Source organism: Microchirus variegatus, assembly GCF_963457635.1.
Source record: "Microchirus variegatus genome assembly, chromosome: 1".
NCBI classification, from domain to species: Eukaryota; Metazoa; Chordata; class Actinopteri; order Pleuronectiformes; family Soleidae; genus Microchirus; species Microchirus variegatus.
Window position 1 is genome coordinate 41247332 of NC_139802.1, and position 143858 is coordinate 41391189.

Here is a 143858-nt window from a genome sequence, read left to right on the forward strand (position 1 = left end):
CCTGTCATACGGTCCTAAGAATTTCTTTATAGGATACATTTAAAAAAAATGACAACACAGATCAGATAAAAAAAAAGATTTTTTTAATGCATGTTTTGATGCAACACAAGTTTTCCAACGGCGACTGTAAGAGAACGTGATTTGTGATATGACCAATTAATATTTTTATAGAGTAGGGCTTCTCACTCCTGGTCCTGGGGAGCCACTGTCCTCCATGTTTTAGGTGTTTCCCTGCTCCAAAACATACACCTAAAACATACAGGAAAGTGGCTTCTCAGGACCAGGAGCGAGAAACCCTGATGCATATAGTGACTTATATCAGTGCCATATCAGTTTATGGCCAGTAGGAGGTGCTGTGTGTGAAGGTTAGATGTACAAAGAGGTGTGTACTCTTGTGTAGTCTTAATATACAAAGTGTATATTGGGGTAAGACGTGGATATACATTGACATATAAAGAGACACAGAAATAGTTATTTTAAGTGTGCATTGAGAAGATGCAGTAGGTCGTAGTATGAAGACAGCAGTAGGCTTAAAGATGTTTTCTTTATTTGCGTCATTATATCATTCGTTTTTGTTCAACAAAATCTGTTCTTTTGGGTTTTGACTTCCGGAAACACCATACAATAATATAACATATGAGGTTTTTAAACACTAAATATACACACTCCTCGACATGCAACATTTGATCACTTAAATTCATTTTTTTTTTTTGCTTATTCTTCTGTCTCATATATCAAATATTTCACAGTTGTTCTTTGAAAGAATGACCGACGTTTAAGTCCCAATTGTTTCACACGTGTTTTACGTAAATGAACATTTCAATTAATTATTGCTGCCTTTTCATTACATTTCACATCAGCCAACATATTTGACGCCGTTAAAAGAGACATCGGTGACAGATGGACAGTTTCTGCAGGACAAAAACCTTTCTGTGTAAAAACCAGATTCACCAGTGCAGAGGGGCTGGTGGAAACACAATTTGCCTCGTTCCGTTAAACACAACAAACACGATCATTACAATATTGAACTTACATACAGGAAACGTGGGAGTTCTATTCAATAAAAGAAGTGGAAAAAAAACAGTTTGTCTGGAAAATGGAATGTAACACGTTCAGAAAATGGCCCAAAAAAGAATAATAACGTGGTCTCATCGACATTTGCAGCGACTCGTTTTTTTTTTTTTCGAACTTCACAAGTTATAAACGTACAGATAGGTTTATTTACAGAACACGGAGTAAACGCTGTAACGTGTACAAGCTTTACATTAGTTAATATAAGAAACACGAAATACCAGACACAACTGAAATGATGGTCGTCGGCCCTGAACACATGGTTTTACCATGACCTCCGGTTCTACTGTAAAGAACCTCGGAGTCCAGATTTGTCATTTGACTCACACATACAACACGTCAGTACGTCAGCCTTCTTCCACCTGTGCAACATAACACATAATCAGAAACTTCCTGTCATTAAAGGATGCTGAAAAGCTTGTTCATGTCTTTATTACATCCAGACGAGATTACTGTGTAACTCATTATTATCAAGAAGCTTTAAAAGCCTCTTCAGTTGGTTCAGAAAGCAGCAGCACGGGTTACTGACGGGAACCAGGGAAAGAGATCGCATCACCGCATGTGCTGATCTCTTTAGCCTGGCTCCCTGTCAAATTTAGATTTATACATTTAAACTCAAAATCCTCCTCCTCCTCTATGGCAAGCCGTTTTTACATTTAAAAGCTAGACTGGATATGTATTACAGATATCTGTAATTCAATTCTTCCTAGTCAAAAAGAACATTTCAGATATCCACAATGTCATTCTTCCTAGGACAAATTACATCACTTTTTGCCATTCATGTGTATTGGGCTTTCAATTTCAGCTATCCACAATGTCATTCTTCCTATCCACAATGTTATTCTTCCTATCCACAATGACGTCACTTTTGCCATTCATGTGTATTGGGCTTTCAATTTCAGCTATCCACAGTCATTCTTCCTATCCGCAATGACATGCTTCCTATCCGCAATGACATGCTTCCTATCCACAATGACATTCTTCCTATCCACAATGATCCACAATGTCATTCTTCCTATCCACAATAACATTCTTCCTATCCACAATGTCATTCTTCCTATCCACAATGACATTCTTCCTATCCACAATGACATTCTTCCTATCCAAAATGACATTCTTCCTATCCACAATGACATTCTTCCTATCCACAATGATCCACAATGTCATTCTTCCTATCCACAATTACATTATTCCTAGGACAAATGACGTCACTTCAGTGCAGTTTCATTAAAATTACCGTAAATGTTATTACGACGAGTAACAATTGGATTGAAGATATCTGAAATGGGAGTTTCTCCTCGTAAGAATTCTATTGCAGATATCCAGAATGTTCATTCTAGGTATCCAGAATAATAATAATAAGAATGTCATTGTGGATAGGAAGACTTGAATTACAGATATCTATAATACATATCCAGTCTAGCCATTAAATGATAAAACGGCTTGCCATACCACCTCACGCATAAAGCACTCAGCGATCAGGCCTCGTCATATCTTCAAGACACGATTATTCCTTAATACCAGTTATTTGGTGTGGAAAAAACAAAACAAAACAAGCAGCTGAGACAAGAAGTGAAAAAGGTGCAGCTTCAGGCTTTCACACACACACACACACACACACGTACACAGATACACGCAAGTTCAAATGTTAAAATGTCTACATCAGCTTATTTATATTATACACACGTATGTACATATATACACGAATAGATACATGCACACATGCAAATTATTCAATAAATAAATAAATAAGAACGGGGGAAAAGTCAGCATCGGAAGTCGTGGTCCTGTCTAAACTTATAACTTGATCAGTGAATCAGTGAACCAGGGTTGGGTGAAGATACGGATGAAATTCGAAATAATGTCAACATATTCCACCTTTCCAGGGTGTGTTTCTCTTCTTGTGATAAAGGAGTGTGGTTCAATTAAAAAAAAAAAATTACAAAAAGAAAATTATTATTTTTGTACATTTTCACACGCGTTCAGATAGTTTTCTGCTTCTACTTATTCACTGCTGCCTTTAGCCTTTTTCACACGCCTCACTGTGTAATCCGTCCTTTCTACTCATGACTTTTGTGCACTGATTGTGTCAATTTGTATATGAACTTGCTGGCTGGTGATGCATGTACAGTATAAAAGCAGCATGTCAGAAACCAAACTATTGGGCAGGCGGTCAGAGGGCAAACTCAGCGACTCATCTTCTGCATCAAATCCTGATGTGAGAAGTTGTATAGCACATCCTAGTGTTGTTCAATGAAGCATGAATGAAGCCCAGGCCTCATGTAGAGGATAAAGCGGTAGATAATGGATGGATGGATGGAGTCGGACATGCCCAAATTGCGCTTGTGCCATGCACTTTAGACCATGCAGGTTAGATTGTCCAAATATGGCCCCTGGTCTTCTTTGGAGAGTGGGCACAATTTATCCCTGGGTATCTCTAGGCCTGGGACCTAACACTAGCTGCTTCTTGACCTCCACCCACATACTTGAATGTTAGTCTTTAGGCTTATGCTCCATCTACTTCTGCACTTTCCTTCTTGAACTTGCCTAGCACTTACTTGTTTCCCCCTGATGGTCTCTCATTGTGCTTCTTATATTGTAACTCTAATATGTTGATCACTTGTAGGTTGCTTTTGGTTAAAAGTGTCTGCCAATGTGTAAATATAAACAAATGATTTGTAAAACACAAAAAAACGTAGAAGCTGATGCCTGCAACCAACCCAAAATGATTGTAATGGCAAATTCAATTTCCTTGTTCTCAGAGCTAGAGCGGCCCAACACCAGGCTGTGTGAAAGCACGGCCTGGAGGGGCAGACCCCTACAACAGACAAAGGGATGTGAGAGGGGTGTTCCTTAGGTATAAAAGTTTAGCCATGCTCTGGGTCTTTCTGCATCTTCGACTACTCGTGTGTTGACTGACCTTTTCTTGGTAAAGAATTTTTTTTTTATTAACTTCTTAACTATTTTGGGTCCTGAAGAAAGTGATTCTTGCCATTTTGCCTAGTGGAATGTTTGCCAATTCCTGCCATATACATCAAAGCAAGCATTTGATGACTATGAACACAGGAGCGTTAGTACTGTGAAACGTGATGCATGTGATGCTGATTCGTTGAAGTCTGAGAAATAATAGTTATTATTGGTTAAATAATATACCAAGTGTGATTAACCTTCCAGCATCACACTCGGTTCTGAATATTTAGCGTTGCAGAAGTGTTTTACTTAATGTTTGGGAATATAATGCTCAGCCTTCAAACCTTTAATTAAGTGCTATCTGAAAGCCACCGAAAACATCCCCATTATCTATCGTTAGGCAGACACAACCTTCACATTGATAAAAAAAAAAAGGATAAATATTGATAAAAAACAAAAAGCCGACAATTTCATCTTCAATTTTCTGACATGAAAAATAAAGGATTTTAAGCCCTGCATTTGAAGGAAGAGGGTTTTTTTCTTTTGAATAATACAGCTATGAAACAAGCTACTAGGGCTCAACATTTGCACAACATCTCAACTTCTTTCTCTGAATTGCACATTCCAAATCCAATTTTTAACAAGTTAACAATTAAACTGGGCATGAACCTATCATCTTTGAAAATATTTCATCACCTAAAAAAAAAAAGAAAGAAGCCTTTGCAGGCTCTGGCAGTTGAGTCCATATGTACAAACGCACAATACCATTTAGTCCTTTGCAAAGATGTTAGTCAGCCTCCAGCGAATCATCCTGAAAAAGGCTCTGCACCTCCAACATGGAAGCCAGCTCCAAAATATGCTTCTGAAGGACGCCGCTTTCCACTGTGTCCTGTTTGGGCAGCTCAGGGTATGACTCTGGGAAGCTCTGGGACTCCTGTAAGTACAACATCAAGCATGCTTTAAAACAGCACTGGGAATTGAATTATAATTGATCACGCAGCACCATCAGCGGCCTTTCTTTAAAAATCATACCTTCATCCAAAATGAAAGTGGCAATGATCTAACGCAGGAAAACACAATGACACTTCATATTTTATCAGACTTGTACAGCTTAACAGTTTTACGATTGTTAGCAGACCAGTATAAAAGTGCAGTAAACCCCGAGATTAGAATAGATAGGACTGATGAGGGAGAACCTGCACTTCGCCATTCAGTTGGAGACATTTTCAGTATTCAAAACATAAAAACAACTTGTTTAGGATTACTACAGCAGCAGTGACTTACCCGGAATAGTTTATGCAATCTCAACGCAGCCGAGCAGAACACAAAGCGGATCAATAGTAGTCGAAGGAACTCGTCACCAAAGAATTGCAGAAAGGCTTGATCTGTGGCAACATAAATTAATTACATATTCATTTATTTGTTTATTTAATTAATTAATTGGTTCATTTATTAATTTATTAAATAAATAAATATTACATTAATTAAATAAATAAATAAGTATTCAATTAATTAAATAAATATTAAATTAATAAAATAAAATAACTATTTAATTAAATCATTAATTAAATATATAAACAAATAATTAATTGAATAAACATTTCTTTAATTGAATAAATATTTCATTAATTAAATAAATAATTATTTAATAAATTAATTAATTAATTAATTAATTTAATATATAAATAAATAATTACTTATTTTATGAGTGAATTAATTAAATCATTATTTAATTATTAACAAACATTAATTGATTAACTAATCAATTAACAAACAACAACTAAAAAAAAAAAAAAATCACTTTTATAAATCTAGGAAGAGGAATATATATTGAGTCTTCGCACTACATCCTGATCATTAAAAGGCTAACTGATGCAACTACAATAAATAATTTCACCAAATGACTATTTCCCCAAAAAATCTCAGAAGTGTAGATACAGGCAATAAGACTCCAGATGATACAATGACTTGGATGACAGAGAATATCCATAAAAGAGTTCAAAATCTACTTCATAACACACAAGCAAACATTAAAGAATCTATGGGTGAAGTGTTACCTATGGTTCGTGATCTGGTTATCATCTGCCCGATGTCATGGTAGACTTTACTAAGAAACTCTTGAGCCTTGTCCCATAGTCCTCGCTGCACACTGTTTAAACCACAAATAGTAGAAAAGGCCAAGAGCGGGCTGTAGAGGAACAGAGTGAACAGACTCCCACGCAGTGACTGATCTGTACGGGGAGTAGAGATCCGCAAGTAAAACATGAAAACAAAGACACTTTCTCTTCCTAAAAGTACCAGGAAGTACGACTTAGTATGACTTACCTTGCAGACTTTTGGGATACACAGTAGGTGATAGCAGGCACACAAGAGGCTGGCCAAAAAGGTTTGTGAAATTCTATTTCGATAGGGGAAAAAAAGACAAAAGACAAAAAAAGTATTATATAAAAGTAAATTATCAATACTATGAATAATGTGCAATCCTAGTGTGCATGTATATTTATTTATTTAAAGTATATTAATATTTTTCTTACATACCTTATAGGCTGAGCTGTTTGAAGAATCCACAACAATGAAAAGTGGCTTCCTGGTGAAAGGGAATAAATCCCCTGGGTGAAGGCTGCAAAAACACATTCAAATATTAGAAAACAAATGCAGTTTTACCTCAAAACATGACTGAACATTTACAGTTTTTCCACAATTGAAAGACATTCATGGAACATTCTAAAAGCAAAGAGAACAAGACAGCACAGAGCGTCATCTGGTATTCAACGTGTAAGTAAACAGTGGTCGTTTCTCACCAATGCATTTCTTTCTGGGTCTGATTTCTCTTCTGCACGGTCTCTCCATTCACCACGTCTCGATTTGTATTCGTGAGAACTCCTCCAAAATCATACGGTCCTGCAAGAAAAGTGAGAACATTCAAACTTAATTACAATAATTTGAACGTACATGACAGAATTTTTTTTAATTGTAGATCACAAAGTTTTAGAAACACTCTCTGGATCTCTGGCATACGTCTTGCCATGCTGATTATTTTACTCTACGCAAATACACTAGTGTGATAAACACACCACAGAACAAGAAATCGACATAAAAGTCAATTTAGTAAGACGCATTTTACCTTCATAATCTGAATGCCCAATGGGGAAGACACCGGTAGCAGATAGGTAAACAAGCAGAACACTGTTGGCAGGCAATTCCTGAAGATCAGAGCAAGAAAAAACACAACATTAAAAAAAAAAAGTATCGTTGTGTGTTAAATATGTTGATCACAGCATCGAGTCTTATGATTGTGAGGTTATACGAGTACAAGCTACATATATATATATATATATATATATATATACATACATACACAACCATCAATATCATTATCAGTGTCACATCTGACTGAAGTGAATACTGACCTTAAAAGAGGCAGACAAGAAAGCAAAAAGCTGGCTGAACGTTGGCTTATACAGCAAATACTTGTGAGGATTTTCCCGTTTTGCTGGCTTCTCATTGGGTTCCTGTGGGGGAAATATTGATAATAATGAACATTATCTCTCATATTTTAGGTCATATCTACATATGAACAACTGGCCAATTGTTAATATTCGCCATCCAAATCTTCTCAGAAGGCTTCAATGAGGAAGGAGCTGCAACTTATAATTATTTCATAATCTAGTAATATATCATATCATTTACAAAACATAACATTTCTTGAGAAAAATACATGCAATGTCAACAATATTGTGCCTAAATGTACTATTTACACATGTGCATTACAACCTGCAGATCACAGTGGATCTATAAAGGCAAAAACATTTAGTCACAGCTATCTGGAAGTGATTATGATTAGATTCTAATCATGAATTAATGAATACCAAATGTGACACCCCTGCTCTAGAGGATGAGATAAAAAGCATAAGCGTATAGCATATTCAACCATAATGGGCATGACACTTACTAACATTCCTTGTTTAGGGTTCTGTGTAGCCAGGTTTACAGGTTCTCTTTCCAAAGCTTGAAGCATACGGAACATATCGATGGTTAGTTCACTGAACTTCACCTATAAAAAAAGAAGAAAATATTGACACTTCAACCATTGAAAAAAGTAACAACAAAACATTGTTGTTGTTTTTTTTACTGAAGAAACAATCGTCACATGATTGCAACCTGCAAATGACAATTAATGTAGTAACAGAACATTTTCATAAAGTGAACATCGCAATTTTGTCTTCTTCAATGGAGCATGGTGTCCATTTTGTAAAAAACGATCCCATTTAGTGTAAAATTCATTCCAACTTTCGAGGGGATCACGCGACGTACAACAAAGTTAGAGGGCACTTCCTGTTTAAAAAGGCCGACTTCCTGTTGGCCAAAGGCGTGTTCAGGGAAGTTCCCTTGTCTCACATGTCAAGTTTCGTGCAGATCGGACAATGTTATGACAATGTTCGGACAATGTTTACTTCCTGTTGGGAGGTTGTCTTTTGCAGACATGTTCAGGACGGTTATCTAGTCTCACATATTAAATTTCGTACAGATTGGTCAATGTACAGCAAAATTTAGAGGGCACTTCCTGTTAAAGATGGCCAACTTCCTGTTCAAAGGAGTGTCAATCCATAAACGTGTTCAGGGAAGTTATCAATTTTCGTGCAGAGCAGACAATGTGAGATTTCCTGTTACTTCCTGTTTCAGGCTTTCAACTTCCTGTACGGAGGTCATCTTTTACAGACATGGTCAAGACAGGTCTCTGGTCTCACATATGAAGTTTCATCGTTATTATTATTATTATTGTTCATGCTTCTGTACATGCACACACAGATGGATAACACGATGCACAATCTGGCCAATGGATACACACTTTTGCACTATGGCCCTCATAGTGAAAAAGTGTCTGCAGAGCCACGGCGTCGCGCGTGAGTATAAACAAAGCTTTATCTTCAGTGGTTAGCTGTAGGCAACTGGACTTGCTTAAATTGTACTAATTTAAAGCTACTAAAGAAGTCTCTTGGATGTAAGATTTGGCAAGCAAAAGTGGAATCAAGGGAGGTAGGAGGAAAATGCATTTTCAAAAAGCATGTTTTACGGCCCTAAAATGCAGCACCACACTCACTGGAGGGGGCCAGTCTTGCATTTACACCAACTGAGGAGTGTGTTGCTCCCAGTAGAACCTGCTTTATCTCCTTTGGTTTTGTGGCAGAAAATAGAGACACAAACTCATTAAGAAGGCATTAGGAAATGTGATTAGAATTAGTGGGTTAAAAACCTGATTGTTACAGTTGCCTATGATTAGTGCATCTGCGAGGACGAGCTGTCCAACCACCATGCCTTGTTCCAGCGGAGGCACACTTCCTTCCTGAAGCCGGCTGCTGATGACGACAACAGAATTGGTATCGCTGAGTACGACCACTGGATCTGCCTGTTTCACACAGAACAAAAAAAAGTCCAGGAAAATGACAAATGGTATCCTGCATCATGACACTGCCAAGAGATAAAACAAGACACAATTGTGTTTCACTGGGAGAGTAGCTCACCTCCACAAAAGCTGCCACTTCTTGTAAAACCAGGTTCCACTCCAATTGATCCTCTGTTTTGAATCGCTGTGTATAATCTTCAATTTCCTCAGATAACTCCTGCAGGTACAAAGACAGATTAAAAACACACTTTTTGGAGGGAAAGATGAATTCAAATACTGTTTTTGCTAGGAGTACTGAGATAGGGCAGATCGCCTTTGAAACTTCCCATAAATAGTATTAAAAAAAACTGTTAAAAATGATACCACTGTATAAAACAAATGTAATTATTAGGCACCGAGTACACAGGGTGCGGGACCCTATTGTAATTGTGTGAATTATTATTATTTGATCGCGAATTTGATCCGTTATACGTGCATGAAAATGTTTTAATATAAAATAATGGAATTGTGAAAAACCAATGCAAAATGGCTCAGTAGCACCCCCACAGGTCAGGCGCCGATGGAGCGGGCGGAAATTTAGCTGCTCCGAATTTCACGAAATTCGGTGGAAACATTGTCCGGCCCGAGACGAACAAACCATGAACACCATGACCTCAACTCAACAGGAAGTCGGCCATCTTGGATTTCGCGTCTATCTTGGCGTTTTGCAAGTTTGCTAGCATTTATACTACATTTATACTCTTAGAAATAAAAGCACTAAGTAGAACCATATATGGTTCTTCGGCTTGTCCTCATAGGAGAACCCTTTTTGGCACCAGCTAGAACCTTTTTATAAAGTTTCCACCTGGAACCCTTTTGGAGGGTTCCACCAAGAACCCTTTTAAAACCCTTTATTCAGGAAAGGGGTTTTAAAGGGTTCTCTGGATCAAAATGGTTCTTACTGGAACCATTAGTGTTACCAAGAACCCTTGAAAAAACCCTTTATTCAGGAAAGGGTTTTTCAGAAGCAAATGGTTCCAGGTAGAACCTCAGCCCTTGTAGAAGGACCCTTTTGGAACCCTTATTTCTAAGAGTGTAGGAAGATGAAAAACGCGTCAAATTACGTCATTACTATATAAGTAATAAGTAACAATAAACAAATGGTGAACTAAATTTAATTTACTAACTTGTATGTTTTTCAAGTGCCTAACATTATTTTCCACATGTACATCTACAGTGCTTAAGTGTGACATCTGCATGGAGGGTTCTGCGTACGTACCTTCACCAAAACCTTGACAAGGTCCATCTTGTTGAGAAGTAAACAGACGACTATGTAGCGAGCATAATATCGAAGCTTCTTCACGACTAATTCTGGCCTGAATAAAAGACAAAAGAGAAATCAAGATTAAAAACTTGACACATTTCAGTGAATTTTAGTATTGTTATACAACTCCAATGTAATAATAATGATGTTTTTCTTATTGTAAACAACTTACCGGTCTTCTTTATTGACCTGAAAATAGTAAGAACGTTGGCGAATCGCAGAGTAGAATGAAAAGGCCTCATTCAGGTAACTCGTTTCTGACGTACGAAGGCTGTCAAACACATTTAACAATAGATTAGGAAAAATTATTTTTTATCAATACTTTACTTAATAAACTTCAAAGAAAATGTATTTAATATTAATTAGCACATGATTTCTGCAAAGTAGTGAAGCTCTCCTCTTCTCTAAACTCTCTTTTTGTCTTGTAAGTGTTCCGACATCATTAGATATAAGGTATTCTTACACACTGGATCTTAGGATGTCTAAAATAGAAGACATGTGATACTGAGGATGACTGAGACACAGTTTGACTTACTAATAATGGTAGTAAAGCTGCCCAATTTTGGATGCAACTTCACCAATCTGCCATCTCTTCAAGCCATACCGACTGTCCAAAACCTGCCTGTGGGTAAATAATAAAAAAGTGTTATTACAATGATGATTTAACCCTTAGAACACAGAGCATTTGGGGTGTTTTTTCCCAATACTATGTTTAAATATACATAGTATATACATAGGGTATAAGAATGTGCAATATACAGCGTCTTATATCCTTTTTTCCAGCACAATCTATAGAGCAGAGGGCAAACTGTGAAATAAGAAAAAAGTAAACTTAAAAAAAAAAAAAGACCTGTGCTGCTGCTGGAATTTCCATAGTTTAGTATAGACGTCAAACGTCCGGCCAAAATAAGATTGCCACTGCTTGTGTCCATACTGAGGAAGGTCTCTGCAGTAAAAAAGAGCGAAATCATTAAAAACACACGAGGAGAGGAAATTACACATAACAACAAACAAGTGAAAAAGCTAAATAAAAGAATATTAATATACAGAATATTAACGAAAATGCTCCGATAACATGCAGAGAAGCAACATTCTCACCATTTTGGTGGTCGTTAAGTTCAAAAAGTCACACGAGGATTTGAATGAAATTTTCAGGAAATGTCCGGGAACAAGTGATTAAATTTTGGGCGTGATCCGTAGACGCTATCACTGGTTCTAGTTTATTGATATTATAATGACAATAAACTTATCACTTGCAACTCTATCACACAGTCGGTGTGGAATTTCTAAGCTGTTCCAAAATGCAAATGCAGATGTAAGACAAGGAGGTAAGTAAAACTGACCTTAGTCCATTGAAGAGTTGTTTGGATTTGTCAAGGAGGTAGCAGAAATCTGTGACGGTCTTCCTTTCACCTGATGGAATATCATCCTCAGTCTCAGCTCCAGTCATGACACTGACGTCTCACACCTAATTACAAAGAGAAATGACTGTTCAAAGGCTCAGAAAATTCAGAAAAGTAACCTCTTTTCACCCACTCACATACCTCAAAAGAGCTGAGCATATGTACTTGAACCTAAGTTCCTTTTCACTATGGAATACAGTAGCCCCTGCTTTGCCAGATCTAGCATCTACCAACCTTTAGGATAAACATCCCTCTGATTAGAAGTCCAAGACCATGTATGCAAGGCAAAGATATCCTGAATGTAAACATCCCAGTGTGAACCAGGGAGTCTGAGACGACCCAAGTACCACAACAGCAGGTTAGCTTGCAAACAAATAAACCGACTATTTTGAGCTATACAGAGTAAAAGACAGAGCATAAACTTCTCCTGTAAAATGTGTAGCTTTGAATTGGTAAATATTCACTTAAAATATGTTTCTTTTAAGCAGAACCCCAGTGGATTCAGCCTGAGGCTCATCAATGCCTTCAGCACTGGACAGCGGCAAATCAAACTGAGGCTCTTTCAGCTTTAATTTGAAGGTATTTCCATCCAAATCAGGCTCCCACTTTTTAGGGGACCAAAGGTAATGGGACAATTGACTGAAAAGCTATTTCATGGACAGGTGTGGGCTATTCCCACGTTATGTCATCCTCAATTAAGCAGGTAAAAGGTCTGGAGTTGATTCCATGAGTGACATTTGCATTTGGAATCTGTCACAACTTGTTTCGTTTCATTTCAAATCCTTTGCAATGGTGTATAGAGCCAAAAAGAAGAGAATTGTGTCGATATCCCAATATTTAGGGACCTAACTGTATGTTACGGCGTCCCTCAGATAATTCAGGAAAGGGTCGGAGATCCCAGCAAAAAGTAACAAAAACCAGCGAGGACCCAGCGTGTCCCCAAAAGAAAACTAGATTCAATAAACTAAACGATAACAGGACTGCCAGTAACCTCCTACCAACTGATGAACTATATTAAGTGAACTGCAGAAAAAATCAGTGCCATCGCTAACTAATTAACAAAAACAATCTGAGAGCCCTCCAGCTGGCTGCCCATTCTCATCAAGTTCTTTTCATGGCTGAGTGTAGCGAGTGCGTGGGGACTGACAGTAAATATTGACTCTAGCACCATACGAGCCTGAGGAAACGGGGTGTCAGTGTGTGTGAGAGCGACTACAGGCTGTTCATGATGTGGGTAATCTTTAATGAATGCACTGTTTATGATTGAATTATCCAAAAGGAGAGGCTTAACGTGTGCGACAGTCACACTCACTCCACAAATGGCGCATTCACAAGAGGCAGTAACAGAGTGTGACACGTGTCAATATGATCCAAATCAGCCAATGAGATAACAAACAGTGTAATGTTATATTATTTGGGAGTCAGCAGCAAAAGCTGCAAAGTCACGCATTGTGTTTCTACTTTGTCCTATTATTATTATTTCCTGCCATTGAAGTCTATCAAAGCGAAATTTGACACACTGACTCAGGACAGTCCCAAGATCACTAACATTGTTTCATGAACCTGCGCCTCCAACTCTTCAGCATCACCAACAGGACAAATATGGACATGCATTGATGTTTATATCTTTTGAACAGCGTGTCCAATAAATAAAATTGTGGCACATTTTCCAATTTCAAAATGACTATCCCATAATAGCCAATTAAACCTGGCAAAGATACCATCAAAAGGTTGTGAAATCTGGCACACTAGTTCGTGACAGGCCACAAACACCAATTTATGACCCTGTACCTTGAACTCTCTAGTGCCACAAACAGGTCAAACTTGGACAGGTTCACTTTTGTCATTTTTGACCAGTTTGTCCGATATTCACAAATGGGTTATCTATAGAACCCTTATATCAAGCCATGTTCAAAGCTTCATATGACATCAATTTGCATCATATTAAATGTCTATAATGTAAACATCAGCATTTTAAGCTCAATAGCTTCCAGATCATGCGACCTAAAGATGCTAAATGAGTGCAGCACCATAGTACTAGACTGCCTAGTCAGGACACACCACTTTTTATTCAATTTTAATGCCTCCCATATTTGCTATATATATTTTTTTTATGTAAATATTAGCATTTTAGCTCAACAGCTTCCAGATCATGTGACCTAAAGACTCCAAATAAGTGCAGGACCATAGTAATAGACTGCCTAGTCAGGACACACCACTTTTTATTCAATTTTAATGCCAACCATATATGTTTTTTTATGTAAATATTAGCATTTTAGCTCAACAGCTTCCAGATCATGTGACCTAAAGACTCTAAATGAGTGCAGGACGGACCATAGTACTAGACTGCCTAGTCAGGACACACCACTTTTTCTTCAATTTTAATGCCTCCCATATTTGTTATATATATATATATATATTTTTTTTTAATGTAAATATTAGCATTTTAGCTCAACAGCGTCCAGATCATATGACCTAAAGACTCCAAATGAGTGGAGGACCATAGTACTAGACTGCCTAATCATGACACACCCCTTTTTTATTCCATATTAATACTGCAAATATATATATATATATTTTATGTAAATATTGGCATTTAAACAGTAATTTGTTGATGGTCCCTAAATGTCTGTGTGTAAAGCTGCCTTCAATCTAGTAACACCAGAGAAGTTAGCTTGCTGACAAACTAGCTTGTTGTTAATATTTCACTTAGCGTGACTGAAAATGCTAATTTGTCCTTACTAAAAATTAGCTTAGACCTCCATAGAATTGGTTGTGGAAATTTTACTGAATTGACCGAATTAAAAAAAAATGACCTCGGGTAATTGAAACGAAGCATGTCTAAACATCATTTAGGCTAACACAACAGCTAATGTATGTGTCTGTCAACGTTATCTTCTATACTCTATACCAGAGTGAGGTCAGCTAACCTCTAACAGACCCACACACACACATCAGCAGTGCGGTCACAATGACCGTAACCACAGTCGTTCGTACCTGGCGTCGATGAACAGGAGCTCCACAGAGATGCTGCTGCTCACAAATCAGTGCAAACGCCTCGACGAGCCCCGTCAGTGAAGCGCGGCGTCCTTAGCATCTCACTGAGTGTAAGAGACAGTGCGGCGTTGACGCGAGTCCCGGCTGAGTGATGGAACACAAGAGGTTCGCTGTTATTTGGGTGTGGGTGACGGTTATCAGTACAATAGCTCCACTCAAGTACGACGGGACTACTGTTTCCGGGTCAAACGTTTCAAAATAAAAGAAGCGCAACCTTTCCCAAACGGAGGGGGTCGCAATTTCTGTATGAAATAAGCACTTATACGTTTACAATGTCGTTATAATTTAAAAGGAATCGTTTTAAATGCAGTCAGTACATTCAGATAATATCCAGTATTGGATTGTAATGATTGTAAGTGATTGGAATGTTGGATACCCATGTCCCAATTTTTCTTTAATAAAGTTTTTTTTTTTAAACAAATATCCTTTGTCAAAATACATAAATTCAAGAGCTGAAACTTTTGTCATTTTAGTGCCAATATTGTGTCAATGCATCAGGAAGTCGGAGGAAAAATACTGACCATGACCATGAATGACCTAAATTTTGTCCCAGAAGTCTGACTTTCTGAGATTACAGTCATAATTTTCTTAGTATTCTAAGATTAAAGTCAGAGTGTTTTTAATGTCAAAATTCTGAATTCTGAGAAAAAAACTTCAAAATTCTGACTTTAATCTGACTAATTTTGAGAAGAAGATGAAAGAAAAATTCATCATTCTGAGAATAAAGAAAAATTCTGAGAAAAAGAAATTCAGAGTTCTGAGGGGAAAAAATTCTGAGAAAAAAAATTCAAGGAAAAAATTCATAATTCTGACTTTAATATGAGTAATTTTGAGAATTAGTCAGAATGTCAGAAGTTTGACTTTAGTCAGAATTCTGAGATTAAAGAAAAATTCAGAACTATGACTTTAATCTCAGAATTCTGACTTTAATGTCAGAAGGTGATCACTCACAGCAAAATATCCAAACTGAAACAATACACTGGTGAACAAAACTAGTTTGCGACAAACAATCTTTGTTGTGTTTTTTTGATATAAAAAGAGTCCAGAGGCAACAGTGTACACGTTGTAATTTCAGATCAAATCATCAAAAACACGTAAGTGGTCGTGTAACTCGGTCACTGAGAGGCTTTTATCTGGTGAGACTGATACAAACACAAGTGACAGTGGAAGCAGACACTGGGACACAGACGTGATCAGAAGCACTCACTCAGCTCAGAACACAGTCTAAATGCTGCAGATACATTTGTAGATCTATGTCACTGCAGTTCTCAGGTCTTCAGAGACCTGGCCTACTTCATCAGGGAATGGAAACAAATTCACCGCAATCATAGACGAGAGAAAACACTCTTCAGTCACTCTGAGCGATATCATGGAATTGGAATATAATGTACAGTATATTCATTTAGCACCTTTGAAGGCTTGATGAACACTCATTGTTTATGTTGTATATATGTATGTATTCACCCACTGCCTGCAATGTCGTCAGGAGCGACAGCTCCCTCTGCAGTCACAAGTGTGTATTGACCTCCGAGTCTATTCACTGGATTTACTGGATTTGACTGGTGTATTCAAATTAGGATGTCTAGAGTCAACATTGCACCTAAATCTAAAATCCTGCAGGATACTTTTGGGTGGTAGACAAAAGGGTGTGAAAGCACGGCCTGGAGGGGCAGACCCCTGCAACAGACAAAGGGATATAAAAGGGCTGTTCCTCAGGTATAAATGTTTAGGTTTCCCCATTCTTGGGGTCTTTCTTCATCTTCGACCACTCGTCTGTAGATTGATCTTTTCTTTGCAAAGAAAATAAGACGTCGTCGGCCGGCAGAAGTCTCCATTTCATTCTTCACGAGCAGCAGAAGAGAACTTAGGGTCACAATTCAAATTATCACGTTATTGTTACTGTTGTGTGGTCATGAAACCAGAAATTCAGAATACCATCAAGATTACTTTAAAGCTGTTATTTTAGGGGTAAATAAATTGCTAAATTGCAAAATGATTAGCTTATCTTTATCAATAATTATTTTTTTGTTGATCTACGATTTGATTATTAGTTATTACACCTTAGAAGAACAACTTTTTTTGACAGTTAATTATTGCTCAATAAAACAGATTTTAAAACAGACCGGAAACTGAAGTTTATAAACTACTCACTCTCCCACACCAAAATCTATAGAGAAAATCTGCTTTTCTTTTGGATTATACAGCGTGTCTGGCATGTGGACGCCACAAAAGAGCATTTTGTGTTAGCACATGAAGCGCGAGGGCTCCAAAAGTTTTCACACAGCGAGTAAAATAGAATAGAATATCTTTATTGGCGTCGTCAACACTGTACAATGAAAGTGGATGCAGACCTACCAGTGCAACATCTGCTTATCTGCTTACAAAGTCGATACAGAGAGACTTCACAATTCTATGAGACACCAGTTTCACTACATAAACACAGATCACAGCAAAAACAAAACTCAAAATGTTTTACGTAAAAAAGTTGGAAAAACAAACAAGCTCACGTTCCTTTATGAAGCAGCATTAAATACAACGGCGAGATGAGATCGTAAAGCTGTGACAGTACATTTATATCGACCACTCGGTTAAAATGAAGGACACTGCATAATCAGTACCTGACAGTAAAAACATGTATTCTAATGTAAACGCTACGTTCATCTAAAGCAGAGGTAATTCCAGTAATATGTAACACCATGACTCCCTGTTCACCAACAGACTCGTTTCTCTGAAATCGGAAAATAGTGACACGCGGTGTGCGCGACCAGAAATGCCTCGGTGGAGAGGGAGCAGTAACTTCAGTTTACAGTTGGAAAAGGCTGTTCTATGATAAAAATCAGTAAAGCAGTAAACATATTCTTAAGATATCGACATGAAAAACTCTACACCGTCCCTGTAATGGCGCTTTTCCACGACACAGTCCCGGCGTGGCTCAACTCTACACAGTTTGGTTGGTTTTCCATGATTATAGTACCTCCTCAAAGTGGGCGGAGCCATCACTGCACGGCTGCATGAAACTGCCGTGACTTTGTTTTACACGCGACGCAAACTAGCGACTTATAAAGCAGTTGTTTTCAGTGTAACTGAATCATTAGATTCAGTAAAATAAAAAGATTTGTTCAGTGCTTCCTGCATGACTGGAGCACGGTCACTGAACTGAAGGGCTGAGCTGCCTTGGCGGAGGTCTACGCTCTCCGAGTGCTTTTCTAGTTCAATTCAATTAGTGGACGGCAGTCTGGCGACGTCAATCAACTCGCTTGGAACATCGCCAGAGCAGGTACTTAAAAAATGTACCAGGTACGAGGTAATATCACCGATGGTAAAGCTAAAAGTTATGCCGAGTCGAGCCGTGCCGGGACTGTGTAGTGTGGAAAAGCTGCCGTAATTTAACTGTGTCGATGTCGTTTAACGGCGTCAACGTTAACGCACGCCGCGTTTCCATGACGACTGACCGGAAAAAGACGCGCGTGATGTCATGTTTACGTGACACACGTACACAATACACAGGTACGCTAGTTAATTGTAGCGCTGCTCTTTTCGTTCAATAAACAGACCGCTCCAGTTCGACTGTAGGCACGCTAACGGCGCTAAAAGGAGCTAATGCGGCTAACGGAGCTAGCTGGTAAACGGTGCCTGCACTTCGGTGTCGCGGCACGTAAACATGACATCACGCATGTCTATTTCCGGTCAGTCGTCATGGAAACATGTCATGTCATGCCATGCCTTAACCTTTTGCACAGCACTACGTGCAACACATTATTTCATGTTCTCGTGTGTGTAGTCATGGTTTCGCCCTTCATCGGTCATGCCCAAGCCTCTACTTGCCTGTACAAAGAATTGCAATCACCAGCTATGAAGGAAACCTACTGTATAATGCTGTTCAAGATGTTCATAGGACAGGACAACGGTCATCTCACTCACTAACGTAAGACTGTAACATCGAAATAGATCCCTCGTCACGACGAGTAATTCCACTAACCATTCATATTCACGTGACATCAGTCATTGTACTGGTGTGTGCTCTTTTGTGTAGTGTGAAAGTAGCCTGCTATGTAATGTCTAAGTTACCTCTGTCAGATATCACATTAACCCTTTATGCGAAACACATTTAATAGTGACGTGGGCTCAGATTTGACGAGTAGTGAAATGGTTATGATGCGTAACTCTGAAGATATGCATGTGTGTGTGTGTGTGTCAGTCAATGAGGTGACCACACATTTCTTACAGAAATATCCATTTTCAGATGGACAACAGGAGACGATGGAGTGTCCACTTCAGTATCTTCAACCCGTCTCTTTCTACCATGATGGAGCAGTGTTGGCCAGTCTCCTCATACGCCTAGAAGAACACATCGGTCACATTATTACAACAATCTGAGCATATTATGACACTGTTTAGTAGAACCTCCTATTCTCAGCTTCTAAGTAGACGTGGAACATTTAATGACGTAATATACTGAGCCGCCTCACCTTGTGTTCCTGTCTTGGTCTCGGATCTTCTTTTCCATTTCAGCATCTGTGAGAGTCTCCAGCAGGGGGCACCACTGGTCCGCATCTCCAGTATTGCGGATGGCGATCTCGACTGTGGGGAGTGGATTCTCACTGTGGGAAAATGTCACAATGTTGCAAATAAAGAATCAATGCAAATACAGTAAAAAAAGCTGAGGGTGAGACTATGGTTTACTCTGAGACGTAAATTCGAAATAATAAAACTAGTGCCATGTACAATGCTAAATGTACTATGGTTTATGCCTTCCGAATGAATGGGCACAGCATTCAAAGAAAACATTTAGATGTTCTACTGTAAAGCAAATTAAAACAATTCAAATGTCCCATTTTGACAACATCCAGACGACAAATGCACACTTGGAGGACGCAGTGATGACTATTGGGACACAGCTATAAAGGCCAGTCTGAAAATAAGCTGCATGCATCCATGATGTTGCATTACTGTCATCTTCTGCAATTAGAAAACTACCTATACTACCAGGTTTGTCATTCATTCATTGGTTGGCGCACTCATTTAAAAAAAAAAAAGACAGGTTTAAATCAGCAAGATTGTGTGTGGGCTCGGGTCAGGCTCTTATTTTTATGACAACAGCAATGATGCATTAGCTACATCTGGTGATTCAAGTCATTATTAATGGTGATGTAAGTAAACAAACATATCTTATGTTTGTCCCCTCGCTGTCTTGTGCCGTTTTAAATTGAGTATGGGTCAAAAAGGTTTACAAATTGTTGTATTTTATTGGAGTTGTTGTTGAAGCCCAGTGATTGGCTGAGTTACCTGAAGGCATAGGTCCTCTGGTGCCAGCTGAGTTGACCTCGGATGCTGTAGGCGATAGTGGTCACAAACTCTCCTCCTAAACCCAGCTCAGAGCAAAGCTTCAACGCAAAAGACTCTGGGGAGTTTTCCCTCTCGGACATGTCCCATTCGAACTGGTCCACTAACGAGATATTCCCCACATGGATGTTCAGCTGAGGGACACAAAACAAACATTATATGCTGTACACATTATATACATTTTAGCCCACTGAAGTTCTTGTGTAGCATTTTTTTTTACAGTAACAACTTTAGGTCCACCTTAAAAAAATTTACAACAAAACTTAAGGGACAGGAAATGACATCAGCCACAGAGGCTACTGGGAGCTAACAGCAGTTAGCATTTGGAAAAGTGATCATTTGCAGGCTCTAGCAGGCACATTGCCGTCATATATAACATGTATCCACTGGACAGATAAATCCTCTGAGGCTGGAAGTTTGTGTAGAACTCTGTGCTGCACTGTGGAGACAAGAATAGAACTTTTCGCGGACTTCCAATTTTCGGATAACGTTGCACTGGCCAGCACTCTCGTGTTTTACGGACAAAGCGGAGCTCCGCAAGAAAACAATTCCAGGAATTTAGCGCATTGTGACGTCCCAGTGAGCACGGAAGTCATTATCGCGTTTTATCTCCTGTAGTTAGACTGAGGAGGACCACAAAAACATGACTGAGCTTTTGATCTTTTTTCTGACTGGTAGGACCTCCAGAGTCTCAAATATAAGGATTTAAATGATTAAAAAGTTGATTTTGCATAATATGCCCCTTTTAAAACAATTTATCTTGCAGCTCTAGCTCAAACTAAATGGCTAATAGATTACTCATCATTTATAACTATCGTATGTTGATGTAGATTTACATCCTTCAAAATACCCTGTATTCTATGATTCCCCAGAGGTATCGACTCACCTTGATGATGACTCTCTGGTCTGCCTGTTCTTCTAGTACGCTGTCAGCGGGGTAGGACTCAATCTGCTGACGAATGGCTGAGGCGATGGCAGGAACAAAGGCCAGAGGATTCAGGTCCAGGTCATCACACAAAATCTCTGAAAACATCTCTGGGGTCATCAGTTTCTCTGGGGTTGAAGAGGAGGTAGAAGTAGAAAAATAAAAAAATGTCAACTCAACACTGACAATGTTGTGTATTTTTGGAGAATCACAAGCTCATTGAAGTACATCTACCGTTCATGTTCCACGTGAAGGCGTCTCGCAGCTTCTGTCCATCGATCTCCATGTCGAGACGAATAGGAACCAGAGCCTCAACCTGGGCTGCGTTCTCGTGGATAACTGCAGGGTCATGGTCATCGAAGCTGAGAGACACACAAGACACAATGTGGAATTATTATTGCTGGACACATGTAACTCTAAATATTGATCTAAATTGACAGTATTTTTTAAGAGATTTACATTATTTAAAATCTATCACAGCAGAGCTGCTTTGGTGGATTACAACTAGTTCATTCAGATGAATAGTGAAAGGATTAAGTCATAGTTCTCACCACAAGGGGAAGGTCCTCTTCCTGTCGCGACCCAGTCTGTTGCGGTTGATGGTGGTGGAGCAAGGCACAGCGTCGAGATGGTGAGAGCTGTTGGGAAGCGTGGGGACCCACTGACTGCTCCTCTTTGCTTTCTGCTCTCTTTACAGGAACAAAAACCAAACAAAGTTAAGAAGTCGTATCTTCTTTTAGGAGTGTGACAGGAATTAAGTATGACATTCCATAAAGTTGCTGGGTTAGGAACTCATCAGAAGCCAAGGTATTGGTCCTATTCATTAAAAACTGACCGCATTTCTTCCAGGTTTGCTTTAGTGTGGACTATATGTGTGTGAAACAGAACGTTTCTTAATCTTATTTGTTGAGTAAGCACAAATGTATTATTCTGTTTTGGGTCCAGGCCCACGGTTGGTGTAGTGGGTAGCGCTCTCGCACTTTGCAGCAAGAAGACCCAGGTTCTTGGGTTCAAGCCCCGGGTTGGAATAAAGGTCTTTCTGCAAGGAGTTTGCATTTTCTCCCCGTGTGTGGGGTTTTTTTCCGGGTTCTCCTGGTTCTTCCATCAGTCCAAAAACATGCAGATTTGGGGATGAGGTGAATTGGTCACTCTAAATGCACCTACAGTCAATGTAGAGTGTGTGAGTGAATAGTTGTTTGTCTCTATGTGTCCCTGCGATGGACTGGCGAACTGTCCAGGGTGTACCCCGGCTGTCGCCTTATGTCAGCTGGGATAGGCACCTCCTGCGACTCTCCAGTGGAGGATAAAGCGGTAGATGAAGGATGGATGGATGGATGTTTTGGGTCCAAGTAAGACAGACTTGAGCTATAGTTAAGTTCTACATCTGTATTTGAGGACACAAACAAAACTAATAATTGTCAGAGGAAAAAAAAAAATAAATACCTGAGGTAAGCTGGAGGCTCTGTGCTGATGGACACGGCCTTGTACTTCTCGTCATTGCCCTCAAAGATCTCTTCGCATTCTGATGCCTTCAGCAGGGTAACACTAGTGGCTACAAACAAATACATTTATTGTTAGAACTGAACAGCTTTTAGTCTTGGATCTTCAAGCGTAGCAATGGTCCAAAATTGACTAGTTAAAAGAAAACAAAAAAGGCACTTACCATGCGATGATGCCACAATTTTTTTCCGTTCATCCACAGAGGCCAGCCTCCTCCATAAAGACGGGTATCTTTTATACAAGGAGCCTCTAAACATGCGTAGATAGTTTCCAACCTGCGTGGCACAGGGCGAACATTTGAGTTAAATCTAAATCATTCATTTGGGCATTCTTAGTCAAATTCAAAACATATAGAATTAATAAGCCTAAATGATCTTCTTTGTGGCATAGATGCAACAAGGTGAAGGTGGTTAATCTGTTCCTACATCACACTTTGAAACCTTTCTGACTTAATTTTGCCTTCATGACATTATTCTGTCATTTGCAGAAGTGTCTCAGATAAGATCTTTTTTGGACTATTTATGACCTTTGACTCATCAACTCCAAATGTTAATCAGCTGGAGATATCCTCCCAATATTCAAGTATGATGAAAATGTATAAATACCTCATGTAGGGCAAATTATAGCCTTTCCTAAGCACACAGGTATTACAATATGAGCTGCACAGCAACCTGCATTATGTATAAAAGGGGGTATTGTGTTTATGTGTGTAATCCACGGAAACACTGGTAACAACACCCATTAAAACAAGAAGAGCTAAACGAAGATAAATGATTATCAAACGAAAATGTGTATAAAATAGACTGTTTTTGTTCTTTTCAGACTTTAACGCATCACTATGTGGCCACTGATCAGGAAGCTGATGCACAGCATCTCTTTAGGTTTGTTGATCATAACACACGCGGCTACGAGTGGGACATTGATGGGCAAAAATCTGAAATAGTTTGTTTATCAACTAAATTTCTAAATGTAATAAATTACAGACTTATACAGACTGTGGGAAATAGTTCATACTTGGCGACAATGAAGTGTAGAAACTTTTTTTAATGCCGGACACGAACATGTAAGAGAAAACTTTTACTGCTTTAAAACTAAATTTTTTAAACCAAGTGATAAGTTACGGAACCAAAGCAAAGGCAAACCCTCACATAAATTGTTTAGGAGATGTCGATAAATGAGGTTTAATTCGCCAGTTTGTCTGTTTTAAATGTGTCACATGTCGTTCAGAGTTGTACATGGTTCTTTGTTGTCAATGGGACTCGTTAGCATGTTAGCACGCTAACCCTAGCCAGCCAGTATATACAATGGATAGCTGGGCTAACGTCAGAAAGCTAAGGCGCTGTAATTGAATGAACAGATAGTCACATACCTCCGAGCCAACCATGTAAAAATCCCCATCTTGTTCCAACTGAAATTTCACCGGCTTCTGACCGAACGTTTTACTTAAAGCCAGTTGCATCTTTAATACTAGTCGACAGGCAGCTAACTGCTAACAGCCTCGTCTTCTCCAGGTATGTTCAAGACCCGCGGTAAAAACAGTGCCTCCGTAAAAAAGTGTTCGGTAGAGCTTACTGCACTTCTATCAACACAACAGCACCACGTATGATCAACAATATTAAGAATATACAACAACTAAAATAAATAACCAGAAGATGGTGTCACACTTTACAGAACATGTACATTGTAAGTGAATATATGTACGTGTTTAAAATTATAAGTTTTTTTTTATTTTCGATAGTTTTTTTCCCCCGAAAACCATGAACGCATCATTGTCGCTACGTGCATTTCAGTGTACCAAGTGCATTACTGCCCCCTATTGTTAAAAATCGGGATCTAAAATGATACCATACATGCTTGAAAAAAATAATACGTAAAAATAATAAGAAGAAAATTACTTTATGACACGTCCTAATATATTGATTAATTATAATATCAAGTAATACTTTTTGGTGGGCTTCAGACTTTTATTTATGTTACAATTAATATTTTCACGTCTCTGATTTTACTCGCATTAATTATGTAACAATTGCATTTGTTGCTAAATATAAATAATTTTTTATCATTGTCATTATTTCCATTATTAATCTACACATTGGTCCAATAATCCCATCATGAAACAAAGTTCTTGGCAAAAAAAAATTGTACTGAAATTATATCAAATATGTGTGGCATAATCAAAAGTTAAGACAGTCAAACAAAACAAAAAAATGAGCCTAATTGAGCCCAACACAAAAGTTGCGTTTCCAGTTGTTAATACTAAAAACTGATACAAGTAAAGCGTGGTCATTTTAAAATGAATATGATGGCATCTTAAAGATCAATTAAGGACACCAAAACAAATTAGCCACAGGAAAAAGTAGGACTCAAGCTTTTTGGAAAGTAGTTTGTGTATTACATATCTCAATACATATTTGATTTAAAGGTACAGTGTGTAAAATTTAGCGACATTAGTTGTGTAAGTTGCAGCTGGATATCCCTCGTCTTGTCCTTTCGTTCCAAGTGTGTTGGAGAAACTACATAGCCTTCAGTTAGCATCAAAACTTATTAAAAGATGGTTAAGTTTGTCCATTGTCGGCTATTGTAAACACATCCTATTTGACAAAAATGGCAGCGTCCACAGAGCTAATTATACACTTAAAAAATTAAGTATAATTTATTTATCTTCAATTTCTGCCAAATGAAACTAATTTGCCTAAATTTTACACATTGGACCTTTAAGTATGAGTATCAGTAAAATAAAAAAGGGCACATCTCTGACAACATAACTATAACTGAAAGTATAGGAAATACTGAGCAGTTAAGTCTTCATCCGTCTAAAATGACCTCCTTTAGAGTGAAGTTACAAGACCATCATTTTATTTTTTACATCAATTTGTCTGTTGCCGTTTGGATTTATGCAATACTACTATTTTTTAAACAAATGCAAACAATCATTCACCACATACTCACTCGTTAAAAAAGTAAAACAAAAAAGCAATGCACTTGCAATCTGACCCAAATATTTGTGATGATTTTCTGCTGGAGTTTTTCCTCTTTCGTGTGACAGTAGTTGTACATATCAATGTTGATGAAGACAAACATCAGCTGTGCCCAAAGGCTCACTTAGTCCAAAGTTCATTACAAAGCTTGTGTTCTCTCCAATCGTTTTTTTTAGAGCAATGACCTGGCACCAAGAAGAGTTTCTGAGGATGATTGAGCCCATATCAAAAGACAACAAACTTATCTCCAAAACGACTCTGGTTGTTTGGCATTTTCACCCAGACCTAACAAACATGTCAAAAGCAAAGATCATGTTCGTTATCCTTTATTTCTCAGAGAGAATGTCCTTTGAAGTGACCTGACAATCAGGGGTGAGCTCTGACCACGTTTAACCACCAAGGCGCTGTCCCTCTCCCCAGGCAAAACCTCCTGGGCGCTCCTCGGGTAGTGGGTTATAGTTGGCGTCCTCCTCCGGAGTGTCGAATAACATCTTTCTGTTAGAGATGCACAGAAGAGCAGAGTGAGTGATTGGGCAAATATATACATATGTCTGTTGCAAGGGTCTGCCCCTCCAGGCCGTGCTTTCAGGTATCCTGCAGGATGTTGTATTTAGGTGCAAAGTTGAGTCTAGACATCCTAATTTGAATACACAAAAGGACCTGGTATCTTGTGTTAGGAAAGACGTGTTGGACAGCTCTAGCTTCAAGGCGAAGAAATTGAATTTGCCATTACACACGTTACAAAAGTAATGCATTACCTTTAGCTGTAATGCAGTAATGTAAGGCATTACTAAAAAAAAAATAAAGGTCATTTTTACTCTCAGTGCATTTTAAACCCAGATTAGCACGAGATTAGCTAGTGATTGAGACATGGTCTCTACTACATGGCAATAGTCAGGCCTGTCTGTGTTGTGTGCACTGCCTACACTGAAAACCAGCTCGAGACTTGGAGTCTCACTGTCAATTAAAACAAGGTTGCCAGCAGGAATAAAAGGAAAAACAGATTTTAGCCACATAACCAAAGGCTTATTTATTCAAATCTAGTAAGTAACTGCTCACCCTCCCTCACCATGTACAACCAAAGTCCATAAATGAGATCAGTTACCATTATGTATGATATAAACCGTATATACTTAATGTACAAACACACAATTGCTGCATTTTTACTGTAGTGTATGAAGACTTACATAATAGATGGGGTCCTGAGCCACCTGCCACCACCTGGCTGGTTGGGGAAAACGTCCTCCAGGAAAAAGTACACGTGACCTACAGCGATGCCTGAAGAAATGAATGAAAAATTAAGACGAGCACCGTTCATACTGTACACCGTCTGTTCAGTACAGGTATTAAAATATTTGTATATTGTTAATGCTAAATAACAAGATACCTAAAAGATCCACAATGATGGAGTTGCCCAGTAGAAGCGAGAATCCCATTAGCACCCAGGGAAGAAAGGGTGCCTGGAAATTCAAGAGGCCGAAGAAGTTCATGCGAACATTCGGGTTTCGTCGACTCCAGACGTACACCAGCATGATGGTGAAAGCTTGTCCCAGGAACACCAGACTCACAAAAGTCCCAAATATCTGAAATCTTGTTAAAGACCATGACTTAGACATTTTTAACCAGTCAAACTAAAAAAGGATAATGCAAATATATTGCATACACCTGAATCTCTGCATCAGAGTCTTGCTTACTTTACAATACTGTGAACATTTTCCTGAGGGACTTTTGCGTGGGGGGTGGGGTGTGTGTGCTTTTTTTGTGTGGATGCAAACGAAGCCCTAGACCTGATAAGAGAAACACATCCACAACTATGATGCAGATACTATTTCAGTTTGGCCATAGGAGTTAACAGGCTTTCTGCAGAGGATAGACCGTGTTAGTAAAATGTTCCATAAGATCCGTATGATGCTTGACCAATAAAATTGAAAGGATACAGTCATCAGGAGACCACCAAAGAGGAACATGAAGACAAAGTCAGCTGTGCGTCCCCTGAAAGAGCCCTCCTCCAGCATACGACAGTATCTGTACCTAAAAGCAAATGGTTCAGGAAATCTACACACAGATTGCATTTTACACATCTTTATCTTCATCAAAATAACTTCATTACATTACATCGGACTGCGTTACTCATCTGATATGCACTAGTTCATCTGTACTGAGACATGTTTTCATTTTCAACATCTTTGAAAGTCTTCTCGTGCTCCCATGAGAAACTGAAAGTTTGCAAACTGACTTCCTGTCCAAAAAAAAAAAAAAGAGAGCCTTTAATCGCAAAAGGATACAGAAAAATCATATTGAAGAGGAAATTGAAGCCAACTGGACCAAAAAACAGGAAGTTGGTTATTATTCGCCATACCTGGAAAACGAGAAAACAGTTTAGCTGTACATAGCGCACATACACATCAACCCTATGACCATTTCCCTTGATTAAACCAATTGTAATCCAATAAACCACAGGCTTAATTTAAGGTGAATATGTCGCAGTTAATAAATATACTAAAGTGAGGCGGTCATATGAATAAATTCTAGTTGGAGAGGAGTTTGAGTGACAAATTTTCAGTTGTTAGATTAAATTAATGAAAATGTAAAACCTGTGATGAACGCATGTCCAGGTCCTTTTGTGTATTTAAATTAGGATGTCTAGACTGAACTTGCACCTTCCTACAACATCCGCAGGGAGTCTGCTCCCCGATACCCGCAGTAGACAAAGAGATGTGAAAACACGGCCTGGAAAGGCAGACTCCTTTGTCTATTGGAGTAATGCGAAAGGGGAGTTGCTTGGTATAAATGTTTCGGGCTCACTATGCTCTGGGTCTTGTGCAGATTTACCTTTTCTTTGCAGAGAATATAAAACCTTGTCGGCCGGCAAAAGTCTCTATTTCATTCTTCACCAGCAGCAGAGAATTTCCACAACAATTATCTCATTTTTGGTTACAAGTGATGAAACCTTTGTGTACTAAAATCTGTTTCATGAATCCCGATGATAAAGATATTGACAAACAATGGGGGCAATTACTCACTTGGTAATTCCTTAGAATCAAATCCGGGTTAAAGTATAGCTGAAATGGTGTGATGATCTCTAGTTGCTGAGAGAGAAGAAACAACAAAGACATCATTAACAAAAGAAAACATACACAGAAGAGTGCAAACCTCCACCGAGACTGTTCAGTTACCCACTGTGTCAATACACTCCTGTATCTCACAAGGTGAACAACAGTTACATAAACATGTCGTGTTGGTGATCAGCCATAGGGTCTTCTGTAACAGAGACTCTGCTGAGAGCAGGTGTGGAAGTTGCCCAGTACTTTACCAGTATTTCTTACCACTGAAAATGTTGTGGTACAGAGTATTGGAAAGGGAAATAGCAGCTGCCTACAAGAAACCACATTCAAAACAGTAACGGTCGCACTTTCACAAATCTTCTGCACCACCGTATCTCCTTCTCAACATAGCACAGAATTGCTTCATCTGAAACATCTGTGAAATGCTGAGCCCAGTTGATTTGGATAAAGTTGGAAAGATGTGTTGTATTGTAACAAAAACAAATACTTTGTTACTGTACTTAAGTACAAAATTCACATATCTGTACTTTCATTTGTTATTACCTCCACCAAGGAGGTTATGTTTTCGCTAGAGTTTGTTTGTCTGTCTGTTAGCAACATAATTTGAAAAGTAAAGGACGGATTTGGTTGAAATTTTCAGGAAATGTCCACAATGGGACCAGGAACAAGTGATTACATTTTGTGCGTGATCTGTAGACACTATCACTGGTAACAACACTCGCTGTCTGAGCCAGGCGCGCAGGTAGGATGTATTTTGTATGCACTGAGCTGCCTAGGTGGAGGTCTGCGCTCTCCAAGTGCTTTTCTAGTTTATATTTCTAGTAACTTTTACTCCACTACATTTTCTCTAACTAACTTTGGTAATAGTCTGTATTTATATAGCGCTTTTCTGGCCTTGACAAGCAGCTTTACGCTATAGTTTTGAGTGAGAGAGCACAAACATGTATTTTCAAAAACCAAACAACAAAATACTATATTCTTGAATGATTAAATCAATCATTTTTTTGCTTCTTAACAAGTGCTGTTTGATTTGTTAAAAGTGTTGTTAGAAAATATTGACACAAATCTAATTCCATAGTACTACAGCTAATGGAAAATAAAAAAAAACGTGCCTTTGTAGTGGAAAAGCGCCATAAGTGACTATTTGAAAAGAGCCGGACTTCCCAACACTACTATATAAAATGACTCAATATGACTACAAACTATTGGGAATACACTTTATCTGACCGACATGGCAGTGAATGTCTAATTCAGATTGAATGTGTGGTTTAAAGGGAACCCTCAAGAGAGAGGAGGCACATCGCCACATATGTAGCACAAGCAGCTTAAGTTAGCACGGGCTCGCTGAACTTGTCAAAAAGAAAATGAAAGCTCTCGAATCGAGAACAATCGCCCTGTAAAAACAGACACGTCTCATTCTCTCAGCTGCTCGAGTTACTGCATCGAGCTAGCAGCTACACATCGACATTGCACCGGCTACGTGAAGCGGTTTAGAGCTACGACTTTAGCAAAAAAAACAAACAAACAAACAAGACAATAAATACGAGTCAACTTTACCACTGCGGCGGTTGTGAGGACACACGCGGTCGTATACGCCCTGGTAACAATAGGAATTTGTAAATACTCCTGCTGTAATGTTTGATAAGCCATTTTCAACCAAATGTGAAAACTTCCGGCACCTCGTTGACACGTCACGTCTCCTTCTTCCTCGCTTCTTCGAATCGTAACAATCATTTCCGGTTCCGGAGTGCAACGCCTGCCCCCTACAGTTCAAAGTTGCTAATCACTTCACAGTTACACTTCACTCTCCTCCTCTTCTTATTATAATAATAAAATAACAATATAGTAGCAACATAATAAATCATTTGCTGCCACCTACTGGAGTAGAGTTTGGACTAGGATATCTTAATACAGTATGCCTACTTTGTCAGTTATGAATAAATAAATAAATAAATGTTTTAAATAATAAATGTTAAAATACACTTTTTGGACATTTTAAAGGGAAGTGCACACTTGTGCCTGCAGTTTTATTAACAGGGAAAATCAAACAGGTTAAGTCCATAACCTCAAATATGTCTGAAACATTCTAATGCAGGGGTGTCAAACATACGGCCCGTGGGCCAGAAGCGGCCCGCCAGAGGGGTCTGATCCGGCCCCCAGGATTAGTTTGTTGTTGAAATACAGTTATTTTTCTCGTAATTTGTCAAATAGATACTTGGATATACTAAAATTTCAGTATTAACGGTCAGAATGACCTTTGCTGGTTTATCAATCAGGGGGAGAAACATACAGTTTTTTTTTTTAAACCGTGTATAATGGTTTATTAACACTGAGGTGACCACACAACGACAGACACACACTTCATGTTCACAATTCAAATGTATTTACAGAAACTTTTAGTCACAATTTGTATTTGAAGCCGAAAAATACAGCTGCACGTGGCAATGCGGCGCGGTAGTAAATTAAATAAAAAAAGAATCACAACTCTGCGTCACAGCAACAACATGACCAACGACATTTTTTGACCAACACAATTTTGGTATCAAAACAATTCAAAGGGATGGAGCTCACGTACAAACACGTTACCTGCACTTATTTAAGTCATACAGGGGAAAAAAGCACTGAAGCTGAAAGTGAAACTAACAATGGCCGCAGGTTTGGCTCATCGCTGGCACATGCTAATGCTAATGCTAACACGCTAGTCTGATGGTGGAAGGCGGGAAATCAACGACAGACATAAGAACAGTAACTGTGGTTAAGTTCACTTTCACCAGTGGATACAGAATATACTACGACATGGTATATAAAACTATGGTAGGCCCGAGGTGCAAAACACAAGCGCAAAATCAAGAAACACAAACGCAAATCAAAAAACACAATCACAAAAGTAGAAAACACAAAAAACATCAACTTAAAATGGAAATGTTTTTGTGTTTTCTGCTTTTGTGTTTGTGTTTTTTGATTTGCGTTTGTATTTTGCATCTGTGTTTTGCACCTCAGGGCCACCGTATAAAACACAGTGAAAGCAGAGTTCAACCCTAACAACTGTACAAAACAAACCAAAGACTTAGTTCACGATCAAAACAAGGCCTGTGGCTGTTTATAAGAGGCAATGTGATCATATCGTGGTACTATGTAGGTTTCTAGGTGTATTGTCATTTTGGCATTGGGCAGCCTTGGCGGAGGTCTGCGCTCTCCGAGTGCTTTTCTGCTTCGACTCTTCACAAACCACATTTATCAACATCACCAGGTTTAGTTTCTTTGCCCTTTTGCAAAATCACCAGTCCCCAAAAGACAATAAAAGTGAATACACATTTTAATACTTCAGATTTCAGAAATATGACATAAAATACATAAATAAACACATTAGGTGATGGAAAAATGATCAGCTCAGACTTTTTTTTTTCAACTCAGTAGTATCACGATCGGCTGATTTATGAACACAGTGGGTTGTTGTACAGCAACTGTATTTTTTTATATAAAAAATATTTTTATTTGCCTCACTTAAGCTATGAACAAAACATTTACAGTATTGGAAGAGTGAATATAAGACAAAAGATCAGTATTTCAGCTTTTTACATTAGGAAAGATTAAATTTGTTATATTTTAATTGTCTTTTTATGGTGTTACAGCCTGTTGTATTGTATTGTTTACAGTATATCATATAATATACATATATAATAACAGTCAGAACTGATTGTCCAAAATAATAGAAGCAGTAAATTGGATTTACTGCAACGCTTTCTCCCTAATGTTAAATAATTCAGTATATGGGCTTAAACCGACACCGTTACCATCTCAAATGTATTTTGTGAATTTACTCATCATCTGCAGAGAAATATGAGAGAAACGAGATAAGTTGAGGACAACACATGAATTTACAAAAGAATATTAAACAAATGTCATATTACTGAAATGATTATTTCATACTTGAACGTGAACCAAAACCAGACAATTGTGAAGTGCGTTTTTTCGTTGTACCGAGCTTCAATGATAATTACAGTTTATTTACAACTCAGATGTTCCCATCTGCAAATATATATTAACACTGTGAAGTAACAAAACATGGCAACAACACATTTCAATATCGATCACCTAAACCCCTTGATGCTCCTCAGACGAGTCTGCAAAATTCAACGCAGCAGCTCAAAGGTAAATATTTAAAACACACTGGTACAATTTTAGCCGTTGTTTTCTCGCTAACGAATGCGAACAATTTGTAGGTTATGTTTGGAAAATGTTCATCAGATGCTCGTGTTACAGATCACTTATTTTGTCATTTTTGCACCTTGACAGAATGAGAAAACCACTCGAGTTCCTTTTACAGTGAAGGAAGAAGTGTTCTTTTCTGAAATCTGACCAGCTCGAGGCCTAGGTTTTAAACAGTTGATCAGTGGTCAGTATACTTCAACAACCCTAGTGTTCATGGTGTTGCATTCATTTGTACAAGCAAAATAGTTTGAAGTGATTGTGTTACCATTAAAAAAAAAAGTTCAGATGGTTTCCCCCAAATCAGGTTAATCACTGTGTACAGTGCATCTGGAACAAGTTAAAATACAAGTCATTAGATAATAAATAACCATGAATATTATTATTATTATTATTATTATTATTAATGGACTTGCGAAAAACCAATGCAAAAAGGCTCAGTAGCGCCCCCCACAGGTGAAACCCGTATGGAGCATTGTCCGGCCCGAGACGAAAAAAAAATCCTCTTGACACCATGACCTCAACTAGACAGTAAGTCGGCCATCTTGGATTTGGCGTATATCTTGGCGTTTCACAAGTTTCGTAACTGAGATTGGGAGCTAGGAACACGAAAAACGCGTCAAATTGTACTAGTTGTTATTATACTTTTTTTTTCTTTTTAAGCCGATTGCACTGATCAAATTAATTTCCAATCGTGAATCTGCTCAACGTCGTAAACATCACAAAACCTGACGACTGCACCAATATAAATACAGTTGCATTTTTAAAACATCCTTTGTCGAGTTGAGCAGAGCGACACTGACGGAAACAGTTCTGTGGCGTTGACGCAGAGTCGACGGATAACCTGGATGTGCGGGGTTTGATAAAAAACGCACAGACCGACTGACGCAGGCCAGTACAGTTCTGCACTGTACGCATGCGCTCAGACATGGCGGTGTTGCGCGATAGTGTTATCACAGCACCACTTAGCCGCCCGGCATGCATACCTAATCGAATTCCACATACTTTTGCGTCCCGAAAACGCCCGTCGAAACGTAGAATAAAAAGTGAAGACGCGACGCCACTTTAGCGTCTTCTGTTCAGACCGTCATCACGTAAACGTAGCCAAAGACGCACACATTTTCCCTATGAACTTTGGAGGTTTCGAGTGAGCGGTTTACAGGCGTCGGTGTATAGTCGGATAAAGGCACCGAGACAAAGTGGCTAACATTTGCTTACAATAGTCGTAGACTTGAGCCGATAACGTACCACAGAGTCAACACAAATAGTACCTCATACAGCACACTTCAAAAAGCCCACACGTATCACTTTAAACTAGGACGAAACTAAACAACGAGAAAAGAGTCTTTTAGAGTCTCTACCAGTGTCCTTCAGTGTTAGCATGCTATTCCACAAACGGTTTCTCTCAGCAGCAGGTGGTGAATCAGTGATTTGTCCAAAAAAAACAAAAAACACTATTTACTGTACAAAATGTCACATCATCACACACATCGTTAAAAGCTTGGTACATCATTTTAGATTGCTTTAAAATCACTCAGTTAGCTAACCTAGCTAAAACACAATAGCTGGCTCTTCTCTGCATTATTGACAGTAATCACCATGTTCAATATATTTGCCATGGTTGGTCGAGTGTATTTTGATTTAACTTTTAGAACATATTGATTGTTGTAAACCCTGCTTCGTCGATTAGCAAACATGGCTCAAAGGAGGAGGATTAGCGACGTAGCAGGGCAAACGCATCCAGGGGCCTGTGCTCGGACTCCTTAGCTAAACTAACTAAAGTGGCAAATACAGTTCTGCTGATATTTAAGACATGAGAAAGTGGTTTTACTTGAGATTTTGGATGGTTTAGAGCCAGAGAATCAGCACAGACATTCCAAACAGAAGGGCCCAACTTAGATTCAGCTCTTTGCTAATGCTAATGCTAATGCTCGGCTCAATAAAGCCAATCACACAAAAAGATATCCACTAGCACAGGCCCATAGATTCTTTCCTCTCTTTTCTTCTAAATTAACAATTCAAAGCCGAACTCATGACTCTGATGACAAATGATCTCTTTTTTTGGTACAAAATCAGTCCAGCTGGATGTCAGTGAAAGAAGGCGAATCGTTCGCTGTGATGCTGGTCTTCAATGACAATAATGAGGCCTTTGAAACAGGGTCACGTTTTTCATGCTCATCCGTCCACCCTGAAGATCCAAGATCAAGTACATGGGAAGTCTTGGTTTTCTTTGTCTTTGTCCTTGACATTGCGATACAGGAAAAAAAACTAATAAAATCTTTCCCCATGTTTGATAAAAAAAAAAAAAAGAAGCTTTTCATCCTCTGTTTTCTCAGATGTTTTTTTTGCGCTTGCAGTTTCATGACTTAGGGCGTCTTCTTACTTTCACTTTAGAAAAACAGAGCTCCACCTGAAGGCAGTGGAACAACTGCTGCTGTGTAAACTAAACATCAGTCAACAAACACTGTTGTCCATGTTTGTCATACGCTCCTTCACGTCTTTATAGCAGTAGAACAGAGTCAGTCAACAAGAAGCTTAGAAAGAGAAAGAAAGAAACGACAGCCTCACCAAGTCTTCTTAGGCGTTTGCAGAAATGTATATTACACATGGTCTATATACAGTGGCACATCCAGTATCGGAGCTTCTTCAGATACTTCTTCATACTCCTACTTCATCTACAGGCGATGCTTCACAGGGTCAGCATTCGAATAACATCGTGTCATTCAAATGACATAAGGTTTGCTGGTATCTGTTGACAGAACAGAACAGAAATTCAAATATTCACCAAGATCTTGTATTGACATTGGGAGTATGGTGTCCCTGAAGGTCAAAACACAAACGCAAATCACAAAACGCTACTCATTCTAATTCCAAACAAAGAGGTGTGTGTCTCTTCCTTCCATCCATCCTCTACCACTTTATCCTCCACAACCACGGCCAACACACGTATTTAACCTCCAATTAACTTCTGCATGTTTTTGTGGGAGGAAACTGGAGAACCTTGAGAAAACCCATGCACACATAGAACCAGCAACCTTACTACTGTGAGGCAACAGTCTTGGTGGTAGCATCGGTTTCCAAATGTGTTCGTATTAAAGGGGGCATATTATGCAAAATCAACTTTTTAACCATTTAAATCCTTATATTTGGGACTCTGGAAGCCATATCAGTCGGCAAAGTATGACAAAAGATGACTCAGTCATGCTTTTGTGGTCCTCCTCAGTCTAAGTACAGGAGATATAACATGCGATGTTGACTTCCGCGCTCATTGGGACGTCACATTGCGCTAAATTCCTGGAATCGTTGTCTCGCGGAGCTCCGCGTTGTCCTCAGGGGGATTTATCTGTCCAGTGGATACATGTTATATATGACGCCAATGTGCCTGCTAGAGCCTGCAAATGATCATTTTTCCAAATGCTAACTGCCGTTAGCTCCCAGTAGCCTCTGGGGCTGATGTCATATCCTGTCCCTTAAGTTTCTTTTTAAGGTGGACCTTTAAGGTGGACCTAAAGAGATACTACTAAACAGAGCGTTCTGAACAGGGCTGTTTTGGCAGAGTGATTGAACTGCTGTGGTGCTTCATCCTCATGGTATTTTGACCAAAGCATGTCACAGACATGTTCATTAGGACACCAGGGAACTAGTTTATCTTGGAGAAATAGGGTATAATATGTCCCCTTTAATCAAATCATGAAGATGATACATTTCTTCAATGTATTCTCACACAATTGGCTGTAGTTTTCATCTTGAGCGAGTGTGTGTGTGTGCTGAAAATACCTGAGGTCTTCTGCTCCTACAAGCCTCTTCCAGGTTTTTGTGCCAGATAATGGCTGAAAATCTGGATCCTGTCTGGAATTTGTAAATGTTGCCTGTGAAGAGACACAGACGGCTCTGAGTGTACGAGGTAAATGAAAGTGAAGCAAAATGAAAAAAAGGAACTCCGAGTGAAATTGTGTCACTGACCTTTGTCTGGGTCATTGAGGTGGAAGATGTTGGGTCTGGCTGGGTCATCTGGCAGCACGACTATCCATCCGGTCACACACATCTTCTTACAGGGTTTGGATTTATACTGACAGACACGTGACAATGTAAATTCACAGAGTTTATCCACTGGCTTTGGCCTTCATCATCATATTATGCAGATTATACCAATTCAGAGAAAATTATCGCCACCTGTGCGCTATATATAGATATTTCCGAGATATCAGACTTTCTTGCAAATATAAAATATAGACGATAATTCGGGTACAAAAGAGACATAACCACCTCATTAGTTTATGGTTTATCAAAGGTCCTACTTACATGTTTCCTTTCAGAAGCTCTCAGTGCTTTTGCCCCATAAAAGGTCAGGGTCGATCCTGACAGAGTGATCCAAAATCTGGTCCATGAGGACAACTGTAAGTGAGTAAAAATATAGAAATGTTAAAATCATCGTGTTCAGTCATCATTTATCATTATTTATACCTTTAATTATCTAGGATCGATTAATAATCGAGTCATCGTTTCAGCTCTAAACTCATTATAAGTTGATATTAAGTGGCAAGTTTGAGACCACAAAAAATAAATAAAAATGAGCTTACCTTGGGTTTCCGTCCCTCCTTCAGCATCGCTTTCCTTCGCAGCGGTCCTTCCATGATCACATTGTCGGCCTCACAGCAGCCATAGGAGGAGTTGGCAGCAGAGAAGCTGAAGGTAACGAGCAGCAGATAAAAATAAAATCATTGCTATCTGTTATTATCTGTAGATTGCAGTGCAGTGTTGTTACGAAGACTCGTGCTCTTTGCCTTCACTGTACCTGTACACATAGTTGTAGCTTCGGGGGGAGTTGTGAGTTGGGACCTTCCAGTTGGGGCCCAGTGTTGCGTACATGCGGCCCCTGTTTGTCACACATTTCATAGTCAGTTTGAGCGGCCGATGGGATCGATTGGTCTTCTTGGGTTAGTACAAGTGTGTAAACGACACTATAAACTATAAACATGCACTACACAGAAATATATGGTGAAGAACACTGAAATTGTGTGTATAAGCCATTTGCTACAGACACAATATGTTTATAAGATACATATTAGGTTACTTTTTCCAATAGTTATTATAATCACTGCAACCCAAGCAATATTTCATCACATAAAACCAACAAAGACACATTTTACGCTCAATGAATAAAATCTACACATCTGAAGTATCCCTAAAATATAGTAGGCAAATTTACTTTCATTTAAAGTTATTAAAACAGTATAAAATATATCTTGTATGTGACAAGCAGCTCTCACTCACCTCTCCATTTTAGCAGATAGTTCCTCAGAAAAAGAGCTTTCACTGCTGGCTAAAAACAAAAACAACAACAACAACAACAAAGTCAGGGTTATCCATGTTATGAACGAAATGCAGCAGTCTGTAACGGTCTGTTGATTGTAATGGCAAATTCAATTCCTTTGTCTCAGAGCTAGAGCCTTTCCTAAAACAAGATAACAGGTCCTTTTGTGTATTCAAATTAGGATGTCTGGACTCAACTTGTACTTAACTACAACATCCTGCAATAGCCAAAGGGGTGTGAAAGCTTGGCCTGGAGGGGCAGACCCCTTCAACAGACATGGGATGTGAAAGGGGTGTTCCTTATAAAAGTTTAGCTCTCGCTACGCTCTAGGTCATTCTTCATCTTTGACTACTCGTGTTTAAATTGACCTTTTCGGACGGCAGAAGTCTCCATTTCATTCTTCACCAGCAGCAGAGAATTTCCACAACATGTGGTGAAAAGGGAGCTAAACCGAAAGAAGAAGCTCCCACTTTACAGTTCCATCTACAGCCATTATGAATTAAAAATGGCTGACTTCCTGTTGGGTCTGGCATATGTCCACTGAATTTGGTACCTCTGATACAAATTAGTGCCAGGGAATGACTGTAGAGGACCACAGAACATAAAAAGGTTTATCTTTTATGTATGTTGGGAAAATGTTCATGCATGGTCAAGCCCTAAAAAAGGCCCTCATTTTGGGTAAAAGGTGAAGAAAAACAATAATCAAAGCAAAAACAAAAAGAACTTTGTTACCAATCTGTGCTCAAGACTTACCTAATGACAGGCCGTTAGACACAGATGTAGTGTGTGGGTCTATTCTGACAGGACTCTGAGACTCTAAGAAGCTGTCATCCAGCAAGTGGCGTGCTTTCTCGGTAGAAAATGTGGCACTTCTGCTCTCCGACATGCCGTACTGACACATCATACTGCAGACCAATCAAAATAAACACAAACGTGCAATTCAATTAGAACAAAGATAGAATATATGCAAGTAGTTTAATACAGGCAGAATGTCTGCAGTTGATTTTTCTAAGAAATATTTTAGTATAATCAAGATTCACACATATTCACAACGTTTGAGAACAAAACTAGCCGGTGTTCACACGTGATGGATATTGAAGATGCACTACTACTGCTATTGGAGAGGATAGTTTAAAAAGCCCACATGGAACCACTAGTTTAAGTCTTAAATTGGTGCAACTCAAGAGAGAGGCCCACGTTTTACTCACTTGTTTCCCAGACTATGGCTCTTCCTGTGGTGGGAGGAGGGAGGGCTGGGGATATGTACCCCCACAGATGCGTCAGGACAGGTAGGCCTTCGGTTATATCTGAGAGAGGCTGATACCTCAGACAGACCTGAAACACAGTAAACAGGTCTCAAACATCACCATATATTAATACATATATATATGCATGTATGTATATATATGTATGTGTATATATATATATATATATATGTATGTATATATATATATATATATATATATATATATATATATATATATATATATATATATATATATATATATATATATATATATATATATATATATGACCTATAAACATGGTAAATTGCACTAAGGCATGTTCTCGCAATTTGGTGAGATCTTTGCTCTCACCATGAAGTGCTTAATAAACCTAAGTTAACAGTTAACATTTATGATGCACAAAAAGGTCACACAGCTTTGCACTAATGTTTTAACGAGTGCAAAGTTTGATCTTGTAATTGGCAATGGGCGTGGCATACAAACATAATAGTGGCTGGAGGACACTGGCAGCCTCACGGGGAATTCATGTTATCAAGGAGAACTCATTCTGCCTCATTTATACATTTAGCCTCAACAAGAGTGGTCCAGACCTGTTGTATGGGTGAATTTATCACAAATAATAATATTAACATGGTTCAAAATAAATAAGATCCATTTGATCAGATGGGTTTTACCTGCCAGGTCCTCTTTAGAAGAAGCAATGCGAGGGGAACTGTTGCCCGGTTCAATCTTCAGAGACAGCCTGCAACACAGTTCATCAAACACACAAATTATCAAATAAAATATACATTTTAAGTGTGGTTTGAAAATATTGACCCAAATCTAATCCAATATAATTGTGCTAATCTTATCTTTAAAATTGCCAATGAGTGTGGGGGTCTGTTAAATGCAAAGCAAATGCAAACTGACTGAATAATTAGCTAAAAAGTTATCTCCACAAGCTACTAAGTCACTCCATACTCGGTTCCAAAGGTGAGCTAGCTAAGCTACGATTAGCATTAGCGTACGGCTAACATAATACAAACACTGTGCAACCTCATTACAACACATCAGGTCCATCCTCTGAGGCTTTGCTTACTTGAAGTTGTCATCCTCTACAAACTTCTGGAGTTCCTCTATGTAGCGAACCGACAACAGGTATTTCTGGACATGTGGCAGCATCACAAGATTATCTGAAAGACAAGTTTGGAGGAAATCATTTCAAGATAAAAAACACCTGACATTCTATGTCCATGTATGTTTCCATGTTCCGGCTAAAAGGAAAGATACATGAAACACAAAATGAATATGATGGGGAATCATCAGAATGGAAAATGGGTGAAAAGTGTACTCTCGTCACACAGCGCGTCTGACGGCTATTTTGCGGCTAACTTGGCAAACTTATTTTAAAAGGTAAGCTAGTGAGGCTACGATTAGCATTAGCCTAGGGCTAACATAATACAAACCACTGTGCAACCTCATTAGGCACAACGCACATTTTTTTTACATTTTCAGTTAGCATTAGCGTAGCTAGCTGTTTTGTGACTGTCAGACACTATTTTCCAAAGGTAAGCTATTAAGGTTACAATTAGCATTAGCATAGGGCTAACATAATACAAACCACTGTGCAACCTCATTAGGCACAACGCAATTTTTGAAATTTTCAGTTAGCATTAGCATAGCTAGCATTACCATAACTGAAAAATATTCTTCAGCCCCCACTATAGAAATACATACTCCCTACGGTCACCGCACTAGTTTCAATAAAATGGATGTTCTAAAACTTTTGACTGGTAGCGTACGATTAGTCGCTGGTTCTTACCATAGTTACATGACATTTGAAGGTCGGACAGGACTCTCAGAAGATTGTTCATCTGATTAGTTCGCTGTTGTGTCTCCATGATACTGTCCGACGCAGGATACGCTGAATCAATGTAGATCATATCCAGCAGGTATATCCCTGAATGAGACAAAACAACAAGGCACTGTAAAAGTTGGAACAAATTCATAATGACCCGTACATCGTTTCAAATATATTCAACACCCGCGAGCGCATTTATGATAGACATTTGATTTGCTAGCTTTGTAGGAACCCTGGAACTCACCAAGGTAAGGAATACAGGGCATCATCTTCAGGGAGCGGGTATGTTCCCTCATGTGAGTGTAGTTGTCCTCCTTGGATGTCAAATAGTTGAGTTTCTCAAACGTGGCCTTGTCTTTGCGACTGGTGAGCTGCGACGACAGAGAAGGAAAAATTACAGTGGATCGGTTGACATCTTCCACTCTCTGCAAAAGTCAATGTCACATGACATGACATACTGAAATAACTATCTAGTAGGGCTGTCAATTTTTCTCTATAATCCCATTCAAATTCCAGTCCTTATTATTTTTAATACTCAAATTATATTCAAATTTTTTATAAAATGTAACTTAATATGTGGTTGTTACACGTTCTGTCCACTGGGCCATGGATGTGTGTTTCATACACTTTCATACATTTAGAGCAACATAGGGTTAAGTGTCAAAACTGTTGAGTTGAAAGACGACTCGTTCCACCAGTGAGCTACCGTCGCCCCAAAAACATGCAATAGTATCTATTAGTCCAACCATTAATCTGTCCTTTGTTCCTACATGAAGAAGAAGTGAATTCATCTCATATCTTACTGCCCAGGTTTTGCTGAGTCTGAAGATGGGAGCGCTCTGCAGAGCTGACACCACTGACACGAGAGAATGAAGATTGTTCAACTCCAACAGTTTCTGTGGAAAAAACAGATCACATGCAACAACAATATAGTCCAAAGTTGAACATATAACCTTACGGTCTCATTGCACCATGAATAATGTACTATGATTTTTTTTTTTATATAAGGGATGCAACAAATGTTTATTGATGGGAACTACAGGCAGTATTGTAGTTTACACAACAATTTAGCGAGAAAGAGAGCCAGAGTGGCTGAATGAATAGTAGTGTATAATTAAAAAGTGCCATATAAATTAAGGGATAAGGAAAATTGAAAAACTCACCTTTGCTATTTTAATGAAATGGCTCAATATTCCTGCACGGATTTTCAGCGTCTGGGCTGTTAAGATTTCCCTCACCAGCCAAAAGCTCACCTGAAACAACACAACATAAAGAGACAGCACACGTACACATGATGAGATGATAATATGAGTAAAAGAAACTTAAAAATAAATAAATAATTTAATTGATTAATTAATCAATTAATTAATCAAATAAATAAATAAATAATTTAATTAATTAAAGAATACTTATTTTTATAGACTGTATTTTATTTGACTTTATTTATTTATTTAATTCATTCATTCATAAATAATTATTTTTTATTGACTGTATTTTATTTGACTTTATTTATTGAATTAATCTTTAATCAATTAATGAATTAAACATAAATAAATAAATAATAAAATAAAGTAAAATAAAATACAGCCAATACATATAATAATAATAAACATGGCCATCAAATTAATAATTCTAATTTATATGTAAATTAGTCCAAAGAACGTACCTGGTTGAATCGACGTGTGATTGCGACAATATTGGGGGCCAAACTGTGCTTCTCTTTCCCATTCCAGCCACAGCTGGCCAGCTCCTGCAAAACAGAAATGCATTTTGTTCATTTATAATATATAATTGATTTAAAATGTACGTGTGTATTCACATAAATATATGTATGCATATATATGTATGTATGTATATCTGCATACATATGCAGCAGACCCCTTAAACATAATCACAAAGACACAGCACAGCTGGAATTCATGTGAATGATGAAATGTGATTAAGTCAGAAATGAAATGTAAGCTCAAGAGGCCAAGCAACTGACAACATGGTTCTTACCTCTGGCTGTATTGCCCTGAAGACTGGTGCGTCCATTAGCGTGATTTGGCTCTAAAAAAAATAGGGATTAAAGCAAAAATCAATAAAAACATAACTCAGAGGGGCTGTGTGGTACATGTTTGCTCCGCTGTATGAAAATAAAGCGCCTCTGTTCACATAAGAGTAGTGGTAAAATAGTGGTAAAAGGCTGCAACTGTCGTTATAAACATCAGATCCATTGCTTTAAATGCTCCGTTGAGAATTTTCGATGAAGTCACCAAGACATTTGGATAGTGTGGGCTGGATCTGGCCAGTGGGCCACCAGTTCAGAACCAGAAACACTGGTATGCTTGGTTTGATCCTTTATGTATATTTCAAGTATACTCACAGCAAACTCCTCCGGCGTCACCTTCAGTACGTCAAAGATGACGGCATCATAGCTCTTGGCGTAGTCTACACGAGGTCCATCCAGAGAATCTGAGCTGCTGCTCGCCTAAGAGGCACAAAATTAAACTCAGAAATGTTTGTAATTAAATCCTGAACTGTGACCAGACACTCCTATGGTTTAGACTGATCGTACCTGTAAATTACTATAAATAAATATAAATATTTCTATTATTATTATTATTTTATGGTTGACCATAGAGGAGTTCTTTCTTTTGGATACAAGATTGGGCTGGGGTGGTATACAGGGTCTCTGCAGGATTCAACAAGTCAAATTTAAGACTTTTTAAGACTTTTTTTAAGACCATAATGAATACAATTTTACGATTTGAGCCACGAATAGTTGCAACTCTTGCAATTCGGCTTAGCTGTGGGCTTTCATTAAGTTTTCTCCGCTACTATGCTAAGCTGTCACACCCTGCGGCGCGCGCACAGCACGATAGCTAGTAGTGCTCGATAAATTCTCACCGGGCAGCACAGGTGACCTACTTTAGTTCCGCGTTGTAGTTATGTTATCACATCCTCAAAAATAGAAACATTTCAAAGCGAGACCGAAGTTTATGCATGTTTTAAATTAAAATTAATGTTAATAGATTTTTAAGACCTTTAAAAATTGTATTTAAGACCTTTTAGGAGATTTTAGGAGAATTCAAGACATTTTATGGCCTTAAAGTCAAATTATTGGATTTAAGACTTTTTAAGACCCTGCGGATACCCTGGGTATATCAAAGACATAAACAGGCATAGATCCATGTGTGGCAAAGTCAGCACTGACTATATCTGTATACAGATATCTCTTTAATATCTCTATCAGCCCAAAACAAAGTCTGTATCCAAGTGTTCTTACCTCTGAAGTGACTGAATTGATGCTGGTGTCATCTGAGAGTCCGTTTCTGCGATACATACTCGCTGAGGGACTGATGAGATGCACAGGTCAAGGCGACAGAGGTTTTCGGCCGGGGGGCACACATATCCTCTCATTCATTCCTAAAAGAGGACACAGCATTTCACTTTTCAAATTTTACGTGCTCTTTTTACATTTTTTTTTTAGCTTTGTGCTACAGAAACAAGATTCTAATTTGTGACAGCATAACAGAACATTTCCCAGCATGAAAGCAATACTCAAGTGTAGAGGTGTGGTCATCAGTTTGGTGTATGATGCAGAATTCTTTAATGAATCAATGAATTGATTGGTCACTAAAATGTCATTGATCAGTGCTTGTCAAACCTGGAAATTACGATTGTTTTTTTGTCCACAAACCAAAATGATTGAGTTTCGATGATTTCTTTGAGCAGAGTCCCATAAGGCCAACCGTTCTCGAGCATTTTGACCAATCTTTGGAGACCCACAGAATACTGTGCTCTATGACTATGTAAACAATGAAATTACATAAAGAAAGAGTAGACTTTCTTCTTTCATCTAAAAAAAAAAAAGTTTGTTTCTACCTTTTTCCGTTCTTTAGTAATCGGCATTAGAAAATTGGCTGATTTCACCAAAAACAGCTTTTGACTAAAAAAAATGGAGAAACCGTGAGAAATGCGGCTTCTCACCGATTCGCCTCGTTTCCTTTATGAACCGCACAGCTCCATAAACTCACCCGTGAATGAGTTAAGAAGCTAAAGCTAGGGATGTGAATCTTTGGGTCACAATTCGATTCAAAATCGATTCTCGATTCAAAATCAATTCTCGAATACAATGCATAGCGTGTTAAGGCAAATTACGGCACCAAAACAATACAGTTTGTATGAGATAATGTGATAATGTGATCACACAAAGGCAAACTTAAGACAAAAGTTTACATTAATTCATTCAAAACAAATAAAAACTTACTTACTGTACGAAAAAATAACTTGCATAAATAAAGCTTAGGCTAGCTGCCTTTTTCTCCCAGAAGTTACAAAAATAAACTGTAAACAAATAACACAAACTGGTGTTTTGTGTGGTTTTTCAAAATAAGAACTCGATTTTTGACGTTTATGAATCGATTCAGAATCGTGGATGATTAGAATCGCGATTCCTATGTGAATCGATTCTCCCCCCCCCCCCCTAGCTAAAACAATCAAAAATCTTGTTTCAATCATGAAAAAAAGCTTCAAATCGCTTATCAAAATAGTTTCATTTAGTAATCGTTTCATCTTTTCAGCTCTAAACTCATTATCAGTTGATATTAAGTGGTGAGATTTGGGGGCCGCTAGTTTGAGACCATTCTGACATCTTTAAACGCCCCCCCCCCCGCCCCCATACACCTGTGTATTAATAACACAAAGGTGTGTGGGGGGGGACCTTAAAAACGCTGCGACGCTACTGCGCCTTCACCACAGACGTGTTTTTTCAGTCAGTGAAGATGAACGACGAAAATGTCGCAATACAGACGAACGAAAAACGTTTTCCATTAGTGTTCTGTCACGACAACAACGTAGAATACGAACCCCCCGCCCCGTTCCCCACAGTCTGAACCAGAGCCAGAGCCAGAACCAGAAGAGCCAGGCCCGGGGCTTCTACAGCGGCAGTTCAACAACGTACATACCGCTCCACCACGCACAGTCCCCCGCTGCTGCTGACGTCGCCGCCGCCGCCGCCGCCGCCGCAGAATTTAACAAAAAAGAACAAACGAGAGAAATAGTCCACATGTAAACAAATAAAACCGCGGTGCTTAATTAAGTCCACGTAACGTCCTGGCAGCGGGGCCCGGAGAGATGACTCTTCCTTTGAGCCGAACATGAAGCCAAAGTCGCTGTGTTCGGTCCGTGAGACCCACAGACCGCGGCGGGAACATGGACCGGACTCATTGACACATGACAGCGAGGTGCCACGCTCAACGTCCACCCGGGGAAAAACAGATAAATGAAAACGAACACATATCGAAAGCAGGAAGTGGCCCGGTTAGGTATGTTGACAGCAAGGTGCACCGCCAAATCATCTGCTCGGCTCCACACCGAGAGTCTCCCGGCGGACCAATCAGAGAGCGGCTCTCAGACGATGTCCTTCAGACGCAGGTGCGTCACTGTGTGTGTGTGTGTTCAATACTGACCTTGTCAGGACCAATAGTCCTCATGGAGCCCAGAGGCGATTCTAGAGTCTGTAGGGGCCCTAGGCAAAAATTCCCAGGGGGCCCTTCCTTCCAACCAGTGTTCATCACCATTATGTTATAAATAATCTGACACCAATGAAAAATGCATGACTTCAAAATATTTTTTTTTTCAAAATGAATGAAATAACATGTAACTTGTAATGTTACAGTATTACAAAGTATGTGAAAAAATAAACGTAAAGAACAATAAAATACTGCTAAAATAGCTTTAAAAAAAAAACTATATAAACTTAGTAAAAAAAAATACATTACACTGTAAAGAACCCACCCATTATAAAACAATCTAAATATATAGAACAATGGTAGGTAGGTGGCGCCACATGAAGCCACAAAACATGATTTCAATACATAAACATGATTTGCAGTCTGCAAAAGATTATTTTTAATGCAAATATTTTGGCTGCACTGTTGTTGTTGGTGAGTTCAGTTTGTTATATGAACATTATTCCTGAGGAGGATTTTATGGCCAGTTGCTTTAGATTTATTACATAATGCACCTTTAGGGTATGCACCAAGAAAAAAGCAAAGGAAAAATTATTTCTTTGCATTTTTTATTATTTTAATTTCATTTACTTATGATAACAATAATGGCAATCAATATATATATATATTTTTTTTAATTAGACCCTATAGTATTTTAGATATAGGCCTCTACCAAACGGTTGAGACGTCTGTTCATAATAAACCTGGTTTGCATAATTCATAAAGTACAACAGTCAGAACAAGTCACGTTAATTTAGTGTTAGTGAGTTCAGCCTGATGCATTTTTCAATGACATATAGTGACTTAAAGTGTGGTCGACCAAATGGTTGAGTAGTACCTTAAAGGGTTAAATGTGTTTTTAAAAAATAAATGGTATTGTATTTGAAGGTTAGGTATAACACTAACACTAACAATTTGCATTAAAACAAACAAACACTGGAATCACTATAAAATGTTGCTGCACTTGAGAGGTCTATAAAGACGAATGGCTGACATCAGCGCAACTGGGGAACATGTCCCCCAAATTGGGGACACATTCTTCCGAGAGCTGATGGATGCAAGCTTCTTCTCATAATAATTTACAACATTAGGACATTAGTACAACCTGCTCTTTAACTCGATTGAAAGCCACTCATTTCTAACAGAGGGCTGCAGGGAGCGATACTGTCGACCCTTCTGATCCATTTCCCAATCCCCTGGCTACTCACCGTTTCCTATACAGACCAGTTTAGCCAGTTTTAGGGTTAGGTTTGGAACAGCCCCGGTTGGAACAAGGGAACTTTCTGCATGGAGTTTGGAGTATGTTCTCCGTGTGTGTACATGTGGGTTTTTCTCCGGCTTCCTCCCACAGTCCGAAAACATGCAATATGGGCCACATTAGCATAATGGTTACCCTCAAAGGGCCAGTCGTACAGAATAAATGTAGCCAAATATAACGTAAAATAAAGGTAACTAATCCGTAACATTATTGCCAAATAACTCTCTGTATTTATAGATGTAACCAGGTCCGCGATGGTGTTTCTTGACAAACTAACAGTCGCATAGTGCATATACAATGATACGCTGCCATCTAGCGGCGGGATGCATTGTGGGAAATGAAGTTTATGTAATATTTTATTCAACGCGCGCCTTAAAGCAGCATATACCTATTTCTACGCCGATTTTTAAGACCAATTAATCACTTGCGGGCCACATAAAATGACGTGACGGGCCACATCTGGCCCCCGGGCCTTAAGTTTGACACGACCATTTCGCGTCCTCGGTCATTGTGAATATATTTCTTCATATTCCCGCCCCATTCGACTGAAACAGATTGTAAATAAAAGACGACAAAAGAGGACGACAATAACGATAATTATACATTTGATTAGAATGGCACATTAAAACTCTTTTATACTGCAAAAACTAAATGAAACCCAAAAGCTGAAAACCTGACCTTACCGTCCCTGAGAATACGTCTCATAGCACGAAATTAGTTGATAATTACAGCATTTATTTAGAAGTAGACCACCACACCAGATATTTTGTATTCATTTATTAGTGTGTGTGTGTGCGCGAGAGGATCGGTCAAACACGGATTTGTTTATTTCTTTAAAAATACATCTCGCTGGTGTGTGCGCAGTAATAACTGAATGTATTTTACACACACGGGTGTCATTTTCTGTCACAGTCTGTTTTTATTCATCCTTCTGCCATCGGAGTCGCAGTTCCTCCGCTCTCTCCCGTTCATGTGCGTACACATGGATCAGAGTTTCCGTTAAAAAACAAAGGACCGTTTGATTTCTCGTAAAAAGTGTCGTACGCCTTCTTCTTCTTCTTTTGTGTGCGTACGCAAGCTTCTGCTATCCTGGAAAGAAAAGGTCTGCGACCAAATCTGGGAAGCTAAACCATCGTCGCTCGTTGCTGGCTTCACGTCATGGCCAAGTATTATAAAGTGTTAATTTCTCTGATTATCTGACACTAATTAAAAACAAGGTGAAGCATCGCGATTGACATCTGAGACAGCTCATGCTTGGTCGATGTTTATCTAAAAAGCCCATGTGCTGGGCTAAAACTCAACGTCCATATCAGCCATGACGGGAGAATGTAAACACCTTTGATGATGTTTTTAGCTGTTGAAGAAGAAGAAGACGACGACGACGACTGTATGCTGTGGAAGTAACTGATAAAAACAAAAGGCTTTGGTCCATGCATGCTCTGTCGTCACTGTGAAGGTGTATATATCCAAGAGTGCTTATGATAGCGGCTCATTTCCTTTACAGTCTTGAGTTCGGAGTTCCTCGCCCGCTTCTACCCGTTCTCTTTCCACAGTACTAAGTGAATGCTATGGTCAGGCATGCTGGTCGCGAAAACCAGTCCAGAGTCATTGCCCCCGTCCAGCCCGTGAAGCCAAGAAGTCACGCCTGCCAAAAAGCTGGATCCTCGTTTGGATTTTCTGTAGGCCGGTAAAGGCCAGCGTCCCGAGATCCTCTCTGTCCTAAGGTCCATCACGTACAGGAAGTGGTTGTCAAAAAGGAGCGCAAACACCTCGCCGTAGCTGAGCAAGGACATGTTGGCTGGGTCCGGCATTTTAATCACCCTGAGAACAGAAAAAAAAAGTGATAAAAAGGTTTATTATAATGTCACCGAGTAATAGAACAATGTTTTTATTCAGCGGCTCATCAGCAGCGGCTGCGCTGTCTGGAGGTGGGAGTGAAGAAGCTGTCCTCGCGGTGGGTGAGACATTTTCAGAACATGGTGTTATACTGAAACGACGAAATCATTCACCAATAAGCGAGCACATATCTTTGTTGCATTAGCATGCTACTACTTTGCGAACTTGGCAAAACCCGTTTCCAAAGGTAAGCTAGCGAGGCTACGATTAGCATTAGTGCAGGGCTAACATAATACGAACACTGTGCAACCTCATTAGGCAGAACGTGAATGTTTTCATTTTCGATTAGCATTAGCGTAGCAAGCTGTTGTGTGGCTGACAGTCACAACAGCTAGCTACGCTAATGCTAATAAAAAAGTGAAAAAATTTGCATTGTGCCAAATGTTTTCATTTTCGATTAGTGTTAGCGTAGCTAGCTGTTGTGTGGCTGACAGTCACAACAGCTAGCTACGCTAATGGAAAATTAAAACATTTGCGTTGTGCCAAATGTTTTAATTTTCGATTAGCGTATCTAGCTGTTGTGTGGCTGACAGTCACAACACAATTAGCTACGCTAACGCTAATCGAATATGAAAACATTTGCGTTGTGCCTAATGAGGTTGCACAGTGTTATTGGATTATTTTAGCCTTTACATTCCTTAACATGCATTACCATAACTGAAATATCTTCTTCAGCTCCCGCTATAGGAATACATACTTCCTACGGCCACTGCACTAGTCTTTAAAACTCATAACGTACTACCTTTTAGTGGATGTTCTGTATGAATGTCATGCAAATGTTATGTACTTATTTTAAAGTACCACAAGGGGAGTCCCTCCAGGACCTCATACTTTCAAGTGATCTGAATTTCATTTTCTTTTTCGCTTTAAAATAATCAGCAACAAATATGTCTCCTGCAAGTTTCTGCAACAATAAAAAAAATTTGTTTAAGTAAGCCAGCTTTTTCTTGTTGTGTAACTAACTCTAGTTCCTCCATATCCATATGTTTCCGCATGATCCATACAAAAGGGTAGAGTCCAAACAAAACACTCTGCTAACCATAGCTGTTCTTTGTCGTGCTCTACCTGAGAATCTTAAAACTGGCAAAGTCCCACTGATAAACTCCGAGGTCAGAGCTGCAGACGATGTGGCGTCCGTCGAACTGCAGACGAGGCTGAAGGCTGATGCTGCGATCCTCCGACACCGACAGCGTCTTTAAACACTTGCAGTTGATTTCTCTCCCTAAAGGCCAGACCTGCACGGGAAAGTGTTCAAACATGAGAATAAACACCCACAACAACAGCTGATGTTAATGTTTCTTTACTTTTTGGGAAATGAACACTCGAGTCATAATAAGAGTTACCTTAATTTCATACTTATCAGCACTTAAGAGGATATAGTCGCCACAACTGTGCATCATAGAATCAACTTCACTTTTCTGCAGTATCACCTGAGGAGGGTAAACAACAACAAAAGATGTTTTGTTGATGAATTTCAAGTGCACAGATCTCTTGACAGTAATATCTCACAATATGAGACAGAAAGCATGCATGAGCTGACCTTGGTGACCCACTCAGTGTGCCCGGTCATTGTGTTGAGACAGGCACCGGCAGACAGAGCCCACACCTTCACGGAGAAGTCTGCAGAGCCACTGACCAGAACATCCAGTTCATCATTGTAGTCCACACTGAAGACTGAGAACACACAGGAAACAAGAAAATGTAGAGAAAGTAGATCCAAATGCATTTACACCGAAACCCTCGTATGTAAGACACAGCAGGAAACACAGATTTCAGCTTGGAAATCAATAAATTTACTGCTTTTTCAAAAGTTGACAGACATTTGTCGTAACAGCAACTAAGTCATACTAAAAAGAAACAGGTAATATGAAAGACCCCAGAAGAGACATCTGTGGAAAACTTTCAACTAACCTGCGCCTGTGTGGCCACGGAACTGTTGGATTTTAGCTCCTGTGCTCCACTCCCAGCATGCAATAGTGTTGTCAAAGGACCCAGTCACCAGCTTCTGTTCGTCGAACTTCACAGTTGCGCACGTGTGAGTCTGAATTCCATAAATGCATTGCCCTGTACGAACATCCCATAATTTGGCAGACAGGTCATCGGAACCTGAAAAAGATGAGATGAGATCTGTGTCATTGCTGGAAAAGTCGACCTTCGTTCACATATTAAGACGCCCTGTTCACAACGCTCCGTTTAGTAGTATCTCTTTAGGTCCACCTTAAAAAAAAAATTTAAGGGACAGGAAATGACACCAGCCACAGAGGCTTCTGGGGGCTAACAGCAGTTAGCATTTGGAAAAGTGATAATTTGCAGGCTCTAGCAGGCACATTGTCGTCATATATAACATGTAGAGTTCTAAGTTTGTGTAGAACTCTGTGCTGCACTGTGGAGCTAACTTTTTGCGGACTTCCTCTTGCACCCTGCACCGTGAATATTTACATTGCGTGTTCAATAAAAACAATTGCTTGTGAGGTATTAGTTTAAGAAGACCGTGTTTGTCTATTGTTGTGACTTAGATGATGATCAGATCAGATTTTATGACCAATTTATACAGAAATAGAGGTAACTATATGTGACTAGCATTAACGAGAATTAAAGGCCGGTATTAAATGAGCCCTATGTAATATAAACGTAGCACAAAAGGTAAGGAAATTTGTGTTTGATTTTTGCAGTCATGAAAAACCTGCCAACTTTTCTCTGCTGATGCCAAACAGCTTATTCTGTTATTGACTCATTTGGTGTTGTTTATTGGATTGGACGATTAAAGACCGAAGAAACACAACATTCTGGCAATTTAACAATTTATTAATTTAACAATCAGGGGCCTCAGTAGCACGTGGAAGAACCACACAGAGCCACAACAGCCGACTCAACTCTGCTGCTCGACCCACAAATACATGTTCCATTTTATTGCCAAGAAGCATTGTTACAACAGAGAAATAATGGAGCAAACACAAATTTCCTTACTTTTTGTGCTAAGTTTTAATTAATGACAAGTCTCCTTGTATTCATGGGCGAAATGCAAGCACCTACGGAAACATTCAGATAAAGAAATGCACTTTTTCAACTGGCCAGCTCACTGGTATTCTATTTCAAAATGCACTAATACAATCTGTTGTATAGGATCTTAAAGTTCTTCTGGAAGATTTCAGAGTTAGCAGGTTATCTACTAAAAGGTGAGGATATCAAGATTGGAGCATCTAAAGGTTTTGTCTTTGCAAGAATTTTGTGTCCGTCAGTCAGTGTTCTGCCCATGTGTGCGTGGGTTTTCTCCGTTCTTCCTCCCACAGTCCAAAAACATGCAATATGGGCAGAGTGAATGACTGTTTGTCTCTATATGTGGGGTGTGACCCTGCCTATCACCCTATGTAAGCTGAGATTGGCACAGCACACCTTTGACCCTCCTGAGGAGGATAAAGCGGTAGGAAACTGGAACTGTCAGTCAGTACGAGGTCAATCTCAGTGCATAAAAGCCAAGGTTGGAAACTGCTATTGAATGTGTGAATAGCAAAGCCTTAAGTGGTTTTATATGAGAAACTGCCGTGCCAGTGATGGATGGCCACACAGGGCTTTCAGACTGACTATAATGTCAAACTGAACCGCGCTGCCGTACCGTGGAAAACCAGCGTAGTTTACCGTCAACATGCATGGCTTCACCCAGCCTGATTGTCACATTAAAAATAAACAAGGCGTCCCGTGTACCTGTGCAGAGGAGGCCGTCTTTATAGTAGAGGGCATAAACTCGAGCACTGTGACCGATGAGGGACGACGTCTCAAAGGCCTCCTGGTCCTTCAGCTGTGTCATACGCAGTTGAGCCTTCAGGTACACGCCCTTCCAGTGCGATGCATCCTGAATAGACTCATCGATCCTCCAGCCCAGCTCCCGACACACACTCTGCCACACCTCTGTACATGAGTTTATCACCTACAAGGAGACAGACAAGCAACCATATAATAAATTCTATAATGAAATGTTACATAGTGGTCCTTTTATTTGACAAAATGGTCTGTATTTTCAGGGCCCAGTCTAGTCTTGATGACCACTCAAAGTGCTTTTGCCTTACAGTTTTGCCATTCACCCATTCATATAGTGCATCCACAGCTCATGCAGCACTTTTTCTATCACACATCATTCACATGCATCCAAAAATGGCCACACATAATGAAGGCTTTGCATAGATCGTACACAAATCAGGGTTAGGACAATGCAAGCGTAGACGTTTAATTAAACGCGCCACAACCCTACCAGATATTAAGATGAATGATACCTTATTCCACTGCTTGCAGACCAGACAGCAGGTGAGAAGTGTCTGAGGGTCTAGCCACTGAAGCACATAGAAGGCCAACTCCAGAGGAAGGAGGCGCAGGAAGTCACGCTTGAGCAGCGTCTCCAAGCCGTTAGACAGATGACGGAGCTGTGCAGCGCCACTTAGAGATATGAGGTGGTCCAGAGAGTAGTTGCGGTCCTGGTCGTTTAGCGTAAGGAAAGCGGCAGAGACTGACTCCAGCCACCCCTCAAATGCCGCCTTCTCCATGCGCACATGAGAGCAACCTGCAGCACCTGGTGGAACAGTGTTGATCTTACTTGAGCACACAAGGCAATAACTTCTGAGTATCATTAACAAGTAGTGTAAGGAAGTAATACATAAAACCATAAACAATATAATTTAATAATGTATTTTTCCTGACAACTACTGGTATAAAAAGCTTAGCGTTGTTTAGGTGATATGTGACATAAATCAACCATATTGAATATGGTTTTTGTGGCACTCTCGTATTCTAGATACGAAGCCAGTTGCAGTCATATAAATGTAAATATTAGGACATTTTTAATATCACTACAGTGAGTGTTAGATTAGATTGTTTACATCGGTGTCACTGGATCTAGTGTGCTACTGGCCTCTTCGGTTTACTTGTATATGTTGTACACGTTTATATTTATATACAACATCTACATAACGATTGTCGTAAAGTAATAGAATGCTGATTCTTGTTATTACAAGCCACGGTGTCTAATAATGCATTAATACTACAAGTTAGCTTCCGGGCTAGTTAGCAACTTTTGTAGCAAACGTTAGCAAAGCAACACTGCTAAAATAAAATAGTTAGACTACTAATGTCTCAGAAATCATTGAAAAGCACTAAATAATAAAACAAATGTATAATATACACTCGGAATGTTCGCCGTACCAGAGGGTTGCAGGGAGTTCCTTTATCGGCACTTTTCTGTTATAGTTAGTTCACATAGTTCACGAAGTTAGCTGTTTCAAGCTAACCAGTCGGCAAAGAAGTTGTCCAAGTACGATAGCTTTGTAGCTATCGTTAGCCAACCACCGCGGCGAAAGCATTGAATCCCGTTTATTCGTGAACTACATCACTTCTCTGTCGGAACAGTGGTCTGTACATTTCCCCCAAAAGAGACTCATTGCGCTCGGCAACACGACTGGGCGAAGGCAGGATCTGACATCTTGAAAAGTAAAAGATAATGGAAACGCTATTCACATCCTGTGAGATAGTTTTACCCTCCGCTCAGTCTTGCAGAAGGCGGCGTATTGTGAACCGAGCTCCAAAACAAGACACGCGTGGGCTAAGCACACGCTGGAGATTAGGTCCATAGTCATTTCCCGATGTTCTGTCCGCTATAATGAGAAACATCCACGTATAATGTATTGGTAGTTCTCATGTGTCCCATCTTGTCCCGCAACCTTGTATGCCTGTCAGAACAAACCATGGAAAAAACTGGGGGGAAGTTCATTTGCCCGGGTGAGGTAGCTTCCGGTGTCACGTCCAATCTCGTACGGCGTGAAACATGTGACGGGTGTTTCTTGGTCCACGCCTATCCCCATGTGTTTCTGATGTGTTTGGGTTCTTTGAAAGACATTTCCTTCTCAGGAAAACAAAACAAAGGTGTTATGAGAAACATCAAATCCAATGACGTGAATTAAATACTATTTCAAAAACAATGAGGCTATTTCTGTGTACATTTTTTGTTCCTGAGGTTATATAATGGCACATAACACAGAGTGTAACAGTAATTTGAAGGTGGAGTTTCAGTTTAATATACATCCATCCATCTTCTACAGCCTATATATATATATATATATATATATATATATATATATATATATATATATATATATATATATATATATATATATATATATATATACCCAATCCCCATATTGCATGCATTTGGACTGCGAGAAAAACCCACGCACACAGGGATAACATGCAAACTCCATGCATAAAGGTTATAGAACATGTTATAGTCTATGTAATATTCTAAATAAGGGGTCAGCGATCTGTGGCCCATGAGTTGACGATTGCATCTGTGGTAAAGGCGTGAAAATGCAATATCATCCACAGCTTTTCACTGTGGCTATCTTCATAAATAACAGTACATAGTACAAACAATGCAAACTTCATAACAGTAATTCCAAAGATATGAAAAGTTATGATAAATGTATCCCAGCAACACACATGTAGCAGATTAGCATTTTCCTTAATAGTTTTACTGTATCTCCAATAACTTCATTGTTTTGTTTATGGAAATGTTTACATGAAAAAAACATAAGTTTACATCACATCCATGTGTGTGACACAGAGCCAAAGGGGCGGGGCTCTGCTTATAAATACACCCGTGCGTCAAACCAAGCGACGTCGTATAAATTCCTTACGTCATCACAGAGCGACCACATATTGGTGTCAGAGAAGGAAGAAGAAGAAATGGCTGCAAGGTTACTGCTCCGCTCGGCTTTCAGGGTCTCGATGGCCAGCCGGATCGCCCGGGTCCCTGCTCTGACCCGCGGCATGGCGGCTGGAGGTGAGCATCGGAAACCGCCACAAAGACTTTAAAGTAGAAAACGGCGATGTTGTCGTTCTCTGACAGCGCGTGTCTGGTGCCACCGCGAACAAGCGGAAGACCTCCGTCTGCTCGATCGTTAGCATTAGCGGCGTTAGCAGCGTCGGTTTTATGTCTTTGAAAGGTCAAATGATACTGTCGGTAAATAGCTTAAGTCAGCGACTCGGTCATTTCACAATTGTGTTTTTGTTTTTTATTGAAGTAGATTACCAGTTGAGGAAGAAAATGACTTCCTTTTAATTATGGTGAATCCTCTCAGATGACGTTAGCTAACGGAGCTAACGAGTGTGCTAAAACGTAAAACTTCCTGTACACCGGACCCTTTTCAGCTGTATATATATAGACACACGCAGGGTATATCCTAAAGTTTAACGAAAAAAACTTACCTTGGACAATGCTAACTTTATAACAGTAATTTCGAAGACATTAAAAGTTATGATAAATGTATCGTAGCGACACACGTAGCAGATTAGCATTTTCCTGGATTTAAATGAATAAATAATAGTTTTACTGTTTCTTAAAGGTTAGCTGCTATCACATCACTAGTGTGTGACCCACGGAATTTTCTTCAATATCAATATAATATTTGTTTTGAATATTTATAAAGTTATTAATGAACTCATTCATATGCGTTTCATATGTCCTATTGTACTATCTACTAACCCTTGTATGTAAATGTTAACCTAAAGCTGAATTTAACTGCAAACGTTTTACAATGGTATCTAAAACGAACAATAATTAACAAAACTAGTTGAAATACAAACACACCTCTGGACAACGGTCTCTTTTAACCAAAATACAACCAAATATATTGTGTGGAAACCACGGTGCAACCACGGGAGAATGTTTCAGTTTTTGGTTCCTACACCCATGTCCTGTGCTATGCTACATGCTAATAACATGCTATGCTACATGCCTATAACATGGCTTACACACCGCGGTTTGTTGACAAAACTCACAAGGTTTCGCGTTAGTTCAGTGTGTCGCCCAAATCAGCAGTTGCCGTGGATACTATTCGTCGGCAGTAGCTTCAGTTTAGTGGGATAATCTTAAGTGTTTCTCTCCCCTCTGGCGCACATGCAGGACATGGGTGTGTGGTTGAATTTTTTTACAATCGAGTTTGTGACACCTCCTGGTATATCCTGTATGTCCTCTCACCTGTTGCCTTTGACCTTTTTGTTTTGCAGGGATGCCCACTGATGAGGAGCAGGCAACAGGGCTGGAGAAAATTATTATGGACGCCATGAAGGAGGGAAAGGTACGACAACATTTCTAAATAAGCTGACTTTTTGATTAGTCAGTCTTGTGTGCTTGGACTGTGCTATTAATCGAGGCTTATGTTTCAATTCCGATTATGCCATTTGTGTGATGCATTCTCATATTTTCTACTAATGCGTTTGTCTGACCTGCTGTAATCCTCCCCCCTTTTCAGGATCCCTACAACATGTTGAAGCCAAAGTCGTACAGTGGTACCAAGGAGGATCCCAACATTGTTCCTTCCATCACAAACAAGAGGATTGTGGGATGCATCTGTAAGTTTCTTGAACGGGCCTTGTAAACATTTACTTTTATTTTTGCGCTAACTTCCTGGAATTGTTGTCTCGAGGAGCTCCGCTTTATCCGTAAAACACGAGAGAGTGCTGGCGAGGGCAACGGTATCCAAAAACCTGAAGTTGGCGTCTATTCTTGGCTCCACAGTGCAGCACAGAGTTCTACACAAACTTCCAACCTCAGAGGATTTATCTGTCAAGTGGATACATGATATATGTTATATATGACGGCAATGTGCCTGCTCGAGCCTTCAAATTATCACTTTTCCAAATGCTAACTGCTGTTAGCTCCCAGTAGCCTCTGTGGTTGATGTCATTTCCTGTGCCGTTAAGTTTCGTTTTACTTAATTTAAGGTGGACCTAAAGAGATACTACTAAACAGAGCGTTCTGAACAGGGCTGTTTTCACAGGGTGATTGAACTGCTGTGGTGCTTCATCCTTATGGTGTTTTGACCAACACATGTCACAGACATGTTCATTAGGACACGAGGGAACTAGGTTAACTTAGAGAAATAGGATATAATATGACTAATTTTCAACACTACCAGGTTGGTGAAGATGGCAACACTCACTGTCCTGCCAGAGTAGTTCTCTTGTTCCTGACTGTTTTTAAAAACATGTTATTTGTCCCCTCCTCTCTTTAGGTGAAGAGGACAACACGGCAGTGGTTTGGTTCTGGATTCATGAGGGCGAGTCCCAGCGCTGCCCATCCTGTGGTTCCTATTACCAGCTTGTGCACCACGAGATCCCCCACTAACTCCTCCTTACCTTCCCGTCTGTCATTTATAGACCTCAGTTACATGGCTGTCTGCACAGCATGAGCGTTTCTCTAAAATATTCCATCAGAACGAGCTGAAGAAGAATCAGACACCGACTGTTTTTCCACTCTTGCATCTCCAGGAAGATTATGTAGAGAAGACGTCGTCTTTCTTTATTTCCTGGTCTTAATTCAGGAGTCTGTCTGGTTGCTCTTCAACTCGCTCCGTCTCAATACTTGATCCACTTGCTAACCTCAGTCTTTTCTTTACATGTTACATTCACAGATGTATCAGATATGAACATTTGAACATTTCCATTCCTGCAGTTTACGTTGAACTAATAAAGTCCTCAATAAGTAACCTCAACGTTTTCCCATTCATTGGAATGTATTTGTATGCACTTTGGTAGTACCTTCCATGGGAATTAATGAGAAACATCACATTTTATGCAAATACAGTTGAATATCCATGCTAAGGGTATACAGGTGCATCTCAATCAATTAGAATACTGTGGAAAACTCCATTTATATCAGTAATTCAACTGAAACAGTGAAACTTGTGTATTATACAAGTTCAATACACACGCACTGAAGTAGTTTAAGTATTTGGTTCTTTAAATTGTGATGATTTTGGCTAACATTTAGCAAAAAGGGCAACATTCAGTATCTCAAAAAATGTCAACGCACCATAAGACTAATTAAAAATGAATAAAATACCAACCTTTGGCCTTCTGTAAAGTATGTTCGTTTATATATACTCAATACTTGGTTGGGGCACCTTTTTATATGCGGCCTGTATGATAAAGTACTACATGAAGGTAGTGACACAAGACTGTTCAGAACTGGGATTGAGGGCATTTTCACACCTATAGTTCGATTGCTTTGGTCTGCACCAATACGAAAAAAATGTTGGGTGACGTGGGTACGGTTTGCTTTCACACATGCGTAGTTCTAAACGAACCAAAATAGAGCGCAAAGACCACAGGAACCAGACTAACCCCCGTTGACGCAACTGGTGGAAATTCGGGGTAATCCCGTATCTCATCTCATACCAATAATGCATCACACTATACCGTTTCGTCCCATTTGGTGCGGTTGCTTTCACACCGGAGGAAACGTACCAAAGTAGGGCAGATAAAGCGGTCCAAGACCACCCCCCAGGTTGATTTGGTGCACACCAAAGTACCGAGATTACGTTCACACCTACGCAAACGAAGTATTGTTTCTAGCTTCTGTATGTTTCGTTCACATCCAGAAACACACAGACATGCACATAAATACAGTCAGAAGATCATTTTATTTCCCAGACCTGAACTCATGTGAAATACCTCGGTTAACTGGAAAAAAATATCCACGTCTTCATGTTGTGGGATTTATTAATGAAACGAGTCCCTCATTGCTCAATCTCAGCATGTCGTACGATTGGTTGTGTGGTTATTGTGACCTCCAGTGGCCATGTCAAGGTGCTGCGGCGAATCGGGCACCGCTACCCTTGACAGCGGTACAGCATACGTGTGGTTTTCCCGCGCTTTGTTGGCAGAAATACGACTCTGGTCATTGAGGAAAACCTTTAAACCCTCCATCATGGGGTTGGTATCCTCCTCCTCCTCGCTCTTCAGGTTTGCACCGTTAGTTTCCTCCTCTGTCTCTTTTTCTGTGGCATCTTCAGAAAACGGCAAAGGACAAAATTAAAGGCGCCATATGTAAGAATGTGGCCAAAAACAGTTACTACACTCAAATTCAAAATACCGAGGTCTTTTAGGTTTCGTTTTTCTGACGAAACTGGCAACCCGTGGTTGCGCGGTAGCTGAGACTCTACTGACTGCAATGACTGGTAGACGGCAGTAGGTGGCGCCACATGCCAAAACATGATTTCAAAACATAAACATGATTTGCAGTCTGCAAAATATATATTTTTTAAATGCAAATATTTTGTCTGTACTGTTGTTGTTGGTGAGTTCAGTTTATTATATGAACATTATTCCTGAGTCTCTGTGACATATTAGGAGAATTTTATGGCCAGTTGCTTTAGATTTATTACATAACGCACCTTTAAGCACAATCCAGCATTTAGCTCAAACGACAGTTACAGCTTTACATGAAGGTACCGTTTCACGGTTGGGAAAATAACCCGTTTCCAACGTGACAAACGTGCACATACTGCAGCTGTAGAGGTGATGAACTCTCTGGAGGTCCAGCTCCGTCAGCTTGTCCCTCTGTCCCATGTCCTTGACGTCCTCCTTTGAGACGATGGTGGGCAAACCGTTTGCTGAGAAAAAGCCTCTGACATAGAAATAAAAAAATCAATATATTACTGCAACTGATGAAACAAACTGATTTTGAAGACTTTACCGTCCGTAGTGCATGATAGAAGCGACGTCGTAAGGAAGGCCAAACGTTTTCCCCTGTTTCTCGCGGAAGTTTACCTCCTTCCCTGAAACGACCAATTTTTAATCCCGACGAAGATGCAATGGCGGTGAACCTTTGGAATTACAAAAAAAAAAGCAGCCGTTACCTGTCATAATATTTTGAGAGAGAATGGTGATGTACTGCTCGCGGTCCGTCCTCGTGTGTTCGTGGTGGAAGCCGAGCGCGTGGAGAATCTCGTGGACGACGTTACCCACGGTGCACAGGGGCGATACGAACACAGGCTGCCGTCCGCCGATGCAGCCCACGTAAGAGGCGCATCTGAAATGTAACAACGGTCACAGCACAAAAGTTCATTCACCAACTTAACCGATGGAGCGTGTTGGTCTTCTCAATCGCCGTCCGGTATGGTAAGTCCACCTCTTCAGAGAAGGTGGTGCATTCCGTATCCAAAGTTATAGGACGTGCCATCCCATGTCCAAGCCAGTGATCCAGATGGATCCTGGCATTTAAAGACTTTTTTACTTTCTATTTCTTTGTAATTGTGTATTGTATGTTTTGGATAACATCTACCCTCACCTGTGGTTCTCCCTAAGGTTTCTACCTTTTCCCCCTGGTGGTTTTTCCCTTACCCTGGTCGAGGGTCTAAGGACAGAGGATGTTACCAACCCTGTAAAGTCCTGTGAGACAAAGTATGTTTTGTAAACTGTGGGCGATACAAATAAAGATTGATTGATTGATTCCATTTGTAGCCGCTATTTACGCCACACGGACCAGCCATAAAGCCTGGAATGTACCAACTGACCCCTCCCCCAACCTGCCAGGTACCTCTTCCAAAATACTACCCTGCCACTATTAGGCTCCTTAATGCTCCTAAATGACCTTTAAAGAAATCACACAGACCCTTTGCCAGGCGTGAAGATCAGATGGTTTTTCTCTTTGGTTTGCAGCTGGAAGGACAGACAGGTTTTTCCAGACAGCATGGACATAGCTGAGAGGATGTCGTCTTCCCGACCGGCTGGAATACGGTAAAACAAAACAAAGATTTTGGTGTAAAGACGTGTGTGTGTGCGAGTGTAGACATGGATCAGTGAAGTCACTTCATTTGAATTTGAATATCCACCGACAGCTCACCTAACTCTGGACTGATGACGTACGGGATCGTACGTGTTGGCCATGTATTTCCCACAAAATTCCTGTCAGTCTACGTGAAAATAGAAATGAACGCAGTGAATGGTGAAAAACCATAATATTCTTTATAGCATACAAAGTTTGACAGTGGGCAACGGTATCCGAAATCCGGAAGTCCGCGAAAAGTTCTATTCTTGGCTCCACAGTGCAGCACAGAGTTCTACACAAACTTCCAGCCTCAGAGGATTTATCTGTCCAGTGGATACATGTTATATATGACGGCAATGTGCCTGCTAGAGCCTGCAAATGATCACTTTTCCAAATGCTAACTGCTGTCTTTCGCTTTACTTTTTTTTTTTAAGGTGGACCTTTAAGGTGGACCTAAAGAGACCTAGACTAAAGTTGCTGTGAATCAACAACAAACTTCAGTTTCTTTCTGTATTACGGTGAGACAAAGTGGCGAACATATTTTTTTAAATATTATTAATTTTAGCTGGCCAATATTTTATTTAGCAAGTGTTCTGTGAATTGGTTATAATCTGTTTTTCCTGGCAGTCGTCTTTTATTTGAGAGCAAACGTCTACGATGGTTCGCAGTGAGACAGCATCTTTGCGGTGTAATCGGCAAAATACACTATTTAATAAAATAATATTAAAAATAAAGATAATAAACAAAAATATAATAAGGAAGAATAATGAGGTAAATTTGACCAAAAAAAACCCAACAGAATTGGAAACCATTATGTGTTGTTTCTGTTTTCAATTTAAACATTTTAACTTAACTAATATAATAATAATCAATTTAATAATAATAATAAAAAAAAAAATGACTCACTGACAGCACCATGTCCCCTTCCATCATTGCGTATTTCCTGGTCATCAGTTCTGTCAAAAACAGGGGAAAATGACAATGCAAATATATTTCAATTTTCCTGCTTAATTTAACAATTTTCTGCCCAACTGCAGACTTTAAAACCGTGAACTTTCTCTGCAACAGCAATATTGACAGTATACATTTGTTTTTAATGAATTAACCTCATGCCTAGTTTCTATTTTTCTGGATAATACAGTACTTAAAAAAAACAACATCTTGAAAATCTGGACTCACCTTGTAAAGTCTCTGGGTTCGACTCCATGTATTTCAAAGCAGTGATGAGCCAATCCTCCTGAAGCGCTGGAGCATTTTTTTTTTTTACCATTTAGGTAGAACAGTGGAAATCAGAGACGTCAACAGAATCAATTGAACACACTGTACCTGGCTCAGAGTCACGAACTGGACTGGAAGAGACTGACGTAGTGAAACACGGGAAAGAAAAGTCAACATGTGTTTAGAAACCAAATAGGAAAAAAACAGCTTAAACCAGCATTTCTTACCATATTCAAGCTTAAGGACAAACAACAGTGCAGTGAGAAGCAAGAGCAGCATGACTGAGAGGCTCTGCTCACTCGTCATCATGGTGAGTTAAAGCACCTGTGAGCTCCTGCTGCTGCAGATGCTGCTGCCTCCTTTATGTTCCTTTTACCTTTCATCAGCACTTTTAGCATCATGTCTGGAGACAGAAAAGTAAACAAGTCCAGTAAAGAAAAGAACATATTTTCTTTTTAGTTGACATGGTAGTTTATTGCAGTTAAAACATTTCTACTAAACGTATTAGACAAGTGTTTACATATGCTGGGGAGCAGCTCCATAGCATAGCATATCCAGATCTAATAATACATCCATGGTTTGAAAGCTTTGAGGACGAAATGTGACGTAATAATAATAATTTTAAAAAATTAATACAGGAATAAATAAATGTAAGTGAACAGAAATATAGAAATAAATGTAAAGCATTTATTTATTTATTCCTGTATTTATTTGGTTATTAAATATATAAATAACTAAATAAAAAAAAAATAGAAAATAAATAAATAAATAAAATTAAATAAAAAAAAAAAAAAAAAAAAAAATACATAACTACATTTATTAATTACATTAATTAAATTAAATTAAATTAAATTAAATTAAATTAAATTAAATTAGATTAGATTAGATTAAATTAAATTAAATTAAATTAAATTAAATTAGATAAAATTAATGTATTAATTTATTAAGTTATTAAATAATTCATATATGTATTTATTTGTTTATTTATTCCTGTATTTATTTATTTCGTCAGGTTTCGTCCTCCATACTTCGTATTGGTAGTAACGTCACTCAGCACATGGGCGCGCTTTGGTGTGCTCGGAGCACAGCAGAAGTGGAGGCTTTACACCAGTGTACCGCATGGGGGCAGAAATGAGCCGTTCCTATAGTCTGTCATACCAGGGAAGCAGAAGAAGAAGATGAAGGTTGTTTCCGGGTGAAAATCTAAACACATGAGGACGCAGTGAAGAGGTAAACGCGTCTTCGTTCGGAATAACAACAACAACAACAACAATAATAATAATGTGTATAAAAATAAAATTGCTCTTTTTATTGTATGATTTTTCAGCAGCAGTCGAGCTGTGTTAGCTTTCATCGCTCGTTGTAGAAGTCGTAAGTCACGTACTGAGCTAACGTTACGTTAGGTGTTTGGGCTAGCTGCTAACATGTTGGAAAACAGAAAAATACAGATAATGTACCGATAAAAGATACGAACCGAACCGTTCCAGTCGCTGGAAACACGCTAATAGATGTTAGCCGTGCTACTCGGGGCTAACGAGTGAATGGTGTTGTTGTGCGGCTGTGGTAGGCTAGCTTCTCTACAGCTGTGTACATACTGCTTATGGTTAAATAACATGTATAACCTCACGAATAAACATTTGATTTTGAGAATTTGATGTTGATATCACAACTGTTTTACAGCAGCTTACTTGGCTTGAGATACTTGAGATACTTTGGCTTTGTATTTGTTTATGTCGATAAACACATCTTTTTCTGGGTTAAATTCAATGACACAGTGATGTGTAAATGGTACAACATTGCCTAATATTATAATCAAAGGCTAGAGACACTGTAGATCATGTCATGTTAGAATAAAAAACCTTTGAGGGGATAAATATTGGGTCCGAAATTTCCACGTTTCCTGCTATGGGTTAATGAAAGATGATGCAGCTTGTGTGATGATTAAGAGTGCACAATATTGTGAGGATGTATTGTGATCATGCTGTCGGCATCATGTGCTAAAATCAAACTCAAAAAGTTAGTTTTACCCTACCGATTATGTGTTGTTGCAATAGTAATCCTGCTCTAAACTAAAAAAATGTTTATGCTTACTTATTTTTGCAGTGTTGTTGTCAGCTGAGGGTGCAGTCATGACAAGGTGGGCAAGAGCCAACAATGTCCACAAGCACAAACCATCAGAGGCCACTCCATGGAGTCAGCTCAGAGCAGGGCAGCGATCTCAAGCAGGTCACTCTGGTTCTGGTGAGGGTGCTGCTGTTAGACAAGAACCTCAGAGGGACTACCTGAGGAGAACTTATCAGCCCAGTGGATCAGCTGTGGCAAAACCCAACCGTAAGAAGGACTATGTCAACGAGGATGTCAACGGTTTCATGGAGTATCTTCACCAGACTGGACAGCCGCTGCCCAGACAGCCTACAGGAGGGAGGGACTGGGACCAGGATCTCAGGGAGGAGGTCGGTATCGCTTTGAGGAAGGACCAGAGAAGAGAGGACAGAAGGATCAAAAGACAGACGGACAAGAAGAGCACAATGGTGAGTTATTTCAGACTGTTCATCATTTCAGTTACTAAGAATTTGGTTGGTCCCTATTACAACAGTCTATCCAGGAAGTCAGAAATATCTGTGTGTTATTTTTAAACAGTCCCAGGGTGGTGTCAAGATCATTTAATAGCTGTGGGGAAGCAGAAAAATCTATAACTTTCAGCAGTTTGAGTTAAAGGGGACATGTTATGCAAAATAAACTTTTTAATCCTTGAATTTGGGACTCTGGAGGTCCTATCAGTTAGCAAAATTCCTGGAATTGTTGTCTCGCGGAGCTCCGCTTTGTCCGTAAAACACGCGAGAGTGCTGGCGAGGGCAACGGTATCTGAAAACCAGAAGTCCGCAAAAAGTTCAATTCTTGGCTCCACAGTGCAGCACAGAGTTCTACACAAACTTCCAGCCTCAGAGGATTTATCTGTCCAGTGGATACATGTCACATATGATGGCAATGTGCCTGCTAGAGCCTGCAAATGATCACTTTTCCAAATGCTAACTGCTGTTAGCTCCCAGTAGCCTCTGTGGCTGATGTCATTTCCTGTCCTTTTAAGGTGGACCTAAAGAGATACTACTAAACCGAGCGTTCTGAACAGGGCTGTTTTGGCAGGGTGATTGAACTGCTGTGGTGCTTCATCCTTATGGTATTTTGACCAAAACATGTCACAGACATGTTCATTAGTACACCAGGGAACTAGGTTAACTTAGAGAAATAGGGTATAATATGGCCCCGTTAAGATAAACACTGACAGCTGCTGTACCAGTGCTGTGTTTGTTTATTGGTTTTTGTGTTTAATCCTGCAACTTAACTGTTTTAAGTGTTGTAAATCGAGGAATCGCTTTTAATTTGCATAATAGAGCATGTCGGTGAGATCTCTTTGCGATTATGTGTTTTTTTTTCTCTCCGCAGGTCTGCTTTAACTGCAGGAAGCCTGGTCACGGTCTGGTCGACTGTCCAGAGGCAGACCGAGATGAAGAGATGGGCCGAGGCATCTGCTACCGCTGTGGCTCCACCGAGCACGAAATCCACAAATGTAGAGCGAAAGTGGACCCGGCTCTGGGTGAGGCCAAGAAGGACTCCGACAACCGCAGATGTCTGCGATAAATGAATAAATAATGCTTTTTTAAACTGCTGTTTAAATGCTACTTTTAAACTGCTGTTTCTCTCAGGTGATTACCCGTATGCAAAGTGCTTCATCTGCAGTAAGACTGGACATCTGTCACGCTCCTGCCCAGATAATCCTAAAGGACTGTATGCACAAGGTAAAATTGTAGACATTCTATACACTATTTTCCTGCAAAAAATTTTTTTTTTGCAATCTTGAATGGATTGTGTGTGTGTGCAGGAGGCTGCTGTCGTGTTTGTGGCTCAGTGGAACATTTTCAGAAGGACTGTCCGGAACACCAGGCTGCATGTGAGTTTCTGCCGTTTCTCGCCACTAGATGTCACTAAATCCCACGTGCATGGCCCTTTTGATGTAGCATCTGTGGTTTACCTGATGTTTCAAACACACCCTCACCGTGTCCCTGCAGCTAACTCTGTGACAGTCGGCTGGTTGTCCAACAACATTAGCGCAGACCATGAAGAAGTTCATGTTCCGGTGAAGAAAGCCAAACCCAAACAGACCAAAGTGGTGACGTTCTGACCTGAGACGATGGACATCTGGATCAACACGTATCTATAAGTGACTCAAACGGACGAAAGTATGTTATGCTCTTTGTGTATGACCAAGGTCCTTTATTAATAAATTGCTATTTGTGTATATTTACAGCCTGGTTTTATTTTACTGCATCTTTGAGAACGACTTAATTTATGAAGGTGAAAGGACAAAGAAACACAGAGTGATTTTGGGGAAAAAATAACAGGACTTATTAAGACGATAATACTGAGCAAGTGGTTTTCATTTGGCTGTAATGTTAAGAGTTTGTCCCTGAGGGGCAGTACTGAGCTGCAGCTAGGGAACAGGGATGTAACGCTGAAACATCTGCACTGACTCCCTGATGAGTTCTGGATCATCTCCAAGCTTCTCTTCTGCACCTGCAGTCAAAACGCTGTGTGTGAGCGTCGCTGTGCCAACACTCTGGAGCTCACTCTCTCTGGAGCTCATTCTCTCTGGAGCTCACTCTCTCTGGAGCTCACTCTCTCTGGCTGTTTCACCAGCTCTGCACCAGCTCTGCACCAAGTCTTTTAAATCAATGTTGAAGCAGCACTTGCTCCTACATATGTTTTTGCCACCTGATTGTTTTTTTTATATATATGTTCTGGTTTGTCTTTGTGAAAGGTGCTTTACAAATCAAAGTTATAACGATTACTGTTAAGAAGACAGATACACAAATGTGATTATGTTTATTGTTCAATTCAAATATATCTATTAGTGGGTATACTACTAATAACTATAATACACTATATAACTATACTTTCTAATGGTAGTTATTAGAAATTATTAGGGATCATGACGGATCAGGATCATGACTGGGATCATGACTGAGATCAGGATCGTGACTGGGATCCGGATCATGACTGGATAGGGTCGTGACTGGGATTATGGCTAGAATCATGACTGAAATCATGACTGAGATCAGGATCATGACTGGGATTAGGATCGTGACTGGGATCATGACTGCATAAGGATCGTGACTGGGATCAGGATCGTGACTGGGATCATGACTGGGATCATGACTGGGATCAGGATCGTGACTGGGATCATGACTTGGATCAGGATCATGACTGGGATCGGGATCATGACTGGGATCATGACTGAGATCAGGATCATGACTGGATAAGGATCGTGACTGGGATCGTGACTGGGATCGGGATCATGACTGGGATCATGACTGAGATCAGGATCATGACTGGATAAGGATCGTGACTGGGATCATGACTGAAATCATGACTGAAATCATGACTGGGATCAGGATCATGACTGGGATCATGACTTAGATCATGACTAAAATCCTGACTGGGATCAAGATCATGACTGAGATCAGGATCATGACTGATATCAGGATCATGACTGGCATCATGTCTGGATTATATCTGTTCTGACTAATTTTCTTTCACTTACCGTTACACTTTTGAGGACGTTGCCTACAGAGAAACTCACCTGTGAACATTGCGATCTGAGTTTTATGGCGATTCAGACTCACGTCGTCAACCTTTAAGACCAAACCTGCCCCTCATGACTGTATATGAGTTATTCACATGCAGAGGGAAAATGCTAAAGCTGTGCATGTTTTTGTGTTTTCGCTTCTTTCTTCTTGTTCACATGAAGCAGAGTTGGGAGTTTGTTCTCAGCAGACTCCCCTATTGGGCACATAAAGTAAACAAGTGTGTGTGTATGTGTGTGTGTCTCTCTCGGTGTGTGTGTGTGTGTGGTTTGAGGGGGTTGGATTGCTTCCTGGAGGTTACCCCCAGAAGACCCCCCCGAACCGGCTGTATGCTGCCAGCTCACAGCTCATTTACACTGATTACACAATTTTACCAAAGGTTTCGTCTGCATGAGAGAGAACATTCTGTGTGTGTGTGTGTGTGTGTGTGTGTGTGTGTGTGTGTGTTTGTGTGTGTGTGTGAGGCACAGAGGGCTCATTCACTGATGTCTCCTGGTTCCAATTTAACAGCGCTCAGTGGTCTTTCCTCCAACTATTGTCTTTCTCTATGTGGATTGCCCAACATCCATCCCTTTTTCCTTCCAAATGTGATGCATGTACAACATGTATATTTTGAATACCTATATACAAATGATACACTGTGTGTTATACCGTATGTACATATAAGATACCATATACTGTGCAGGACATAACGTAAACATACTGTATATATATATATATATTTCACAGGAAATATTTCAGGGTTTTTTTTAATCTCTCAATATAATGTAAAACTAAAGGTAACTACTCTGTAACATGTTGCTAAATAACGTTCTGTATTTATTACTTATTCAAGTTACAAATATGATGCATTATAGATGTAACATGGTCCGCGATGGTGATGCCGTCACCAACGCAATCGCCATGCATTGTGGGAAATGTAGTTTTTGGTCAATGCACGCCGTAAAGCAGCATAGACCTATTTTAACACCTTTAACACTCTAACCCTTTGAAATCATGTTTTGTGGTTTCATGTGGCGCCACCTACCGCCGTCTACCAATCATTGCAGTCAGTAGAGTCTCAGTTGCCGAGCGACCGCGGGTTGCCAGTTACGTCGGAAAACGAAACCTAAAAGACCTCGGTATTTTTGAATATGAATGAAGTAACCGTTTTAGGCCACATTCTTACATATGGCGCCTTTAAGGTCATGTTTCTCGTTTCCTGTTTTATTGTGAAACCCTTTTTAATTTTTTTTACTTTTGAAATGACAATTAAAGGTTAGAAAATTAGATATGATTACATGAATCTAATGTTTTTGTACATATTCAACTTTAATTTGTATGTCAAATGTAACATTTTTTAATTGAAATTTTTTTTGTTGTTGCAGGTTTATCACCGTATTCCATAAATCAATGCAATGACGGTAGATTTGCAGATACTTGCAACTTACCCTTAAAATTACAAGTAATTAAACATATTATGCCATTACATTATTATGTGGTAACCACTGAGAGTTGGATGCTAACTCGGCGGAGCAACATGTGGCTGCCTTCTTCCGATCCAAGGGGATGGAAGTGGATCTCAACCACATCAAGGCGTCTCTATTTATGTATATATGTAAAATTATGTGTACTTTAGGAGGGACAATGTCCTCTTGTTTGACAGAGTCAAACTGGGAATAAACCAGTGAAACAAACCAAAGGCAGAGTAATGGTTTAATCCACACATTGTTGTTCATGTTGTAAGCTCAACCTGGGTGATGTTTGCTCTCCTGCAGTTTTGCAGCTGCCCGTCGCCGTGTGCTTTATTGGAGTGAGATTAAACGAGTGGTTTTGGGGGGCGATGAATGCGTCCTTTCAAGCAGAACGCTGTCCGCCTTCCAAAGACACCAAACGCAACAATCTGGATCATCCAGTCCTCTGTGCCTGTTCTCACTGACACCTGTTACACTGAGCAGAGACCACATCACATCCTGCGAGCGCCAATCTAAATAAATGACCCAGAGCCTGCAGAGCGCTGGTTTGTTGACTGTTTTTATGTCCAGTCTCTAAGAGGTCTGTCTCAACATCAACTGACCCCCGAAAACACTGCTGTGAAGCTGCTGCTGTGAGTATGGTGTAATGGGAATCCATGCAAAAGTTATGTGTTCCGGGCTCCGGGTGGTGGTGGTGGTGGTGGTGGTGGTGGTGTTGTGAAACCACAGATGACTGTGGTTTTTTTTCTCTGCAGACGTTTCCACAAGAGATAGAACTTGTGTTTTAGAGCTTTGTGTGGAAGCCTGTTTCTGCCACTTGGGGGGTAAAAAAACTGCCAGATACTAAGTCATAACTAAAAAGTCGAAATTATGAAATAGAAAGTCGTAATTATGAGCTAAAAAGTCGAAATTATGAGATAAAACGTCATAATTTTGAGAACCAAGGTCATAATTATGAGATAAAAAGTCAAAATTATGAGATTAAAAGTCGAAATTATGAGATACAAAGTCATAATTTTGAGATAAAAAGTCGAAATTATGAAATAAAAAGTCGAAATTATGAAATACTATCTCATAATTAGGAGATAAAAAGTCGAAATTATGACAGAAAGTCAAAATTATGAGATAAAAAGTCGAAATTATGAGATAAAAAAGTAATAATTATGAGATATAGAGTCGAAATTATGAGATAACAGTCATAATTATGAGATAAAAAGTCGAAATTATGATATTAAAAGTCATAATTATGAGATAAAAAGTCAAAGTTATGAGATAAAAAAATCGAAATGATGAGATAAAAAAGTAATAATTATGAGATATAAAGTCGAAATTATGAGATAACAGTCATAATTATGAGATAAAAAGTCGAAATTATGATATTAAAAGTCATAATTATGAGATAAAAAGTCAAAGTTATGAGATAAAAAGTCATAATTGTGAGATAAAAAGTCGAAATTATGACCAACAATGTTTGAAAAATGTTGGAAATAATAATGAACATTATTATTAACTCAAAATCATGTTTTTTTCTGTTTTACACTTTAATATTATTATTAAGAGCAAATCTATCACTTCATTAAATTGAAATGATTCACTGCTCTTTCACGTACCTCCAACTCGTCTGAAACGCGCGCGCGCTCATTCACAGCATTCGCGCGCGTTCGTGAAACCTATTTTTTTTTCTACCCGACAACAAGGAATACTATTCTCTGATTGGCTGAATTGGTTTCTCTACTTGGAGAGTCTGCTCAGCTGTTCAGCGTCGTCGCCTAGTGATGACGTAACAGGCAGTGCCCGGTCCAGCTGAGAGTCGAAGGTAGGAACGAAAAGACACACAAACAAACAAACAAACAAACACACAAACACATACATACATACGCGGTGTGTCTTCAGTGTGTGTGTGTGTGTGTGTAGACCGCCTTCAGGAACAACCGCACACAGTTTAGTACAGTTTGGTTTTGTACACTGTTTTATGTTCCTTGTCCTGCGTATGTGTTTAGTTGTGAAGCAGCTGTGAAACGGATGTTGTTAAAAGACGAAGCTGCACAAAAACACGTGTCCGTGCTTCTCTCTGCTGTTGTAGCCTGTACTTACAGCTAAATAAGAGGCTGTGTGTGTTAGTGCATTACAGTGCTTACAGAGCTCTGATGACATGGTTGAAAAGGTGTTGGAATAATCATTTTTGCAACAGTCCTGCTCGCTTTTGTCATTACATGAAAGTAGTGTTTAACAATTATACAACCTTCAGTGTAGCACGCGGTCTGTACATGTTTGTGTGTAATCGACAGGTAATAAAAGTCTAAAGCTGTTTTGAGGTTCCAATAGAGGTTCAAATCTTGTTCAAATTTTACTTCAACACATTCTGACTCTGTCAAACAAGGGGAAACAACGAGGTAAAGAAACAGCAACATCCTCTGTTCTCTGTGTAAATCACACGTACTGTACATTCAACAGCATGTCAAAGACGTTAGGCGGTACAACCAGCCCCCGCTCTTAAGAGCTTTTGGTCATATTTGCTCTGAATTTGATGCTTGACGCTACAAGTGTTGGTTGGCGCCGTGAACAGCAGGCCGCAGATGCCAGGAAAATCGTGTAATTATAGGCGTCATGATCGGCGCGTGCACCTGGTCTAACATACCAGTTTGTTCTGTAACCACAGACGCAATCCGGTCTGTGGTTACAGAACAAACAAGTACCTCATTACTATACAAAAATAAAAGTGGAAGTCTGTCAAGTTTCTTTAATGCAGTCGGTCACGTCCCAGTTGTCATGACATTCAGCATTTGTGATGTCATATGATTGACATTTCTGCAACCTAAAGGATTCTGTGCTGTACGACGGGGGACCCTTCGAACATGTTAACTGCTAGTAGAGAAAAGCAACAATGAACTGAAAGAACTGAAGCTCTGCATGTCTTTCTTTTCTGCGAAGATGCCGACTTCTGTGCAGGAAATTCCCATCTCCTCCAAGCCTGACTCCGTCTACTTCCTGCGAGTGGACTGGCGTGGGCCGGACTTGGGTTTGGGCTTCTGCTTGCTGCTGACCGATGGACAGAATGCATGGAGAGGAGAAGGTAAAGATCTCATGCAACACATCACTGGCATGTTTTACACCAAGATTGGCATATAGACCTGGAAAACCTCTCCTGTTTGACCACACACACACACATCCCTCTCTTCACCTGTACTCATTTAAAAGACTCTCAGGTGACCCTAACGACCCATTCACACCAGGTAACAACCTTAAATTGGGAGGGGTGAACGATTTGCTGTTTAAACGATTCTCAAACGAGCCTCAGAGGTTAAATACCAAGCAAGTCCAGTTGCCTACAGCCAACTACTGAAGAAGATCATGACCTGGAAAGGTCCATATCGTAAACTTGTATGTGTCGTTGACCCACATTGGACGTATACTCTGTGTGCAGTGAGTGAGGCGGCTGTGTCTGGTGAGGCAGAGGAGCTGGAGATGCAGAAGGAGCGGTACATCCAAGACCTTCAGCAGGCGCTGACTGGGACTGAGAGCTCCGTCATCTACAGCTTCACCCTGATGCCATCTTCTCCAAACCACGGCTCCACGGTTACGCTGGGATACGAGAAGGTGCAGAAGGACATCTCGGTGAGTATGACACCGACATACAGTCCCACAATCTCCCTGTGCTTCAAATGGCTAATGGCTTGTACTACTGCATCCCACTTACCCTGGACCAAACCAATGTTAGGACCTGGACCTTGGTGTTTTGGATGGTCAGATCAGATGGATTTTAGTGTGAGCGTCAGAACGCTTCTGCCAAACGGCGCCACGTTGGAAAAGGCATTGTGGGAAAGCCAAGCCATTAGTGGATGAAATTGTTGGGAGAGGGTGTTCTGGTAACACCAGATCTTGAACAGTGGCAACCATGTTCTTGGACTTGGCTGAAAAGAAAATCTTCCCTCTCCACAGTCTAGTCTAGACTGACTGATGGTCTGCAAATCCTTCTCTTTTTTTGAATAAATCCAATCCAGTCCAATTTGATTTATAAAGCACAAACAAGTAAACATCCACAACAAACATCTCATCCATAAAATGCAGAACAGACTCGCACTGTCTCAGATAGTGCTAGCGCTCTTCCATGCGGTTGGAATGGCTCGAGTTTTCCAGACGGCACTGATCGGCCAACACGGTAGCTTCAATAGCCTGGGGCAGTTGTTGTACTGTGTACTTTGGTGCCAGGAAAGCTAGCAGTTTTCAAATAACACACACACGTTTCCTGATGGGGGGAAAAAACATGCCTAAGATTATAGATTTATGACGTTACCTTGTTGTTAAGTGTCTAAAATCAGTTTTTTTTCCTAGTGTCCAGTTCCTAAGACAACCACATGTCATAAAAAAAACGTGAACTACTTAAAGAATAACAATGTTCTGGTTTGCGCTTGTTGCGTAAAACAGTGATGATGAATTCCGCAACCAGATGGTGTTTGTCCATTCTACTGTTTATGAGACCATCGGCTTCGTGGGTTCCTTGTATCCTTTTTTGCCACGTGATGTGTGTGTCTGTTGCGGTAAAAAGGGAAATTAGAAGTGTGTGCAGTAATGTGTTTTCAGGGATTTCACCATATAAATATGTATGTCATGATGACAGGCTTTCTTTTAATGCCTACTTGCTGCCCCCTCTCTCAAGAACAGATCCACGGACATGTGCAGGTGTTACCCGAGTTGATTAGCATACCAAGCAGGTGTGTTTGAGTCGTGCTGTATTCATGCAAAAATATTTCCTATAATTAGTCTACCGAAGTAAATGCTGGGCCAGCATTCACACTATTCTTCTTCTTCTTCTTCTAATTATCAATTTTTCCGGCAGTCTGTTCACTGAGAGCTGTGCTGTAAGATGTTATCAGAGGATATTTTTTTTCCTCCTCGCGCTTGAAACTTCGCCAGAGCAGGTACTAAAAAAATGCTAGTGGAAAGGCAACTTAACCGTGCCGAGGTGAGTAGAGCCGGTGGAAATGTACCACAAGTCTTTGAAAGATGCAAGAAGTGTCCTTTTGAGTGTGTGTTTGTCCAGGAACTGTATATTCTGGTGTCTGTTCCTCCTTACAAAGTTAGTTAGTTAGTTATTCCTTGGTTGATCCTGCACGTAGGTTACGCAGAGCCCTCTGTGTTGACACAGAGCCTGTCGTAGAGCCTTTTGCGTCGTGTTTGTCACTCCGTCAAGGGACAACGGAGACGGCAAGGTCTCGTGTTTGGTCCTCAGGACAGGCCGAGCTAAGCTGCTCTGTGCCGGCTCACAGTGCGCACCGAGCGTCCAGAGCCGGAGCTGATGCGCACCACCGACAACTTTGCTGCCAAACTATAAATACGTCATATCTTAATACACACACCACATGTTTAGACTCTAAATGGCTAATTTCTCGCCGCAAATTATCTTAAAACTGCATTCTGTGACACAGAAAAGTGAGAAACGGCAACTGTTTCAACAACAACAGTCCTTCTCTCTCGGACGAAATAGCAACCTTGCGCAGCGACCCCTACTGATCGGGAGGGAAATTGCAGCGCGTATCCGTCCACGATGCAGAAGTATGAAGGCTCAAGGGGTCGCCATGGTTACGCAGTCGGATAACGCATTACGCAGTCGGAGAAGTATAATGTGGATTTCACTGTCTCTGATGGGAGCATAACAGGCTACTTCAAGTAGGCCTGCTTGGAGATCTGCAGAGGGTTCTCTTGCTGCTGGGACCTTTATTTAGCTCTGTACTGAAGGATCTTTAGTTGAAGAGCTAATGTCTGGACCTTGGATGGCCTGACTGGAGAGGTGTCCTTCCTCCCCCCAAAAGGACAGGGTAGAGAAGAGGAGTCGGTGTCCTCTGGTGAGATGGAGAAGAGAAGATAGTGAGGAGGAAGAGGAGAAACCTGGCTTTGAGTTGTTGGAGACACACGAGGCCACACTGAGGTGGGTTTCACCCCGACGTGTGAATGATAAGGGATCTTGAGACAGTTTTATGGCTCTCTTGTCTTTGAGCAGGGCCGTGTTGTCTCTATCCAAGATGCATGTGACATGATCTTTGCATGATCTGATCCCCAACATTAGAAAAACAGTGAAAGCTGTCGAGACCAAACCTTCTTCTGAGATAAATGTGTTGCAAGTCTTAGCATTTAGCATGATTTAGAAATTAGATTTTATAGTCTTTATAGTATTTATATCTATAGTCTATATAGATATAGTGTTAGATCACAGAAAAATGACTTATATGTAAAAGAAAAAAAAATGCTACTATTTTCCTGATTATTATTCTAAAAGTCAGTAAGTTTTTCTGTAAAAAAAATAAAGTGGGATGAGTTTCACAATGACATTTTCACAGCAAAATGTGTTCCTGCCTGCTTTATAAAGAACATTCAAGGTTCAAAGTTATTTTTTCCTTTATTGTTATATACACGTTTGCTCATGTCAATTAAATTTGTCCTCATAATAATAACGATAATACTAACAAAAGCCAACAATAAAAATAATAAATAATGTTATATTATATTAAATAAATAATACATTAATAAAAACCATGTCTCTAATAATTCAGAAAACAACAGATTAGCAAGATATAATACAATCATAGCAGCACAGCAGTGCAGTCAACAGTTTATGGGTCGAGTGGGTGGGGTCCCCCATGATGTAGGCTTTACTGCTCCTGCACCTGCTGACATATTATGTCCGCAATCGAAGGGAGGCTGGTGCAAACGTTTGCTTTTTACAGAACTGTTCCCGTACCAAGTGGTAGTAGGAAAGGTAAGGCGTACTCTCTGGTGTGTCGAGACCGACCTCTCTCAGCCTCCTGAGGAAATAGGTTCTTAACGTTGTTGGCGGTGTCTGTGGTCCAGGAGATGTGGACTGACGTCTTTCCCACATTGATACAGTGGTCATTCTGGTCTGGTGCACGGACTCTTCGTTTTTGGTATATCAGTCCCACCGTGCTTTGTCATCAGCAAATGTCACATTAAGGAAGCCCAAGTGTTCAGCTGAGCAGGCACTGGATAGTGTGCACAGCAGATGGCTTAAGACGCAACCCTGGGGAGCGAGTGGGTGTTCAGGGTGATGAGGTAGGACGAGATGCCGTTGGTTGAAGCCAAAAGGGTCCTTCTACAAGGGCTGAGGTTCTACCTGGAACCATTTGCTTCTGAAAATCCCTTTCCCAAAGAGTCCCAAAGTTCTTGGTGGAACCCTCCAAAAGGGTTCTCCTGTGAGGACAAGCCAAAGAACCTTATATGGTTCTACTAGCACTTTTATTTCTTAGAGTGTAGATCCGTTACGGAGCCCCCTCTACGTCGCCGGAGAGCCTAGCCTCTCTGTCCTGCTGCACGAAATATTTGTGTCCGTCACTTCGTCAAGGGTCAACGGAGACGGCAAGGGCTGCGATTGGTCCTCAGCCAGCAGTCTCTGGGCGGCATCAACGGGCATGCGGTGGGTGCCCTGATGATTCATATGAGGTAGCACACGGCGTAGAAGGTTCAGCAAATTTGCTACCCGAAAGTGGGTTTCTTCGTCCATGTACCTTATCGGTCCAATAAGACATGTTAAATCCGTTTACATGGTCTTTGGCTGGTGTGTCAAAATGTCCAGGACCCAGTTGCAGAGAAAGGTACAGTACTGACAAGTATCTGCAGGGAAACCATTTTGAAGGCCCGTCCCCCAATTCCATAGGTGGGAAAGAGCAGGGTGGATGACTGTTGGCATACTGGTATGGGCCCAGAATAATGTCCGTATTGCTCTTTTTATATAAGCCATGACCGCCTGCTCAAAGCATTTCATATCTATCGAGGTGAAAGCTACCGGGCGATAGTCATCCGTGCTTTATCCTGATGCACTCTTGGAAATGATGGTAGAAGAAGTCCTGCAACTGATGACAGTAAAAAGGCAAAATCAAACTACTTTTCAAAAGTATTAAACATCAAAAACATCACATTTAAATGTTGTTAAATGTGTCGTACTACTTACGCTTTTCACGAGATGTTTCTTTGCCTGCGTTTTCCTGTCTTTTACGGATTTAACTGTACAGACACTTTGGCCAACCGTGTTATTTTTAAAACCCCCCTTTATACACGATTGGGTAGATGCTGCTTTTGGGAGTTCAAAACAACAGCTTGCTGTTCATGGTGCGATGTGTGCCAGTCGTGCTTTAAAGCACATAGCTATTTGTGCGACACAAAAAATCTTGCAAGGTCAGAATTTATTTATATAGAACATTTTTAAAACAGCCTATGAAATACGAAGCGAAAATATGTCATCTGTACAAAAGAAACTTGCTTAACACTTAAAAGCGTTCTAGTATTGGGTCAGGCTTATTTAATCCTTTTCAGCTATGTCATCTATGCCATAAGTGTTTGGCTTCTTTTTGTGCGTCAGTGTCACTGTTTTCTAAAGAATTCAACCTATGGCAGTAGCCAGGCTTGCCAATGCACACGTCGTCTGTCGTGTGCCGTAGCCCTCAACAGAACCCAAGAGTCAGGTAGAGTGGGAATAAAAAAAGTTTGCATCTCAAATTTTAGCCATTAAGGATGTCAACATGACAAAAACGGAGGAAAACGGTGGTGAGGAAAAGCCTCCCGTTACAGCGGCTGCTACTGCCAATATAAGTGTGATGCAGACGGCCAAGCTGCTGCTGATAATAATAGCTGTAAAATTCCGTTCTTTTCGGTCCAACCACTTTACGGTGTGTTTCTGTATGCTGCTAGCAATGATGTCCTCTACGCCCAGGTCTTCCATGATCAGCATGGTTTTCGTCTTGTCGCCGAAGGTTTTCCGAAGATCTTTATAGACGTCGCGAGCCACCGGCTTGTACTTGCCGATGTTTGGAATGCGCTCCACTGGATGCTTGAATTTTTCCACTGTGCAGAACACCAGACGTTCGACGTGCTTGGCCGTCATCTCGGCAGGGATGTCGCGCAGTATGCCGGCCTTGCAGAAGACATGGTGGATTGTCATAATAAGGTACATATGAAGCTCCGGCTTTTCCGTTAGCGTTGCCTCCACATCAATGGTCACGACCACCGAGTCCTCACTCGCGGGCTTCTCTGTGCCACCCTCGCCGGTGGGGTTCTCTGTTTCCTCCCCGCCACTCCTCTCTGTTTCACCATCCCCAGTTAGGAAAAAACCCGTGTTCCCAGGATCATTGTTGAGGCTCCCTGTGTTATCGTCCCCCTCACCAAAGAAGTTGTTGTACCTCTCTCCAGTGGATTTCCCCCCAATATCATCTCCTTCACCACTGGGTGTCCCAGAAATGTTGTCCCCCCTACTTGCAGGGTTTTCGGTGCCCTCATCATCATCATCAGGACATAACACAAATGTTGTACCTTCCATGTTCTCCTCAATAGTACTGTTTTTGTCCTCTTGGTCTGCGTCCATGGTCTTCTTCTAAAAAAAGTTATCTTCTTTTTTGGTGTTTTGCATCAGCTGGACTACGGAATGTTGCATGACTTCCACTGAATTGCCTTTCATGAAGACTGGATCAGCCTTTTATCTCTTATGCTAAACATATGTGATGTCATTTTAGGATCATTAAATGTGACATCATTAAGTTATGTCATAATGGAATCATTGAATGATTGCTTAGGAGGTTCATTGGAATGATTTGAGTTAATGGTGTGCTAACCCTAACCCTAACCCAATAAAAGTCTCCCGCTATCAGCGGATCATCTGCCTCCATCTTGCCCTACCCGTCCTTGCCTAAGTCCATGAACCTTCTCTCCGGTCTTCCCCTTTTCCTCTGGCCTGGCAGCTCCATCTTGAACATCCTTTGTCCAATATAAATTATCTTCTAAAAACTGGCAGTAGGTTTGAGTTGATTTGAAGTCCATCTTCAACCCCAAAAAGGTCCAACTACAGGTTCATCCTTAATAATAGCAGCTCATACCAGTACCCCGCCCAAAGTAGTTTCCTTTTGCCTACTTCTTGGTGCCCATGCCATCAGTTCCAGGACTTCTACCATCATCTGTGGGCTAAACACGGGGGGGGGGGATTACCGGCAACAGGGGCGTAGACTCGGGGCCTGATTAGGGCCTGTTGTTAATGATAGCCACAGCGTCACAAAGAACAGTATGAAGCCCTTCATCATCAAGGTTTTGCGTTCTCAGAATGGAATTCAACACTTTACGAACTGACCTTACCAAACGCTCCCAAACTGTACCATGAAGGGGCGACCCAGAAGGGGCATTGAAAATCCACTCGATCCCTTCCTGTAGGAGTGCATCGCTAATAGCATTGTGATTCCACTTTTCTATTGGTTCTCTCAACGCTAACAAACTTTGCGCCATTGTCTTAGCGAGCGCATTTCCAACACCTGACCCATTCCGTTGTTGACCCCATCTTGGCCAGGACTACCTTGAAAAAGGTTTCTAATCTCAATTTCCAGACTTTCCTGGTAAATAAAACATGTGTCAGTGGCTGGGTCAAAAACTACAGTGGGAAGCTAAATATATGCTAGTAAACTGTTGAGCTAAATTAAGCTGTGCTTACTTTCATTCACTCCAGAGTCAGATGAATGGCTTCAGGCTGACCACTAACATTGACACTGAGTCCCATGTTGTTGTTGTTTTCTTCTTCCAAATGTTTTTTTTTGTTTGTTTGTTTGTTTGTTGACTGCCAGGAGGTGTTTTCGCTGGAGTTTGTTTGTTTGTCTGACTGTTGGCAACATACCTCGAAAAGTCACGGACGGATATGGATGAAATTTTCAGGAAATGTCCGCAATAGGACCAGGAACAAATGATTACATTTTGGGCGTGATCCGTGGAGGGGAGGGGCGAGGGATCTGAGCTGCATTGGCGGAGGTCTGCGCTCTCCGAGTGCTTTTCTAGTGTCTTGAGCTATCTTGACATCACAGTTCACACCCGGCTGGTTGGTCAGAAATGCATAAAGTAATATATGATTTACGAGATAAAGGCACATTTTGACCTTTATTGTTTTTTTTTTTCCCAGTTCAGGCTGGGTTCTGTGGTCCTGATATCCGTCCCAGAGCCGGCAGGGGCTGTGAGGGAGTTACTGATCCACACTCTGCAGAGGGGAAATACATTGGAGCACCAGAACCAGAGCCTGGAGGACAAAAACTGGAGACTGAGACAAGAACAGCAGCGCATCACTGCAGAGTAAACACACACACGGAACACCACAAAGCAGCACCTCACCTCAGGGTCATTTCAGAGTGTGATGGAATAAGTCCAGCAATTTATTTGTCCGTGTTTCCACCAATTGGAACGATTCAGTATGTTTTTGCATTTCTATGAGGAAAAAATTATTTGGCACCCTTCCGTTGGGGTAGTGGAGTAAAATGGTACGGCTCCACCCCGACAGTCAACTGAATGTAAGGTGTAAATAATCCCATGAGACAAAAGCCTGCAGTATATTCTCATACAAAGCTTGACGTCATGTGGAGAAAAGCAGCCAGAAACTGAGCCTTTTTTTCCCCCAGAATACAACAAAAACTTGATGAATGCCAGGAAAAACGCGATCATAGAATCGGTCGGTCTTTGAGTCACTGAAATTAAAACTAAGGAACTAGAGAACGACACACAAATGTTGAAATCTTTGAGTTTCAGTTCCCTGGAAATCCATCACAGGACCCCCCCCCCCCCCCCCCCCCCGTGATGGATTTTGACTAATGACTAATGCCAGTAAACTATATTCCACCCGATCACGAATAAGGACAGACTTTTGACCGACATATGAGTGTATGAGCAGAGCAGTTAGTCACTCCAAGGAGAACCGAGGCAACTGCAAGACCTCCAATTCTGAAGATTAGTCTTTAAGATGACGAAGATAATCATCTGTTTATTGAATGTTTTATTAGAATATTCTGCTCCCAGCTTGCTCATTATTTATATTTTGGTTAATACCCGAAAATCGTACACTTAGCGCCAACCTTGAAACTAGCTCAATCTCTACAAAAACTTCCACGATGACTTCCCTTCCCTAAGTGCCAGTGTCAGGGAACTATGGTGGGCTTTACATTCTAGAAAGGATGCCATTCCTTCTGTGTTTTGTGCTGACTGCTGTAGAAACCGATTTTTTTTTTTATCTACATGCTTGCTTCATAGTAGGAAATTAACAATGCGTGACACACTCGTTTTTCTTTGTTTCCCAGACTGACGCTGTATGCCCATGGTAAGGAGGCCTTGGAGGCCGAGCTCTATTCACAGTTTGTCCTCATCCTGAATGAGAAAAAGGCAAAGATCCGCAGTCTGCAGGAAACTGTCTCACACTTGCAGCCATCCAGGTTTGATGCTTTCATGTTCTTTCAATTCTGACAGCCTGAGCTGGAGGCACTGTGTTTTTAGGCTGTTCTTTTGAATATGATTTCTCAAATCTTGTTTGGCCTTGAGTGAACTAAAATGAATCGACCTTATCCATCCATTATTGCATGTTATTGCATGTTTTTGGACTGTGGGAGGAAACCGGAGAACCCGGGGAGAGAAAGTGACCTCCTGCAGAAAAAGCCTTGTTCCAAGCGGGGCTCGAAACCCGGGTCTTCTTGCTGCAAAGGCAAGAGCGCTAACGTGTAGTAGTTAGCGCTCTTGCCTTTGCCTTTATCAATATTATAGAGTAGAGAATGAGAATGTTGAGTCACATCAACCCAGAGTTCACTGAATTCTACTTGAGAAGTTTGAAAAGGGAAAAAATAATGGGTGCAAACCAATGTTGTGAGCTAGCCATTGTTAGCAATACCAGTTGATAGCAATGTTCTTTGGGGTTTTTTTTGCACACAAGCAGCAAAGCTACATGTCTTTGGTTAAAACACAAGTGCTATGAATGGTAACAGTAGCAGTATTTGAAGTATAGCATTTGAGTTTCCAAGTCGGAAATTCAGATTTCCGGCTACAAATGGAACACACCGCAACATTGTACTTTTTGTGTCAAAAAGATGCCAAACCAGATGTTTGTATTTCCCTGTCCCAGACATGTTTTAAATGAGTATGCTACAGTACAGTGTAAATCATGTCAAAGTATAAGCTTTGTAGCTTAGCTAAGCTTAACGGTTGCCTCGTATTGTTGAGCCAAAACACCGATGTAGCATTTCTGGTCTCTTCTTGTAGGAATTCTGATGGTGAAAATAAAAGGGATCCAATAATATCAAAGCAGAACACTGGTGAGGAAGAGGAGGACGATGAATATGGAGGGAGCACTGATGAGGAGCCAGAAGAAGTGAAGATGACCCCAGCTGCCTCTTCACAGATCTGTGGTAAGACTGTTTGGCTTTATGGTTATACTATAAGGTGCTGATGCTTAGTGAGCATCTCATACAACTATTGCAGAGATGTAGGAGGAGCTTCTGTCCAGCAGTGTTGCCTCAAAGCAAGAATGTTGCTGGTTCACGTCCTGGTCCAGGTGTTTGCATTTTCTCCCTGTGGTTGTTCTCCAGGTTCCTCCAAAAAATATGCATGAATACCAAAATAATATTTGATATTTGAAGTTCCTGATGGAAGCAAGAGTGGATAAACAACTCCTTTGTTCTGTGATGTAAAATTGTGGATTTTATATATGGACTGTGGTGCAAAAGAGTGAGCTGTTTACAAAGGAACACAAGCTTCGGATCCCAGCCAGAAAAGGCTGTCTAATGGTGAGATAAAGTGGCAACTGTATTGAGAAATTCTATTCTTGAGATGGTATCCCCACTGTGCACCATGTCTTTAAAGGGGACCTATTATGCAAAATCAACTTTTTAATCATTTAAATCCTTATATTTGGGACTTCCGTACTCATTGGAACGTCACAATGCACTAAATTCCTGTGCTGGCGAGGGCAACGGTATCCGAAAAACCAGAAGTCTGTGAAAAGTTCTATTCTTGTCTCCACAGTGCAGCACAGAGTTCTACACAAACTTCCAGCCTCAGAGGATTTGTCTGTCCAGTGGATACATGTTATATATGACGGCAATGTGCCTGCTAGAGCCTGCAAATGATCACTTTTCCAAATGCTAACTGCTGTTAGTTCCCAGTAGCCTCTGCGGCTGATGTCATTTCATGTCCCTTAAGTTTTGTTTTACTTATTTTTTTAAGGTGGACCTAAAGAGATACTACTAAACCGAGTGTTCTGAACAGGGCTGTTTTGGCAGCGTGATTGAACTGCTGTGGTGCTTCATCCTTATGGTATTTTGACCAAAGCATGTCACAGACATGTTCATTAGGACACCAGGGAACTAGTTTAACTTGGAGAAACAGGGTATAATATGAACCCCTTAAAAGAGAATTAGCCTCGGTGTCTCAGGATTTGTGTACAGCAAAAACAGACAAGATTCCGTAGGAAGGGGAGACTTTTCCAGAAACCATAGTTCCAGGACGTTGTTTTGGTAGTCATGACAGACTCTGTAGTCTCTGTGTAAATGTGTTCTCTAAATCAAAATAATGTCACTTCTCAGACTGGAATGTTAACACATCATCTGCAGAAGCTTGAACAGGTTAGTCAGCATTAAATCACAGGAAGGGAAGGGAAAACACCTGCTGTAACGTCAGTCAGTATATTTCCCCGTTTTTTTTGTTGTACTATTTTATTCATCCCCCTAGGGAAACTCCTCCTCTGCATTTAACCCATACTGTGGGCCAATTGCTCAGGGATACCTCAGCCCTTTGACCTAGTGGATATTCGAACCGGCAACCCTGGACTGGTCCAAGTATGGAAATAGATTTATTGAATAAGGTGTGTCGGCCTCTTTTCAGCTTGTTAATATCTGCCATTTTCCAGTTGACCTTTTTATGTCACACAGAACCTTCACAGACGGAACAAAAAAGCATTTTCTCCTTGTATTTTTTAGCGTTTAATATTTGGTCTCAGCATTACTGTAACTTCCTGCACAACACGTCAAAATATAATGCTGTAAAGTTTACGTTTTCGCTGTCGTCATGGCAGCAGCGTTATATGTTTGCCCACTCTGTGTTTTTTTTTTTGTGCCTGGAAACTGAGAATGACATCACCGAGGAGTTACATAATACAGAGTCTCAGTGGCTCTGTGAGCTGACAGCTCCAAACACCTTTAAATACAAGCAGCGACTGACGCTGGTGTCACGCGTTGACTCGCGTTCCCGTGTGACCTGGACGCGACTAATGTGCCGATGGATTTCAGCAGAACATGGAATTGAGAGGGGATTTTTCCTTCCCTCATCCCAGTAGATTTTTTTTTTTTCCACTTTCTCACACATTAAATTGCCCAATCTATGTTTGTCTGGACTTTTTGTGATGTACGTGCTCCTGTGTCCTGGGCCTTCCCCTTTTTCTGAGGAGGAAAATATTGAAGAATTTGTGTTTTTTTTTCTGTTGCTATTGGGGATGAACCGATACAACACTGAGGACTTTCAAATGCCAACTGTGTATAACTGTAATCTTGATAAAACACAGACTACACTCTCAGAAATAAGGGTCCTTCTACAAGGGCTGAGGTTCTACCTGGAACCATTTGCTTCTGAAAAACCCTTTCCCCAAGAAAGGGTTGATCAGTGTAATAAAACCCTGACTAAATAATGACTTTTTCCACAGTTTCCACGACTCCGAGCCCACTGGATGACAACCTGAAGGACATCACTGATGTGGCTCCCTGTCGCAAACGCCGCTTTCGTCACCTCGCCCCCTCTGACCCCGCAATTAAAAGGCAAACCCCACAGACCTCCACAGGGAAGAGGTATGGATGTGATTACCTTTAAAACCATGTAATGCCATTAACAGGTGTGTCTCACTGAGTCAGCTTAAAAAGGGGGACATATTATGCAAAACCAACTTTTTGAATAATTTTAATCCTTATATTTGGGACTCTGGAGGCCCTATCAGTCGGCAAAGTGTGAAAAAAGATGACTCACTCCTGTTTTTGTGGTCCTCAGTGTAAGTACAGGATATAAAACACTAAAAAACAATGCGCTAAATTCCTGGAACTTTTGTGTCTCGTAGCTCCGCTTTTTCCATAAAACACGCGAGAGTGCTGGCGAGGGCAACGGTATCCAAAAACCATAAGAAAGTTCTATTCTTGTCTCCACAGTGCAGCACAGAGTTCTACACAAACTTCCAGACTCAGAGGATTTATCTGTCCAGTGGATACATGTTATATATGACGGCAATGTGCCTGCTAGAGCCTGCAAATTATCACTTTCCCAAATTCTAACTGCTGTTAGCTCCCAGTAGCCTCTGTGGCTCATGTCATTTCCTGTTTTTTTTAAGGTGGACCTTTAAGGTGGACCTAAGAGATACTACTAAACGGAGCGTTCTGAACAGGGCTGTTTTGGCAGGGTGATTGAACTGCTGTGGTGCTTCATCCTTATGGTATTTTGACCAAATTAGGACACCGGGGAACTTGGAGAAATAGGGTATAATATGGCCCCTTTAATATTTGTTCTGTGTGTGAAAAGATGGTTTTATTATGTCTCTCCATATCTTTTGTGGAAGGGTCTGCTCGCTCATAAACGGTTCTTACAGTTATACTTAAAAGTGTTGGTGTAGCCAGGGTGTGAACCGAAGTAGCACTAAGACATAAATGCTCTTTACTGCTCCAACTTTAAAAACACACTTCCCTCTTTTACAGTCGAGCAAAAATCAGCAGATGTAGAACTACTTCACTTCATACTTTCTTCATTCTTCAGTTCCTCCTTTTTGTCTTGTCTTGCATTTGCCTTCACCCTTTTTTCTCTCCCTCTTTCCTCCTTGTGAATGAATGGGGAAAATCAAACATCGTAAAAATTCCACGCCATAGAACTCTTTTACGTCGGGCAATTACACCAAATCTGCAGCGGCTCTCTAGGAAATTTAACCTTTGGACTCAAACATTCGCATAGTTCGAGGTTGTTGTTTTGATAGCTGGTCCGACAACTGTATTTAAGCATCGTTGGAAACACAAGACCCTGTAAAAATGGGGTTGTTTGTCATGGGACAATCGAAGAAGTTCCCAGCTCTACTAACCGTGGATCAGTGAATTCATGACCACATCTGTATTCTTCTCTGAACGTGTCCATGATCGTCATCGATCTTCTGTTTCCAACTGTTCAAGCTTGTTTTCTGCAGGGTTTGTCGTGGCTTTATCGGTGCCTTCATTGATCCGAGAGTGGAGGTTAGCTGACGAGCAGCTGGGAAACGAGTTGCAGAGGTGTGGAATGCTGCGGAGTCGGTTTAAATCTGGGATGTAAAAGTCTCTGCGGAGGCAGGTGTTCATGTTTCTGGATTCTTTCTATCGCACTTTGGAGGTTTTCTCCAAAAGGCCAGAGTTGAACCTGTTCCTGCTGAATGGAATCGCTTCATGAACTGATTTTCGTTACTTTTATCGGTTCAGTTGAGCTCGGCGGCGAGCGTTAGCCGGCCCCGGGGAAGTGGAACTGCCGTGTTCTGCGACTCACCCGTGAATCTTCGTCTAAAACGACGTTAGCCAGACTGTTGAACGAACTACCGATTAGCGCTCAGTCGCTCGCTCGCGATTCGCGAACCTACTGCACACAAGAGAACTGTCGCTGAGGACGTGAGTCAAAATAACAGTTGATGCCGCCCAGAGACTGGCTGAGGACCAATCGCAGCCCTTGTCGTGCCCCTTGACGGAGTGACGGACACTTCAAGAATGTTTCATGCAGCCGGAGACGACGGAGAGGCTCTCCAACGGGCTCTCCGGCGACGAAGAGGGGTCTCCGTAACCGACGTAGAGCACTTTACGCAGGAGTATGAATTGGGCTTAATGCCCAAAATGCATTATGAAAAACAGGTTCTTCTCTGATGAAATGGTGGGAGGTTGCGAATACTCGGAAAAGCAGCAGTTAGAGATGTTGAAGACAACATTAACATCATTGAGCCCAAACACTGCCAGAGACTACTACAGAGGCCACTTCAGGAGAAGAAACTAGAGCTGATGAGTGTCAGGGACTCCCATCAGATGCAGATATGTTTCCATTAAAGACACTGCGTTTCTTTCTCCAGAGGTCAGAGAAGAGGTCAAGGCTTCAATGACATTTGCTCATGTAGCAGCTTTTCCATTTCAGACCACACAGCGATGCCTGCCCTGTACCGCTGTGGAGTCAAATGGCTGGAAAACAGTAGGATTGTTGTTGCATCGTGTGGGATGGCTGGGTTATGACAAGCAGCTGTTTTTGCTACACCTACATCTACTGGAAGCTTGGTGGGTCCTAAAAATAATATGAAACCTGGCTGCAGGCCCAGGATCATAACTGTTTGAGGACCCACTCGTTTTATAACGATCTGATAACATTCTTATGTCGTAAGATCTGCTATGTGGGTGAATCAGGGTCCACCAGCCTGCAGGACAGGAACCTCCTGGACTCTGCTGCCCATCATTGACCCTGCCTCCTAATGTTTGAGATGGTAGACCAGGTTGAAGACTGCTGTCTCCTGTCTTTTCGGTGCTTAAATGTGGGAGATTTCAAAAGTGTCCAGAACAAGGAGACCTTCATGCTCCTGTGTGAAAGTCAGACATTTTAGTAGACTTAAGAGCTGATGAGTAAAGGACTGTTAACGCGGGTGAAGGTGGACATATTGGAAGATCCACATGGTCCATCAAAGTGTGTTCTTGTATTTTGGGCTTTGTGAGGACCAAAAATGGTATAAACCATACAGCTTGTGGACATTTTGGCTGGTCCTCACTTCTTTAAAGAGCTTTTTGGGGGTTAAGACCTGGTTTTCGGGCTAGGGTTAGAATTTGGTTTAGGATAGAGTTAGGGTTTTGGCATTTGGCACTTTTTTATTTACATGTAATGCCACTTTTGGTTGAATTGATTTTGCGCTTTATGTCGCGTCACCATGTCTGAATACACTCTTAGAAATAAGGGTTCCAAAAGGGTCCTTCTACAAGGGGTGAGGTTCTACCTGGAACCATTTGCTTCTGAAAAACCCTTTCCCAAAGAAAGGGTTCTTCAAGGGTTCTTCAAGGGTTCTTCAAGGGTTCACTGATGGTTCCAGTAAGAACCATTTTGATCCAGAGAACCCTTTAAAACCCCTTTCCTGAATAAAAGTTTTTTTTTAAAAAGGGTTGTTGGTGGAACCCTCCAAAAGGGTAAAGGTTCCACCTGGAGCCAAAAATAGTTCTCCTATGAGGACAAGCTGAAGAACCATATGTGGTTCTACTTAGCACTTTTATTTCTAAGAGTGTAGAACACGTTATTTTTGGACAAAACAAAATACGAGACTGTGAACATGTGAACACAATGTTTTTCGTGCTCCTCGATGTGCAAAATATAAAAACCGAACCAAACCGGAAACTGACCCAAAAGCACCATACAAACAGAACCGTGGGCTTGTAGAACCATTGCACCCCTAGTCCTAACCTCTGAGTTCATTTTCCCTTGTTTTTTGTATTATTGAATGGTAAATAAACTCCCACAAAACATGTGTTTCAAATGGGAATGTTTGTGATGGCTTTTCTCAGTCATTCAAGGCAAATAGAGTTCTATCGTCCTGGCAACCCCATGGACAAACGATGCGCACCCACTAATCAGCAGACACGTTAAAAACATTTTGACCTGGAACATTTTTTATTTATTACATGGAAATTTGTCTCGTCTTCAAATCACATCACAACACAGCTGGTGTGTGATGGTTGGTCGTTTCAATCCTGCCTTCCCAGCTTTGATGAAAACGGTCCCAGTCCGCTTGTTAAATGCCAAAAGCGAAATTCTTTTGTCTCACTTTGACGTATTAGGTGTTTACTGAATAACCGTGCCCTAACCGCTTGCAACTGTTTTGAATGATTCTGTTTGTGCTTTTGTTTGATTCATTTTTTTTTTGTTTGCCTTGATGTTGCTGTTTATGCCAAAACATCATGGACAACGGGGGTTTCCTTGAGTTTTAAAGCTCTAGTGTGCAACCTCTATTACCAAAACACTGTGGCTTCCCCCCCCCCCCATCCCACTCTCTCTCACACACACACACACACACACACACACACACACAAACAGGAAGCAAGGGAATGTTGGACGTAAAAACAACAACAGAAATAACTGCTATACTGAGAAACACAGTCATGGACGTTCTTTACCTTATGTTTTAATTGGCTTGGGTTTATCTTTGCTCTTACTCCATCACTCACCTGAGGGTTAGCAGTTGTGACAGCAGTTTCCACTCGTGTCCCCTTCTCTTACGCCTAAAGAGAAAGGCCAGCTGTACACCTTCAGGACGTTATCACGTCAACAGCATTCCTCTGAGAAGGAATATCGCAATCGGATGATAAAAGAGCGAAAGTGTTGTCCAGCAGGTTTATCGTTTCAATAATCCAAGTGTCTGGTGTATTTCTTTAACCACACAAACACATGCTGCTGTGGCTGTCGGCAGCCCAGCTGCTGCTGCCAGGGAGAAGAGACTCCTTTTCCACTGTGGACTTTGTGAATGCACAGCTCCACTAATTAGTGTGTGGAAACCATTAGGAATCTCTCCACATGGTGTAATGTTGTCCTCATGATATGTTTTCAGAGTTGAATTAATTCCAATAGGTGTATTCTCACTTACCTGGACAACGTCTCCGTGCAGAGAAAGGTTTTTCCTGTACATGTAATGAGAGTTGGAATGATTCAGAAAACACGCTGTGTAGAGTTTTTCCTGAAATTACTTCCCGCATTTGTTGACAAACTTACTTAATTGTAGACAAAAGGCTTCATACTTGCTTGAGGACGTTTTTGAGGTTATACCCCACGTTCCTAGTTCCAAGTGTTTTATTTGCGACACATCTTTAAGGGTGTGTTCAGACCTAATCGTCCACTTTGTGGATCTACACCTGATCATTAGTGACGTAGTGCTGCAAAAACCACCGGCACGCTGCTGTTTCTGCCAGCGGGCAGGAGGTTCCTGTCACGGCTCATCATTCTAAAATCAGAAAAAAAACACCTCAAGACTGAGTTTTAGATAAAAAGGTTTATTTTAACAGTTGCTGGTATGCGAGTGGTCAGTGGATCCACGGGATTATCCAGGTGTGAGGTGAGAGCCTCCACAGAAAGGGTATTTATGTCAGGAAGTTAAATCTTACTGCTGCAGATACTCAACAGGATTTTGAGGGGAGCCACTGGTTGCATGAGCCGTAGGAGAGTGATCAGGTCATCATCACCCCCACCTTTGTTCCGCCCCCTGTGACCTTCATATATAAAGCAGTAGAAAATGAGTGATTCTTCCTAAATGTAATTTACGTTCAATGTTCACTACCTTTCGCCAAATTGAAACAAAGCTGTGTGCAAGAAGTCAGTTAGGAAGTTTGTATTTTCATTGTGGGTTAACCAAAAGTTACATTTTTGGATGTCGATGAATAACATTATTCTGTAGTCTGAACACAGTGCTGCAGAGGCAGAGGTACTTCTAAGTGGGTTCTTGGACACGAAATGAGTGGCCAAAGTCGGTCACTGTTCTCAAAGTCCTAACCTTTTTTTCTCTGTTGTGTCTACGGTAGACTATGCTGAGTCACACAGCTCTGAAGCCCCCACAGCCTCACACCCAGAAACCCCACGACACTACTGCTCTTGTTTCCGTGTCTCCTATTTGGCAGTTTTTCTTTCTGGGTGTGGTTATTTAAGAATTCTTCCAAAGACAAGTCTCAATCTAACGCTGTCTCTATAGCTGTCCAGCAAAGGGTGAATGTACCATCATCTTCAACCATCCAAATGATGTACCAAACATCCAAATGATGGACCAAAAGATGTACCAAACATCCAAATGATTGACCAAAAGATGTCCCAAAAGATGTACCAAAAGATCCAAATAATGTCCCAAAAGATGTACCAAAAGATGTCCCAAAGGATCTACCAAAGGATGTACCAAACGTCCAAATGATGTACCAAACATCCAAATGATGTACCAAACATCCAAACGATGCACCGAAAGATGTACCAATAGATGTCCCAAAAGATGTACATAAGATGTACCAAACATCCAAAAGATGTACCAAAAGATGTCCCAAAAGATGCACCAAAAGATGTACCAAAAGATGTCCCAAAAGATGCACCATAAGATGTACCAAACATCCAAAAGATGTACCAATAGATGTCCCAAAAGATGCACCATAAGATGTACCAAACATCCAAAAGATGTACCAAAAGATGTCCCAAAAGATGCACCAAAAGATGCACCAAAAGATGTACCAAACATCGAAAAGATGTACCAAAAGATGTCCCAAAAGATCCAAATGATGTACCAAAGGATGTACCAAACATCCAAATGATGTACCAAAAGATGTACCAAACATCCAAATGATGAACATCTTCTAGCATTAGTTCAGCTGTGAAGTGGTGCCATCCATCCCCAGCTACTGCCAATATTTTAGTAGCAGTGCTCATTACCAACTCAGGCTGCAACAAGAAACAGCAGTATGTCTATGAGCAACTGTGATCTGTTAATCACACCCCAGTCCCAAACTGGCAAACACTGACTGTAAAAGCAGAGACCTTTGTCTGAGGTGGCAAACGTGGGGAGCAAGAGCTGCTGGCAGCTCTACACCCAGCTTCTGCCTTCCTGTAAAACATCTTTAGGAGGAGACAGAACAGAAAGTGAAGGCTATATGACCGGGATGACTAATTACAGGGATTGCTCAACATTTGGGAAATACCTAGTTTAATAAAGGTTAAATAAAAAAGACTTTCTTCTTCCTGTGAGCTTCCACATGTAGCGCTGCCCCACAACCAGACAGCAACATGTCAAAGGGATAGTTTTGTTTCTTGGTTGGTACAGCTGACAATGATGTGTGCCCTCTCTGGGTTTATTATTGCACTGTTGGTTGTGTTGTTAATCCCCTTTTTAACTCAAGGAACCAGGCGAAAGTTGCATGGGAACACTCATCCTCCTTTTCATGGGAAATACTTCTGTAAGCAATCAAACTTTGCTCCTAGCCATCACAGATAATAACTGCAAGACACAGGACTGGTACAGTTTTAACTGTGTGTTTGCATTTTTGCCCTGCTCTGACCAGCACAGTTTTTATAGGTTGTTGTATGAGCTGCTGCCCTCAAACGTACAATTCCACCGAGCTGTAAAATCTATAGATACATAGATAACCGTAATTGATCTCCAAACTGGGAGATGTTTGAACTATGGAATAAAGGCAAAATATACATGTATACAGAAAAACACAAGGACGACAGTATGTAACATGACTTTTACAACAGATGTGTTCAGTATGTTCAGTGTGAAGCTGTCTGCAGTTAAATGCCAGCTGAAAGTCATGAGACTCGTGTTCATTAGGGTAACCTGAAAGTTTTCCATCACTTCAGTCCTGGAGTCTCTTCTGTGCTCCTTCACTACACTATTTAAGCTGAAAGAATGAAAGCAGGTCTCCTTCTCTCTACATATATCTATCTTCAACTTTTTTAATCATTTAAATCCTTATATTTGGGACTCTGGAGGCCCTATCAGTCGGCAAAGTGTGAAAAAAGATGACTCACTCATGTTTTTGTGGTCCTCCTCAGTCATTGATTTCCGCACTCATTGAGACGTCACAATGCGCTAAATTCCTGGAATCGTTGTCTCGCGGAGCTCCGCTTTGTCCGTAAAACAAGCTAGAGTGCTCAGCGAAAAGTTCTATTCTTGGCTCCACAGTGCAGCACAGAGTTCTACACAAACTTCCAGCCCCAGAGGATTTATCTGTCCAGTGGATACATGTTATATATGACGGCAATGTGCCTGCTAGAGCCTGCAAATGATCACTTTTCCAAATGCTAACTGCTGTTAGCGCCCAGTAGCCTCTGTGGCTGATGTCATTTCCCGTCCCTTAAGTTTCGTTTTACATTTTTTTAAGGTGGACCTAAAGAGATACTACTACACCGAGTGTTCTGAACAGGGCTGTTTTGGCAGGGTGATTGAACTGCTGTGGTGCGTCATCCTTATGGTATTTTGACCAAATCACAGACTGTTGTTTACTAGGACACCAGGGAACTACTTTAACTTGGAGAAATATTGGTGGGTGGAATAATTACAAAAAGTACCAAACTGTGTCATAAGACACGTTTGCTAACGTGAAGTGAGGTTAATTACTGGAGTAGCTGTATTGCCTATTTTTCAGTTTTGTCAATAACGTTACTAGTGTTTGTTCTGAATAAACTGACTAATCAAAAAAATAATCAACTGATTTATTGTCTACCAATATAATTAAAGGTGCCATGTGTAAGAATGTGGCCAAAAACGGTTACTACGTTCAAATTCAAAATTCCGACGTCTTATAAGTTTCGTTGTCTGACGTAACTGGCAACCTGTGGTTGCTCGGCAGCTGAGACTCTACCGACTGCAATGATTGGTAGACGGCGGTAGGTGGCGCCACATGCCAAAACATGATTTCAAAACAAAAACATGATTTGCAGTCTGCAAAATATTTCTTTTAATGCAAACATTTTGTCTGTACTGTTGTTGTTGGTGAGTTCAGTTTGTTATATGAACATTATTCCTGAGTCTCTGTGACATATTAGGAGGAGTTTATAGCCAGTTGCTTTTTAGATTTATTACATAATGCACCTTTAATCTGAACATTGCCAAAATCATAAAAATCCAGGTCTGAAAGCAACTATACATAAACATACTTATTGTCCCAAAGTCTGAAAACAGTCTTGCATATTGAGTCAAATCATGCATTATTTATGTTAATTCAACATTTAAACATCAATTATCACAATCATCATTATTTAAATATGCGATCAATCATAAAAAGACCACGGCGAATTCTGTGATTCATTTCTCATGTGTTGATCGATTAACTAAAGCATGAATACAACTGGTGGAGTTAATTCGGAACATGTTCTCGGTACAATATGGTGTACCGAACATATAAACAATAGTTGTTTCCCCCCCCCCCCCTTTTGTTTATACAAACACAAAGAAGAAGAATCCCCTCTGCCCAGCTCGCTCCAAACCGAAGCGGTGTTTAACGTCATAAGCCAAAACAATCCTGTTTGTGGGGGGGGGGGGGTTCCTGTCCCGTATACCCAATGTAACCTCACCTCTCCAGGTTACAGCAGCTCTCATCATGTCACCCTCTCTCTCTGCCATGTGTGGAAGTCTCCAGTGGTCTTCAGTGGTCTTCTGTGGCCACCATAGAGCTGCTTTCCCGCCGCACTGAACATGGCTCTTGTTTCCCCGTTAACTGATTCCAGCAGTGTTGCTCTCTCTGTCATGCAGTTGGTAATGATTTAAACAAGCTCAGGGCCTCTCTCCTCTCTCTTCTCACACCAGACTTTCCTTCTTTCGTTCCCGTTCAGGTTTCGTCGTCGTTACAAGTGAGGCTTGTTTGGAAGTAGAAATGATGGGGGTTCTTGTATCGGAAGATGCTTTCGTGTGCCAAGTGTGTTGAGACATTTACGCCATAATTCTGCAGAAAGCATTGAAAACGGCCAGTGAAAAGCTTATTTGTGGGTGGTCCTCGTGTGTCTTTGCCAGTCATTCGCACAAAAGCCATCGAGGTGAAAGGTGAGAGGGTTAGTGTTTGAATGTTTACAGCACGCATATTTCTACTGTGGCCCTTTTAAATGAAAAATAAAGTGAAAGTGAAAAAAATTGATTAAAACAAATACACTTGTTTATGCAACGGATGATTCGAGGAACCTCTCCATCTCTGAAATTCTCTGACGATACTGACACCGCTGTCAGTGCTGTTTTTGCATAGTAAACCAGTTGTTGCCAGTAACTGGAGTAACAGTCTGTCCACCAATGGGACCTGGATTCCTTGAGCCCTGTGACTGTGATTGTTCAGTCTCCTTTGAACGGAACAAGTAGCAAGTTTTCCAATCTTCCCTTATCCTTGTCTGTCCACTCCCCATCCCCCATATACTGTGAGTATTTGATGTCCCTCTCATCTTCTGTATCTCTGAATCTCTAATGTCCTTCTCATCTTTGGTATCTCTGAATCTTTGATGCCCCTCTCATCTCCTGTATCTTTGATGCTCCTCTCATCTTCTGTATCTCTGAATCTTTGATGCTCCTCATCTTCTGTATCTCTGAATCTTTGATGCTCCTCATCTTCTGTATCTCTGAATCTTTGATGCTCCTCATCTTCTGTATCTTTGATGCTCCTCTCATTTCCTGTATCTTTGATGCTCCTCTCATCTCCTGTATTTGAATCTCTGATGTCCCTCTCATCTTCTGTATCTCAGAATCTTTGATGCCCCTTTCATCTTCTGTATCTCTGTATCTTCAATACCCCTCTCATCTTCTGTATCTCTGTATCTTTGATGCCCCTCTCATCTTCTGTATCTTTGATGCTCCTCTCATCTTCTCTATCTCTGTATCTTTGATGCCCCTCTCATCTTCTCTATCTCTATCTTTGATGCCCCTCTCATCTTCTCTATCTCTGTATCTTTGATGCCCCTCTCATCTTCTCTATCTCTGTATCTTTGATGCTCCTCTCATCTTCTGTATCTCTGTATCTTTGATGCCCATCTCATCTCCTCTGTCAGAATCTTAGATGCTCCTCTCATCTTCTGTATCTCAGAATATTTGATGCTCCTCTCATCTTTTCCATTTCTGAATCTCTGATGTCCCTCTCATCCTCTGTATCTCTGTATCTCTGATGCTCCTCTCATCTTCTGTATCTCTGAATCTTTGATGTATGTGTGTTGCTACAGGAGCGTCTCCCCTGCAGGACCCAGTAAGCCTCAGACCCCACAGAGCTCTGTCGACGCTGCTGCAGCAAGTCCAGCAGCCGAGGACCTGTTTGAGGACTTTTGACCCTTCACTTCTAGAGGACACTGTACAGATTAGAATAATTACACCACTCATGTATATTTAGTAAAACATAAAAAAATATTTTTTTTACAACAAGAAAAATAAATCTTTGAAAACTAAGTGTGTCCAGTGTGTTAGAGTTGGTGAGATGATGATGATGATGGTGAGACTTCAGACTGTAACACAGGACTCCTCTTCTCACCCCTCCCTTTGAACTACGGTGGCCTTCACATACCAGAAACCATCTCATCATCATCATCATCAAGTTCCCACAGATACAGATGTTTTCCAAAACTTAACTGAACTCTGTTAGCGCTGCTTCACAAACTCTTTATATTCTCACACTCTGCCGTTTCCTCCTCCTTCTTCTTCTTCTTCGTTGGTTTCCGCATGAGATCATGAGAGAGGTTTCTCAGGTTTCCTCCCATGTTTCCCCTGATGGAGGCAGCAGTGGATCAACAACTCCTGTGTGCTGTGATGTGAAATCATCACAGACATTACATAGTTTTCAAAATGAAGACTTTTATTTTCAATTTTTCATATGTACAGGACTAAAAAAATCGAAATACAGTTTCTCTTCTATCCTCAGTAAAGTTTAAATAAGACAATTTTAAAAAACTAGGTAAAGACGGACAATAGACAGTAGTGCAAAAAAAAAAAATCAGCAACAGGATGTGTAATGGTTAGCAGGAGTTATCACAGTAACTTATTGAGTACGTAGGCAAGTAAAGTACAGGTGCAAAAGATAAACAGAGTGCAAAAGTACAAAGACAGTCAGTAGTAGTAGTAGTAGTAATGGTGGTAGTCATCCCAGGTGTTGAGTGCAAGAAAATCCAAGTCCAACCAATTGCCTTAAGAGGTCACATGACTAAATCCAGTCCATCTAACAGGGTGTCTGCACATCATTAAAATGTCTTCAATTCATGAAAAATGACTCGAGGACAGGACTATTGTAATGTTATATTTTTCTTCGAGAAGGAGAAGTAGAGAGTTGCTGATATGAATGGTTATCTGCATGAATATCTGAATGAGTCTCATGGAATGACACACATGCTATGCTTGGGTTGTAATACAGCGGGAATCAGCCCCAAATATAGCCTCTATTTATATCGTTTTCAGTCTTAGATTTAATTCAAGATGGCATTAAAAAGGGTCTTAAAAAGTCTTAAATTTGTCTTGCTGAAACCTGCAGATACACCTGTTCTGAGAAGGTCTCATTCTGGTCTTCATCAGCATCGTGAAGACCAGGGAGCTCACCTGACAGATCAGGGATAAAGTGGTGGGGAAGTTTAAAGCAAGGTTAGGTTATAAATAAAACTTGGAGCACTATTCGTTCCATCATTCAACAATGGAAGGAGGGTTAGTAACTTCAGGCTTTACACTCTTAGAAATAAGGGTTCCTAAAAGGGTCCTTCTACAAGGGCTGAGGTTCTACCTGGAACCATTTACTTCTGAAAAACCCTTTCCCGATGAAAGGGTTTTTCAAGGGTTCTTGGTAACACTAATGGTTCCAGTAAGAACCATTTTGATCCAGAGAACCCTTTAAGACCCCTTTCCTGAATAAAGGGTTTTAAAAGGGTTCTTGGTGGAACCCTCCAAAAGGGTTCCAGGTGGAACCTCTATAAAAAGGTTCTACCTGCATCCAAAAAGGGTTCTCCTATGAGGACAAGCCAAAGAACCTTATATGGTTCTACTTAGCACTTTTGTATCTAAGAGTGTGGATGTGCAAAGCTGGTAGATACAAATCATCACAGACTTTGTATTTCTACAGAGTATGGACTTCAAAATGATGCATTCTTTTGTTTCGGTCTATTACATCATGTCTAATTGTGTAAAAGTTTCCGGGGGGGGGGGGGGGGGAGAGACTTCTACACGACACTGTAAGTAACATTTGGAAAATGTTGTCTAACACAGATAAATCAACTGTGAGCTACAGGGCCCCCCCAGGTCTATGTCGCCTGGAGCCCCCACTGAAGTCCCTCAGTTTGCCCCTGCTCATGTGAGTGCTCCAAATGAGGTAAACACACACACACACACACACACACACACACACACACACACACACACACACACACACACACACACACACACACACACACACACACACACACACACACACACACACACACACACACACACTGTCTGTCTCTCTCTCTCTCTCTCAGGGCTTCCCCCACTCTCACTTCTTCCAATTGCACCTCTCTCTCTCTTCCTCTCTTTTTTCACCCATTCACTCCGTCACTCTCAGCCTTGTAAGCACCGCCCCTGCTGCTCGGGTGGGAGGTGTACAGATATGTGCGGAGCCTCCTCTCCTCATTACATGTGCATCTGCGCTGGTGTGAAGTGCTTTTGGTTTTGAACTTGTGAGCTGCTGACACTGACCTGAGGGATAAACCAGGTCAACTGGATGGTTCAGACGTTTCTTGTAGGACCTCTAAGGTAAGATGATGAATCTCTCTCAGCTCTCACTTATGACAACTCTATCATCTTCATCATCTCTAGTGTCACTCTGCATCCTCTCGTCATGCTTTCACTTTGTTTATGTGTCTTTGTGTAAGTATTTTACCAGTGTTTATTTTGCGTGCAGGGACGTCTCAAGAAACTTTGGGGCCCCCAGTCAAAACAAGGGGCTCCTACAGAGAAAGTAATAATGAATGAATAACAAGATTTTTATTTATATTGCACTTTTAACTTCCACATAGTTAACTTACTGAAAGGTCAGAGTTTGATCCCATGCTGCTCAGTGGTACATTCTTAGAAATAAGGGTTCCAAAAGTGTTCCTTCTACAAGGGCTGAGGTTCTACCTGGAACCATTTGCTTCTGAAAAACCCTTTTCCTGAAGACAGGGTTTTTCAAGGGTTCTTGGTAACACTAATGGTTCCAGTAAGAACCATTTTGATCCAGAGAACCCTTTAAAACCTCTTTCCTGAATAAAGGGTTTAAAAAGGGTTCTTGGTGGAACCTTTATAAAAAGGTTCTACCTGGAGCCGAAAAGGGTTCTCCTATGAGGACAAGCCGAAGAACCTAATATGGTTCTACTTAGCACTTTTATTTGTAAGAGTGTAGAGCGAGTTGTCTTTCAATTTGAAGGTTGTGGGTTAGATTCCCAGCTCCGCTAGTCTACAAAAAGGTGTATGAAAGTGGGAGTGAATGGTCATGGTACACTCTTAGAAATTAAAGTGCTAAGTAGAACCATATTAGGTTCTTGGGCTTGTCCTCATCAGAGAACCCTTTTTGGTTCCAGGTAGAAATTTTTTTCTCAAAAAGATTCCACCTGGAACCCTCAGTGTCACCAAGAACCCTTTAAAAACCCTTTATTCAGGAAAGGGGTTTTAAAGGGTTCTCTGGATCAAAAATGGTTCTTACTGGAACCATTAGTGTTACCAAGATCCCTTGACTGAAGAAAGGGTTTTTCAGAAGCAAATGGTTCCAGGTAGAACCTCAGCCCTTGTAGAAGAACCCTTTTGGAACCCTTATTTCTAAGAATGTGGTTATCTCCAGTCTTTACGGAAGAGGAAGCTGAGAGTGATGTGTCCGAGATGAAAGAGGATAATTATGACGTTAGTGGACTGAAACGCAGCATGTTGCAGTACAGAAGCCTTCTGCTCTATTAGTTATAGTAAAGTCACAGACTTTAGGCGTCATAAACGATCTTCTCTCCACACTAGTGTTCAAAGATTCATCTCCAGAAAGAATCTCTACGTCTACTTCACTACATTTCAGAACTTGCATATTTTTCGACACATGCATATGGTTATTATTACAATATTTAACCCAACATCAACAGGCCAAACAATGACATCATTAAATATTCCTAACGACAATACTGAAAAGTAAAAACTCATGTATTTATTTCACCGTCCAGCCGCAGTATTGTCATCGCCCACTAGGGGGCCACGGCCCACATTTGGTTCATAGAGGTACATAGGATATGGAACATATTGAATTTGTTTTCTTTTTCCAGTGATTTTGGTGGTTTTGGCACCAAACGGCAGGTAATGTCGTGTGTGCACGTTTCTTGTGAAATGAGGTGATGGACTGATTCTTCTGTTCTTGCAGCTCGCGTCGAGATGATTCCTCACGTCCTCGCACACCTGCTGTGTCTCGCGTGTCTGTGCTCCGCTCGTCCTCAACCAGGTGAGTCATCTGCTGCAGGAAACTGGAAACATTTGGAAAGACTGAAATTTCAAACTTCATCAGAGCTTGCATCATAACACAGGTGCCAGATCGCTGGTCCAACACTTCTGACTAACTCTCCAGCGCAGCTCGCATTCACGCTGTATGTTTTTCCAGTAATTAGCCTCATGCTAAACATAGTTTCTTGCATCTGTTGTGGAAGCCAGAGTTATATTCCTAATGACATGCAGATTTTGTGGATTAGGTGATTGGACACTCTGAAATGTGACAATGGGTGGTTGTTTGTCTCTACGCTCTTAGTGCTAAGTAGAACCATATACGGTTCTTCGGCTTGTCCTTTTTCCACCCACCTGGAACCCTTTTGGAGGGTTCCACCAAGAACCCTTGAATAACCCTTTCTTCGGGAAAGGGTTTTTCCGAAGCCAATGGTTCCAGGTTGAACCTCAGCCCTTGTAGAAGGACAATTTTGGGGGTGTTTCAAGAGACTTTAGGGGCCCCAGGGTCATTGAGGCTTTAGGAGATTTCCAACAGTTTCCTGTGCATAGCCAATCATAAAATTCTAGGCGGTTCTCATATACTTGGCATTTGTGTAATTTTCCATAATGAGCTATTCTCTGGGGTCCCCTCTAGGCTCAGGGCCCCAGGCCCTTGCTGGGAGTGCTCATGCATTTTCACCTCTACAAATGTACAATAAAGAAGAAAATGGCTGTTAAGATTATAGATATATTTACACGAGCACCTGTGGCTGTATCTCATCATTAGACAGGAACGTTAGTGAAGCTTTAGTGAACCAGAGAAGGTCAGTTGATCCACTGCTGCCTCCATCTGGAAGTTGCTTGAAAAAGTTGTTTGAAATCGCTTTTTTTTTAGATTTACCTCAATGACACAAAGTGACCACACGAGGCAGCAGTAGACAAGCAGAGTTAAAAAAAGCTTTATCTGTGGACTTTGGTTCGAAGGCAACGGTATCCAAAAACCGGATGTCCGCGAAAAGTTCTATTCTTGGCTCCACAGTGCAGCACAGAGTTCTACACAGACTTCCAGCCTCAGAGGATTAATCTGTCCAGTGGATACATGTTATATATGACGGCAATGTGCCTGCTAGATCCTGCAAATGAGCACTTTTCCAAATGCTAACTGCTGTTAGCTCCCAGTAGCCTCTGTAGCTGATGTCATTTCCTGTCCCTTTTGAGTTTTTTTTAAGGTGGACCTTTAAGGTGGACCTAAAGAGATACTACTAAACCGAGCGTTCTGAACAGGGCTGTTTTGGCAGGGTGATTGAACTGCTGTGGTGCTTCATCCTTATGGTATTTTGACCAAAGCATGTCACAGACATGTTCATTAGGACACCAGGGAACTAGGTTAACTTTGAGCCTTTGATTGATTAAGGTATGGCTAATGTTAGCATCGTTTATTAGTTATAAATCCATCTGGAATGACTGCAAAGATGAAGGATACCTCATTAGGACCATCCCTACTCAATATACTGTCATGTTTTTTTTCCATGAAGTGAAACAGATTTGTCCTGTTTTCTAGCACCACCACACTCCGTGAAGATGAAGGAGAACCCTCCTGCAGTCGGTTCTCTGGCAGGCCGGGTGGTGATGCCGTGTCACTTTTCCATGACGGAAGTTTCTCCCAGCAGCGTGACCCACGGTCCCTCGCTGAGCACCCACGGCCCTGCAGCCGCAGCTCTCCTCAGCCCCGAGCACCAGCTGAGGATCAAGTGGACCAAGCTGGAGGGAGAGGGCGAGAAGGTGGTGCTGGTGGCCCAGGCAGGAGTGGTCAAAGTGGGTCAGGGGTACAGGAGCAGGGTGTCGGTGCCCAGCCACCCGCTGTCTGTGGGCGACGCTTCTCTGATGATAGTGAGGGTCAGGGCCAGCGACGCAGGACTGTACCGATGTGAGGTGATGCACGGGATGGAGGACACTCAGGACACTGTTCGCCTCAATGTCACCGGTGAGTTCTACACACACTAACACACACACACAAAACTGTGTTTTATAGGCAGAAACTGAATATGCTGCACATAAGTATGTTTGTATAATAATTACACTACCGTAAAAGTTTGGGGTCACTTAGAAACGTCCTTATTTTTGAAGGAAAAGCACTTTTTTTGTCAATGAATATAACATTAAATGAATCAGAAATACACTCTATACATTATTAATGTGGTAAACGACTATTCTAGCTGCAAACGTCTGGTTTTTAATGGAATATATACATAGGTGTATAGAGGTATTGTATGTATTTCCAGTGTTCTAATGGTACATTGTGTTTGCTTAATGCGTTACAAGGCTATTGGATGATTAGAAAACCCTTGTGCAATGATGTTAGCGCAGCTGAAAACAGTTTTGCTAGTTCTTTGACGAAAGGGCAAAATTATTATTTGGAATAAAAATCATTATTTCTCATCTTGTTAATATCTTGACTATATTTTCTATTCAATTTGCTACTCTTTTGATGAATAAAAGTGTGACTTTTAATGGAAAACACACAAAAAAATTGTATAGGTGAGCCCAAACTTTTGACCAGTAGTGTATGTGTACAATCATTTAGCTTTTTTTAGACCAAAAAACAAACAAAAAAAAACCAAGTTAAATCAGAAAACATAACAAACTTTCACAATATATGTGTATAATCTCGTGCTGGGGCCCCTTAACGGCGTCGACGTTAACGCACGGCGCGTTTCCATGACGACTGACCGGAAATAGACACGCGTGACGTCCTGTTTTACGTGACTCAGGATTGTTAAAATGAGTCTCTGAAGTAACGCTAAACTTTAAAAAACAGAGGCACACATACCCAGTACACAGGTACGCTAAACAGACCGCTCCAGTTCAACTGTAAGCGCGCTAACCGGCGCTAAAAGGAGCTAATGCGGCTAACGGAGCTAACTGGTAAACGGTGTCTGGACTCCGGTGTCGCGGCACGTAAACATGACGTTAACGTTAGCTTCTTTTAGACTACAAAAAAACCCCCAAAAAACTTTGGTTAAATCAGAAGAACTTTCACAATACATGTGTATAATCTCGTGCTGGGGTGCGTTAACGGCGTCAACGTTAACGCACGGCACGTTTCCATGACGACTGACCGGAAATAGACGCGGGTGACGTCATGTTTTACGTGACTCCCGATTGTTAAAATGAGCCTCTAAAGTAACGCTAAACTTTAAAAGCAGAGGCACACATAGACCGCTCCAGTACCACTGTGCGCTAACCGGCGCTAAAAGGAGCTAATGCGGCTAACGGAGCTAACTGGTAAACGTTTAGTGCCTGGACTCCGACGTCGCGGCACGTAAACATGACGTAAAAACATGGCGTTAACGTGCGTTAACCTAGTGCCCAGTACTAGTATAATCACTTAGAATACACCTACTAAAGGCATGGGCCTTACTTTACGAAGACCGCCATCTTTGGCTGCCACGTTTCTACAGTATGTTTCACGTGAGTGGGGGAGCGCTTGGTTTGTTGTACGTTGTGTATCATGAGCTGTAATTCCAACCACTCCTTGCCTGCACCGCCGCTACCCAACAGACCACAAAAGTGGCCGCATTCATTATTTTCTCAATTATTACTTTATGAGCATTCATAAAATAAGGCGCTCATTTGTTTATATTTAAAAGTTACGCACCAGAGCTTTAACCAGCTCCTCACAAATGAGGGTCTGCCTCATTAGAAAGAGAAATTTTTTTTAGGTTTTTGGTCTCAGTGAGGACGACTCGCCCCCGACGAGGTCAATGTTTATACCAGAAAAATGACCTAAAGAGGTAACACAAATGTACACGTGCACACGCTGTTAACTTTAACTGGTCACATTAACAGTCGCCGTGCACTGACTGAATCCAGATGCTGGCAGAGTTTGAGAGGACAAGGACTCCATCCTTAATATTAATTCAAGCGTGTGTGCACGGATCGTTTGGTTTAAAACTGCCAGCTCATTGTCAGATTTACAGTTTCAAAACCATCCCTTAATGATGACAACGCTTATTTACACATGATGGGAATTGGACGGAACATTTACAATGGTGACAACATCCCATTAAACCCATTAAAACTTATTGTCCTTGACTCACTGGATTAAATCCACTCACGGATAATCCGGAGCATTATAGAGAAACACACACTGCTCAGCTGTGTCAGATTTCAGCCTCAGACGACACTGTTGTTTTGTGTCATTAGCTCCTTTATTTTTCAGTTGCATAGGGGGGATTATTTTTGATTATTTCTGTCCTGGCAGAGCACTATAGGAAGATGTGAATAGACGACTGAACCGAGCAGTTCAACGGAGATCTGTGTGTCCGTCATAGGGAGCGTCTTTGTGAGGAGGTGCGCAACAAAGCTCTCTATTCACTATTAATGTGGAATCTGTGTAAATGTCTGAGAAAGAGGCTCGACAGATAAACGTCCTCGGAAGACTGGGGTGTTTCCACTGGATGAACTGTGAGGACAGGACCCCAGGAGTGGGGTCTACAAATCACAGCTCATGGTCCAGTGTAAGGGACCAGAAGGTTACCAGTCACCAGTCATGGTACTCTACCACCTTTGTTTTTTACTATCACTGTCGCTATTGACATGTTTTCACCGGCCTCGCCTCAGCACGGCAGGGTTAAGTTGTGTTTCCACTCGCATACACTCTTAGAAATAAAAGTGCTAAGTAGAACCATATAAGGTTCTTCGGCTTGTCCTCATAGGAGAACCCTTTTTGGCTCCAGGTAGAACATTTTCATAAAGGGGCCCACGGTTGGTGTAGTGGTTAGCAGCAAGAAGACCCTTGTTCCTGGGTTCAAACCAACCCAGGAACCCGGTTAGAACAAGGGCCTTTCTCCAAGGAGTTTGCATGTTCTCCCGGAAAAACTTTCCAGAAGAAAGTGTTTTTCAAGGGTTCTTGGTAACACTAATGGTTCCAGTAAGAACCATTTTGATCCAGAGAACCCTTTAAAACCCCTTTCCCGAATAAAGAGCTTTAAAAGGGTTCTTGGTGGAACATTTAGAAAAAAGGTTCTACCTGGAGCCAAAAAGCACTTTTATTTGCCTGTTAGCCTGTTCTTCTTAGACCCCAATAGATCCCCAAATGTATTACCACACTTGTAGAACCATATAAGGTTCTTCGGCTTGTCCTCATCGGAGAACCCTTTTTGGCTCCAGGAAGAACGTTTTTTTTTTTTTTTAATAAAGGTTCCACCTGGAACCCTTTTGGAGGATTCCACCAAGAACCCTTTTAAAAACCTTTGCTCCAGAAAGGGGTTTTCAAGGGTTCTCTGGATCAAAATGGTTCTTACTGGAACCATTAGTGTTACCAAGAACCCTTGAAAAACCATTTCTTCTGGAAAGGACGCAAATTCAAGTTCCAGGTAGAATCTCAGCCCTTGTAGAAGGGCCCTTTTGGAACCCTTATTTCTAAGAATGTACTACCTGGTACCTGGTACTTTTTTTTAAGTACCTGCTCTCGGACAACGCTCTGGCAATGAACCACTGCAGATACATTATATAGTGTCTATAGACCCTAGAATACATATCTTTAAAGTGGCACCACTGATAACAGTATTAGTCTGGTTCCCTATTTAAACCCCTTTTAAACAACCAAAGCCTCGTTTACACTTGTGCAAAGTACCACTGTTATCGTCGATGGAGAACATGCTTCAATACGCTCCAAACTGCGAGGCAGCGTACAAAGAAAGTAGTTTTGCGTAAACAGGAAGTCAACATGATAACGTCTGCCAATTGGTGCCAATGTACACAGTGACTGAATCACATCGTTACCCAAACACTTGTCACTTTCTCATATTTATACACAATTTGAACACGCTGCTTCTTCTGCTTGTGTCCAGGTGTCGTTTTCCACTACAGATCGAGCAACAGCCGCTACGCTCTGGATTTCCCTGCCGCCGCGGACGCGTGTCACCGGGCGGGCGCCGCCATCGCCTCACCGGAACAACTGACCGCTGCTTTTGAGGATGGCCTCGACCAGTGTGACGCTGGCTGGCTCTCTGACCTGACTGTCAGGTATACATACATTTATACCATATTCAGACATTTAGCCGTCTGCTCCCTAAACGGAGAAGCCAACAGAAGAAGAAGAAGACGTATCTGTGTCTTATTTGGGTCTCTTACACTCTTAGAAATAAGGGTTCCAAAAGGGTTTTTCTACAAGGGCTGAGGTTCTACCTGGAACCATTTGCTTCTGAAAAACCTTTTCCTGACGAAAGGGTTCTTTCAAGGGTTCTTGGTAACCCTAATGGTTCCAGTAAGAACAATTTTGATCCAGAGAACCCTTTAAAACCCCTTTCCCCTGAGTGCTTTTCTTCACATAGTAAATACTAGGCTATATTTATCTCACACACACACACACACACACACACAGTTGGAGTTAGACTTAGCAGTGATTACATTTCAAAGTCATCAGTCACTTTTTTACTGGGTTTAATTGACTGCGTGACATTTCCAGATCACTTAAATCCCTCTCCTGCCTGCGTTACCTTTGTCCAAACTTCAGGAATGAGGCTTGAGGAATGAGGATATTTATATAATCACCACTTTATCATTACCACACAGTTCATTCCTGCTCTGGTCTGCAGCAGATTGGTAATAATGTGGACAATTCTTACTTAAACAAATGAGTTTTGCTTTCCCATAATGAATTTTGGATTCCACTTTTATTTCTTCTATCGTGACAGACACTCTTTTCTAGAATAGTGTTAGATGTTCGTTGAAAATACCATCACTCGGTCTCAGATCTGGACAGAAAGTGAAATGTTGTGTGTGCTCCCTTTCTCTCCGTCTGCAGATATCCAATCACCGTGCCCCGTCCTGGCTGTGCCGGTGACCTGATGGGCCGTCCGGGTGTGAGAACGTACGGCGCCCGACCCCCGACGGAGAAATACGACGTGTACTGCTTTGTAGACAAACTTACAGGTAAATACAGATGTACAAGTACATATGTTGAACAAAAGACTCCCGGGAACAGCTGTAATAAATCAAGCAATACAATGCGAGACCACCCTTGTACGGTATTATATTTATTAACTAAGTTGTTAACAATATAAATCTTCAAATACATGAGACGAAAAGGGCAATAGTGATTTCTTGCTTGCCAAATAGTGAATCTGTACCATAAAAGTGGATGGAATCCAAGCAGGAAGTAACAGTTCATTGAATGGCCACCAGGGTGCGGTATTACTGGTTGTGAAAAGAACTCCATTCTATAGGAAAATTAGCTTCAACAAAAAGATGTTTTTGTTAAAAATGGGAATCACATAAGTTGCACCAATTTCTAAATATTGACGTATCCCATAGAAAAATGCACATTTGTACCTTTCTTCTTCGCATTGGTTCCAACCATTTACTCCAAACTTTACAATGTTTTTTTTGTTTTATTAAGCATGAACATTTAGAAAATGTGATTTTCACACCGCTAACTGGGCGGAAACATGGATGTAGAGAGTATTAATTGGCCCTAATATAAGATCTTTATACGGTCAAGAATTCACTGTCAAACTCTTTAACTACATATATATATTTTTTATAATTATATAATTTTATAATTAGCATGCTACTACTTTGCGGCTAACTTGACGAACCAGTTTCCAAATGTAAACTAGCGAGGCTACGATTAGCATTAGCGTAGGGCTAACATAATCCAAACACGGTGCAACCTCATAATGCCAGTGGTGTGGCCGAGAGTCACAACAGCTAGCTGCGCTAATGCTAATCGAAAATGAAAACATTTGCGTTGTGAGGTTGCACAGTGTTTGTATTATGTTAGCCTTAAGGCTACATTCAGCTCCCACTATAGGAATACATACTTCCTACGGACACTGCACTAGTATATATAAAACTCACCAGAAATCTTTAAAAAAGTACTCTAAACATGTGACTGTGTTTGTGTGTCTGTGTAAAGGCGAGGTCTTCTACCCTCCATCCATCAGCGATAAGGTCACCTTCCAGGAGGCAAAAGACGAGTGCGAGAAGCACGATTCCGTGCTGGCGTCGCCAGGTCAGCTGTTTGCAGCTTGGAGGGCAGGGCTGAACCGATGCGACTACGGCTGGCTGTCCGACGGCAGCGTCCGCTACCCCATCACTTTCCCCAAGCCTCAGTGCGGAGGAGGACAGCTCGGCGTTCGTACACTTTACAAGTACGAGAACCTGACCGGTTTCCCGGAGCCCACGCAGAAGCACGGAGCGTTCTGCTTCAAAGGTGAGGCTGAAAACACGCGCGGCAGCAACTCTGCATTTACCTGAAACCTATACACCGATCCACACCTGTGATTAGTGGGCGTTAAAGGTCCCAAGTGTAAGAATTAGTGACATCTATTGGAGAGACTGCAGACTGCAGAGTCAGCATAGCTAGCAACTAATACAGTGCTCAACCACTAGCTAATGACACAAATTTGTTTTCAGAACATATCAGATTATCGTTAAATCTCACTTCCTTCTGTTATGCTTCACTGCAGCTGAAACAAAACTGCACTTTTTGCTGTAAACTCTGTAATCTCAGTTTTGGACCCTGGGCAGTGTGAGAAATCCCATATTTTTTCCTGAGGGGACGACTTACAGCAGTGTTTCATCGTCCTTTTGGCTCGTGTCCCCCTAAAAGTGAAGCAATGGCTCTCATGAAGCTAAGGAACGACAAGTCTGAGGGACAACATTTTCTGTCCTTTCCTGTCCTGCTTTTATTAATATGCAGAATCTATCATGGACAGATATTTTTAAAGATACTTTTTTTCCAGCTGGACGTATTCAGACTGTTATTATTGGCACAAAGCTAAGTTACTCTAGGAAAGTCTAGGTCTATGCACTCTTAGAAAGAAGGGTTCCAAAAGGGTCCTTCTACAAGGGCTGAGGTTCTACCTGGAACCATTTGCTTCTGAAAAACCCTTTCCCCGTAGAAAGGGTTTTTCAAGGGTTCTTGGTAACACTAATGGTTCCAGTAAGAACCATTTTGATCCAGAGAACCCTTTAAAACCCCTTTCCTGAATAAAGGGCTTTAAAAGGGTTCACCCTCCAAGAGGATTCCCGGTGGAACCTTTATAAAAAGGTTCTACCTGGAGCCAAAAAGGGTTCTCCTATGAGGACAAGCTGAAGAAGGAATTTCTAAGAGTGTACACTCCTAGAAATAAAAGTGCTAAGTAGAACCATATAAGGTTATTTGGCTTGTCCTCATAGGAGAACCCATTTTGGCTCCAGGTAGAACTTTTTTTATTTTTTATAAAGGGTCCACCTGGAACCCTCTTAAAACCCTTTATTCAGGAAAGGGGTTTTAAAGGGTTCTCTAGTTCAAAATGGTTCTTACTGGAACCATTTGTGTTACCAAGAACCCTTGAATAACCCTTTCAGAATTGAATTTCCCCTTGCGGGACTTAAAGGGTTCTTAATCTTAATCTTAATCTTCTGGAAAGTTTTTTTTTTTTGTAGAAGCAAATGGTTCCAGGTAGAACCTCAGCCCTTGTAGAAGGACCCTTTTGGAACCCTTATTTCTAAAATGTACACTCCTAGATCTAAGATGTACACTCCTAGAAATAAAAGTGCTTGTCCTCATAGGAGAACCCTTTTTAGCTCCAGGTAGAACCTTTTATAAAGCTTTCCACCATTCACACGCTACCATCATAGCACGTTACATGAAGTACAAAGTTCACGGTGACCTGCACAACAGGCTCCGTGTCATAATTAAGAGTAAACCGGTTCCACCTAAGGACAGCCATAGATACGGCGAGTCATGAGCCCGGAGAGTAGACCCGTGCAGAACCCGCAGGAGGGATTATAGATCTTGTCTGGCTCGGGGAACGCCTCGGAGTCTCCCAGGAGCTGCTGGAAGGTGTGTCAGGGTCGACTGACGTCTGCTGCTCTGAATGCATACTGTACATGGATTTATGGTCTAAAAACACAGATAACAAAAGCAAAGAAAGCATGTGTGTGTGACACATATAAAAACAGTAATAAAAATACATGTTATATGAGAGGAAATGCAAAGCTATAAACATAGAGGAGGGGCCTGCAGGATCATCATGTTAAAGCACATGTTTTAACGGAGTTTCTGAACTGCTTCAGAATAAAAGCAGCAGTATGAATGTAGGCTAAACGCTGCTTTTGACTGGTTTTCCTCCGAAAAGTTCAAATCTCTGACACATACATGACGAGTGAAGTCACCACCGCTGGCAGCATCAGCTGTGTGACGCACACACACACACACACACACACAGAGAGAGTGAGGTGCTAACACAGAGGGATGAGAAAGTGCAGACATTGTTTTAAAGCAAACAAGAACAGAAGAAGAAACTCCCACTGCCCTGTTTATGGTGTGGCACTTTTTTTTGTGTGTGTGTGTGTGTTTTTTTGTTTTTTTTATGAGGGGAAAAACCCACTCTCGCACTCTCACACAGATACTGCAGAAAACGGGACAGGTCCCTAATGCATCACAGCTGGAGTCTGCCCAAACGTACACACACACGCAGACACACACACGCAGACACACACACAGGGTGGGAAAGAAGTGGATTGCAGACATTGTTCTGCTCTAAGTAATAGTTCAGATTTTTGAATATGTACTCATTCATAGTCTGGGCCATAGCTGGGCCGTGCGCACCCCCACTGTGCCACCGTCACATCAATACAAACATGTCTGCTAGCAAAGAAAACTTTCAGATTTCAGCCACTTAAAGGACTCGTATTATACCCTATTTCTCAGGGTTAGGGTTTCAATCACCCTGCCAAAACAGCCCCGTTAAAGAACGCTCCGTTTTTTGAGCACCTGTCTCTTTAAATGCAAATGAGACACAGGGAAACGACGTCAGCGTCACCCGAGGCTAACGGTAGCTAACGGCAGCTAGCATTTTGGAAAAGCCATCGTTTGCCGACTCTAGCCCGTCATATATAATCCACCGGACACGTAAATCCTCTGAGGCTGGACGTTTGTGTAGAACTCTGTGCTGCACTGTTGCAGCTTAGAATAGAACACTTCGCGTCAGCTTACCTGCGGAAGCTAACATCGCGGGTTTTATGTCCTGTATTTAGACTGAGGCGCACCACTAAAAGATGACAGAGTTACTTTGCCTATACTCATACTCTGACCTCCAGACTCCCAAATATAATAATATTAAAATGATTAAAAAGTTGATTTTGCGTCATATGTCCCCTTTAAGAAAAGGCTAATCCAATAAAATCGACACTGTTGAAAATGTCATTCGAAAACGACCAATCAGAAGAAGAGCGCAGTTTTCTTCGGTTTCCATCGTCAGACTGTTAAAAGTTGAAAGGTTTGGTCGATTGTTGACACGTCACTCGTGTTATTTCGTTCTTGTTGATTCTGACAGAGGTGGAAAAAGTACTAAAATATTGTACTCAAGTAAAAGTACCAATACTTTGATGAAATATTACTCAAGTAGAAGTAAACGTAGTTCATTTGAAATGTACTTTAAGTAAAAGTTAGGTCTTCATTGTGCTGAATTTTTATTTTTACTCAGTAACGGATAGGATTTATAAAGTAACTAAGTACAATACTTAAGTACTCAAGTAAAATACAAACTCCTGATTTCAAATTGTACTTAAAAATATATATATTCAATACAGTAACTTGAATAAATGTAGTTCGTTACTTTCCTCCTCTGGATTCTGAGGATTCTGATTGGCTTGAGTGAATGGCTTTATCCTTCTCCCTACACTGCCCCCTATAGGTTTGGAGGCCCTCAACAGCGTATTTATGCGGCTTGAAAACGAGCGATGTTGTGTGCACGATGTTATTTTTTTTTGGGGGGGACTCGATGATTAGTCAGTTCCTCCAAATCGCACTTGAGTCAATGTTCTTAGCTACGTTTCCAAAAAAACAGCAGAGAGGAAAAAAACGTACCACTCGCTCGGTCAATTACGTTCCCGTTTATTTAAGCATTATGTCGGTGACGTTCAAAGCCTGGAGACACAACACGAGCGCTCGGGTCCCACACAAAGCAGCGCATTGTGTCCGTGATTGGAGTCTTGTCTTCTCTCATATGGTATATATTCAACATAATGAGATAGAAATCTGTGCTCGCCATCGACGGAGCATTCGGGCCAAAAAAGCCTCACGGTCGTGTTCATGTTTAAAAGTGGAGGATTCTGGGGTTTTTTTTAAGCGGGAGAAACGTGTTTCTTATCGCAGTTTGCATCGCGTTCGGTTGTGACACCGGTTCCGTCTGTCCTTTACTTAGCGAGTCATAACAATACCTGATCCACTGCACAAACATGTTTTCTTGGATATAGACGTTTTTTTCCTCCAAAGAGCCAGACTCCTTGCTTTTGAATGTTTTAGCTCACTCTTGACAAATGAGGTTATAATTTACTGACTGCTGCGGGTCATTCTCCAAACATACCCGCTTGATTTCTCTGCCCATTTAAGCACTGGTTATTATTAACACGAAATGTCTCTGTAGCTTTTGGCACAAACTACTTGGAAAAAAAAAAAAATGGTGTGGCGTGGCTTTCATACCCAGTCAGACATCAGAAATGTGATTTTTTTACTCTTATAAATGATGTGATATAGATAGATATTTGAGACAACACACAGAGCTGAAATAGAAGGTGACCGTATGTGAACTGGAGCAGAACTTGGACAGACAAGTATGGCTATTGAGAAACTCATAGGTCTTTAGACTGACAGCATTCTTCAGAATAACCACCAGGAGGCACTACAGTGCTCTTTTAACTACAGGTGTAACATTACAAGACCTGTAGCTTGTCAATCATACGACGTCCAGGGACAAAGACTGCAAATTAGCTGACGCTAGGCGTCTTACATGCATCACATTTTCCCATTTTCTGTAGAAACGTTGTATGTATCGTCCCTGTTCAAGAAACATAAACTAAATTAAATAAAAAATGGTCACTTTGACTCAAAGGGGACAGTTGTTTACAAGATGGATGTCATGCTGTATTGAGGAAGACCTGACATTAGTGGTTGATCATAGTACAGTCAGTGGAGGTCCATGGTTAAAAAGAAACTGGGAAATCTCAGTTCTATAGGGTGTGGAATCCCGTTTTCAGTCTGAATTAGTCCAAACGATTGCAAAGTAAAGCTTCTGTAAGCTATATTGGCTTTTGTTCTTGTCTTTGAAGGTCAAGTCTTGTAGCTCTGTGTTGCTCTGAAGGTCCAGCGATTTTGTTAAGGTCACTAAACCTGACCTCCAGTAACATGATCATCCATGCACTCTTAGAAATAAGGGTTCCAAAAGGGTCCTTCTACAAGGGCTGAGGTTCTACCTGGAACCATTTGCTTCTGAAAAACCTTTTCCCCGAAGAAAGGGTTTTTCAAGGGTTCTTGGTAACACTAATGGTTCCAGTAAGAACCATTTTGATCCCTCAATAAAGGGTTTTAAAAGGGTTCCAGGTGGAACCTTTATAAAAAAGGGTCTACCTGAAGCCAAAAAGGGTTCTCCTATGAGGACAAGCCGAAGAACCTTATATGGTTCTACTTTTATAGCGCTTTTATTTCTAAGAGTGTGGAAGGAAGCACCTTTGTAGTAAGACATTCTATAGCATGGTTCCAGTACGTGAATGAAATGTTTAAATCCAGGGTTTATCACTTTAGTGCGAGTTGAAGTTTGAGGAAGTTTTGCTCCAGATGAGGACAGAAGGGTTGTCTCTGTTAGCAGAGTTGTTGTCGTAGCTACGTCCTTACGATGCGTGTGCAGACATCCTGTGCGCGAAATATCTCCACACCGGTGATTTCAGAGAAGCAGGAGGGGAGTCGAGTTTGCTCGATGTGTCGCCCAATAGTTGCCATGGTTACTATTAGTTAGCAGCAGCTTCAGGTCATCTAACATGTAGTCGTGCTACAATGGCTACAACCACTGTTATAACACTGTTATATGGGCAACTAATAACCTGTCACCAAGGTAGCACTGTAGAGGCAATGGACTGACGAAAATGATCAATCATCAACGTCTTTTTTCTGCTTCCTCACTTACAGCCGCCCTACCAGAGCCGACGACCATGACTCCAGTGACGACTCCATCCTTGGAGAAACCTGAAGACCCCGCGCACGATCCCCACACTACAGCATGGCCGCAAACGGAACCGGAGAGAGCTGAAATCCAAATACGAGGAGCCGAGCCGTCTGCAACAGCCTCAGCAGAACAACACACAGCCACCCACACCTCCCCCGACACCACTGCCTACGTCACCCCTACCACCGTCTTACCCGACTATGATTATATTCAACAGTTTAACTTCAACCAGGTACAGGCAGTACCAGGAGGAGGTGACTTTTTGGTCCCCATGCCGCTCCCTCCCTTACCGACCACCAACTCCCAGACCCCTCACCTCGACATCGCTCACGGCGGAGAGGAGGACGGCGGGCAGACGGGATCCGGCCGGGATGAGAGCGGTGACAGCGGACAGGGAGTCAGTGGTGACGACAGCTCCGGTGGGGCAGAGGTCAGGGCGGTGGTGACCCCCACAAAGTCGGGGACAGAAACCGTATCGAGACCAAGCCGGCTCCAGGAAACGACCACGGGGCCGGCGCTGGCTGTGGAAACCACAGAGAAACCGTCACAGTTTCCAGAGATGACAACGCGGCGCGCAGACGCAGAGGTCGCCGCCACCTCGGTGCCGGGTCTCCCAGCGGGTGGTGGTGGTGGTGGTGGAGATGTTGGACATCGACATCCTGCTGTGGTCTTTAAAGAGGATGTGACGCCCGGAGATGTGCAGACGCTTGACCTTTACCAATCACTGGTCATTCCTGGAGATGATCAGTCTACGGCCAAACCGCCCTTCCACCTCATCATCGTCAATGTGCAGAGTAATAATCAATCAGGTGAGCAAGGTTGTCTTCTAATTTCCTTCAGGTTTGTACTTCAAACTAATTTAGCATGACAGCAAGACATTCAAAGACAGATAAGCAATAAGAAAAACTCCACTCCAAGTTCAAATGGATCTCATGGAGGTCAGGTTCTAGAGCTGATGATAAAAACTGCGCTGCCTGTTTGGCATGAAGTATTTTGTAGTATTGAAGGATTTCTAGCACAACTTGGCTCAGCTCAGCTCAGCTCGGTTCTACCTGGTACCTGGTGCTTATTTTAGTATCTGCTCTGACGAGGTTTCCGAGCGAGCTGAGCCGATACTAAAAATGTGACGTCAGACTGCCGTCACTGTTTGAGTCGTGAACTGTAGATCAGTTAAAAAGACTAAAAAAAATCGTTAATCTCCAACATTTAGCAAAGTAAATGTCTAAAATGGCAATATTTAACAGAGGAGTCTGGCTTGTTGTATTAAGTGGGTGATTTACACTCTTAGAAATAAGGGTTCCAAATGGGTTCTCCTATGAGGACAAGCCGAAGAACCTTATATGGTTCTACTTGGCACTTTTATTTCTAAGAGTGTAGGGTTTTTAATCAATGCAAAATTGCCTCTAGATGACTTCTAGAAAGAAATGATAATAGACAGTTGCTCTTCATGTTGTTTAGTTTTGTTGGCTCTACAGCTTATATTCAGTTTATAATCCCACCCATAAGACCATTAATGTATATAAGGTCGACGTCACTTCAGTCTTTCAGCAGTAAGACTGAAGTAGTAGTAGTAGTAGTTTATCTTCCAGAATGACCTCATATTTGTTGTGTTGTGTTGTCAGGGACTTTAATATAAACCGCTGCACTATTTATGTATTTATTTATTCTTCCTCTGTTGTCTTTATATAGGAAGCAGTTTTGCTACCTTTGTGTTCATGTGTGGACAGATGTGTACACACACACACACACACACACACACACACTGCAGAGCCAGATGTGGAAAGTTATGAAGTCACTCAAGTCCACTTGGCCAATTTTTTATCTTTACATATTGTAAACACATCAAAGTGTCTCCGTGGGGAAAAGCAGCAGATCTTCATGAACATGAATCATTTTCACTTCACCTTCTTTTTCTCTTGAGTACACACAAGCTATATGCAATATTTGTGCACCACTAGTCTACACCATTGAGCACTCATTTCATTTCATGTCATGAAGGCATTATGCATATTCTAAAGGGGGACATATTATGCAAAATCAACTTTTTAATCATTTAAATCCTTATATTTGGGACTCTGGGGTCCTATCAGTCGACAAAGTGTGAAAAAAGATGACTCACTCATGTTTTTGTGGTCCTCCTCAGTCTAAGTACAGGAGATAAAACACGCAATGTTGACTTCCGCACTCACTGGGACGTCACAATGCGCTAAATTCCTTGAATTGTTGTCTCCCGGAATTCCACTTTGTCCGTAAAACACGCGAGAGTGCTGGCGAGGACAACGGTATCCGAAAACCGGAAGTCCGCAAAGTCCACAGTGCAGCACAGAGTTCTACACAAACTTCCAGCCTCAGAGGATTTATCTGTCCAGTGGATACATGTTACATATGACGGCAATGTGCCTGCTAGAGCCTGCAAATGATCACTTTTCCAAATGCTAACTGCTGTTAGCTCCCAGTAGCCTCTGTGGCTGATGTAATTTCCTGTCCCTTAAGTTTCATTTTACTTTTTTTTAAGGTGGACCTTTAAGGTGGACCTAAAGAGCAAGACCAATATTAACCCTAGTTTTATCACTGTCCTTGTCTGAGGCTGAAAAACAAGCTTTCTGAGAGTGAAGCCAGAGAGTCACCTCCTCCTGGATCCAGTGGTTTGTTCCTCATTGTTTCTTTTGCGATGGTCAAGTTGAACAAGACGTCCTGAACTTGGAGCTTTCAGAAAACGTTGTCATGAATATAGTGGGGGGGGGGGGGGGTTTCAAATCTTCGAGTCCCACGAACACAGTAAACAACCCCATCTGGACAGAACATATTTATAAACAGACTCTGGTGTTTCCTGCAGAAAACAAATTGCAACTGCCAGACCGGCTACCAAAACAGAAGCCCAATGTAAACACTGTGTGACGTCCGATTGTTGCTCTACCGTATATTTACATCCTGATATCTGCTGAGGCACAATGTTGTATATCGGGCCTTAAATGACTTAAAAGTCACTTCTTTCCAACGACTTGAGGAAAACTTGGTGTCAAGTTCAGAGTCCCACGGAGGATTCTTAGTCTTTTGCCAACATGTTGGGTCACAGTGAAATCACAAATTAGCTGATACGGCAACTAAACTCGAATCTTTGTTCCCACCAAACAGCCTCCATGTGGACATAAAGTCTTATTAAAGACACACAAGCATGCATTGTTTGAGAGCAGCTCCTGCCACACACTGACCTTAATCATAAGCAACACAGGCCTGACTGTTTAACATGCAGATATGCACTCTGGCTCATTTTTAGTCAACATCATAAATTAGCTTCTTGTGGAATCATGGAGGACAAAAACGAGACTGAGGCGACATCCACACTACTACTTATGTACACACTACATCAGTTCTGCTCTGGCTATGGCTGCTGTCCACATTACCCTGCTGCTTTAGAGCAGTTTGAAAACATGACTGGTTCTATTTGAGACTGAAAACTCTCAGGATATCTTTCCTAACACAAGATATCAGGTCCTTTTGTTTATTCAAATTAGGATGTCTAGACTCAACTCGCACCTACTACAATATCTGCAGGTTACATCTGCGGGAGTCGCCCCCCGATACCGGCCGTAGACAAAGGGGTGTGAAAGCACGGCCTGGAGGGGCAGACCCCTTCCCAGGCAATGAGATCTGAAAGGGATGTTCCCCAGGTATAAATGTTTAGGTCTCACTTTGCTCTGGGTCTTTCTTCGGCTACGATCACTCGTGCGTAGATTGACCTTTTCTTTGCTAGCAGAAGTCTCTGCCAAGGAGATTATGTATTGGTGTGGATTTATCTGTAAGTGTGTCCTTCTGTTAGCAACTTCCTGTCTACAGTTTTTTGACAGATTAATCTGAATTGTTTTGTGACGGGTAAGTGGTCACCCAAGTATGTTTCCGTTCTGTTTTGGTAAGAATCAGAGGGTAGATCCTCTGTAGACCTTCTGATGTCAATCAAAAAATTAGTATCTTACAATGGGCAAAAAAATGGCATCTCTGTCAAAACGTGTTGTATTTAATGTTTGGTATATGTTTGCAGGATCACGCTCTATCATTAAATTAAGTTTCATAATACGGGTTTGGCAGCAATTTAAATTAAATATGGGCAGTCCCATTGTTTTTAGATCGAGTTGCTCAATATGTAAAAATGTCAGGTGCAGGTATGTAAAACACGTCTGTGCTCTCTGAGTGATCTTATTTAAAAAAATGTGTGAGTTCTGCTCTGGATTTGCCTGCTCTCCACATTCACCTCATAAATAATGAAAAGTTAAGCCCTAGTTTTAACATCTGTCCTATGAACCTCTCACAGATGGACAGCTGCATGTTCAGGTGTAAACTCACCCAAGATGAAATGAGGAAGCATTTGAAATCTGATTGCTCAGACCACTTTTGGAGGTGGTTGGTCTTTGGGACACTACATCTCTCAGGACTGACTGAGTGTGCTAACTATAACCCCCACCCAAACAATAGGTAAATGGTATCATTTGTTAGAACTGTCGAGGTAATGTGAATTTATTGACAAGCCAACGGCACCGGTGAACTCTGAAGCAGGACTTCAAACATAAACAAACAACCATGTCTTCCGACCAGGTACAGTAGCCTATGTTATAGCATTTTATACAAATATAATAACAATGTTTTGTTTTTCGATATATGCGAAACGAAAACTAACCCTTGAAAAGAATTATAAAAGAATGACGGGACTTTAGTTTGCGTAGCTTCCGTTTCCAACCCGGGTTATAATAACCTGAATCTGATTGTATGTACATTGTTGAAGATAACCGAAGTGAGCGTCACATTGCGTCTCACACATCGTGTCCGATATATCGCATACCCTGGTATACTCGTGCGTCAAGGTCCTGTAGTATCTGTCTTCACCATCAGGTGGCGGTAAAAGGGAATAGGACGCATTCCTAACAAAGAAGAAGAGAACAATGCTACAGCTCCCTCGGACACGTCTGGTTTGAGCGAGTCACTGTCAGTCGGTTTTAGGGTTGCCAGGTCGAGGCTCGGATGACTGTCCTTGGCGACTACTTCTGTTGTCAAAAACGTTTTTTTTCTGCTTGGTGAGCGGGGCGCAATACTCCACCTACTGGTGGGGCAGAAATTCAGTTTGCGCGGTTACAAAACGGCTACAGCCTGCACGTTGATGACGCAAATCGCATCATGCACGTGATGTGCGTTGGGTCGCCCTCGGTCGAGTGTCCCTCCACGAGCCAAGCAAAAGCGAACACCAGCGATTAAAAGCTGGCGCAATATTCTCCCTCGTCCAGCCTCTTATTATCTATCACTCCTCTTAACCTGTTTCAGACCTGCTCATGCTTTATTGACGTACCATCCAAATAATTGTCTGGCCTAAAAAAAAAGTACCTCCATTTATTTTGTACCTGTAACCCTAACCAAAGTTTGTCTGTATTTGTGTTTGGTTTATGCAAATTTTGACCTGATGAACTAATGTTACTACTGTTACTAAAAAACAGTCATGTTTTAATGATAGAAGAATGTGTTACAGATGGTAATAAAAGCACCATTTGATCAGAGGTTTAACAAAAGACAGTTGAATGTCACTGTGTCAGAGTGTAGCCTGTTGTCGCCAATGGGCTTGGTGATGTCACCATTATCCTGAATTACTATCCATCGCCCATTAGCTATTTTTATGTGTACTATAATGACACCCATGCTTTGCCTTCATCAAACATGCTCTCAAGTCAAAATGACGACCACAAATTGTCCACCAGGGATTTTGGTCTAATCTGTAAAAGGCTCTCTCTTCCCTCAGATCACTGGTTACCACAGCTAGTGGATCATCAAGGACAGTAAATCCTGTTTGCATTCAAAAAAACAAAAAAAACAAGATGGAATTTTCAATTGCTTTTCTTGTTTGTACTGACTTTTGATTTTTTGCTTTTTTTTTTGCTTTTATGTAGTCGATCACATCCTGGAAATTTTGAGCCATCCTGTGGATGGTGCCCAGCTGCACTTTCCTCAGATCAGTGACTTTTCACACATAACCAGCGAGGCTGTGCAGTTCAGTGGAGACACAGACGTTCTTGAGCCTGTGCCCATCGACCTGCCTCCAACTGTCAGCTTCGTCAACGGAAAACACGAGGTAATCTGAGCACTATTTTCCCTTGTTTAATAGTTCAATCTAAGATTTAGATGATTGACATTAGGTAAATACATTCATAGTACAGTTTTTACAGCCATCTGTGCAGGGTCTCGCCTTCAAAAATGCTAGGCTAACATTCTAGTCGGACCATAGAGTTTAAGTGGAATGAACAGCTGAAAACAGCTAAACTGACTAATACAAATGGACAGTTTTGGTCAGTGGTAGACAAATCTGGACATCCTCTAGAAATTGTCCACAGGGTCTGTAAGTGAGAACATTCTCTAGCTATTATGAACATATCTAACTCATCATCATCATCATATATGAGCAGCAAATTCTGGGAAATGCCTGGACCCAGTTCCCAGCTAATAATAATAGATTTCCCCCATTACGACTGGTGACCTGTCCAGGGAGTATCCTGATTCTCACCCTTTGTCCCACTTCCCCTCTAGACCTTGATTGGCAGGGTAGATGTCCCCTTTTGTGTTGTTTTCAACAGTTTCCTAGTTCAATTGAGCATAATTGACATTGATGGCAAGAATGGCATTGACCTGGAATGATCCTTTTTCCTTTCCTATGATCCACTCAGGTGACCTTTGAGCCGGAGCAGCCAGAAGAAGCGAGAGGGGATCAGTTTGAAACGGCCACTCCTGTTCGCGTAGAAGATGAGGACATGGAGGATAACCGGGTGAAGGAGCAGGAGGAGAGCGTCACTCCTTTTGACTACAAAAACATCGAAATCCAAACAGAGGAAACCAGTGTTGCAGTCACTGACCTTGCAGACGCCTACACGGTCCCGTACGTCTTTACTGACTTTGACAGTGTCAGAACTCAAGAACCAGTCGGTAAGACCACCACCTCAAGCCCAAAAACACACCTCGTCTCGTCCTCAGCATCTACGACACCATCAGGACCGGCCCTCCACAGTGTCTCTCAACCTGTTCCTGACAACTGTGAGGACACAGGAGCTTCTACAAACTGCGGTACTGGAGGTGGTACACAAGAGGGCTCTGCAAACGATGCTTTGCCCACACCTGCCGGAGACAGGCACTTGGGTATGATGACCGACGAGGCAGAAATTGGCGGGACTGAGGTGCCTACTTTCATCCCAGGCACTCGGTCACAAGAAACCACCATTACAACCCAGACTGAAGACTCAGAAGGGTCTGCCTCTGGAGAAGACGAAGCTTCGGGGCAAGATGAACCAGAAAGACCGGAGCTTACCGGCACATTACCACCTAAGTATTCTCCCGTTCACACCCAGCAGCCTCAAACTGCAGCAGCTATTGAAGTCACAGAAGTCCCGGTGGTTTCACCGGCTGTTGACACGATTACAGAAACAGGCTCAGGTGACGAGCATCTGTCCGGAGAGGGGGATGCGTCTGGGGAACAAGATGATCTGGTTGACCCTCCTGGAGAGGTTGCAGTTATTACTGTTTTACCAGCTGTGGCGTCTGTTTTAGAGCAAACTACTCTACCAGCACACGTGAAGAACACAACCTTAGAAGTTAGCTCACCAAACCTCTCCACACAGAAATCCCTTATTGCCACCGATGACAAGAAACATCCCATTTTTACCACCGAGCCTGAACCCACCACTTCAGTTGACCATACCAGACAACCCACCGAGCCTTACAGAGATTCGATAAGCCAGTCAACACTTTCCCCAACATGGTCCCTGAACACCTTTGACCGCAGCCCCCACTCCCTTCCAGAGTGGGCGCTTTCCCCCGACCCAGCTGCCACCCTTCTTCCAGAGGTCAATTTTGTGGACTATGACAAAGAGATCGCCCCGTCTCTGGTGGAGTCGTGTCCTCAGATCCCGGTGGAGGCCCTGGCCGTGGAGCAACTGCAGAACAGCACTGACTCTTACTCTGCTTACTCTGTAGAGGCCAGCGCTGTGGATGTCACAGGTACGTGGGAACTCTTCTCGAAAGCAAATATCGCAGGGAATATCTTGAGCGAATCCTTTTGAATTTGAACTTCGCGACGAACCGATTAGATGTTGATATCGCGAGGTCTCAAATTTGAAGTAACTCAGCTGTTAGTTGACACAGTTCAAAGGTCAGGAGGACCTCACTCTTGTGAATGCAGTATACAATAAAACTTAAAGGTGCCATATGTAAGAATGTGGCCAAAAACCGTTACTACATTCAAATTCAAAATACCGAGGTCTTTTAGGTTTCGTTGTTCTGACGTAACTGGCAACCCGTGGTTGCTCGGCAGCTGAGACTCTACTGACTGCAATGATTGGTAGCCAAAACGTGATTTCAAAACATAAACCTGATTTGCAGTCTGCAAAATATTTTTTTTAATGCAAATATTTTGCCTGTACTGTTGTTGTTGGTGAGTTCAGTTTGTTATATGAACATTATTCCTGAGTCTGTGACATATTAGGAGGGTTTTATGGCCAGTTGCTTTAGATTTATTACATAATGCACCTTTAAAACTAATGTTTGGCCCAGTGAACACAATATCCGAGGAAATGCTGTTAGGGAATAAGGAAACCTCCCCAATTTGGCACTTATGCATATTGAAGGTTGCATGGACATGCACAGATATGGATTTTCATCCATTTTGTTCCATGATGAGTGGTGGGCCTATTGAACATCTGCATTAGCGTGTGTTGACTGAACGTTATTCTTATCCACATGAGGGTCGCGGGGTTGTTGGTGCCAATCCCAGCTGACCGGGTTGGACAGTTTGCCAGTCCGCTGTAATGTCGACGTTGAAATAACGATGAAATAATTGCAAGAAGGTTCCACCTTTATTCACTGTCCCTTCCCCCTTGTAATGTCTGTGCAATCCACTGCGATGATGAATGTCTCTTAGCTCTATATAACTTTTGTGTTACACCAAGTATTACTTCCAGTATATGACAGCGCATTACACTCCCAAGCACGATTTTTAACGCATCTTTGTTTTGCCTTTCGTCACTCGTGCAGATCTCCTTCCGTGCTCGATCGACATGTGTCAGAATGGAGGCTCCTGTTACAAGAGGGGAGCACAGAACATCTGTGTGTGTGCACCTGGGTACACTGGGCGGCTCTGTGAAAGCGGTACACACACACACACACACACGCACACACATCTCGTGCACTGCAGCACAATAAGCCCCCCGCAATGACAGACGGATGATAATAACAGGCCTGTGTTGTGCATCTGCAGACGTCGATGAGTGCCAGTCCAACCCGTGTCTGAACGGAGCCACCTGTCTGGATGGAGTCGACTCCTTCACCTGTCTGTGTCTGCCCAGCTACACAGGAGTGCTCTGTGAACAAGGTCAGCACGGTCACAATGAAGACTTTAGCCTTGAAATTACATTGAAACGGGTGAGTGTAGCTGCACGAGGTACTGACATGCACTCTTAGAAATAAGGGTTCCAAAAGTGTTCTTCTGCAAGGGCTGAGGTTCTACCTGGATCCATTTGTTTTTAAAGGGTTCTTGGTAACAGTAATGGCTCCAGTAAGAACCATTTTGATCCAGAGAACCCTTTATAACCCCTTTCCTGGATAAAGGGTTTCAAAAGGGTTCTTGGTAACACTAAGCGTTCCAGGTGGAACCTTTATAAACCGCTTTGTGAACTCCGGGACATTGCAACACAAACTCAGTGCAGCTTATATTAACTGCATCAGGCCCCGGAATGTGACGATACACAGAAAACCTACGTGGTTCCAGTCAGGCTTGTTTTGTTCTGTAACTCACAGACGGAACACTTCATGGTTCTCTGTGGTGCATGAAGCTGAAGCCTTCAAATACTAAAACCTGGCACGGATTAAACATGAATCACTTTTCTAATAAGTTGGTTATACCGATAAAACTACCGCTTTTGTATTTAAACAATAAACAATGCTGTTCTGCAAATTTGCCCTCATCTAATCTGATTTTATTGCAGCTGATGTTTATTGTCAGATTTGTCACAGTTCTTGAATCTAGTTACACAAATAAGACCGCAAATAAAGGCCTAATATGTAATACTTGAGCCCCGGTAGTCGGCCAAAACAACAGTGATCGTGAAAGCTAATGAGAGTAAGGTATTGAGTTATTGTAAGACCAGGAAGTCACCATGTCCAACAAGACGCCTTCAAATGGACGCTTTCAAAACGTCAAAGTTAACAGAAAAACAACCCTTTTTTTAATGCTACGCTAGCCAGCTAGCCTACTCTGCCTTATATCTACAGAGGAAGAATGTTGCGTTGAGGTCCCTGACCCCTAACCCCTGCACACTGACGCACATGCTCACAGGTGGATGCAGCATGTAAGCTTTTGTAGGTTACGGCATTCTTTGGTGTTCAGCTGTTCTCCAGCACTGGGCGTTGGCTCCTGAGCAGATTAGTTCCAGCCTCGTGTCCAATATTTCTGTCATTACTCAGAAAATAATGGAGGCTCAGGCAAACATGAGGACTTTGGGGGATTAGTATTTTCCATGAATATTTACCGGCTTCCAGGGGCTGAAAGTTTAAAGTGTCTTCCCTCATTTTTCTATGAGCAAACGTAAAGTGTCATGGAATGTTAAGACCACATTCTTCTTCTTCTATGTAGTTTAGTTCTGTTGTTATTATAAGACATTTACATTTACAGAGCTTTACCAGGGTAAAAATGTATGTTTATGTATATATGTAAAATATGTGATTTATGAAATAATAGTTAGCTCAACTGTGCTAACAACTATCAGACACACTCACTAAAAACGTAGCTTCCAAAAGGCTGACGTTGTATCAGGTTTACAATAATTTACAAATATATTAGCCAATTAATCTCATCACGAGACAGTCGTTTTCAATGAAACTGCTGTTTTACTACAGTTTTTAGAGAGCACTCACTCTCCCACACCAATGTCCACAGAAAACAAGGCAATCAGAGATGGTCGACTTCACCCCCATTCACGCAAACAATTCTCTGGCGGCCTCTGTTGGTCATATTGTGTGGAAGCACAAACAAACAAACAAACAAACAAACAGACAGACGGAGCCACCAAAAACAAATCAGCTATTTTTAAGCTAACAGAAGTTGCTTCCATCATTATCTATCAGTATGGCGACATTACCTTAAGTTACGTAGATAAACATTAGTGCTGTCAAACGTTAATGCGTCAACGTTAACGCGTGTTAACGAATGACACGTTTCCAAGACGACTGACCGGAAAAAGACGCGCTAATGTAACGGCAGACATACGCAGTACACTGGTACTCTGGTTATTTGTAGGGCTGCTCTTCTCAAAAGACAGACCGCTCCAGTTCCACTGTAGGCGCGCTAACCGGCGCTAAAAGGAGCTAATGCAGCTAACGGAGCTAACTGGTAAACGGTGCCTGGACTCCGGTGTCGCGGCGAGTAAACATGACATCGTTAGCGTCTTTTTCCGGTCAGTCGACATGGAAACGTGTCGTTAACCTAGTGCCCATCACTAATAAACATATTCCTAGCCTGTCTCCGTGTCACATGTAGTTATTGAGTGCTGAGTCAGGTGAGATGTGAACAACGTGTCAGTACCTCATACAACTATACGCTAATGTTAGCTTGATGCTCCTTGTCTACAGACTTTTTTTTTCCTTCTGCCTCGTTTGCTTATCAAACATTTGTTGACGTTTTTGTACGTACGTGGTCCGTGGTCCGTCTGAAATGCAGTGTGAACGAGCCTAAGTGTAAAGAAAAATAAAGAACTATTTACGGGTTAATGTTGCTGAAGTTGTCATCGTATTTTCACAGCTAACAGCTAACTCCAACTACTAATTTGAAATGTAAGCGATTGACTCACTTACAATAGTCCAATAGTTCGTGGATGGAGAATCACAGGCACAGCTGTCCTTCAGTCACTTTCCACCAGTGGAAAAAACAGATAATTGCTCTATTATTGTGAGCAGAAAGCCTTTGCAGCTGTGTTGCTAAATACACCCTCAGACTTATTCGAGTCAGACTCGTCCTTATCTTGGGGACGAAGTAGTGCACGGGCCGGGCCTCGGAAACACTGCCGCGTTACTGTTAAACTGTCGGGAGGAGAGCGGTCGACCTCACCCGACCCTCCAGGTGGCCGCGGACTGGAGCAATAATAAGACGAGGTGGGCTGACGATAGGTAATATCCCCCCCCGAAGCCTTGACAGCAGCTTTCCATCACTGCTTTATTGGCGTGCACAATTTCCTGAAGCCACTGATACAAAACATCCATTGTTTACCGAGCCGACCAAGGCACAGAGCTGATTATATGGTTTAGAGTGTTTGAATATCAAACCTAATGTGTGTGTGTGTGTGGAAGAGAGAGACCTGCAGACAGTTGTGAGGGTTAATGAAGTCCAACTGGTGCTTACTGAGCTCATTCAGTGAGGAGGGCCCATTGTTCCCCAGCTGGATCTCAACTCCTCTCTCTCTGTGAGAAATAAATAAATCAAAGCTGTTGAGTCGCTGAAATAACCCAACATTTCCAACAGTGAGGGCAACATCCTGTGTATGATCACGTTCTGCAAATATCACACGATATGGAGTATTTATTAAATGTGTTCCACCGCTGGACTCTTGAGTTTATGCTGCGTTTCCATTTGTAGTCGAAACTTTCGGACTCTCCGCGGTCACGAAGTAGAAGTTCCTTCTACGACAACGACCCCTGACCTTGGTTATTTCCAACTCCGAGAACCTTCGCAGAACCCGAGTTGAGATCCCAACGTGGTCGCCAAGGAAACAAATAGCACGTTAAATCGGTTGTTCACGTCGTCAAGTCATTTTTAGACCCGGTTTGATGAGGTCAGGCAGCAGCGTGGGATCATAGAAGTTGTTGCAGAACGCACACCGAATGGCAATGAGTACACTCTTAGAAATAAGGGTTCCAAAAGGGGTGAGCTGAGGTTCTACCTGGAACCATTTGCTTCTGAAAAACCCTGTCCCAAAGAAAGGGTTCTTGGTAACACTAATGGTTCCAGTGAGAATCATTTTGATCCAGAGAACCCTTTAAAACCCCTTTCCTGAATAGAGGGTTTTAAAAGGGGTTCTTAGTGGAACCCACCCTCCAAAAGGGTTCTAAGAATGTAGTCCAGTGACAAATAAAATGGGAAAAAAGACGACACACTGGATAATTAGTAGTACTGAATAAAAGTGCTAAGTAGAACCATATGAGGTCTTTTGGCTTGTCCTCATAGGAGAACCCTTTTTTTTAATAAAGGTTCCACCTAGAACCCTTTAAAACCCTTTATTCAGGAAAGGGGTTTTAAAGGGTTCTCTGGATCAAAATGGTTCTTACTGGAACCATTAGTGTTACCAAGAACGCTTTGCCGAAAGAAAGGGTTTTTCAGAAGCAAATGGTTCCAGGTAGAACCTCAGCCCTTGTAGAAGAACCCTTTTGGAACCCTTATTTCTAAGAGTGTAGCAGAGACAGTAAAGTGGTGGACGTCGTTAAAATGAAACGTTCCTTCACCTCGAATAGAAATGTAGGAAGTCTTAGAAAAGCATACCCAGTTTATGACTTTATAAGTTACTTTATAAAATAAAATAACTTATAATAACTATCAGATAAGACATGGTTAAATGTGAATAAGCGAGACGTCATCATTTATTCATGTTTTTAAAGAATATGCGTCAATGAAAATGGAAAATGAGCTCTATGATTTATAGCTGTGTGATTGTCTCTCACATCAAATCTTCTTGTTTCCATGTGAAATGGAAGTTAATAGGAAGCATTTGTGTTTTTGGTGTTTTTGGCCCATACATTCATTGAAGTAACAGCAGATATTGAAAAGTAAATAACAGTTACAGATGGTTGGGAAGCAGAAAATGCAAACAAAACTGTGCTAGAATGAACTGAAGTTTGAATAAATCATAAACATGATCACGCAGTACCACATACTCTGGTACTGACCAATTAGAAAAGTACCAGTTTAATGGTTCTGCATATCCATCAGTAGCCACTGTTGTGTGACGTCCTCTGCGGACACTACGTTGTGACGGATGGTCTCTGTTCGCAGACGTGTTCACTGTCTTTTGTTTTTGTCTCCCTCGCTGCAGACACCGAGCTGTGTGGACGCGATTGGCAGAAGTTCCAGTCTCACTGTTACAAGTACTTCACCCACCGTCGCACCTGGGATGCCGCCGAGAGGGAGTGTCGGCTGCACGGCGCCCACCTGACCAGCATCCTGTCGCAGGAGGAACAACTGTTTGTCAATCGTAAGTCCACAAGGGGGCACTGGTGAGGTGCTATCGCTTTATAGCGCATGGTTTTGTGATTTACACTGGGTCGATTGGAGATTGGAGATCAGAAACTTATCAGGAGACATCCGGAGGGTCGCGGGGGGTACTGTGCCTATCTCAGCTGACCTGAGATTTTTCTCTATGGACTTTGGTGCAGAGAGTGAGCAGTTTAGTTAACAAACCTGGTGTGTTCTGCAGGTCTGGGTAGCGATTATCAGTGGATTGGTCTGAACGACAAGATGTTTGAGAGGGACTTCAGATGGACCGATGGACGACCAATGGTGAGACAAAGTCTTATGGAACAATCCAATGACAACCTCTTCTGTTAAGACATTCTCAGTTCCCACAGGATGAATCAACCTTTCCTCTAGTGACGCCGTGAGGTTGACATTTAACGTCATTTATGCTAAAATATCTCAACATCGTTTCAGGCATTCATTTAATAATGAATGAAATTTGTTAATCATTAAAGCTAAAGTATATCGGTGAATCTGTTTAGAGTCATGGGAATATTTGAAAAGTTCCACAGTGCAGCACAGAGTTCTACACAAACTTCCAGCCTCAGAGGATTTATCTGTCCAGTGGATACATGTTATATATGACAGCAATGTGCCTGCTAGAGCCTGCAAATGATCACTTTTCCAAATGCTAACTAATGTTAGCTCCCTGTAGCCTCTGTGGCTGATGTCATTTCCTGTCCCTTAAGTTTCATTTTACTTTATTTTTAAGGTGGACCTAAAGAGATACTACTAAATAGAGCGTTCTGAACAGGGCTGTTTTGGCAGAGTGATTGAACTGCTGTGGTGCTTCATCCTTTGAAATCCTTTGTTCAGAGTGACCTCAGTGACACAAAGTGACCACACGAGGCAGCAGAGCACTCCTGTCTTCATTACTTACACTAACTTATAATCACAGTCTTATAGTAAGACTTGAGGATGATGCTGGCACACAAACCTCAGGGAGCCTCTGGTTGCTTCATGCTTACAGTTGTCTCAGTAGCACCACTCGCTGGTCTCTGCATGAATTACACCCAGCCACATGTCAAACTAAATAATCACCCTCTTCTCATGAGGAAAGGCAGCACAAACCCAAATGCGTGCGCATGTTTGAGCGCTATTGACGAGGGTCAGCGTTATTATGGCGATCGTCTTAAATTTCCCAACATGATGACGTGGCAGCCAGTTTGTTTCTACAGTCGGTATCAGGTCATTGCTCAGTGTTTCACAATAACGCTGTGTTGTAACAGCAATACGACCACTGGAGGCCGAACCAGCCGGACAGCTTCTTCCAGTCAGGAGAGGACTGTGTTGTGATGATCTGGCACGAGGGAGGACAGTGGAACGACGTGCCCTGCAACTATCACCTGACCTTCACCTGCAAAAAGGGAACAGGTACATATTCAATCAAGTTCAGGTGTCACATCTAACTGAAGATGTTGTTTTGCTAGTGTGGTGTTTCCCCAACTTTTTGTCCATATGTCCAGATTTAGTACCCTGACACTCAGCTGGAAGGCAGCATAACTCTCAATTACCTCATTTCTATGGTAGAATTGGGAAAATACCACTCTTTTTTTTGTCCCTGAAGATACCAATATCACAAACTCAAGCCTGATACGGTCATTTTAGAACATTTATGAACAAGACATTTGTGCTGAGTCATTCAAAAGACCTGGAATTCGCCAACTATAGTTCTCCAAGAAGAAGAAGAAGAAATAAACTTCCCAAACATGACTCAGCTAAACTGCTTTTGCTAATCTGTATTGTCTGTGAACAGTGAAACATGCGACTTCCATCCAATGACTTTGACCAGTATTGGATCTCTATCAGTCCCATTTCTAATCTGTGGTCTAACAAACAATTGTCTGATATTTCATCGGTTAAAAACGGAAACAAGGCTTCATATTTGTTACATTTATTTATCTTTATTTATATATTTAAAGCTCACATAGAGTGGTCCTATAGCACATATATGTTAGTTATGGAGGTCTACTTACATACATTAACTTGTTTTTATGGTCAAAAACCTCCTAGTTGCTGTAAACGAGCCGATAGAAATCCTCTTTTCCTTTTTCTCTAGTCAGCTGCGATATTTCAGACATAAATCTCACCCCCAGAAGACAGAGTCTTGTGATTGGCCAATACCTGGAAGTGACATATTCAACACACCCGCTCTCAGAAGCGCAGCTCCCCCCTCTGGAATGGTGGATGCACTGCTCCTCATTATCAAAACATTGTTTTAACAGTGTTTAAAAATAGCTTTGTCACGACTCCCCGCCGCAGTTCCTTTGACGACCTTTGACCCAGAGTCAGAAGACACTGACGCTTGTGAAACACCTCCACAACGGACGTTCTTCTTCTACTGCGGTTCAATGTACGCAACCGGATGTGCCCGGACAAGTGCCCGGAGCAGGATGATCCGCTGTTCAGGAGAACCGCTGTTTACGTAACCGGACCGGGTTTTTTTCCGCGATCTCACTGAGCCCGAGGTTACAATAAAACACAGCTTTCTCAGCAGGGGCTGAACTGTTTGTTTAGAACCTTCAGGGCTTCTTACGTTTTGCACACTGAGCGCGGTGCAAAACGTAAGGACGCACACTAAAAAAACAGCGTTAATTGGAACTTCCTGTCTAGGTCCGCTTAAAATGTATCACTGTATTTAGGAAAGCCTCCACCAAAAACATCTCCGTCTGTAATCTTGACTTGTTTCCTACAATCCAGTGTCATGTGGGCAGCCACCTGTGCTGAAGGACGCGCGGGTATTTGGGGCCACGAAGCCTCGGTACGAGATCAACTCCCTGCTCCGCTATCAGTGTAAACCGGGCTTCATCCAGAGACACACGCCCACCGTACGCTGCCGCGCAAACGGCCAATGGGACGCGCCCAAAGTCACCTGCACGAGTCGTAAGTATCCGCATTACTGCGTTCCCATAGCGTCGGACGATGTTTTCACTCATTTTGTGTCCTCTCTCCCTCAGCTGCGACTTACCACAGCTCATTGACGCCGCCGCAGCACGACAACAACAAGATCGCCGGGCAACATCATCACAGCCATCACAGCAAGAGTCGTCAGGAACAACAGAGTTCTAACATCCTGCAGAGGCTCTGGAACTCTTTCCAGAACTGAGTCCAACAGCTGCTGAGGGTGAAGAGGATTTAGATGGAACACTGATTCACTCACTGCAGAGCCATAGATAGACAAAGGGATATACACAACTGTCTATCGATGGCTCTTAAAGGGACGGACAAGGGAGGACAAATGGTTCTCCGTTACTGTACATTATCCACAAACTGTCCCAGGTCGGGTCTGTGATGGTGCGTTCACACTGAGCCCGGTGCAGTTTTGTTTTATTTGCAATGTGTGAATTTATTCCCGCAAAAATGATGTGAACGCACCATCACCCTTTATTTTAGATTGTGTCAAATATGTGTCTTTTGGAACCCAGTGGTGCTGATGCTGTGGTCAACGAGTCACACAGGTGGTGGCCACACTCTCCTGACCACACAGAGAATCTGTTTTTTTTACCCAGTGCCTTGTGTGAAATATTACTTTAAAGGTATCCTGTGTTTTCTTTTTTGTGAACCAACAAAGTTATGTTTACCTATGTGTTTACGCTCATCTGTATCTTGCTCCTTTAGCCGTACTTGAGGCCAAGTTGTGGATTGTGGATAATGTGTAGAAGTTGAACAACTCTCAGACTCAAGATCAGCTTCAACACCCAAGACCCTGCCTTGAAGGGAGTCGCGACGACACAAAACACATTATAACCACAAGCCTTAGTGAATTATATGTCCGTACAATGTCTGACACGACTTAAATCAATGTGTCTGGGCCTGGATTACCTGACATGGCCCAATACAACACCTGAGCCAGGAGCTTTCCCAGGGGAACCAGATATGAAAAAAGGGTTCGGACAACAATAGCTTGGGGTTCCATCTGGATTTGGAGAACATTGTGGAGAACAAATGTCAATTCAATCGATCAACACAACAAAATGAGATGCAAAGCGAGCTAATGTTGTAGAACTGTGTCCCAGACGAGCTTTGTTGTCTCCCAGCATGAGAAGGTCCTCAAACTGATGACCTTTTTGTGTGGATTTTGCATGTGTGTTTTCTCTGTGTACTCCTACTACTTTCAGAGGTGACTTTAAGTGTCAATGTGATAGTGCATGGTTGTTGGTCTCAGTATGTTGGCCCTACAGCAGCCTGCCTTATGTTGCCCTATGTAAATGGTTTATATAGCGATTTTGTATATACAGCATCATCAGAAGCAACATGGGGGGTTAAGTGTCTTGCCCAAGGACACATCACGGCGCTGGAAATTGAACCTTCCAGTTGAAAGATGACTCGCTCCACCACTGAGCCACTGTGTGCTAATGTCAGCGGGGATTCGTTGCATCGTTGCACTCTTAGAAATAAGGCTTCTACAAGGTGCTTGAGGTTCTACCTGGAACCATTTGCTTCTGAAAACCCTTTTCCCGAAGAAGGGGTTTTTCAAGGGTTCTTGGTAACATTAAGGGTTCCAGTAAGAACCATTTTGATCCAGAGAACCTTTTAAAACCGCTTTCCTGAATAAAGGGTTTTAAAAGGGTTCTTGGTGGAACCCTCCAAAAGGTTCTAACTGGAGCCAAAAAGGATTATCCTATGAGGACAAGCCGAAGAACCTTATGTGGTTCTACTTAGCACTTTTATTTCTAGGAGTGTACACTCTTAGAAATAAGGGTTCCAAAAGGGTCCTTCTACAAGGGCTGAGGTTCTACCTGGAACCATTTGCTTCTGAAAAACCCTGTCCCAAAGAAAGGGTTCTTGGTAACACTAATGGTTCCAGTAAGAACCATTTTGAGCTAGAGAACCCTTGAAAACCCCTTTCCTGAATAAAGGGTTTTAAAAGGGTTCTTGGTGGAACCCTCCAAAAGGTTCTAACTGGAGCCAAAAAGGGTTCTCCTATGAGGACAAGCCGAAGAACCTTACATGGCACTTTTATTTCTAAGAGTGTATGGTGAAGTGAAACCATACGTGACAGTGGTTTCTTCTCTGCAGACCTTCATGATCTGTGGTTCACACGTGTATATTTGCAACACTTTTTGTACTTATTTCAAAGTAAAAAACATCTTTGTTTCTGTTGATTTTTAGGGCAACAGGCAATGTGTCTGACCCGAGTAGATGCTATTTTATTTAAAAGAGGCAGGTGTTGGGACGGAAACATAAACACACAGTTCTTTTGTGCTATAAATCAAGTTGTCTTTGTTACCATCCTGTGGCAATCAGTGTAATTTTAAAAAGTTCATTCCAGCTTTAAATCATTCACTTTCTTTACTGGAGGCCTTTATTGTGACGTATTTTAACGACCATGACTTCATGCTGAAAAGTCCTGGCACTTGGTTCAGCCCACAGATTTACTCCGACAGTAGCAGTCCCACAGCAGGCAGGCCCCCAGTGAGAACAACACTGCTTTGTTTTTAATGTTGCCACATTACCATGACCAGCTAATAGCCATCGGCTAGAAAGTATAATTAGATATTCACAAAATAGACACTCCCCTTTTTAGTTCTGTGCTGTTTACTATGAATCATTGGTGCCAAAAGTACTTTTAAAAGGTTTATTCTGAGGTTAAAAAAAAACATATTTTTTATATTCTATTTTAAAGCGATTGTACACAAACATACATAGATATAGTATTATTCCATTTCTGCCAATAAACCCTCCTGAATGTGACACACTGGACCTTTAACAAAAACATAAAGATCCCTACTTTTTTACGGGCCCATTTGAAGGCACAATTAAGATATCTAATATAATATAATATAATACAATATAATAAATATTATATTATATTATTGTGGTTGTGTGTTGTCATTGTGCTGTGACACACACTCATTCCAGAAAATGACACACCACCAAATCTATCTATACGTCTATAAGTTTTGAACATAGTGAACACAGTCAAGTTTGGTGTTAGCTTAGCAACATGTTACTTTCTGCTGCAATCTGGAAACTGTTTTTTTTTTTTTTTAACTCAACAGATGGAAAAAGACACCGGTTACATTCACATCCCACATTACAATCTAACAATACAGATCTATCTATAAAGCAAGTTGTGTCCGTGTGTCTGTCTGTGACCATTATATCTCGCTGACCGTTAGTCAGATCGGCCTAAGACTTTGAATATGGGTTGAGCATGGCCCGATGGTGTGCATCCTTGATTTTCGAATTTTTTGCAGGAATTAAAATTTTCGCTGATTTATCACACTACACCAGGCAGGCAGCGGCTCATCAGCAGCAGCTGAGCTGTCTGGAGATGGGAGTGAAGAGGCTGTCCTCACTGTGGGTGTCCATATAAAAACATCATAGCATACAAAATGTAATTTATTTTCAAAAAAATTTTTTGTTCCAAAATGTGACAAAAACGTCATTCTATACTATGTTGTCCAAAATTGCAAAAAATTAGAAAAAAAAAATTTTGTTCCAAAATTCTGACAATTTTTTTTGTCAAAACTTTGGAACAAAATCCAAAAGTAAATCCAAAATCGCAAAAAAAAAAAAATGTATTACTATACTATGTCTTCCAAAATTTCAAAAAAAAATTTCAAAAACATTTTTGGTCCAAAGTTTGACAAAAATGTCATTCTATACTATGTCGTTCCGAAATTTGACAAAAACGTCGTACCATACTATGTTGTCAAAATTGTACAAAAAATTGGGAAAAAAATGTTGTGGTCCAAAATAAAAAAAAAAAACGTCCTACGATACTATGTCGTCCAAAATGTAAACATTTTTTGGCAAAAAAGAATTTCGCTCCAAAATTTGACAAAAATGTCATACTATACTTTGTCATCCAAAATTTTATAAAAAACATCATACCATACTATGTCGTCCAAAATTTCAAAAAATAAATTCGAAACAAATGTTTTGGTCCAAAATTTGACAAAAAAAACAGTATGAGCCATTATTCATTTTGTATTATTTTATGTAATTCTACTCCGTGCCACTAGGGGGCTGTATGTAGTGTGGCTCAATTGACCTCCGGTCAGCCCAGTTATGCTTTTTAACCCAGACACAGGTGTTGTTGATTAGAGAAGCGAACAGCCTGTACCAGGTGAACCTGATGAACCTGATGTGATTATGGTTTAATGTGGTGCGATATTCGGTTTGTTATTTTGGTTACATGTGTTAAGAGTTAACGTTTTTGCCGCTGAACGGTATATGAAGGAAAATAAACCTGCGTGATAATTGTAAACACGACTGAACTTTCCCTGCCGTTACCTGTTTGGAAGCCACGGCTGTGAGGTGGGCTAATGTTTGGATGTTTGGCTAATGCCCCTCGCTAATTGGAGCTGTAGTGGAGCGAGCTCCAGGGCCAGCGGAGTTCCAGCATCATCACACCGGGGACACCGTTCATCAAAGCCGGCCAACGCTCGATTGGGGGTACGTGTTGATCAGCGCTGATGTTGTGAATGGCCATGGTGATTTGTGTGCACACATTCACGTAAATCCAATGCATTGATAGCAGACTCGCAACCGTCTAAAAATAACTCCGAGACGAGCAGTTGCGCAACACAAACTTTTTCCGGATTAATTGATTAAAGCAGTGACTTTGTGTGGTCATTATGGCTGAAGAGGATGAAGGCCAACCTGGCCAGGAGACTGAGCTTGGTGTGGGTGTAGGGGTAAAATGTGAAACTGGAAAACGTGTGGGTAAATTAACACCTAAAGCTTTGTTGGAAAAATAATTTCATACTATACTATGTCATCCAAAATTTACATTTTTTTTGTAAAATACTTTTTGGTCCAAAATTGGACAAAAATGTCATATTATATGATGTCGTCCACAATTTGACAAAAAGGTCATGCTTATACTTTGTCGTCCAAAATGTAAACAATTTTTGTAAAAAAAAAATTTTGGTCCAAATTTGAAAAAAAAACAAGTCAAACGATATTAAGTCGTCCAAAAAATCAAAATTATTTCGCAAAAATGTTTTGGTCCAAAATTGGACAAAAATGTCATGCTATACTATGTCGTCCAAAATTAAAAAATTAATTTGAAAATTTTTTTGGGTCCAAAATTGGACAAAAATGTCATACTACTATGTCGTCCAAAATGTAAACATTTTTTGGAAGAAAACATTTTTGGTCCAAAATTTGAAAAAAAAAAACATCATACTGTCGTCCAAAATTTGAATTTTTTTTTTTAAATTAAAAAAAAAATTTTGCTCCAAAATTTGACAAAAACCTCATACTATACTATGTCAGCAGAAATTTCTCCATTTTTTTCTAATATTTTTTTTTGGTCCAAAATTTGAAAAAAACATCATACTATACTATGTCGTCTGAAATGTGACAATTTTTTGGGTAAACGTACATGCAGGAGTAATCGGACTATGAATCACATTTTCCAGGTATGTTAGTCTGACTAAGTCGAGCTTGATTTTAGTGGGACTGACGTGTTTACATGACATTAAAGGGGCATTTTGTAGTAATGTCTTAGAGGAATTAACTTGTGATATCAAGGCAGCAGGTGAACTTAACACGTATTAACCCTAGAACAAACATTGCCGGATTTTAACATTTTTAAATTCTTTTGTTCCCAATTTTCCAGTAATTTTGGAGCATTTTTAAATGGTCCCCTCATGATGCTTTTCTTTCATTTTGTTAGACATGACACAGTTTAAAATAAAAGAACACTACTCAAATTTGTCACGTATTGTCATGTTTTGATATATTTTGATGACAAGTACTTTTTATTGGGTGCATTTATTATCTAAAGTAAAAATCACCCGGCGTTAGTGATGGTGTTTTGAATTTGAGCGATAGTGTTCTAGGGTTAAACAGATTAAAACACTTACCCAGTGTCAGTGACGACTGGCTTCAGTAATACGTATGCATGCTAAATAGTGGATTGACATCACCAGAGTCAAACAAACAGTCTGCTGTATCAAAATAAATCATATCAACCCAACAACATCATTTCGGTTATAAAAATCGACTGAGCACAGCACCATGAACGGACTTGGTGTTTCTTGGCGTGGCAGTAACTCTCCTCCCTTTAGAAACATGCCCAACCTATTACTATTACACACTGCCATCCTAACATCAGTTACAGGAAGTTAAAAACTTGCTTTTGTAAAAGAGACAGAGACACAGTCGGAGTTGATGTTTTCTTTTATTGTCCTTCAGTCATTGGTGCATAACGTCTCCTTGTTTGGTGCAGTTATTAACAAGGCTCCTGATGAGCAATGACGGGAAGACGAGAAACAAAATAGAAGACAACAGATTTGGTGCTTTGTTCAACCGTTTAAGAATGTACCACTGTCACTCTATTAGGCTTAGCTTTGCATATGGACATGGAGAAACGGCTAGCATGGGTCCAGCAAGCCAGTGATGCAGGCCATAACCTCACACTGCACTCACGCAAAGGTTTTTCAGGCTTAAACAAAAAATGCCGCTCATTGACTTTTAAACGGGACAGTTCTGTAGATCCATCGTGTTGGCTGAGGCAGAAGTTGGATGTCAAGTCATTGCTGTAAACGGTACACACCTCTCTGATACAACCGCTGGAACAAAAATGCACCTAACAAGCAACGATCGCAACACGTCACGAGCACCAATCGTCGATAAACGCCAACCGTCAGATGTTAAAGCAACACGTGTGAGTGCAGTGTTTCTGTGATGGTAAAGCTCTGCCACCTTTCTAGATCAGAGTCTAACAGGCTCAGAAGTTTAAAATGCTATTCAGTGTCTTGCTTGGGGCTCGCGGGGATTCCTGCATCTAAAGACTGTGGGCACCATGTCTTTGTTGCATTAGGATGATTCAAAGTGTTGATGAAGTACAAATGTATAGCTCTTGGTGACCACATACTGCAACTATAATGTTCTCCTCCGTTTCTAAAGCAATATAATAATGTCAGACATCAGTGACGTCTGTAAAATCTCAGTTCTGAATGGTTCTTGCGATTTGGACTTGACCATCACAGAGCCGGACGGGAGTTCGTCTTTGCGTTGAGTTATGTACACTCTTAGAAATAAGGGTTCCAAAAGTGTTCCTTCTACAAGGGCTGAGGTTCTACCTGGAACCTTTTGCTTCTGAAAAACCCTTTTCCTGAATAAAGGGTTTTAAAAGGGTTATTGGTGGAACCCTCCAAAAGGACTCCAGGTGGAACTTTTATAAAAAGGTTCTACCTGGAGCCAAAAAGGGTTCTCCTATGAGGACAAACTGAAGAACCTTGTATGGTTTCCCAAAGAAAGGGTTTTTCAAGGGTTCTTGGTAACAATAATGGTTCCAGTAATAACCATTTTGATCCAGAGAACCCTTTAAAACCCATTTCCTGAATAAAGGGTTTTAAAAGGGTTCTTTGTGGAACCCTCCAAAAGGGTTCCAGGTGGAACTTTTACAAAAAGGTTCTACCTGGAGCCTTAATGTTTTCTATTATGAGGACAAGCTGAAGAACCTTATATGGTTCAACTTAGCACTTTTATTTCTAAGAGTGTAGTCAAGCCAGATTTCTGAATCATGGCCGGTGTGAACACATAGTTTGTAGCTCTAACATCACAGTAAATACCATTAACATTACATCTTGTTTTTTTTTTCCACACAAAGTGAAGTATGAAAACGACCACTTCCCAGTAAGGAAACTGAGTGCAGTGCCTCCACCAGGTCAAAGTGGATTACATGAAGCAGTGTTATAGGCCAGCCTTACATGGAAAAACCCTCAGTGCCTCCATGTAGGAATTATTGCTATTCAGAAAGCACTGTATTTCCGTCTCGTTCAGCAGGCTGCTGCAGGTCGGCTGCTGCCCTGCCGTCTGTGATCGCTGAGCCCAGAGACGGGTCGGCCAGTTCAGAGCTGAGATAGCAATCGGGGAGTCAAGACGCTGCCAGGAAAAGCATGCTCACTCAGGGCCTGGCTCTGTCCCATTTGTGACCTCAGCACTCTTATTACTCCATTATTTGGTCTCAGAGACACAGGGTTTACAATGAAATCAACACGCTACCTTTAAATTCTCTGCAACGTCAACTGTATTCTCAGACTGAGCGGTATCAGTGTTGTTGTGTATCTAATCTTGATTCTGCCTTAGTCTTCAACAGCTGAATTATATTTAGCTCATAAATTCAAGGATTAAATCGACCCTCTGAAAACTGGCAAATGTGAGCTGCGAACAATGTATGATTCTATCAGTAACAATAGCTAAAACGTGAACGTTGGCACGTAACTGTGCATAATTCATGTGTGATAACTAGAAAAACCAGTGGTTGTTTTCCTGCACCAGCAGTTTAAGACTTTTCAGACTCACGATATACACTCTAAGAAATAAAAGTGCTAAGTAGAACCATATAAGGTTCTTCAGCTTGTCCTCCATAGGAGAACCCTTTTTGAGGGTCCCACCAAGAACCCTTTTAAAACCCTTTATGCAGGAAGGGGGTTTTAAAGGGTTCTCTGGATCAAAATGGTTCTTACTGGAACCATTAGTGTTACCAAGAACCCTTGAAAAACCCTTTCTCTGGGAAAAAGGTTTTTTCCTGAATCAAATGGTTCCATGTAGAACCCCAGCCCTTGTAGAAGGACCCTTTTGGAACCCTTATTTCTAAGAGTGTAACCCAGCTTAACACATTAGAAGCTCCAAAAATGAATTTGTTGGAACCTTTATAAAAAAATTCCACCCAAACCCAGGGCTGAGGTTCTACCTGGAACCCTATGGAAGGTTCCACCAAGAACCCTTTTAAAACCCTTTATGCAGGAAAGGGGCTTTAAAGGGTTCTCTGGATCAAAATAGTTCTTACTGGAACCAAGAACCCTTGAAAAACCCTTTCTTCAGGAAAAGGTTTTTTTCACAAGCAAATGGTTCCAGGTAGAACCTCAGCCCTTGTAGAAGGACCCTTTTGGAACCCTTATTTCTAAGAGTGTATATAACAAGACGATTAAACTTTAGCCACTGAATTCTGTCAATCTGTGAGTGCAAGTGAACATTTGTGTCATGGATTCTTAGGAATATCCATTTACACGGCAAACAGCGTTGGTAAATCCATTCATCTTGGAGAACAATGAATGTTTGTGCCAAATTGGGATAGATTCCCTCAAGATGTTCTGTCCTGGCACAGGAGAATAAAATAATCATAATCATATTACCTCCATCAATGAGGCTATGCTTGTTTTCGTTGCTGTTGGTCTTTCTGTGAGCAAGAACACACGTTTTTGTTTGGAGCGTGACCCAAACAGAAGTTACAGATAAATCCAGATAAATGGGCGGTGCCAACAATCTAAACGTTATATATACATGTTCTGTGTGGCTGTAGAGCAACGTTCAGAGGGGTGAGGTCACACATGGGTCGAGCCTCGGCTCTGCTCATTCACGTTAAGAAACTAAGTCTTTGTATCAAAAATAGCAGCATCGAGGCGATCGTTGGATAGAATGAGTCGATGCTTTGCTCTGTTGAAGCCATGTCATGCTGTGAGGTTGAAGCCAAACACTGATACAGCCACAAAGGTCAAAGGTCTACTTCACTGTAGAATAACCATACTCTTGTCTCACAGTACTGTTCTTCTTTATGCCAAGGCTTTTTTTTTCTACTGCTGAATAGGACAAACTACTTGTCTTGTCTTTTTTTTTTTTCTGTTCTGTACAAAATGTATTTAGTTGTGTCTTTTCACCACCGTTGTTATGTTCTATGTAAACCAAAGTGACTTGGATTGTTTGGCCAAAAAAGACAAGAAAAAAAATAAGAAACGTAAATATTTCTACAGTATATCAAAAAATAGTCGATAATTACATTCTACGTACTTAGAAAACAAACAATGCTAACGTTTGGGTGTGCCTTTTTCTGACTCACGCTAGTGATGAGACTGGTGTTTGGTCCAACACATTTGTATAAAAACCTAAAATACTGGACAAATACGATGAAGTACAAAGTACTGGTCATAGCACCTTGTCGTTGCTGCGTTCCATTTACAATCGCAAACTCGGAGGTCGGAACTCGGAGTGACATCGGCCGAAAAACAACATGGACACAAAGCCAACTTGGGCTAGTCAATGTTAGCCATTGTTAGCCTTTGCTAGCCAGTGCTGGACATAGTATTTTAACAGTGTAACAAATGTCTTAATGTCGTATTTAAGTATGGTGGCAGCCATCTTGGACTTGGTACGTGAGGTTACGGCGAGTTCCGACTACAAATGCAACACAGCATAAGAATGGACAACTGAGATCAGTTAGGGTTCTGTAAGCCTTCGTGATCGCTCTTAGCTCACGGCTTTGTTTTGTTCTTCCTGGTCTTCAACAAAAAAAGTATCCATCCAACCATTTGCTGTTTAACTCAGTTCACACATGTACTTCCTTGTTATATCAAATGGTCGGTCCATTCTTGATTGACAGCATGATTGAAGTCCCTCCCCTAACCAACCACCCCTCGTAAATGCATAAAATGCTGCAGGAATGAGTTAATTTAAGTTCTTTTAAGGTATCCAGAAGCTCTGAGCAGTGTTGATAAGGTGATTTAAAGTAGAAAACATGAAAACCAAGTGAGTATGTGTACGTGTGCTTTTCTGTCAATGCTCCGAGAGGAAGTTGGAAGCTTAGTCATGGTGTAGCTGGATTATATCCCATTATTATTAGTATTTTGTCATGTAAAGGGCTTTTTGAAGAGCTCCTGACTGATATCATGAATCCGATTTTCTGAAATAACCCAAGCGGTGTTGTTTTAGGTTGAGGTGAACCAGGGTGAAGCTCACTTCTGGGTTGGCCTACAAAATACAT

At 41.1% G+C, this 143858-nt stretch overlaps 10 protein-coding genes across 11 annotated transcripts; 4 read left to right on the forward strand and 6 right to left on the reverse strand.

The window, feature by feature from the left end:
- Positions 1-4768: 4768 nt before the first annotated feature.
- On the reverse strand, positions 4769-12138 carry scai (suppressor of cancer cell invasion; the record flags this gene model as incomplete). The annotated part of the gene is made up of 16 exons (XM_083907441.1): positions 4769-4915; positions 5266-5366; positions 6039-6212; positions 6307-6379; positions 6520-6601; positions 6783-6882; positions 7106-7184; positions 7392-7493; positions 7934-8035; positions 9236-9388; positions 9504-9602; positions 10644-10740; positions 10861-10959; positions 11224-11310; positions 11539-11634; positions 12032-12138. 16 exons carry the CDS (start codon positions 12136-12138, stop codon positions 4769-4771), a joined length of 1698 nt encoding a protein of 565 aa, XP_083763567.1.
- A 7216-nt stretch (positions 12139-19354) lies between these two features.
- On the reverse strand, positions 19355-24375 carry LOC310936223 (SWI/SNF-related matrix-associated actin-dependent regulator of chromatin subfamily B member 1-like; the record flags this gene model as incomplete). Its single annotated transcript, XM_083900244.1, has 9 exons — positions 19355-19486; positions 19618-19749; positions 20435-20625; positions 21378-21544; positions 21651-21778; positions 21968-22105; positions 22860-22968; positions 23080-23191; positions 24286-24375. 9 exons carry the CDS (start codon positions 24373-24375, stop codon positions 19447-19449), a joined length of 1107 nt encoding a protein of 368 aa, XP_083756370.1. The 3' UTR covers positions 19355-19446.
- Positions 24376-25364: 989 nt separating this feature from the next.
- On the reverse strand, positions 25365-30639 carry derl2 (derlin 2). Its single transcript, XM_083888686.1, has 7 exons — positions 30517-30639; positions 28918-28983; positions 28180-28253; positions 27832-27925; positions 27282-27477; positions 27082-27172; positions 25365-26389 (listed from the first exon to the last, which is right to left on the reverse strand). The coding sequence occupies exons 1-7, from the start codon at positions 30607-30609 to the stop codon at positions 26284-26286; spliced, it is 720 nt and encodes a 239-aa protein (XP_083744812.1). The 5' UTR covers positions 30610-30639; the 3' UTR covers positions 25365-26283.
- Positions 30640-35887: 5248 nt separating this feature from the next.
- LOC310925991 (ras-specific guanine nucleotide-releasing factor RalGPS1-like) lies at positions 35888-44960 on the reverse strand (the record flags this gene model as incomplete). Of its 2 annotated transcripts, none has more annotated exons than XM_083888077.1 (19): positions 44838-44960; positions 43935-44039; positions 43568-43618; positions 43236-43319; positions 42733-42822; positions 42373-42465; positions 41814-41940; positions 41531-41668; positions 40808-40901; positions 40404-40471; positions 39691-39817; positions 39236-39387; positions 38443-38491; positions 37970-38044; positions 37749-37854; positions 37471-37563; positions 37132-37237; positions 36946-37037; positions 35888-35917 (listed from the first exon to the last, which is right to left on the reverse strand). In XM_083888077.1, exons 1-19 carry the CDS (start codon positions 44892-44894, stop codon positions 35888-35890), a joined length of 1737 nt encoding a protein of 578 aa, XP_083744203.1. In that variant the 5' UTR covers positions 44895-44960. The 2 variants fall into 2 exon arrangements, with proteins under 2 accessions (XP_083744203.1, XP_083744202.1); XM_083888076.1 differs by having other exon boundaries at positions 37964-38044.
- Positions 44961-49225: 4265 nt separating this feature from the next.
- fbxw2 (F-box and WD repeat domain containing 2) lies at positions 49226-55879 on the reverse strand. Its single transcript, XM_083887774.1, has 8 exons — positions 55409-55879; positions 54487-54779; positions 53921-54143; positions 52130-52324; positions 51759-51892; positions 51562-51648; positions 51284-51453; positions 49226-50143 (listed from the first exon to the last, which is right to left on the reverse strand). Exons 2-8 carry the CDS (start codon positions 54751-54753, stop codon positions 49855-49857), a joined length of 1365 nt encoding a protein of 454 aa, XP_083743900.1. The 5' UTR covers positions 54754-54779; positions 55409-55879; the 3' UTR covers positions 49226-49854.
- Positions 55880-56937: 1058 nt separating this feature from the next.
- cox5ba (cytochrome c oxidase subunit 5Ba) lies at positions 56938-59756 on the forward strand. The gene is made up of 4 exons (XM_083890670.1): positions 56938-57041; positions 58268-58338; positions 58513-58612; positions 59275-59756. The coding sequence occupies exons 1-4, from the start codon at positions 56945-56947 to the stop codon at positions 59385-59387; spliced, it is 381 nt and encodes a 126-aa protein (XP_083746796.1). The 5' UTR covers positions 56938-56944; the 3' UTR covers positions 59388-59756.
- Positions 59757-60793: 1037 nt separating this feature from the next.
- Positions 60794-63743, reverse strand: LOC310942225 (zinc metalloproteinase nas-4-like; the record flags this gene model as incomplete). The annotated part of the gene is made up of 7 exons (XM_083907560.1): positions 60794-61050; positions 61549-61670; positions 61740-61821; positions 61903-62075; positions 62658-62772; positions 62889-62958; positions 63720-63743. 7 exons carry the CDS (start codon positions 63741-63743, stop codon positions 60794-60796), a joined length of 843 nt encoding a protein of 280 aa, XP_083763686.1.
- A 1470-nt stretch (positions 63744-65213) lies between these two features.
- zcchc9 (zinc finger, CCHC domain containing 9) lies at positions 65214-68259 on the forward strand. The gene is made up of 6 exons (XM_083896172.1): positions 65214-65261; positions 66135-66562; positions 67476-67626; positions 67736-67828; positions 67912-67980; positions 68099-68259. The coding sequence occupies exons 2-6, from the start codon at positions 66161-66163 to the stop codon at positions 68209-68211; spliced, it is 828 nt and encodes a 275-aa protein (XP_083752298.1). The 5' UTR covers positions 65214-65261; positions 66135-66160; the 3' UTR covers positions 68212-68259.
- Positions 68260-72907: 4648 nt separating this feature from the next.
- xrcc4 (X-ray repair complementing defective repair in Chinese hamster cells 4) lies at positions 72908-97768 on the forward strand. Its single transcript, XM_083896326.1, has 8 exons — positions 72908-72943; positions 74059-74200; positions 74552-74742; positions 82064-82230; positions 83226-83357; positions 84175-84320; positions 86609-86750; positions 97630-97768. The coding sequence occupies exons 2-8, from the start codon at positions 74059-74061 to the stop codon at positions 97730-97732; spliced, it is 1023 nt and encodes a 340-aa protein (XP_083752452.1). The 5' UTR covers positions 72908-72943; the 3' UTR covers positions 97733-97768.
- Positions 97769-101800: 4032 nt separating this feature from the next.
- vcanb (versican b) lies at positions 101801-133921 on the forward strand (the record flags this gene model as incomplete). The annotated part of the gene is made up of 15 exons (XM_083907683.1): positions 101801-101867; positions 103404-103826; positions 107698-107872; positions 108654-108781; positions 109767-110063; positions 115803-116648; positions 121767-121948; positions 122538-123861; positions 124894-125007; positions 125117-125230; positions 129936-130094; positions 130317-130399; positions 131365-131509; positions 132836-133018; positions 133093-133921. The coding sequence occupies 15 exons, from the start codon at positions 101801-101803 to the stop codon at positions 133239-133241; spliced, it is 4389 nt and encodes a 1462-aa protein (XP_083763809.1). The 3' UTR covers positions 133242-133921.
- Positions 133922-143858: the final 9937 nt, after the last annotated feature.

Bases quoted from the DNA above. Each gene is read 5' to 3' on its own strand.
- fbxw2 (XM_083887774.1), bottom strand. From the start codon at position 54,753: ATGGAGAAGGCGGCATTTGAGGGGTGGCTGGAGTCAGTCTCTGCCGCT. The intron at 54,144-54,486 runs GTATCATTCATC...GTCTCCTTGTAG, and splicing joins TCTGCAAGCAGTGGAATAAG to GTGATAAACTCATGTACAGA. The intron at 50,144-51,283 runs GTAGAGCACGAC...TTCTGTTCTCAG, and splicing joins GCCAGTTTTAAGATTCTCAG to GGTGATTAAAATGCCGGACC.
- cox5ba (XM_083890670.1), top strand. From the start codon at position 56,945: ATGGCTGCAAGGTTACTGCTCCGCTCGGCTTTCAGGGTCTCGATGGCC. The intron at 57,042-58,267 runs GTGAGCATCGGA...TTTGTTTTGCAG, and splicing joins CCGCGGCATGGCGGCTGGAG to GGATGCCCACTGATGAGGAG. The intron at 58,613-59,274 runs GTAAGTTTCTTG...TCCTCTCTTTAG, and splicing joins GAGGATTGTGGGATGCATCT to GTGAAGAGGACAACACGGCA.
- derl2 (XM_083888686.1), bottom strand. From the start codon at position 30,609: ATGGCTTATCAAACATTACAGCAGGAGTATTTACAAATTCCTATTGTT. The intron at 27,478-27,831 runs GTATCCTTTCAA...ACAAGATTTCAG, and splicing joins TTGGTGGTCTCCTGATGACT to ATATTTGGGACTTTTGTGAG. The intron at 26,390-27,081 runs GTAAGTCTTCAT...CATCTCTAACAG, and splicing joins CTCAGGACCCCATCTATTAT to AAAGATGTTATTCGACACTC.
- xrcc4 (XM_083896326.1), top strand. From the start codon at position 74,059: ATGCCGACTTCTGTGCAGGAAATTCCCATCTCCTCCAAGCCTGACTCC. The intron at 83,358-84,174 runs GTTTGATGCTTT...CTCTTCTTGTAG, and splicing joins TCACACTTGCAGCCATCCAG to GAATTCTGATGGTGAAAATA. The intron at 84,321-86,608 runs GTAAGACTGTTT...CTTTTTCCACAG, and splicing joins TGCCTCTTCACAGATCTGTG to TTTCCACGACTCCGAGCCCA.
- zcchc9 (XM_083896172.1), top strand. From the start codon at position 66,161: ATGACAAGGTGGGCAAGAGCCAACAATGTCCACAAGCACAAACCATCA. The intron at 67,627-67,735 runs GTGAGGCCAAGA...TGTTTCTCTCAG, and splicing joins GAAAGTGGACCCGGCTCTGG to GTGATTACCCGTATGCAAAG. The intron at 67,829-67,911 runs GTAAAATTGTAG...GTGTGTGTGCAG, and splicing joins TAAAGGACTGTATGCACAAG to GAGGCTGCTGTCGTGTTTGT.